The 124,862-nt window shown below is 50.3% G+C and overlaps 4 protein-coding genes across 9 annotated transcripts; all 4 read right to left on the reverse strand.

Moving 5' to 3' along the window:
- PBX4 (PBX homeobox 4) lies at positions 6,501-69,507 on the reverse strand. The gene is made up of 7 exons (XM_018051502.1): positions 69,188-69,507; positions 45,796-45,869; positions 14,138-14,382; positions 13,676-13,866; positions 13,297-13,432; positions 9,680-9,836; positions 6,501-9,335 (listed from the first exon to the last, which is right to left on the reverse strand). The coding sequence occupies exons 1-7, from the start codon at positions 69,337-69,339 to the stop codon at positions 8,353-8,355; spliced, it is 1,938 nt and encodes a 645-aa protein (XP_017906991.1). The 5' UTR covers positions 69,340-69,507; the 3' UTR covers positions 6,501-8,352.
- On the reverse strand, positions 72,366-75,927 carry LPAR2 (lysophosphatidic acid receptor 2). Of its 4 annotated transcripts, none has more exons than XM_018051506.1 (4): positions 75,800-75,927; positions 75,455-75,615; positions 74,040-74,781; positions 72,366-73,261 (listed from the first exon to the last, which is right to left on the reverse strand). In XM_018051506.1, exons 3-4 carry the CDS (start codon positions 74,770-74,772, stop codon positions 72,948-72,950), a joined length of 1,047 nt encoding a protein of 348 aa, XP_017906995.1. In that variant the 5' UTR covers positions 74,773-74,781; positions 75,455-75,615; positions 75,800-75,927; the 3' UTR covers positions 72,366-72,947. The 4 variants fall into 4 exon arrangements, with proteins under 4 accessions (XP_017906995.1, XP_017906992.1, XP_017906994.1 ...); XM_018051503.1 differs by having other exon boundaries at positions 75,487-75,684; positions 75,800-75,885; XM_018051505.1 differs by lacking the exon at positions 75,455-75,615 and having other exon boundaries at positions 75,800-75,885.
- GMIP (GEM interacting protein) lies at positions 76,757-86,287 on the reverse strand. Of its 2 annotated transcripts, XM_018051508.1 has the most exons (21): positions 86,139-86,287; positions 85,083-85,167; positions 84,522-84,597; positions 84,354-84,411; positions 83,957-84,082; positions 83,800-83,864; positions 83,581-83,688; positions 83,063-83,143; positions 82,808-82,978; positions 82,580-82,717; positions 82,050-82,237; positions 81,726-81,832; positions 81,564-81,653; positions 81,155-81,232; positions 80,928-81,082; positions 80,570-80,758; positions 80,336-80,473; positions 80,037-80,233; positions 79,320-79,707; positions 77,661-77,727; positions 76,757-77,528 (listed from the first exon to the last, which is right to left on the reverse strand). In XM_018051508.1, exons 1-21 carry the CDS (start codon positions 86,155-86,157, stop codon positions 77,155-77,157), a joined length of 2,898 nt encoding a protein of 965 aa, XP_017906997.1. In that variant the 5' UTR covers positions 86,158-86,287; the 3' UTR covers positions 76,757-77,154. The 2 variants fall into 2 exon arrangements, with proteins under 2 accessions (XP_017906997.1, XP_017906998.1); XM_018051509.1 differs by lacking the exon at positions 86,139-86,287 and having other exon boundaries at positions 84,522-84,654; positions 85,083-85,149.
- On the reverse strand, positions 91,925-107,883 carry ATP13A1 (ATPase 13A1). 2 transcript variants are annotated; one of them, XM_018051511.1, is made up of 26 exons: positions 107,476-107,883; positions 105,243-105,332; positions 104,973-105,163; positions 103,517-103,589; positions 103,178-103,333; positions 103,004-103,073; positions 102,820-102,926; positions 102,186-102,315; positions 102,027-102,082; positions 101,485-101,611; positions 101,266-101,403; positions 101,066-101,186; positions 100,524-100,681; positions 100,067-100,242; positions 99,883-99,993; positions 98,737-98,862; positions 97,851-97,959; positions 96,278-96,477; positions 96,099-96,195; positions 94,305-94,465; positions 94,118-94,232; positions 93,802-93,998; positions 92,816-92,958; positions 92,568-92,679; positions 92,345-92,488; positions 91,925-92,261 (listed from the first exon to the last, which is right to left on the reverse strand). In XM_018051511.1, the coding sequence occupies exons 1-26, from the start codon at positions 107,854-107,856 to the stop codon at positions 92,151-92,153; spliced, it is 3,600 nt and encodes a 1,199-aa protein (XP_017907000.1). In that variant the 5' UTR covers positions 107,857-107,883; the 3' UTR covers positions 91,925-92,150. The 2 variants fall into 2 exon arrangements, with proteins under 2 accessions (XP_017907000.1, XP_017906999.1); XM_018051510.1 differs by having other exon boundaries at positions 94,118-94,465.

A 124,862-nucleotide genomic window follows, 5' to 3' on the forward strand; every position in this document is an offset into this window, starting at 1 on the left:
CAGTGTTCCAAGGGCTCCTTCTCCTCTCCCTGCACAAGCCTCTTTTTGTTGTTGTTCAGTTGCTAAGTCGTGTCTGACTCCTGAGACCCCACAAACTGTAGCCCACCGGGCCCTTAGGGATTTCTGAAATGCAGACTGCCCAAGGGTATACAGAGAAGAGAGAGCTGCTTTCCCACCAATCCCCGATCCTTGGTTCCTTCCCCAGTGGTCGTGGATGTGACCTGTGTCTCCTTCCAAAGATATCTGGATACTTCATTTTAAAAAATGTACCAAATTGTTATCTTTCTATTCTTTACAGTAACACGTTGTGGAGAAAAACGTCTTCAGCTTTTTAATGGTTGTCTACTATTCCACTACATGACTCAACCGCCTGATTAAACAGTCCCTGGGCTTCCGGCTTAGTTATGCTGTCGTGTCTGACCCTTTGCGACCCCATGGATTGTAGCCCATCAGGCGCCTTTGTCCACAGGATTTCTTCCAGGCAAGAATACTGGAGTAGTTTGCCATTTCCTCCTCCAGGGGATCTTCCTAACCCAGGGGTCAAACCAGCCTCTCTTGCGTCACAGGCAGATTACTGCTGAGTCATTGGGGAAGCTCCAAATAGTTCTCAACTGACAAATATTCTTTTCCTTTTCTTGCAATTACAAAAAATGTAGCAGGAAGTGCATCATTTTGCAGGCATTTGCATGTTCCTGTAGGAAAATTATCAGCAGGCAAACTGCTGAGGGAGAGAGTGTGTGCATTTTTAATAATAATAGATTCTAGAAAATTGCCGTCTTGAGTCGCTGTACTGATGAGCAGTCTCCCCTGATCAGCTTTCAGGCTCAAGGCCTTGGGTCTGCCTACCTCTCTCCTTACTGGGGGCCTGGGGCACAGGTCACCAAGCCTCCGGGCCTCAACGTCCTCTCCATTGCATGCAGGCGCCATCAGCTCCCGCTCTGCCGGCAGGGCGATTCCTCTGAGCTCCTGTAATCCTTATAGTTCGATTACTGTCGTGTGGCCGCATTTCGGGCATTTTTTGAGTAATGTAATATGAAATGTTAGTAAAGTGCGACTTTAGGTGAAGAATTTGAGGTAGGGAGTTTGCTCAAATTGAAACCCTCTAGGAGACCCAGCCGGAAGCTGGAGGCTAAACCAACCCAGAGCTGCCTTCACGCCATGGCCAGGAGAGGGGGCAAGTGAGCAGCGAGCGCCAGGGCCGCCAGGGACACACAAGTTGCAACGTCGTCTGTTTCCCCTGGGACACCCCTGCAGGGTTTTCTCCAGCACCTGTGCTCTCCGCCTCCTCTCCAGGGTTCAGACGACCTCTCCTGGTGCATCCCACTTTCCCTTCCCTCAGGACCTGCCTGGCAGCTCTCCCCACACCTTGGGTGTTTCCCTCTCACACCCCACCGCCTCTGGCGACATTTTTGCTGCGAATGTGCTCAAGAACTGACTGTGCTCTCTGCCTCTGAGCGCTTCTTGAACTGGTTTATGGCCCTGTGGTTCCACTGAGCCAGCCACGCTGGTGAGGCTTCACTTTCTGCTCCTGAGATCTGCCTTTCTGACTTGTGACATCCTCTCTTGATTTTTGTCAATTTGGCCTTGGAATGCGGAATGAAGCAGGGCAAAGGCTAATAGAGTTTTGCCAAGAAAATGCACTGGTCATAGCAAACACCCTCTTCCAACAGCACAAGAGAAGACTCTACACATGGACCTCACCAGATGGTCAACACCAAAATCAGATTGGTTATATTCTTTGCAGCCGAAGATGGAGAAGCTCTATACAGTCAACAAAAACAAGATCAGGAGCTGAGTGTGGCTCAGATCATGGACTCCTTATTGCCAAATTCAGACTCAAATTGAACAAAGTAGGGAAAACCGCTACACCATTCAGATATGACCTAAATCAAATCCCTTATGATTATGCAGTGGAAGTGAGAAATAGATTTAAGGGACTAGATCTGATAGAAAGAGTGCCTGATGAACTATGGAATGAGGTACGTGACGTTATACAGGAGACAGGGATCAAGACCATCCCCATGGAAAAGAAATGCAAAAAAGCAAAATGGCTGTCTGGGGAGGCCTTACAAATAGCTGGGAAAAGAAGAGAGGCGAGAAGCAAAGGAGAAAAGGAAAGATATAAGCATCTGAATGCAGAATTCCAGAGAATAGCAAGACGAGATAAGAAAGCCTTCTTCAGCGATCAATGCAAAGAAATGGAGGAAAAGAACAGAATGGGAAAGACTAGAGATCTCTTCAAGAAAATTAGAGATACCAAGGGAACATTTCATGCAAAGATGGGCTCGATAAAGGACAGAAATGGTATGGACCTAACAGAAGCAGAAGATATTAAGAAGAGATGGCAAGAATACACAGAAGAACTGTACAAAAAAGATCTTCAAGACCAAGATAATCACGATGGTATGATCACTCATCTAGAGCCAGACATCCTGGAATGTGAAGTCAAGTGGGCCTTAGAAAGCATCACTACGAACAAAGGTAGTGGAGGTGATGGAATTCCAGTTGAGCTGTTTCAAATCCTGAAAGATAATGCTGTGAAAGTGCTGCACTCAATATGCCAGCAAATTTGGAAAACTCAGCAGAGGCCACAGGACTGGAAAAGGTCAGTTTTCATTCCAATTCCAAAGAAAGGCAATGCCAAAGAATGCTCAAACTACCGCACAATTGCACTCATCTCACATGCTGGTAAAGTAATGCTCAAAATTCTGCAAGCCAGGCTTCAGCAATACGTGAACTGTGTGAACTTCCTAATGTTCAAGCTGGTTTTAGAAAAGGCAGAGGAACCAGAGATCAAATTGCTAACATCTGCTGGATCAAGGAAAAAGCAAGAGAGTTCCAGAAAAACATCTATTTCTGCTTTATTGACTCTGCCAAAGCCTTTGACTGTGTGGATCACAATAAACTGTGGAAAATTCTGAAAGAGATGGGAATACCAGACCACCTAACCTGCCTCTTGAGAAATCTGTATGCAGGTCAGGATGCAACAGTTAGAACTGGACATTGAACAAGAGACTGGTTCCAAATAGGAAAAGGAGTACATCAAGGCTGTATATTGTCACCCTGCTTATTTGACTTCTATGCAGAGTCCATCATGAGAAACGCTGGACTGGAAGAAGCACAAGCTGGAATCAAAATTTCCGGGAGAAATATCAACAACCTCAGATATGCAGATGACACCACCCTTATGGCAGAAAGTGAAGAGGAACTAAAAAGCCTCTTGATGAAAGTGAAAGAGGAGAGTGGAAAAGTTGGCTTAAAGCTCAACATTCAGAAAACGAAGATCATGGCATCCGGTCCCATCACTTCATTGGAAATAGATGGAGAAACAATAGAAACAGTGTCAGACTTTATATTTGGGGGCTTCTAAATCACTGCAGATGGTGAATGCAGCCATGAAATTAAAGGACGCTTACTCCTTGGAAGAAAAGTTATGACCAACCTAGATAGCATATTCAAAAGCAGAGACATTACTTTGCCGACTAAGGTCCGTCTAGTCAAGGCTATGGTTTTTCCAGTGGTCACGTATGGATGTGGAGAGTTGGACTGTGAAGAAGGCTGAGCGCCGAAGAATTGATGCTTTTGAACTGTGGTGTTGGAGAAGACTCTTGAGAGTCCCTTAGACTGCAGAGAGATCCAACCAGTCCATTCTGAAGGAGATCAGCCCTGGGATTTCTTTCGAAGGAATGATGCTAAAGCTGAAGCTCCAGTACTTTGGCCATCTCATGCGAAGAGTTGACTCATTAGAAAAAACTCTGATGCTGGGAGGGATTGCGGGCAGGAGGAGAAGGGGACGACAGAGGATGAGATGGCTGGATGGCATCACTGACTCAATGGACATGAGTCTGAGTGAACTCCGGGAGTTGGTGATGGACAGGGAGGCCTGGCTTGCTGCGATTCATGGGGTCACAAAGAGTTGGACACGACTGAGCGACTGAACTGAACTGAACTTCCAAATTTCTTTTTGGAAGTTTTGCAATATCTCCTTTATTTCTTTCACTTTACAAAAGAAGTTCTTTTAATTTTTAAAAACTTTTTATTTTGCATTGGTGTATAGCCAGTTAACAATGCTGTGATGTTCAGGTGAACAGCAAAGGGACTCGGCCGTAGATATATACATGTATCCATTCTCCCCCAAACTCCCCTCCCCTCCAGGCTGCCACACAGCATTGAGCAGAATTCCCTGTGCTATACAGTGAGTCCTTGTCCCGGCTTCCACGTTTCTATCCTGAACACGACGCTTCTGCCCAGCTGTGTGGACACACCAAGCTGCCAGATCAGAGCTGAGCTGCCCTCCCTCTGTAACATCCCGTCCAGTCTCCCTGTGGCTCAGAGTGCCCCGCTCGACCAGGAAACAGGCCGAATGGAAGGAGCGGGACCCTTAGGCCTCATGCTGTGTGATCCTCTGTGTGTGAGATGTCTGGAACAGGCAAATCCACGGAGACAGAGCAGATTAGTGGTTGTCAGGGGCTGGGGAGGGGGACTGGGAAGTGACTGCTCACGGGGAGGGGGTCTTCTTTTGCGTGGGCTGCTCAACAGCCTCGATTGAGACTCTCCCTACTCCAGGCTGTGGTTTGGGGCTTCCTAGCGTCTTAACCATTCCTGCTGGGGGAGTGCGCAGTGGAAGTGTCACAGGCGCAGGGGGAGGTCCTGATGGCTGGTCCCTGAGGCTTTCCAGGCAGCTCAGCCTGTGCAGGAGACACAGGTTTCATCCCTGGGTCCGGAAGCTCCCCTGGAGAAGGAAATGTCAACCCACTCCAGTATTCTTGCCTGGAGAATCCCATGGACAGAGGAGCCTGGTGGGCTATCGTCCAGGGGGTCACAAAGAGTCAGATACGACTGAGCACTGCGACAGTGCCCTGCAGGGAAGAAAAGAGGCGGCAACGACGCAAAGAACCAGGCCAGGGGCGGCTCGCTGACCAGCACTCGGCACTCAGGAGTTGCTGAGCTGGGGGGCAGTGAGGGCCCAGGGCTGCAAAGATGGAAGCACCCTAAGTATCCAGTACCAGGAACGAGGGGCTCACTCACTGGAGGAAGATCTTCCCAGATGCAGAGGCAGTGGCCGCTCCAAGATACACCATGTGGAGAAAGGCAGGGTGTGTGGAGAAAGTGGGGACATGCACGCAGGGACACACAGACCATCACAGACCATCTCGGTAGGACCCTAACTCTGAGGATGGGTCTGCAGGGGATGCCGGTGGAGAAGGGGCCAGGGCCTGGATGGAGTCAGCTGAGACTGTATTACCTTCACTACAAATCTATTTCTTGAGACGTCCCCGGTGGTCCAGTGGTTAAGACTCTGTGCTTCCAATGCAAAGGGCATGGGTTCAATCCCTGCTCAGGGAACTAAGATCCCACATGACGTGCAGTGCAGCCAAGAAATTATATTAAAAAAAAAAAAAAAGAAATCCATTTCTTTGTTCTCAAACAGAAATGGAGACGTGGAGGGCAGTGTGGTAACAGCAGGCTTGTGGCTGTGACGGTAAGGGTGGGCAGGTGGATGTAAGCCAGAAGGGCGGAGGCTGAGGTCCTCTGATTTCTGGAGACTACTGTGCTCAGCCTTTCGGGGTGTAGGCTGTGATCCTGCCATGCTGCATGGCTGGGCCCGGCGGACTTTTACTCCTGCACCTCGTTTCCTGTCTGCACCCCTCACTGGAGCATCAACACCACAGTGGTGGCACCGCAGAGGGCGGAGACAGACAGGAGGGAGGGGTCGGAGAGAGACTGGAGGGAGGGGGCGGAGAGAGACAGGAGGGAGGGGGCGGAGAGAGACAGGAGGGAGGGGGCGGTGAGAGACAGGAGGGAGGGGGCGGGGACAGGAGGGGGCGGGGACAGGAGGGAGGGGCGGGGACAGGAGGGAGGGGCGGGGACAGGAGGGAGGGGCGGGGACAGGAGGGGGCGGGGACAGGAGGGGGCGGGGACAGGAGGGAGACACGGCGGTGCTGGGAGGCCAAGAACCAGGAGAACGCAGTCAAATAGCCAGGATCTGGGGTGACCTGTGTGGAGGCGTGTGGGAGTTGGAACACACTGTGTGCAGAGAAGAACCCTCTGGACAGAAACTCAGGGGCTAGTCGTAGTGTGGGGTCAGGGCCCTGGTGACGTAGACTGATGGGCAGATGCAACATATTTGCTCAGGGCCCTGAGATGTCCCCAGTCCAGGCTCATTTAATTCTCCCAACAGCCCAGCCCTGCCTGCTTGTTCTGGCTGCGCCAGGCCTCGGCTGTGGCATGGGGCACCTCTAGGTGTGGCATGTGAACTCTGCTGTGGCCCGTGGGATCCAGGTCCCTGGCCAGGGAGAGAACCTGGGCCTCCTGCATTGGAAGCCCAGAGTCTTAGCTACTGGACCGCCAGGGAAGTCCCCCAGCTCTACCATTTTCACTCACAGGGAGGGGAAGAGGAAGAGAAGACGGAGCGGAGCGAAGGCCAGGGCGCCCCCCCCGCCGCCCCCTCCCGCCGCCAAGGCTGAAGCAGAGGAGGAACCAGGTGAGGGGACCGAGGGACGCCTGGGAGGCGGGGCACGCTGAGCACCGAACCTCAGGCCAGCGGGATTTCAAGAGCACAGAGGCAGGAAAGCGCTTGGGAAGTTTATTGTCTCGAATGACATTTCAGCCGAAAATGGTAGAACTTGTATTAACGGAAGAAAGAGAAGTGCCAAACTAATTCTGGTAAAACCCTGAGCTCACAACAGACTTAAACCAAAACTGCATATTCATAACACAAGTCAGGGTGGGAGGCAGTGTCTGGGCGAGTTGGCACCGGGACGGACCAGTGAGCAAAAGGTCACAACTCGAGCAACTGCACTTGGCGTCGTCAGCCACTGCCCGCAACAAATCTGGGGTGAACGGTGGCAAAATTAAAATCAGTTCAAAATTTTAATGGCAGAATTGGTGCCAGAATTTCTTGTAGAAATAGTTCCTAGTCTTAATCATAAAATTACTATATGTATGTATATATATATGTATAAATATAAAAACAAGAGTTGGGAGAGCAAGCAGCATCTCAAGCTGTTTCAAATCCCAGCTGATAAGCGGGGAGTCAGTGTGTCTGGCCGGCGGCTTAGGGAGCGCCCTCTGCTGTCAGCTCTGGGGTTTTGAAGGAACTCGAGGGCCAGGGAACCGCGGCAGGTCACAGCGTCCTCTTTTCTGCTCGCCCCAACACTTGATTAGATGCGTCTGAGGGGACACTGCCGGGGTTGCCAGCGGGTGAAGTGGTTGGCATTTGCTTCACCTGCCAGCCGCTCCTGGGCTGAAAAGACAGACAGGACTCAGTGTGGGGGGTGTGCGTGAAGACTGGTGGCCCGTCCAGCCTCCACGTCCCTTAGAACGTGCTGAGGACTGTGAGAGGAGCCAGGGGACCAGGGGGCGCAGGGCTCTGCCCTGAGGTGCAGCTGGCCTCCACATGGCTGTGCTTCCTTGGCGGGGTCTGGCTTCCGCTGGCGGGGCGCTGGCAGGGGAGGGACGGGGCACCGTGGCACGTGCTCTGAGGGGGAGGGAGACCCAGGCAGGCCCGGAGCTAACAGTGGGCCCTGAAAGACCCTGGCGAGATGTGCTGAGCAGCAAGAGGTTCAGGAACCCAGCAGGACCCGCCTGACATGGGAGGGCCCATGGCCGCTGGCTGGGGGGGATGTACTGGGCACACGTGACCGTGGGGTGTTCGTCCACAGACCCCACACCATCATGGAAACCACTGTTGATGATGGCTGTCTGCTCCAAGGTGAGTCCTGTGTGCAGCCCGTGAGAGCAATGATGTACAAGCTCCCCTTCTCCCCTCTCACTCTCAAACTTTCCTGAACAGGCTGAACCTTCCTGCCTTCATCCAGCCCCTCGATGCCCAAGACCCTGCTCCCTTCCCCCTCTCCCCACAGCTGTTACCTCCCACACGTGCCTGAGGACAGTGCTGGGCAAGAGAATCGGGAGGCCAGCGCTGCTGCACTCAGCCTCAGTCTGAAAGCGCCTGGGGCGGGGACGCTGGCCGCAGGGGGACACGCTCTGCCCTCGGGCGGGCTCCGCAGGCCTGTGACCTCAGCAGGAAGACGTGAGTGAGGAGGGGAGGACTCACCGGGCAGGCCTGGGAGGTGACAGGCTGGGGCCCAGTGTGGGCCTGGGAGCCAAAGGGCAGCTCAGGGCTGAGGAGTCGGCGCCCAGCGGGGTGGGGGGTGGTAGGGGAGCGGGGTGCTCAGCCTGGAGACCTTCTCTCGGGAAGAGCATCTGTGCCTGCCCACGCCAGGGGACTGGGGCACAGCTGGGTGTGCACACCACATCCCACGCTTTCCCACTTACTCCGTGGGGCCGACAGGACCCGGCCCCCGGTCCACGGACCCCTCACACTGAGTCACTCTCACAGGCTTGCTCCTACTGTGGTCGCGGCCCTGGGCCTTGGGCACGTGCAGGGCAGGATGAACTGGCCACCTGGTGACAACAGAGTGCTGGCTCTGCCAGGTGCTCACTGTGGGCTGTGGGGTTGCCATGGTGACGGCATGCCCTGCACCAGGGGACATCCATTCCCTGCATCTTTAAGAGGGGTACACTGAGGAGGGAGATTTGTCTCTGAAGCAAACAGTCTGGCTGCGTAAGACCCTGCCCACTGCTGCGTGCCCGTGTTACACCTGTACCTGCATAGCTCCGCAGGACAGCACTGAGTGTGGGGCCAGGCCCCCTAGCTGCCCCCGCGGTGGCTGTCAGTGGGGGGCCAGGAGGCTCCAGGGCCCTCGAGAGGGATGGTGTCCCGCACTCTGAGAAAGTTCCTGAGGGCACATCCTGAGAGTCGGGATCCGAGGCCCATGCTCTTCCCAGTCGCCAAAATGGACCTTCACTCTGGCCCAGCTGGGTGCCAGCGGAGGGGGTGGCCGGGACGGTGAGGCATGCTGAAGGCTCTGAGCTCGGGGGCTGCACCTTCAGACCATCAGGGCCTCGTTTTCCCACCCCACCCTCTGCCTCCTCGGGGAGGGAGGGCCCCTTCCCAACAGGCAGAGCCTGCCATGCCCACTGAGTCCTGTGAGGACTGAGGTCTCTGGTGAGTGGCCCTCTGTGCCCAAGGTGCCCTGGAGGGGCTCCGCCTGCCTGCACCATCCCCGTGATGACGGCCTGGCAGGCCCAGCTGGTCGTCATGCCCTTCACGAGAGCCTGCGGAGACCAAAGTCCCGAGGACCAGACACCCACGGGGGCTCCAGGCCTGCTCGTCACTGGGTCGGGGACCCCACAGGCCTCGGGGTTGGGCCACAGACTCACCTGGGCCAGAAGGCCGCCTTCCCGGGGGGTGGGCTGGAGGCAGGCCAGCGTCTGCAGGCGGATAAGTGCGTCCCCGGGGCCGGTCAGCGGAAACGGGCCAGAGGAGCCTGCAGGGGTCAGAGGGTCAGGACCAGCATTCCCGCCCCGGGAGGCGCAGCGACGCTGCAGGTGGGACTCGCCAGCCCCTGGGTCAGGAGGAGGCCGTGAACGTGACTCTCGCGGCTCCCAGCCCTCCTGCAGCCTGTGTGGGTGGGGAGGCCAGCCTTCTGGGGTGCACCTTCTGTCCCCACGGCGCCTGCACAGCCGGCGGGGCTGTGTGACTTGTGGGAATGGAAACCCCACAGTGTGAGCAGAGGGGAGAGGCGTGTGCAGGGGCCTGCGGCTGCCTCGGATGCAGCTCGGTGCACTCAGCCTCGGGGGGCCGCCAAGCCCGGCTCTCTGTCCCACTCACTGGAGTGGGACATCGATGGGGGGCTGGCCTGGCGCCCTGGGCCCCTGACTTCTGTGGCGTCCACTGCTGTCTTGGCTGTGTAGATGGTAGCCTCTTCTTGAAACTTCCTCATGTTCTTTTTATACCGAATTCTTTTGTTGCCGAACCAGTTGGAGACCTGTGGACACACAGAGACAGAAGTCACTGGAAAAGCTGATGGAGCAATGAGACACTCAAGGAGGGGGCGTTGCTGCGTGACAGTGCGTGGCCCCGGGACGGGGTGAGAGGCTAAGACTGTGAAGCTGGCACTGATGAACCCTGGGCACAGGGAAATGTCTGCTGTGTGTTGGGGGCGCCCTGGAGTTGGTGTGGCTTACAGAGAGGGAGGAGCTGCGTTGCTTGAGGACCAGGCGCTGCTGGAACTGGGTTGAGGATGGAGGTGGGAGCAGGGCAGGCACGTGTCACACGCTTGGAGAGACCAGTGTCTGCTCACTGCAGGCAACAGACTGAATCCTGGTGCAGGACACATGCACCAGGAACCGCGTTTCTGGGAATGCGATTGAAGCAAAGAACACAGTCAAATCCAAAACTTATCAAAGGATAAAGGACCATCTGATGGAGCAGGGGAAGGAGCTGAGCGCGGAGCGCAGGCAGCCTTCAGTCCTCGAAGCTGGTTGGGAGGGAGCTGCAGTCACACACATCTCGTGAGCACGGAGCCAGCCCAGGGGCCCAGCTCTGACTGCACATCTGCACGAGCCCTCTGGGGCAGGGCTCCTCCCTGTGGATTGTCCTGGGCCCTGGGGGTGCTGAGCAGCATCCCTGGTCTCCACCGCAGGAGGCCAGGCGCGCCTTCTCCTCCCCTCAAGAGCTGTGACAACGAAAACGTCCCTGGCTGGCTGAGAGGCTGGACAGCGCCCAGCTGTATGAGCATGGAGACGTGCACAGCTGGAAACACCGTGTATCCCCAAGTGGGGCGCCTGGGCCTGCAGGTTCATGCACACATGAGACGTGTGCATTTTCATGAACAGAAACACACAGCTGAACTGCATGGCAGGACTGTGGATGACCTTTTCTCCTTTAAAAATTAGTTTCTTTAATGTCTCTCTGTAATCCTCTCAATGTCAACCATGGACAGAAAAAGCCCCATGTGTGTTCCCTGCTCTCAACTCTCCTGCCCTCAGTGTTGAGTGTGATCTGCTCGCAACCAAGCCAGGTAAGCACCTGGCTCCCACTTACCTCCAAGGAGTGCACCCACACGTCTGTGCTGAAGTTTGCAGAAGAATGTTTGTGAGCGGTTTTCCACGTTGAACTCAACTGGCATTTTAGAGGGACAAAGAGCAGACTTTCCGAGTGGGTGTCTGCGGGGGAGCTGGTTCAGGCTGGGGTCTGCCCTCCCTACAGGGTCTGTCCCAGCGCCTTGGACAGGAGCGAGATGCCCTCTCTGCAAGGGTAGCCACAGCTCGGCGTCACCGGCCACTCCCTGCCCAGTCCCTCTGGCCCCTTTGGTCCATGTAGCTGTAGCCACTCAAGTTTCCACCCAATGCCCTGTCCACGGGCTCAGCTCTCCTGTCCTTCCCCCTCGGGCCTCCTCAGCCTGCAGTTGCAGCTGATCCTTCCTGAAAACATCCGTGGTCTCGTCTGCAACACTGTTCGCCCAATGTTGCTCCACTATTTTCTCCCTAAGTGAACCTCACAGCGCACCGCGTTTGGAGCCCTACTCAGCTGTCTGCCATTTCTACCGAGGAGCCGCCACAGCGGGGAGGGGTCCCAGGACAGAATCCGGCTGCTGGTGGGTGGGTGGGGATGTCAGGGCCCAGCCACTGGAACGTGGCCAGAGCTCTTCAAACCTTTGTTTGTCACAAACTCTCTCCTCAGATGAAGTTTAGACCCCAGACCCGCCTGCTCTCTGATGTGGCAGGCCCTGAAGTGAATCTGGTTCTTTCCAGACAACTGCTCCTGGGGACAGATGGGCTGCCAGGCCTCCCGCTTCTTCTGGGCCTCAAGGTCCTAGAGGCATAGGCCTCACTTCAGCTCTGGCCGAAGTGCTGAGGACACCACGGCAGTTCCGGGTGAGTGAGGACACCGGTGTGACCCTGCAGGCCTCCCGAGCGCCGCTGCCCCCAAGGTGCTGCCGGACTCCAAGGGGGCTGGTGCAGAGGGTGGTGACTCAGCCTCCCCCTCAGCACAGGGGGAGGGGGAGGGCCAGCCTACTGTGTCCAGGCCCCTGATGGCCCTCTCTGCAGTCAGAGGCGGGCGCCGACCCCCACGCTGCCCCGTGGGTGTTGCCTGGTCTGGTCTCTCACTTGTGGCCTGCCTGCACTTAACTGTTCTCATTGTAAAACCTTTTGAAAGGGCTTCCTTGGTGCCCTAGTGGTTAAGAGTCCACCTGCCAATGCAGGAGACATGAGTTCAATCCCTGGTCCAGAAAGATCCCACATGCCTCAGAGCAACTAAGCCCAAGCCAGAGCACCTGTGTTGTGGAGCTCCACAGCAAGAGAAGCCACCCGATGAGCAGGCCCACAGCACGGCTAGGGTAGCCCCCACTCTCTGCAGCTAGAGAAAGCCGGTGCAAAGCAGCAAAGACCCAACACGATAAAAATCAATAAGACAAACAACAAAACCTTCTGACGTATTTCTTGGGCTCTCGCCTTAGCCCCGACCCCACCCCAATCCCACTGAGATGAACAGTCATCCCAATATGGTCCGAAGTTGTCCGGGTCTCTTCTCCAGCCTGCGCTTCTGTTTCCCATCTGGAGCCAGCTGTTGCCTGTCTTGTGCCCCCAGACTCACACACTGGACTGTCTGAGCAACTAGCAGGTGATGCACACGCCTGAATTTATTCCAGGATAACTGAACTGGTACTTTTGCACAGGAGCTGGTCTATCACTTTCAGTCCTAATTTTGCTCCAAGTTCTTTTTCTTCTCCTAAGCTTACACCCCATCCATCTTACAGAACACAGCACACCCCTCTGATATGAGGACATGAAATCTTAGCGACTGGGCTTCCTTGGCGGTTCAGTGGTAAAGAATCTACCTGCCAACGCAGGAGACACTGGTTTGATCCCTGGTCCAGGAAGATCCCACATGCCGTGGAGTAGCTCAGCCCATGTGTCCCAACTACTGCGCCTGCGCTCTGGAGCCCGGGAGCCACGACTACTGATGCCCACTTGCCCTAGAGCCGTGCTCCACAAAAGAGATGCCACTGCAAGGAGAAGCCCGGGCCCCCCAATGGTGAGTAGCCCCTGCCCACCACGACTAGACAGAAGCCTGCACAGCAGTGAAGACCCGGCCCAGCCAAAACCAAATACATCAATAAAGAATGTAAGGTTTAAAAAAAAATCCCTAACAACTACAGTTCACCAAGGATCACTCCTAAATGTTGTCCTCAGTGGTGGCAGGACCGCACACTCCACACCCATTGCGTCAGGGAGCGTGGGAGGGTAGGTATGGCTTCCTGCCTGAGGTCCGGGTTCGTAGCCCAGACCCGGGACCTGAGCCCAGCCAGCCAGCTCCGAGGCTGCACTGCGCGTGCTTGGCTGTGGCTGCACACCACGTCTGGCTCCTGCACCACACGTGTGATGAACCTCCCTGGGTGTCCCTTTCGGGTTCAGGGAGGTGTGGCAGGAAAGGACCATCACCTGGGAGACCGTGATGCCACCCCTCCTGGCCAGCTCCTCTTTGGTTTCTTCGCTGGGGTATGGGTTGCTCAGATGGGAATAAAAGTATTCATTCAGCACCTCTGTGGCTTGCTTGCTGAAATTCTGCCGCTTACGCCTGAGAAGACAGACAGCCTCAGCCGGTGATCGTCCGTGGGGCCTCATCCCCATCTCTGATCTCCTAGAGGCTGTGACAGCTGCGGTCAGCACTTCCTAGCCTTCCTGGAGGCTGTGTGAGGGCCGCCCCCTGCAGCCGTGGTCAGAGCCCCTGCCTAGGCTGGGAGGCTCCTGTAACTCAGACCCAAACCAGTGCAGGACTTGCTTCCCTTCCTGAGGTCAGAGGTTGGGGGGAGGGCCTGACCTGGCGTCGAGGAACCTCGCGCGCAGGGCCAGCACAGCCTCACAGGTGCTCTGCTTCAGCTGCATCTGGATGCTGTGGAACTTGCCGTGGATGATCCCCACCATGTGCTCTATCTCCGCGGGCGAGACGGGCCTGATCCTGCTCTGCTCCTGGAGGAGGTTGGTGACGTGCATGGTGAACTCACGGCAGGCCTGGGGTGGGGACAACGTGCTAGCTGGTGACCACCTAGCAGGCTGGCCTAGGGTCCCGGGTGGGACCGGCCACCTGCCCCCCAAGCCTCTCATGCAGGCTGGCTACTGAGAAATGATGGCAAGGGGCTGGGGTCAAATCAGCCACCTCTGCTATGAGACCAAGCTCGTGGGCTCTCTGCTTGATGCTGCCAAGGGAAGGCAGTTTGTACTCCATGGGTTCCTTTGACAAATGTGCGCTCCCATGATAGAAGCTCTTCATGCAGAAAATCACCTGTTCATATTTCTCTAGCTCCGAGTGGTACAGCTGTCGGATCTGGGACAGCTTGGCCCTGTAGTCAGAGTGCTCAAGGCCACCCTCGTTTGGATGGCCTCCTGGCGTTGCTGCGTTGGCCGCTGCCGATGCTCCCCTCCCTCGCTTCTCAGGCCTGGACATGCCCTCGGCCAGCAGCATGTTATCCAGCCTCAGGAGCTGAGCATCAGGGGGGCCCACTTCCTGAATGCCGTGGATGCTCGACACTGGATCAGAGAGAGGAGATGGAGTCAGTGCTTGTTGTTGGAGCAAAACCCCCCACGACAGTGCTAGCACTGGCCGAGTGTCTGAACCCTCTTCATGCATCCCTTTTGGGAAAAGAAAGACTATGATGACAGACATCAAGTAACCCACTCTGATGCTGGTCTAGGTGCTGTGCTCAGGAGCCCAGCTGGGCTGCCAGGAGTGCAGGGGGCAGGCACGCCACAGCCCACAGCTCACAGCTGGGTACATGTGGAGCTCCAGGCAGGGCAGGGGTGGGATGGCACCAGGTGCTGGAAAGCCTGAAGCCCTGAATCACGCCTCCAGATGGGAGAGGTGGCACCTTCCAGAGGCTCAGAGTGCATAGATAGGAATATGAAGGCTGGTGGCAGCCTGGCTTTGGGAAGGCTGTGTTGGCATGTATCTGAAACTGAGCCCCCCTCATTGAGCCACCTGAGAAGCCTCAACTCCATGTTCAGTTCAGTTCAGTTCAGTTCAGTCACTCAGTCGTGTCTGACTCTTTGCGACCCCATGAAGTGCAGCACGCCAGGCCTCCCTGTCCATCACCAACTCCCGGAGTTCACTCAGACTCACATCCATCGAGTCAGTGATGCCATCCAGCCATCTCATCCTCTGTCGTCCCCTTCTCCTCCTGTCCCCAATCCCTCCCAGCATCAGAGTTTTTTCCAATGAGTCAACTCTTCGCATGAGGTGGCCAAAGTACTGTAGTTTCAGCTTTAGCATCATTCCTTCCAAAGAAATCCCAGGGCTGATCTCCTTCAGAATGGATTAACTAAACACTAATCAACCAGTCAGATGACTAATACCCTGTTGTTGATGACATGGTTAAGGTGCTAAATTTGCTATCATAGATATTTCATCATTCACGCACAAACTCAGGTTGTGTCTCCGGGGCAAGATGAGCTAACAGGCACGGACCACCTGGAGAGAACCATAAGCCAGAAACCTCCTGACTGTTGAAACTATGATTATGAAATGTCACAAGATGATGCTTAATTCCAGCCTCTCTGTTCTCCCCCTTAAAAAAAGACCCTCATTCAAAGACCAAAGTGCGGCAGATCTGAGGCTTGTCTTCCACTCCCTTGCTTGGCACCCTGAAATAAATGCTGTACTTTCCTTCACCATGATCTGGTGTCAGTCGAGTGAATTTGCTTTTCAGGTGACCGAACTTTGGTTTGGTAATACGTCTGTTGTGTCTGTGTCTGTTGTGTGAGTGTGTTGAGGGGAGGGTTTCTGCTGTAAAATCAGAGAGGAAAAGATGGATCCAGAGGTGCCAGAAGAGATGAACTAACCCACTGAGAGATGGGTTAGTTTGAGCACAGACACAGTTGCCTGGCTTTATAACGCGGAGAAGCCGTCCTGTGCTCAAGGGCAGGACTGGACAGGCAGCGGGTGGGCAGGGGGTGAGCTGCTGCTGTCTGAGGGGTGCGTGTCAGCTACGAGGCAGCCAGAGGGAGAGGCCCCAGACTGTGACCACCGGAATATGAAAGTGTTAGTCGCTCAGTTGTGTCCGGCTCTGCGACCCCATAGACTGTAGCCCACCAGGCTCCTCTGTCCAAGGGATTTCCTAGCAGGATACTGGAGTGGGCTGCCGTTTCCTCTTCCAGGGGATGTTCCCGACTCAGGGGTCAAGACTGTGTCTCCTAAGTTTCCTGCAGTGGCAGGTGGGTTCTTTACTGTCTGAGCCACCAGGACTTGAGACGAAGACGCTGTGACAACTCCCACATTCGCCCTGGAAGGCGCTACTTTTTCCCAAGCAGAGCACTCAAGACAGCAGGCAGGCAGGTGAAAAGGTGGTGTCAGGCTGGTCCCTGACGCAGCTCAGCACAAATGTCTAGGTGGCTGCGAAGCAGCTGCTACCTGGGAGCTGGGGCTGAGCTGACCAGTTCAGGAGCAAGAAGGTATTCCTGAGTCATCAGGTGTGTGGCATGTGTTTGGGAAGTCTGTTTTTATCTGCTCGTACCTGCAGGTACATCTATGAGAAGGCATAGAAGGCATTCACACCCCGTGAATGCTAGAAAATCAGCGTTTAAAGGGCAGGCAAAGGAGGAGATGGAAAGAGTTATGAGGCAGGTGGAGGAATAATCAGAAATGGTAACAGAGGGGTGAAAACCTAGGCTTGGGGAAGATCGTTCAGTTCAGTTCAGTTCAGTTGCTCAGTTGTGTCCAACTCTTTGCAACTCCATGGACTGCAGCATGCCAGGCCTCCCTGTCCATCACCAACTCCTGGAGTTTACTCAAAATCACGTCCATTGAGTCAGTGATGCCATCCAACTAGGGGAAGATTGTTAACCTCTGCAAAAGCAGCTGCAGGGTACGGTGGGGTGAAGCCTGACTAGCAAGTTCAGAGGAGGATGGGAGGCAGGCAGTGCAGGGAGGAGGCTGCTACAGGGGTTACAGAGTGAGGCTCGGGTCCAGGGAGGGTGGTCTTGCAGGACCTGTTTTTTCTCCGCTTTTTCAGTGATGGAACACATATCTGTGGAGACACAGGAAGGAAGGTTGAGGGGTGGTTCCTAAGGGGATGGGAGGCAGGGAATGCAGAAGGAGGTAATGATAGATGATATAGATTCCATGTAGTTCTGAATTTCAAGAAAAACAAAGTTTTAAGTCTTTTCTTAGAAACAGGCTCTTAATATTATCAGCTACTAATTGACTTCAGTGCTCAAATACGAATTGAGCTTAGGGAATTCCCTGGTGGTTCAGTGGTTAGGACTCAGCACTTTCGCTGACATGGCCTGGTTCACCCCCTGGTCCTGTAAGCAGCATGGTGCAGCTAAAAAAAAAAAAAAGTATAATCCTATCATATAGACATTTGCTCATTCATCATATGCCCCTTTCTTGTTCCCTATTTAACAGATGAACTTGTTTTGGTCAAAAACTCACTAGCGAAAACTGAAGGAGTTCAAGAGATATCCCTGCAGGAATTTTCCTCACATGCAGGGACCCCTACTTCCTCAGATTCAGGGACTCAACTCACACAAAAGAACCCTTTCCATTTAGTCCCACTGGGCTGCAACAGGGCTCTTTCTGAAAGAAATAAAGGAAAAGGGTCCCTTTCATGAGTTGCAGACCTAATTCCCTAACAGCCTTACTTGGTCTTCAAGAAGCACCAGATGTAAAGGCTGGGGACTTCTGGACAGAGTGGAGCTGCGCTGCCTTATCCTTGTAAAGGCCCACCCCCTCTTAACCGTTCCTAACCCAGAGCCGATTACGGACATGCTCTTCCCTCATCCCTCTGTGTGTGCAGATCCTATTGATTCTACCTCGACGCCTGACCCACCATCCAACCCCTTCCTTCATGCCACTCCTGGAGTCCTGTGCGTTGACCCCTTCCTGCCCTCTGCGACCTGTGAGGAAAGCTCCCCTCTCTGGTCCATCAGGCACACCTGCAAGCTGACTATGCTCAAAAGCTGTCTTCATCACGCCAGTCTCCTGTTCAAAGACTTCAACCAGCTCTGCATCCACAGTGGCAGCCTAGACTCTGACACCTGGCACTCAGGGCCTTTCCTGACAGCCTTCCAAACCTGCCCTTGTGGACTTTCCCTCCTTTGGGCCCTTCATGGCCCTTGGAGGCACAGTGACTGTCTCAGGCTTGCTCAGCAGCTCCTCCCTAAGCACCCACGGGTCCAGCCTGGGCTCAGGAGTGACCGAGAGGGACACACACAGCACCCCACCCCCCACAGAGGGCCCCCAGCACAGCCTGCCTCCCAGGGCTGGAGAGGTCCCTTCAGTTTCTCTCATTATAGTTAGGGGCAGGAGTGGTCCAGGCTGGACACATGGCCAAGTGAAGGGTGGCTGGGAGCACGTGTGTGTGTTTGTGCATGTGTGTGTGTGTGACCCTGGGCTGCTGAGGAGTGCTTAGTGGTTTGTCTTTTGTTTTGTTTTGTTTTGGGCCACGCCTTGCAACCTGTGGGATCTCTGTTTCCCAACCAGGGATTGAACCTGGGTTAAGGCAGTGAAAGCACCGAATCCTAACCACTTGGGTACTCCCCTTTCATTCTTTTATTTAACCAACAGTGTGAAAAAAACACTCTGGTTGTAGCAAACACCCTCTTCCAACAACACCAGAGACAATTCTACACATGGACATCACCAGATGGTCAATACCAAAATCAGATTGATTACGCTCTTTGCAACCAAAGATTGAGAAGCTCTATACAGTCAGCAAAAACAAGACCTGGCTCAGATCATGAGCTCCTTATTGCAAAATTCAGGCTTAATTTGAAGAAAGCTGAAGTTCCAATACTTTGGCCATCTGATGCAAAGAGTCTATTCATTACAAAAGACCCTGATCCTGTGAAAGATTGAAGGCAGGAGGAGAAGGGGGTGACAGAGGATGAGATGGTTGGAGGGCATCATCAACTCAATGGACACGAGTTTGAGCAAACTCTGGGAGATGGTGAAGGACAGGGAAGCCTGGTGTGCTGCAGTCCACAGGGTTGCAAGGAGTCAGACAGGAACGAGCGACTGAACAACAATAACAAAGAAACTAGGGAAAACCACTAGGCCATTCAGATACGACCTAAATCAAATCCCTTAAGATTATACAGTGGAGGTGACAAATAGATTCAAGGGATTAGATCTGGTAGACAAAGTGCCTGAAGAACTATGGACAGAGATTTGTAGCCCTGTACACGAGGCAGTGACCAAACTCATCCCCAAGAGAAAGAAATGCAAGAAAGCAAAGTGATTGTCTGAGAAGGCCTTACAAATAGCTGACGAAAGAAGAAAAGCAAAAGGCAAGGGAGAAAGGGAGAGATATACATGACTGAGTGCAGAGTCCCAGAGAATAGCAAGGAGAGACAAGAGGCCTTCTTCAATGAACAGTTTAAGCAAGGGAGTTTCAGAAAGACACCTAATTGACTCAATTGAAGATGCTAAAACCTTTGATCACAAACCTTGTTGGAGATCACAACAAACTGTGGAAAATTCTCAAAGAGATGGGAATACCAGACCACCTTACCTGTCTTCTGAGAAACCTGTATGAGAGTCAAGAAGCAACAGTTAGAACTGGACATGAAGGGCAGTCCTAAGATGGCTAAGATGGAGGAATGGGACGGGGAGACCACTTTCTCCCCCACAAATTCATCAAAAGAACATTTAAACGCTGAGTAAATTCCACAAAACAACTTCTGAATGCCGGCAGAGGACATCAGGCACCCAGAAAAGCAGCCCATTGTCTTCAAAAGGAGGTAGGAAAAAATATAAAAGACAAAAAAAAGAGACAAAAGAGGTAGGGACGGAGCTCCATTCCGGGAGGGGATTCTTAAAAAGGGAGAAGTTTCCAAACACCAGGAAACACTCTCGCTGCCGAGTCTGTGGCGAGCCTTGGAAGCACAGAGGGCAGCATAACAGGGAGGGAAAAAAAATAAATAATTAAACCCCACAGATTACAGCCCAATGGTAACTCCTCCAGCGGAGAAGCAGCGCAGACGCCTGCACCCGCCACTGGCAAGCGGGGGCTGGGCAGGGAGGCGCGGGCTGCATCGCTTAGAGTAAGGAGCTGGCCTGAATGCCCCGAGGGCAATCTGAGCGAACTAACTTGGGCTAGCAAACCAGACTGTGGGGTAGCTGCCACGCGAAAAGCCAGCCCTAACCTAAGACACCGCCAGGCCCGTGCACAGAACAAAGGACTGAACAGAGATAGCCGGCTGCAGACCTTCCCCCTCCGGTGACAGGCAGCCAGAGCCGGAAGGGGGCAATCGCAGCCCCAGAGAGGCATTATCTACAAAACTGCAAGCAGGCTTCTTTGCTAAGACTTCTTGGGGTTCTGGACGGTCAACATCCGCCTGAGAAGGTGCGCCGGTTGTACACCCAGAAAACCTAGCAGCAGGGACGGGGGAGGCGATAAGTCGCAGCGACCGCGCTCGCCAAACACCTCATCACCTGAGCTGCTCGGACCTGGAAACGGCACAAAACGCAGGCCCAACCGAGTCTGTGCCTCTGAGGAGTACCTGAGTGCCTGAACCTGAGCGGCTTAGACCTGGGAGGTGCATGCAGCCCAGGGCCGGCCTTGGACGGTTCCCGGCCGACCAACCTAGAGCCTGAGCAGCGTGGGCAGGGAGGGTATACGTGCCGTGAGCGGGGGCAGGCCCAGTGAGGCTGAGACACTGCGAGCACACGCCAGTGTTATTTGTTTGCAGCGTCCCTCCCTCCCCACAGTGCGACTGAACAAGTGAGCCTAAAAAAAGTGTCCCACAGCCCCCTTTGTGTCACGGCGGAAATCAGACACTGAAGAGACCAGCAAACAGAAGAAGCTAAAACAGAGGGAAGCGCCTTGGAAGTGACAGGTGCAATAGATTAAAACCCTGTCGTTAGTACCGACGACATAGGAAGAGGCCTATAGATCTTGAGAAATATAAGCCGGACCAAGGAACTATCCGAAAATGAACTGACCCCACAATACCCACAACAACACCAGAGAAAGTCCTAGATATATTTTTACTATTTTTACAATCATTCTTTAAAAAAATTTTTTTTTAAATTTTAAGTCCTCTATTACTCCTTTAATTTTCACTTCTATAACCTACTATTACTTTGCAAAAAAAAAAAAAGACCCTATTTTTTAAAGCAAACTTCATATATATATATTTTATAATTTTTGTGACTTTTTTTTTCTTCTTTTCTTTAATATTGTATTTTTGAAATTCCAAACTCTACTCTAGATTTTTAATCTTTGCTTTTTGGCATTTGTTATCAATTTTGTACCTTTAAGAACCCAATCTTCAGTACCCATTTTTACTTGGGAGTGAGATTACTGGCTTGACTGCTCTCTCCCTCTTTGGACTCTCCTTTTTCTCCACCAGGTCGCCTCTGTCTCCTCCCTACCCCCTCTTTTCTCCACCCAACTCTGTGAATCTCTGTGTGTTCCAGATGGTGGAGAACACTTAGGGAACTGATTACTGGCTGGATCTGTCTCTCTCCTTTTGATTGCCCCCTTTTATCCTCCTGGCCACTTCTGTTTCCTTCCTCCCTCTTCTCTTCTCTGTATAACTCCATGAATATCTCTGAGTGGTCCAGTTGTGGAGTGCACATAAGGAAGTGATTACTGGCTAGCTTGCTCTCTCCTCTATTGATTCCACTTCATCTCATTCAGGTCACCTCTAACTCCCTCCTCCCTCTTCTCTTCTCCATGTAACTCTGTGAACCTCTCTGGGTGTCCCTCACTTCAGAGAAACTTTTCATCTTTAACCTAGATGTTTTATCAACGGTGCTGTATAGAAGGAGAAGTCTTGAGACTACTGTAAAAATAAGACTGAAAACCAGAAGCAGGAGGCTTAAGTCCAAATCCTGAGAACACCAGAGAACTCCTGACTCCAGGGAACATTAATTGACAGGAGCTCATCAAACGCCTCCATACCTACACTGAAACCAAGCACCACCCAAGGGCCAACAAGCTCCAGAGCAAGACATACCACTCAAATTCTCCAGCAACATGGGAACACAGCCCTGAGCTCCAATATACAGGCTGCCCAAAGTTACTCCAAAACCATTGACATCTCATAACTCATTACTGGACACTTCATTGCACTCCAGAGAGAACAAATCCAGCTCCACCCACCAGAACACCGATACAAGCTTCCTTAACCAGGAAACCTTGACAAGCCACCTGTACAACCCCACCCACAGCAAGGAAACTCCACAATAAAGAGAACTCCACAAACTGCCAGAATACAGAAAGGCCACCCCAAACTCAGCAATATAAACAAGATGAAGAGACAGAGGAATACTTAGCAGGTAAAAGAACAGGATAAATGCCCACCAAACCAAACAAAAGAGGAAGAGATAGGGAATCTACCTGATAAAGAATTCTGAATAATGATAGTGAAAATGATCCAAAATCTTGAAATCAAAATGGAATCACAGATAAATAGCCTGGAGACAAGGATTGAGAAGATGCAAGAAAGGTTTAACAAGGACCTAGAAGAAATAAAAAAGAGTCAATATATAATGAATAATGTAATAAATGAGATCAAAAACACTCTGGAGGCAACAAATAGTAGAATAACAGAGGCAGAAGATAGGATTAGTGAAGTAGAAGATAGAATGGTAGAAATAAATGAATCAGAGAGGAAAAAAGAAAAACAAATTAAAAGAAATGAGGACAATCTCAGAGACCTCCAGGACAGTGTTAAATGCCCCAACATTCGAATCATAGGAGTCCCTGAAGAAGAAGACAAAAAGAAAGACCATGAGAAAATACTTGAGGAGATAATAGTTGAAAACGTCCCTAAAATGGGGAAGGAAATAATCACCCAAGTCCAAGAAACCCAGAGAGTCCCAAACAGGATAAACCCAAAGCGAAACACCCCAAGACATATATTAATCAAATTAACAAAGGTCAAACACAAAGAACAAATATTAAAAGCAGCAAGGGAAAAACAACAAATAACACACAAGGGGATTCCCATAAGGATAACAGCTGATCTTTCAATAGAAACTCTTCAGGCCAGGAGGGAATGGCAAGACATACTTAAAGTGATGAAAGAAAATAACCTACAGTCCAGATTACTGTACCCAGCAAGGATCTCATTCAAATACGAAGGAGAAATCGAAAGCTTTACAGACAAGCAAAAGCTGAGAGAATTCAGCACCACCAAACCAGCTCTCCAACAAATGCTAAAGGATCTTCTCTAGATAGGAAACACAAAAAGGGTGTATAAACTCGAACCCAAAACTATAAAGTAAATGGCAACGGGATCATACTTATCAATAATTACCTTAAACGTAAATGGGTTGAATGCCCCAACCAAAAGACAAAGACTGGCTGAATGGATACAAAAACAAGACCCCTATATATGTTGTCTACAAGAGACCCACCTCAAAACAGGGGACACATACAGACTGAAAGTGAAGGGCTGGAAAAAGATATTCCATGCAAATAGAGACCAAAAGAAAACAGGAGTAGCAATACTCATATCAGATAAAATAAACTTTAAAACAAAGGCTGTGAAAAGAGACAAAGAAGGACACTACATAATGATCAAAGGATCAATCCAAGAAGAAGATATAACAATTATAAATATATATGCACCCAACATAGGAGCACCGCCATCTGTAAGACAAATGCTAACAAGTATGAAAGGGGAAATTAACAATAACACAATAACAGTGGGAGACCTTAATACCCCACTCACACCTATGGACAGATCAATTAAACAGAAAATTAACAAGGAAACACAAACTTTAAGTGATACAGTAGACCAGTTAGACCTAATTGATATCTATAGGACATTTTACCCTGAAACAAAGAATTTCATTTTTCAAGCGCACACAGAACCTTATCCAGGATAGATCACATCCTGGGCCATAAATCTAGCCTTGATAAGTTCAAAAAAATTGAAATCATTCCAAGCATCTTTTCTGACCACAATGCAATAAGATTAGATCTCAGTTACAGGAGAAAAACTATTAAAAATGGCAACATATGGAGGCTGAACAACACGCTGCTGAATAACCAACAAATCACAGAAAAAATAAAAAAAGAAATAAAAATATGCATAGAAACGAAGGACAATGAAAACACAACAGCCCCAAACCTGTGGGACACTATAAAAGCAGTGCTAAGGGAAAGTTCATAGCAATACAGGCATACCTCAAGAGACAAGAAAAAAAGTCAAATAAATAACCGAACTCTACACCTAAAGCAACTAGAAAAGGAAGATATGAAGAACCCCAGGGTTAGTAGAAGGAAAGAAATCTTAAAAATTAGGGCAGAAATAAATGCAAAAGAAACAAAAGAGACCATACATAGCAAAAATCAACAAAGCCAAAAGCTGGCTCTTTGAAAGGATAAATAAAATTGACAAACCATTAGCCAGACTCATCAAGAAGCAAAGGGAGAAAAATCAAATCAATAAAATTAGAAATGAAAATGGAGAGATCACAATAGACAACACAGAAATACAAAGGATCATAAGAGACTACTATCAGCAATAATATGCCAATAAAATGGACAACTTGGAAGAAATGGACAAATTCTTAGAAAAGTACAACTTCCCAAAACGGAACCAGGAAGAAATAGAAAATCTTAACAGACCCATCACAAGCACAGAAATTGAAACTGTAATCAGAAATCTTCCAGTAAACAAAAGCCCACGTCCAGATGGCTTCACAGCTGAATTCTACCAAAAATTTAGAGAAGAGCTAACACCTATCCTACTCAAACTCTTCCAGAAAATTGCAGAGGAAGGTCAACTTCCAAACTCATTCTATGAGGCCACCATCACCCTAATACCAAAACCTGACAAAGATGCCACAAAAAAAGAAAACTACAGGCCAATATCACTGATGAACATAGATGCAAAACTCCTTAACAAAATTCTAGCAATCAGAATCCAACAACACATTAAAAAGATCATACACCATGACCAAGTGGGCTTTATCCCAGGGATGCAAGGATTCTTTAATATCTGCAAATCAATCAATGTAATACACCACATTAACAAATTGAAAAATAAAAGCCAGATGATTATCTCAATAGATGCAGAGAAAGCCTTTGACAAAATTCAACATCCATTTATGATAAAAAAAAAAAACTCTCCAGAAAGCAGGAATAGAAGGAACATACCTCAATATAATAAAAGCTATATATGACAAACCCACAGCAAACATTATCCTCAATGGTGAAAAATCGAAAGCATTTTCCCTAAAGTCAGGAACAAGACAAGGGTGCCCACTTTCACCACTACTATTCAACATAGTTCTGGAAGTTTTGGCCACAGCAATCAGAGCAGAAAAAGAAATAAAAAGAATCCAAATTGGAAAAGAAGAAGTAAAACTCTCACTGTTTGCAGATGACATGATCCTCTACATAGAAAACCCTAAAGACTCCACCAGAAAATTACTAGAGCTAATCAATGAATATAGTAAAGTTGCAGGATATAAAATCAACACACAGAGATCCCTTGCATTCCTATACACGAATAATGAGAAAGTAGAGAAATTAAGAAACAATTCCATTCACCATTGCAATGAAAAGAATAAAATACTTACAGATATATCTACCTAAAGAAACTAAAGACCTATATATAGAAAACTATAAAATACTGTTGAAAGAAATCAAAGAGGACACTAATAGATGGAGAAATATACCATGTTCATGGATTGGAAGAATCAATATAGTGAAAATGAGTATACTACCCAAAGCAATCTATAGATTCAATGCAACCCCTATCAAGCTACCAACGGTATTTTTCACAGAGCTAGAACAAATAATTTCACAATTTGTATGGAAATACAAAAAATCTCGAATAGCCAAAGCAATCTTGAGAAAGAAGAATGGAACTGGAGGAATCAACCTGCCTGACTTCAGGCTCTACTACAAAGCCACAGTCATCAAGACAGTCTGGTACTGGCACAAAGACAGACATATAGACCAATGGAACAAACTAGAAAGCCCAGAGATAAATCCACACACCTATGGACACCTTATCTTTGACAAAGGAGGCACGAATATACAATGGATTAAAGACAATCTCTTTAATAAGTGGTGCTGGGAAAACTGGGCAACCGCTTGTAAAAGAATGAAACTAGAACACTTTCTAACGCCATACACAAAAATAAACTCAAAATGGATTAAAGATCTAAATGTAAGACCAGAAACTATAAAACTCCTAGAGGAGAACGTAGGCAAAACACTCTCTGACATAAATCACAGCAGGATTCTCTATGACCCACCTCCCAGAATTTTGGAAATAAAAGCAAAAATAAACAAATGGGATCTAATTAAACTTAAAAGCTTCTGCACAATAAAGGAAACTATAAGCAAGGTGAAAAGACAGCCTTCAGAATGGGAGAAAATAATAGCAAATGAAGCAACTGACAAACAACTAATCTCAAAAATATACAAGCAACTCCTGCAGCTCAATTCCAGAAAAATAAACGACCCAATGAAAAAATGGGCCAAAGAACTAAACAGACATTTCTCCAAAGAAGACATACAGATGGCTAACAAACACCAAAAAGATGCTCAACATCACTCATTATCAGAGAAATGCAAATCAAAACCACAATGAGGTACCATTTCACGCCAGTCAGAATGGCTGTGATCCAAAAGTCTACAAGCAATAAATGCTGGAGAGAGTGTGGAGAAAACAGAACCCACTTACACTGTTGGTGGGAATGCAAACTAGTACAGCCACTATGGAGAACAGTGTGGAGATTCCTTAAGAAACTGGAAATAGAACTGCCTTATGACCCACCAATCCCACTGCTGGGCATACACACCTGGGGAAACCAGAACTGAAAGAGACACGTGTACCCCAGTGTTCATTGCAGCACTGTTTATAATAGCCCAGACATGGAAGCAACCTAGATGTCCATCAGCAGATGAATGGATAAGAAAGCTGTGGTACAGATACACAATGGAGTATTACTCAGCCATTAAAAAGAATACATTTGAATCAGTTCTAATGAGGTGGATGAAACTGGAGCCTATTATACAGAGTGAAGTAACCCAGAAAGAAGAACATCAATACAGTATACTAACACATATATATGGAATTTAGAAAGATGGTAACGATAACCCTGTATGCGAGACAGCAAAAGAGACACAGATGTATAGAACAGTCTTTTGGACTCTGTGGGAGAGGGAGAGGGTGGGATGATTTGGGAGAATGGCATTGAAACATGTATAATATCATATATGAAACAAATCACCAGTCCAGGTTTGATGCGTGATACTGAATGCTTGGGGCTGGTGCACTGGGACGACCCAGAGGGATGGTACGGGGAGGGAGGAGGGAGTGGGGTTCAGGATGGGGAACACATGTATACCTGTGGCGGATTCATATTGATGTATGGCAAAACCATTACAATATTGTAAAGTAATTAACCTCCAGTTAAAATAAATACATTTATATTAAAAAAAAAAGAACTGGCCATGAAATTGGTTCAAAACTGGGAAAGGAGTACAACAAGGCTGTATATTGTCACCCTGCTAATTTAATTCATATACAGAGAACACCATACTACATGTTGGGCTGAATGAATCAAAAACTGGAAATAAGATTGCTGTGAGAAATATCAACAACCTCAGATATGCAGATGATACCACTCTAATGGCAGAAAGTGAAGAGGAACATAAAGAATCTCTTGATGAAGGTGAAAGAGGAGAGTGAAAAGCCAGCTTAAAACTCCACATTCAAAAAACTAAGATCATGGTATCTGGTCCCATCACTGCATGGCAAATAGATGGGGAGAAAGTGGAAGCAGTGACAGATTTTATTTTCTGTGGCTCCAAAATCACTGCGGATGGTGACAGCAGCCATGAAATTAAGACACTTGCTACTTGGAAGGAAAGCTATGACAAACCTAGACTATGTATTAAAAAGCAGAGATGTCACTTTGCTGACAAAGGTCATGTAGTCAGTGCTATGACTTTTCCAGTAGTCATGTATGGATGTGAGAGTTGGACCATAAAGAAGGCTGAGCGCTGAAGAACTGATACTTTTGAATTGTGGTACTGGTGAGGACTCTTGAGAATTCCATGGACTGCAAGGACATCAAACCAGTCAATCCTAAAGGAAACTGATCTTGAATATTCATTGGAAGGACTGATGCTGAAGGACTGAATTCCTGTTCTGAGAACTTACCCTACAGGAACACGGACACCAGTAGATGTTATATTTATAGGACACACAAATCCACACTGAAACTGTGAAAAACCAAACCTGCCTAGATGCCCAGGAATAAGGATACTCCTGGGCAGCAGATTGGCCCCAGGGCAGCCAGCAGCAGCAGAGGGACCCTGGAGCCCTCTGCTCCTAGGCATCCTCCAACCTACGCTCCAGCCTTCCCCAGACTCCCTTCCAAGCTACTCCAGCAGGAGCTTAGCCTTGACTTTTGAGTTGCATGGCCACTGACAGTTTACATGCTCAATGAGGACCAGCAGTGGGACAACCAGGGCACCAGGCATGTCACCCAGCTACATGGAGTGGCCGAAGGGCATGTCATTGTTAGTCAAGGCCTGACAAAACATGGTCCATCAGACAAGGGAATGGCAAACCACTTCAGTATTCTTGCCTTGAGAACCCCATGAACAGTATGAAAAGGGAAAATGATATGACACTGAAAGATGAACTCCCCAGGTCAGTAGATGTTCAATAAACCAATGGGGAAGAGAGGAGAAATACCTACAAAAAGAATGAAGAGGCGGAGCCAAAGCAGAAACAACATCCAGTTGTGGATGTGTCTGGTGGTGAAAGTAAAGTCTGATGCTGTAAAGAACAATACTGCATAGGAACCTGGAATATCAGGTCCATGAATCACGGTAAACTGGAAGTAGTCAAACAGGAGATGGCAAGAGTGAACATCGACATTTTAGGAATCAGTGAACGAAAATGGACCAGAATGGGTGAATTTAATTCAGATGACCATTATATCTACTATTGTGGGCCAGAATCCCTTGGAAGGAATGGAGCAGCAAGCCCTCATAGTCAACAAAAGAGTCCGAAATGCAGTACTTGGTTGCAGTCTCAAAAATGACAGAATGATCTTGGTTTATTTCCAAGGCAAACCACTCAGCATCACAGTAATCCAAGCCTATGCCCCAATCACTAATGCCGAAGAAGCTGAAGCTGAATGGTTCTATGATGACTTACAAGACCTTCTAGAACTAACACCAAAAAAAGAGGTGTCCTTTTCATCACAGGGAACTGGAACGCAAAAGTAGGAAGTCAAGAGATACCTGGAGTAACAGGCAAGTCGGGACTTGGATTACAAAATGAAGCACAGCAAAGGCTAACAGAATTTTGCCAAGAGAACACACTGGTCATAGCAAACACCTTCTTCCAACAACACAAGAGATGACTTTACACATGGACATCACCAGATGGTCAATATAGAAATCAGATTGATCATATTCTTTGCAGCTGAAGATGAAGAAACTCTACACAGTTAGCAAAAGCAAGACCTGGAGCTGACTGTGACTCAGATCATGAGCTCCTTATTGCAAAATTCAGGTTCAGATTGAAGAAAGTAGGGAAAACCACGAGGCCATTCAGGTATGACCTAAATCAAATCACTATGCAAGAGTACTAGAGGAGGGTGCCATTGCCTTCTCCTCTGATTATACAGTGGAAGTGACAAACAGATTCAATATACTAGATTTGGTAGACGGAGTGCCTGAAGAACTATGGAAGGAGGTTCATAACACTGTACAGGAGGTGGTGACCAAAACCATCCCCAAGAAAAAGAAATGCAAGAAAGCAAAGTGGTTGTCTGAGAAGTCCTTACAAGTAGCTGAGAAAAGAAGAGAAGTGAAAGGCAAAGGGGGAAGGGAAAGATACACCTAACTGAATGCAGAGTTCCAGAGAATACCAAGGAGAGATAAGAAAGCCTTCTTAAGCGACCATTGCAAAGAAATAGAGGAACAGAATATAAAGGGGAAGTCTAGAGGTCTCTTTAAGAAAACTAGAGATACCAAGGGAACATTTCATGCAAAGACGGGCTCAATAAAGGACAGAAACGACAGAAGCAGAACACATTAATAAGAGGCAGTCAGAATACACAGAAGAACCGTACAAAAAAGCCCTTGATGACCCAGAAAACCACGATGGTGTGGCCACTCGCCTAGAGCCGGACGTCCTGGAGTGTGAAGTCAAGTGGGCCTCAGGAAGCATTGCTGCAAACAAAGCTAGTGGAGGTGATGGAATTCCAGCTGAGCTATTTCAAATCCTAAAAGATGATGCTGTTAAAGTGCTGAACTCCATATGCCAGCAAATTTGGAAAACTCAGCAGTGGCCATAGGACTGGAAAAGGTCAGTTTTCATTCCAATCCCAAAGGAAGGCAGTGCCAAAGAATGCTCAGTAACCATACAATTGCACTCATTTCTTATGCTAGCAAGATTACGCTCAAAATTCTCCAAGCTAGGCTTCAGCAGTACGTGAACTGAGAACTTTTAGATGTACAAGGTGGATTTAGAAAAAGCAGAGGGATCAGAGAAAAAAATTGCCAACATCTTCTGGATCATAGAAAAAGCAAGAGGATTCCCCACCTAAAAAAACCCACATCTATTTCTGCTTCATTGAGTACTCTAAAGCCTTTGACTGTGTGGATCACAACAAACTGTGGAATATTCTTGAAGAGATGAGAATACCAGACCACCTTACCTGCCTCCTGAGAAACCTGTATGCAGGACAAGAAGCAACAGTTAGAACTGGACATGGAAAAATGGACTGGTTCCAAATTGGGAAAGGAGTATGTCAAGGCTGTATATTGTCACCTTGCTGGTTTAACTTACATGCAGAGTACATCATGAGAAATGCCGGGCTGGATGACTCATAAGCAGGAATAAAGACTGCTGGGAGAAATATCAAACCTCAGATATGCGGATGATATCACTTTAAGGACAGAAAGTGAAGAGGAAGTAAAGGGCCTCTTGATCAACGTGAAAGAAGGTAGCGAAAAAGCTGGCTTAATACTCAACATTCAAAAAACTAAGATCATGGCATCTGGTCCAATCACTTCATGGCAAATAGGTGGGGAAAAAGTGGAAACAATGTCAGATTTCATTTTCTTGAGCTCCAAAATCACTGCAGTGACTGCAGCCATGAAATTAAAAGACGCTTGCTCTTTAAAGAAAAGCTTTGACAAACCTAGACAATGTATTAAAAAGCAGAGACATCACTTTGCTGACAAAGGCTCATATAGTCAAAGCTATGGTTTTTCCAGGAGTCATGTATGGGTGTGAGAGCTGGACCATAAAGAAGGCTGAGCACTGAAGAATTTGTGCTTTCCAACTGTGGTGCTGAAGACTCCTTGGACAGCAAGGAGATCAAACCAGTCATTCCTAATGGAAATCAGTCCTAAATATTCATTGGAAGGACTGGTGCTAAAGCTGAAGCTCTAATACTTTGGATACCTGATGTGAAGAACTGACTCACTGGAAAAGACCCTGATGCTAGGAAAGGTTGAGGGCAAGAGGAAAAGGGAGTGACAGGGGATGAGATGGTTGGATGGCATCACTGATTCAATGGATATGAGTTTGAGCAAACTCAGGGAGACAGTGAAGGACAGGGGAGTCTGGCATGCTGCCGTCCACAGCGTCACAAAGAGCTGGACACAATTTAGCGACTGAACAACAACAAAGAGACAATATGGCTGTCACACCCCAGGCCCCATGGTGTTAACAGTGCATATGTTACGGCAGGCGTACACACGTTAGAAGTTTAGCGTCCTCAAACTTGTACATTTCTGCAAATGTACCATGGTCCCACCTGAGGACACAGCTCTGCTGAGCACCTCTGGGCCCTGTCAGCGGCCCCTGTGTGGAGCCCTTGGTCGCCCTCAGCACGGCCCAGTCATCTTCCAGCACCCTGTCCCCGGCTTGACTGCGGCCATCAGCACATGTGACATTGGCACATTAGCTCCCTCTCACACACGTGCAGATGACCAATTACTATCAATCACAACAAGCTCGTTTCCGGCCCCAGGGGTGCTCCTCCACTACCCCAGGGCCCTCGACGTTGGAGCGGGTGGCTCTGGAGACCAGGAGCTCAGCTCAGAGACACTGTCAGTTAGAGGCGTTCAGAGGAGCTGGGATCTAAAGCAGAGGCACTCCCCGCCAAACCACCAAATTTCCTTATGTTCCCAGTTTACTGTGGGTTTAAAAACCACACAGTGAGGTAAAATAAAATTATGAACATCAACACCACAGTATGTTTTTTATAAGAAATAATATGGAACTTCTATGGACTAACTTGTGTTCCCCAAATTCACACATGAAACCCCAAATGTCTATGTGAAATAGGGCCTGTGAGGAAGAAATTAAGGTCAAATGAGGTGATGGGGCAGGGCCCTAATCCACAGCACTGTGGCCTTCTAAGCAGAGGACAGGGCTTCCGTGGTGGCTCAGACGGTAAAGAATCCGCCTGCAATGTAGGAGACCTGGGTTCGATCCCTGGGTTGTGAAGATCCCCTGGAGAAGGGAATGGCTACCCACTCCAGTATCCTTGCCTGGAGAATCCCATGGACAGAGGAGCCTGGCGGGCTACAGTTCACAGGGCTGCAAAGAATCGGACACGCCTGAGTGGCTAACACTTCATTTCAACCAGAGGAGGAGAGACCTCTCTCATCTACAAACCAGTAAGAAAGCCCAGACTAGGAACTGAACTCGCTCCAGACAATAGTAAACCAGTGAGCAGCGGAGTTCCAATAGAACTGCTTACCAAGACTGCGGCCTGGGACTCTGCTCCTCCGTCCGTGTGCCGCCGAGCCTAACAGCGTCTGAGGAGGAGCCCACGTGCGCGGGTCCAGACGGGTCCTCACACCTCGGCTTCACTGCCTTCAGGTCCCCCTGTCCCTGGAGGGCCTCTGGACCCTTCCCCTTCCCTGACAATTTTTCTTCTATGCGTGCACTGCAAAGCAGGAGATTTTAGTGTGTTTCCCTCAGTTCTAATCCAGACAAGGACTCCTCAAAAGGTCGTGTCTGGTCTGCCGTCTGTCTCCGTAAAGGCCAGTGCAAACATGAGGGGCAGCAGCGTGACAGGTGAATTTATGTCTGTTGGATCTAATGAGATTTTTGAGCTTATTCTTTTAGATGTCTGCTGCATTTTCTGTTTCCCTTTCCTGGTTTCCTTCCCTGTGTTTCACATTGGTCCTGGACAGCGGTGAGCCAGAACGCTTCCTGTGGCCAGGGACACCCTGCGCCTGGGTTGCTCCCGGAGGCTGTGGGTGCAGCCCGGGGGTGCCCTAGCCCCAGATGCAAGGTCCAGGTGAGGGGCAATCCTGCAGTGACACCCTCGGGGGGCAAAGCTGCTTCCTCTCACACATGCGCGGGAGGCCTGCCTCCCTGTGTGTCATGACCATTCTGTCTTGGGGTGGGGATGGCGCTGCTCCCCTGAAGGAGTCTGGACATGAGATGCTGAGGGAAAGCCCCGTGTGCGGTTTCATTCCAGGTGCTCCCATCGAGGGAACGCAGAGGCGCTAGGCGAGGAGGAGGGGGCCGGGCCCGGGTTATAAGGGAAGAGCAATCCATTCTCATGGGAAGATCCATGTAGTGAGGAAGGAAGGCCCTTCAAACCCCAACAATGCCAGGTTGGTGGCATCACAGATGTGGCAGGAATTCAGGCTGCGGGTGCTTCCTTCGCAGAGAAGGCAGACCAGGCTTCCTGACCCAGGAGTGAACACCTCAGCCACGGCAGCAGCATGGGAACAGGAGGAGGTGGGGGTGACGCCCTGAGGAAGGCAGCTGGCAGTGACTGGGGTGAGGAGGCGGGCTGGGCAGGGTCGGGGGCAGCACAACGAGAGGGAGGTGCGGGCAGTGGGAGGCCCCCCAGGCGGCCCGGGGACCCACCCTGAAGACGTGGGGCCAGAGCAGGAGCAGGAGGTGGCCCCACCCTGCAGCAGGCGCGGGGCAGTGGCCCTCGGCCCCCACATCCTCAGGTTCTGTTCCAGAAAGCTCCCTGGCACTGCCTGCTGCTGTCACTCACTCAGCTCCAACCTGGCTGCCTGCCTTCGGGCCTGGATTCCAGGCCATTCCTGCCTCAGAGACACTTTCCCAACGTGGAAGCAGAGATGTCCCATCAGGCAGGTCCTGGCTCAGGTCAGGTCCCCTGGGGAGACTGACCTGCCCAGCTGCCCACCCCACTGCCCCACTGCCCGCCCCGAGGGCTCTGAAGGCCACAGCGGTCTCTGCATGGCTGTGTGGGACCACCCTGCTCCCCAGGGACCCAGGGACTGTTGCTGGCTCCTTCACTGCCAGGGCTCTGGTTCCCGTAACGTTCCTGGCCTCACAGAATCATGGCCCAGAAATAGTGACTTGTGCTAAGAAACCTCTCCCCAAAGGCTAGCAGGACATTTTAGGGACCAGCACTACCAGGCCCTCAAGGAAGAGAGAGTGCCTTCCTGCAACACTTTGAGAAAAGAGAGACACAGGAAAAGCAGCTGCTCACAGATGGAGACTGAAGGCGGGGGCTCGCACGCAGAGTCACAGCCCCACGCGCTCATGACCAGAGCCCAGACAGTAAAACACGGCCAGCAGCCCCAAGTCAGCAGCATCTGTGTGCATGTGTGAGCGCAGATACAGGGGCCACAGCCAAGGAGACTCACCTCTGAACACGGAGGCTTCCAAACTCTGTCAGTAAAAATCACCATTGTCAATGAAAAGCAATGTAAATCTATCAACATAAAACACCACAGTAACCCCAAGGAGAAAAAGCATATCTCAAAAGATGCAAAAAGAAACAAATTGATTAAAACACCCATTAATGATAAAAACCCTTAGCAACCAGGAACAGAAAGAACCCTCCTTAACCTGATAAGCGGCATTTCCCTAAAGCGCGTGTGCACAAACACACACACACACACACACACACACACAGATGTACTGGGGACCCTTTTGAGGCACTACTTCAAGTCAGACACTGTCCTGTAGGTGCTGGTCAAGCAGATGGCCCAGAACCTAGAAAGGGACAGATGGGCAAAGTGAAGATGGGAGATGTCACCTACTTACAGGCTGAAGGGCATCCCTGTGTGGCTGGAGTCCCCCAGGGAGTCAGTGATGCCACTGGCAACTCCCCTCTCATCCTCCACCTCACCCCCAAATTGGCCTCCAGGTGGGGTCGGTGCTGAGCAATGGCATTTGACCAGCTGGCCACCAGCACTGCCAAGGGACCTTTAGATTCTTGCTTCCTGGGGATAATTTGAAACAGCCTGCTCGTGTTGAGAACTGTCTGCAATTACCTTTGAGGCAATGTTTCCCAGGTCAGTTCTTTAAGCAAGATTCTAGATGAAGCCTTGTTTAATTAAAAAAATTTTTTTGTATGTTATTTCTTTGGCTGCACAGGTCTTAGAGCAGCATGCAGGATCTTCAGTTGCGAGGCATGAGGGGTATTTTAGTTGCAGCATGGGGGATCTAGTTCCCTGACAAGGGATTGAACCCAGGTCCCCTGAAGAGTCTTAGCAGTGGACCACCAGGGCAGTCCCCGAAGCCTTGTTTCAAATCACTAGACTTTCTCAGTCCCATGAAAGTGAAAGTGTTCATCGCTCAGTTGTGTCCAACTCTTTGTGACCCCAAGGACTGTAGCCTGCCAGGATCCTCTGACCATGGGACTTTCCAGGCAAGAATACTGGAGTAAGTTGCCAGTCTCTTCTTCAGGGGATCTTTCCAACCCACGGATTGAACCTGGGTCTACCACACTGAAGGCAGATTCTTTACCATATTTCCCATAGGACGTCACAAAGAATATTTCTTTAGGGAGTGCACTGGTGGTCTACTGGTTAGGTCTCTGTGCTTTCACCGCCAAGGGCCCTTATCAGGAACTAAGATTTCACAAGATGAGTGGTGAGGCCAAAAAAAGCAAAAAACCAAAGCGTATTCCTTTAGCAAACACTCATCAATTTCTGAAATCACAGCTGACATGAACGTTAGATATTCATCAGACTGAAGGGGTATAACACTATGCAAATTACCATCAGTTCTAATCAATCCTTAGTTAAAATACATCACAACCTAAGCGCTGAAATCTCAACCAAATATGCAAGTTGTTTTCATTGCAATACACGCTTGCAGTTGTTAATTAAAGGCCTGTGATTCTGTCATAAACTACTGAACTGCTGATGCTCAGTAAAAATGGCATGGAGTTTGTTTGCTTCAGCTCTGTTTTCTTGTGGCAACAGGGCAAAAGGACAAGACAGAGAAATGTTGTAATAGAAAATGCAGCCAAGTAAAATGTCTAGGAAACTAGTCCATGCTCTCCTGTGAGGCTTTGAGAACATTTAAGAGCAACAGCCAAGAAAAACAGCACTTACGGATGGTTTCTGTCTACCTTAAACAGGCTTATTTCTCATCCCAAGAAATGCTCAAATTTCAACTGAACGATATTTAGAAGCTTCTGAAGTTGGGCTACCCAAGGTGTGACCTTTACTTTGCTGAGTCCTGCACAGGGAGGTGACCAGCCCAGCAACACACACAACCATGTCCAATCTGTTCTCAGGCTGGAAATCAGATTTTCAGGCCTGCTCTGGACCTAACTCCCCGGGATTGGTCCGGGGACTGCTGCCTGAGGGATTGGCCTGGGGACTGCTGTCAAGCAGGTTCTAGGTGACCGTCAAAAGGAGCATTCCCTGTTGAGAAAGGTTAGTCAGTTTCACACCATGACCAGGTTTACTGATGTCGACTGTGGGCCAAGCCCGTAACTGGGCTGGGATACGCTGCAGGCGCGTCTGTGCGTTCGTGGGCTGGCGTTCCAGGGCGGGGATCAGGAGACACACCAGAGACAAACCCACAGGATCGTCTCAGCGAAGGGTTAAGCCCTAAGAAGAAACTGCAGGAGAGATGCAGATCCTGCAAGAAGGCGATGCTGTACGAGAATCTGTGTCCCAAGTCCTTAGGCTGTGGGCCCCTGACCAAAGTCCTTCAGTCTCGGAGTGGTTTTTATAAAAGCTTCACTGAGAAATAATTCAGGTGACACGCAATCCACCCATTTCCGGTGAATAACTCAGAGGTTTTCCAGTGCTTTCACCAGGTTGTGCAACCAGTGCCTAGTTTTTCACCACCTCAGAGAGACCCCAGGCCCATCAGCAGTCGCTCCCCACCCCCCAACCCCCCCCAGCCTCTGGTAGCTACTAATCATCTCCTTCTGCCTCTTCTGGACATTCCGCCTAAATGGAGCCACATGCTATTTTGGACATTTTCGTCTGGCTTCTTTCACTCAGCATAGAGGTTTTTCCTTTTTTAATTGAACTGCAGTTGATTCAGAATGTTTCAGGTGTACAGCAAAGTGATTTTGTATATAGAAACATATAACATATTAATGTGCTATATATGTTATATGTATAATATACATAGTTCTCAGATTATTTTCCATTATAGGTTATTACAAGATATTGCATATAGCTCCCTATACTATACAGTAGGGCCTTGTTAGAATAAAGGTTTTAAGGTTCATCAGTGTTGTAGTTTGTGTCAGAAAACTTCATTTCTATTTATGGCTGAACAGTGTGCACTGAACAGATGGACCATATTTTATTTCTCTGGTCATCGTCATGGACATCAGAGGTTTTTTTTTTTTTTCCATAATTCTTGATTTGTGTGTTTGTCTGTACTAATCCACCTGTCTGTCCAGCAGAATTTCCCCAGTGATGGAGTGTTCTGCATCTGCAGTGTCTAATATGTGAACCACCAGCTACACATGGCTATTGAGCACTTAAGATGTGGCTAGTGTGGCTGAAGAATAGCTTATTTAATTATACTTGATTTTAATTAATTCGAATGGAAATTGTCCCTGGGGGATGAACCACAGTCTGTGGCTGCAGAGGAGCTATGATAGGCTGGTCAGAACTGGAGGCTCAATTCACGAGTCACCCTGAGACTGTGGGGCCGAGAAAGGATACTCCAAGCAATCTGAAAAATAACCCCCAGCTCTAGGAGATCTGCAGCCACAGTGAACTACTCAGGTCCAGCCAATCACAAAAGGGGTCCGAATTCCGAAAGAAGTCACACACTGGCCCAAAGGGCAGTCTTTGGGACAGACCCAACCAGAAGGCTGAAACTACCTACCACGATGTTACAACTGCAACAGCTCTGAGTGGCTGAGGAGGAAGGGAAACATGAGTGAAAAAACAAAATAAAAAAACTGCTGGATGACTATGCCTGAGAGCTCCCACCCAGGCCCGGGGAGCAGCGGTGAGGAGGGTGGTGCTTTGCGTGGCAGCTCTTTACCCCCACTCTGCTGATAGCAGCTCCTGGTGCTCCTCGGCTCCAGAGCAAGGCTGGCAGAGCTGGGACGTCTCGTTCCTCAGAGACGAAGGGAAGCACAGGGGTGCGCTCGAGGCCAGCACAGGGGACAGGCAGGCTTGGGGAAGACAGGGCAGGGCGCTCGGTGCGGATTGCTTGGAATGCCTGGCAGCTCTTCCGGGGCGCTCCAAGAGCCAAAGCTTTTTACTCAAGCTGGCACTGGAGCTAATTTGCAGGTACAGCCTGACCCACACCAGGGTGTGTGGCTGTTCCTGCTCCGAGGCTCAGGCACTTCACACAGGCTCTGCTTCAGTCCTTGTCAGCACCACACACCTGAAACCCAAACAGAGTCCTGTCCTGCAGCCAGCCCCAAGGGTTTCAGGAAGGGGACTGGGCCAGTACTGGGTCCTCCCAGCTAACTTCAAAGATCTCCAAAAAGGGTTTATTAGTTCTCAGGAGTGCTGCTCCAGACACCAAGAAGGACGGGTGTTCCAAGGGACGGATGAGGAGGGGGTGTTCTCCGAGGATACGCTTGGCCTCCGGAGAGTGCCAACACAGGACCACCCAGACAGCGCACAGAGGAGAGCACGGGTGGGGCACTAGCATCTTGACCCTGGAAGATGTGCCCACATCCCTGCCACCGGCTGGAGGAGGCGTTGGACGGAAACTCCTGGAACTTGTAGGTAGGGCTTCCAGGAACACTGGGCACCATGGCTCACACAGAGGACGGCGCTCTCTTCAGGGTGATATGAACAATGAACCTTGTGTTCTGAATCAGGCCCCAGACACCCAATCTTCCTGAATCCCGTAAGATGTACAAGGTAAAAAGGATTTCACTCAATAGGTATCAGTCACCAGAAACTGCTCTTAATTCAACAAAAATACAAGCTGTGTACACTGTGTGTCAGGTACCAGGGCAGTCCTAGGACATGGCCAGTTAGAGACGCTGCACTCACGGGAGGAGGCAGATGGCAGAGGCCAGGAGCCGCCGTGGAGGGAGCCAGAGCTGCAGACACGGAGGCAGCGCCTGGGGCGTGTGGGTACAGGGTTCCCTCCCTGAGCCAGAGCAGCGTGTGGAGGGGTAGCACGTGGCCTGGCTACGGGCTACTGCGGTGCAACCCTCTCTCTGGACTCCACTCTGCTCATCTTCAAAATAGGAGTGACGTAAACGTCTGCGGGGGCCACTGGAAGGTTGGGGCAACGATGCTGGAGCTCGCGGAGCTGCCTTGCTGTGGACCACACCCCATCAGTGCCTCGAGTTTGTGCTCAGTCATGTCTGACTCTTTGCGATGTTATGGACTGTAGCTGGCCAGGCTCTGTCCATGGGATTTCCAGGCAAGAATGCTGGAGTGGGTTACAATTTCCTCCTCCAGGGGATCTTCCAGAGCCAGAGATCAAACTAGTGTTTCCTGCATTGGCAGGCAGATTACTTTATCACTGAGCCACCTGGGTACTGGCCTTTAAATCCTCTGTGCAGGTTTGGTTTTAGTTTTTACCCTGAAGGCTTGTTGCAGACATTAGCCAGAGGCAAATTTGGGTTAAATAAAAAAGGTGATGTGGGGCTGTGCTGGTGGTCCAGTGGTTAAAACTCTGCCTTGCAATGCAAGAGACACTGGTTTGATCCACCCTGGTCCAGGAAGAACCCACGTGCTGTGCAAGAACTACAGAGCCTGTGCTCCGCAACAAGAAGCCACTATAATGAGAAGCCCTTGCATCGTGGTGCAGAGCAGCCCCTGCTCTCTGCAACTAGAAAAAGCCCTTGAGCACCAATGAAGACCCACCACAGCCAAAAACCAAAATCAATCAACCTTTAAAAAAAAGAGGAAAAAACTGATGTGCCATCTCCTGCTGTGAGCGCCCCAGGAGGCCCAACCCCCAGGATCGCTCACTGGGCAGAGGCCGCTAGGAAGCCAGTGCAGAGTCAGGACCCTCAGCAGTTTTCTCTGGGCCAGAACTTGGTCATGCCTGGCCAGGGGGTTGGGGAAAACTCAGGCAGAACTGAGATCTCGCTTCTTTTCTTTGTGGTCCGTCCTGAGATGGGAAGGCCGGTGGCCCGCGTGTTGGACACACAGTACTCCCACGACTGCACTTCCTACTAATATGAAAAGATGCCTGGCCACACTGAACCTGACGTTTAGGCAGCTCTCGGCAGTCGTGATGGCTTGTGTTTTTCAAGGCTGAGTGGTGCTGCTCCATCCTGATGCCATGCCCCCAAACGTACCAGGCACCCTGATGTTTGAGCCAATCAGTGGAAAGGAAGCATGATTTTCTGAAAAAAAAAAAAAAAAAAAAGCCCAGATCTGATGCGTGGCCTACACTGTGGGCCCTACAGCTGCCTTGGGACCCAGTCTGGGTGGCGTCAGAAGCCCTGAGTGTGACCCCTAAGCCTGGGAGGACGGGCTAGCGCAACAGCGTGGGCTAAAATGGAGACCTCAGCCAGTCCTGATGGCAGTAGGTGTTGAGCCGTTCTTCTTCTCCTGAAGTTGCTGAGTTGGAAGCTGACTAACGGCTGTCATCACGTCCGTACATACAGAATCAGATGAAGCAAAAGCACATGTGGCCAGACAGCGTAGCCGCGGCACTCAGGAAGCAGTTTTCTGATCAGTCCCAGCATCTGATGATGGGAAAAGCTTGTCAAGAGCCACAGCTTCCTGAGATGACAGCTGATGAAACGGCTTTTAACGATTGCTTATTATTGCCACTCAGTTCTTTACTTTGCATAGCTAAGCTGTCAATAAAAACCTAAGGGATCCACACAGCCAAGGCGCTCTGATGACAGGGCCAGCTGCTGCAGGCAGTGGGGAGCCCCCCAGAGGGCTGTTTCTCCCCTCCAGGGCCAGTTGGGGGCTGGCTGGGAGACAGCACGCCTCAGAGAGAGGCACCAACACTGCACGATTTGGAGGAAGGTGATCAACATCACACAGTCCACGTGGTACTAAGGAGCATGTGACTGTGCCGGGAGCTCCAGGCGCTGGACACACACCGCGTGTCCCCTGAGGGCAGTGTCTTCCAGACCGCGGGGCTCTTGGGTTGGGGTGCTTTTCAGTTGCAGGAATGCTGCTTATCTGGTTCACACAGAGCTCTGGAGGGAGGTGCTGTGAGGCACTGAGAGCAAACTTGTTTATAAACCCCCCCAAAAGCCCAACCTCTGTTTACTGGAAGCCATAATATCTGTGCCCCATAATAGAAATAAGGGACACAAATGAAAACATGCATAAGTAAGGAACACAGAGGACAGACCACTAGACACTCAGACACCCGTGAGAAGCACCTGAGCAGGAGCTCAGGGGTGGGGCATCGTAGCCCTGTCGGGCAAAGGCCTGTCTGCAGGGCAGGGTGACCTGGTTGTGGCCGTTGGAGGCTGAGGAGGGTGAGGAGGGCCCCCGGCAGGAGTGGGCGAGGATCCGGGTGGCGGAAAGGGATCCGTGTGGAGGGGAGGAGGAGGGATACACGTGAGAGGGGAGGGGTGACTGATTAAATAAGTAAAGCACCGAGGATGATGCACGCAGGGTTCTGACTGTCGGAGAGACGAGCTACCAATCCAGAGAGAGAGAGAGATGGAGTGAAGCCTGTGGTGCTAAACTGGGATTAAAGATACTGACATGCGCGCGTGTCCTGGTGGCCCAGTGGTTAGGACTCCGTGCTTGCAGTGTAGGGGCACGGGTTCCACCCTGGGCTGGGGAGCTAAGATTCTGCGAGCTGTACCGCATGGCCAAAACCAGAGGGAGAGAGAGAGAGAGAGCAAAGAGTTATAATAGTAACTGACTGTTTTAAATAATACTCCATGAATCAATAGTGATACAAAACCCAAAAATGAATAAGTGGGAAATTTAATAAGGAATAGTCTTAGAGTACCTCTAACAGAATAATTATTACAAAGGGAAAAGGAGCGACCTTAAAAAGGAGAAGTCTGGCAGACGCCACCTTACTTGAGTTAGCAAAGTTAATGTCGCCAAGAGGGCGCAGAGCCAATGTGGGCACCGCTGACCAGTCTTTGCGTGAGAAGAGGCATGGCTTCCTTGTGAGGATGTGCAGCAGAAGTCTCTTCATGAGGAAACACCAGACAAGCCCAAAGGAAGAAGGCTCGCCTGTGACCTTCCAGATGCTCAGGTCGTGAGGGTCAGGGGAACACAGGGGTCTTATCACAGAGGCAACAAGACCAAAGAGATGTGACGACTAAAGGCGACATGGGACCTTGGCTCTTTTTGTCCTTTTCTCTAAAATACACCACTGGGGAAACTGGCAGAGCCTGAATGAGATCTGAGGGTTCCACGGTGGGTGACGCACCAGGGTTCCTCTTCTGACCGTGATGGCTGTTCTGCGGGTAAACGGGAGGCTGTGCCCTGTGTGTTGGAAATGTGCTCAACTGTGCAGGGCTCATGAGGCATCACGGCAGCAACTTACCCTCCAACAGTGCAGAGAGAAAGTTTATTTGTGCTATTCTTGGAACATTTATGTAAATCTGTGATTGTTTCAAAATAAAAAGTTAAACACGCATGAACAAACTTATCAGAACAAACGGAGACCACTCAAACGACAGTGGCTTTGTAAACCAAATGGAATATAAGTTTCTGGGTTACAGAGTGCATAGAAGGTAAACTAATTAAAAAAGAAATACACCACAAGCTGGGCTTCCCAGGTGGCGCTAGTGCTGAAGAACCCGCCTGCCAATGCAGGAGATGCAAAAGATACGGGTTCGATCCCTGGTCAGGAAGGTCCCCTGGAGGAGGGCATGGCAGCCCACTCCAGTGTTCTTGCCTGGAGAACCCCCTGGACAGAGGAGCCTGGCAGTTACAGTCCACAGGGTTGCAAAGAGTCGGAAAGGATTGAAGCAACTTAGCACACACACTCATATCATACCACAGGCTAGTTCTTATGAAAAGTCTCAGTTTAGGAAGATGAAAACGTGTTGGAGGTGGATGGTGGTGATGGTTGTACAACGATGTGACTGTACTTAACACCACTAAACCGAACACTTGAAAATGGTTGAAGCGGTAAATTTCATGTTATGTATATTTTATCGCAATAAAAAATATTCAAACTGTGGGAGGGAAAAAAGAATCTTATGTCCTTACAGCATTTGGGTGAAACTTAAATAGGTTTAAAATTGAATTTCTCTTTCAGTCATCAGATAACTGCTGGAGGCTGGCACTGCACCCATAACCTTACATCTCTGAGCTCACAGTCTTCAGTCATCAGGAGCTAAGCGTTGTCACTGTCCCCAGTTCACAGGGAAGGACTAGGGACAGGAACATTCTCAGTCATGTGCCAGGGTGATGGAACCAGAAGCAAAAAGGAATTCAGGCCATGTCACTGCCCTCTGCCACTGTCCATGTCAAGCACACATCAAGCTTGCACCAATCTTGCACCACTTTTGGACTTCCCTGGTGGATAGGAAACCACTCGCCAATGCAAGAGACGTGGGTTCAATCCCCAGTCTGGGAAGATCCCACAGGCCGCAGGGCAACTAAGCCCTGCACCATCACTACGGAACCTGCACACTCTGGGCCCGCCAGCTGCAACTGCAGAAACCCGTGTGCGCCTAGAACCTGTGCTCCGCAACAAGAGAAGCCCCCCCCCCCAAAGCAACGAAGACCCCAAATAACTGAATTAACAAGTGGAAAAAGAAACATACTTCTGTACCACGTGTGTACTTTCTACAAGCCTCAGTATAACTGAAGTGCTATGCTCTAACGTGACACACAACGTTCAAATAACTGATCTCAAGAGACCAACTCTCTCTAAGAAATCAAGGGACAACCCTTCTATTGAGGACTTTAGTTTTAAAGATATCTTCACCATATTTGCTGGCTTCTCTTATAAACCATCTTCAGGGGACTTCCCTGGTGGGCCAGTGGATTAGAATACCCCTGCCAATGCAGGGGACACAGGTTCGATCCCTGATTTGGGAAGATTCCACATACCGTGGAGCAACTAAACCTGTGTGCCACAACGACTGAGCCCATGTCCCAAAGCCCGCGAGCCACGACTGCTGAGCCGGTGAGCTGCCACTTCTGGAGCTCACGTGCCTAGAACCTGCGCTCTGCAACAGGAGAAACCCCCACAGTGAGAAGCCCGTGCACCACAAAGAAGAGCGGCCCCTGCTTGCTGCAACTAAAGGCCCGTCAGCAACAACGAATACCCAGTGCAATCAAAAGTTAAAAAAACAGAAACAAAGCTTCAAACTGCTGTTAACCTTGACCAAGTGATCAAGGCCAGAACTATCAGTGGTAGGATTTATTGACAGCACATACCTCCGACATGAGGCACTGAGAAGTACACAACCTTGCTTCTGTGAGATTTCTGCCAAAGACGCACAGCCTCAGTCTAATTATGCAGAAACAATGGACAAACCACACTGAAGGACTCTCTATAGAATGGCTGAGCCGTCCTCAGCAGAAGTATGAATGTCATGAACGAGGACCAACAACGGAGAAAACTTCACATGTTGGTGGTAACCAAGGAGACAGGATGACTATATGCAGCGTGGATCCTGAAGCAGAAAGAGGGCATTTAGGGTCACACCCAGGGAAATTCGAATTGCTCAGTTACAGAGCATTGCACCAACGTCAGTTTCCTGGTTTTAATCACTGCACTATGGAAACAGTGACAGACTTTATTTTCTTGGGCTCCAAAATCACTGTGGATGGTGATTGCAGCCATGAAATTAAAAGACACTTACTTCTCGGCAGAAAAGCTATGACAAACCTAGACACATATGAAAAAGTGGAGACATTGCTTTGCTGACAAAGGCCTGCACAGTCAAAGTTATGGTTTTTCCACTAGTCATGTACGAATGTGAAAGCCGGACAATAAAAAAGGGTGATCGCCAAAGAATTGATGCCTTCAAACTGTGGTGCTAGAAAAGACTTGAGAGTCCCTTGGACAGCAAGGAAATAAAACCAGTCAATTCTTAGGAAATCAGCCCTGAATTGGAAGGACTGATGCTGAAGCTTAAGCTCCAATACTTTGGCCACCTGATGTGAAGAGCTGACTCACTGGAAAAGACCCTGATGCTTGGAAAAATGGAAGGCAGGAGGTGGAGGAGGCGATAGAGGATGAGATGGTTAGATGGCATCACCGACCCAATGGACATGAGTTTGAGCAAACTCTGGGAGATAGTGAAGGACAGGGAAGCCTGGCGTGCTGCAGCCCATGGGATTGCAAAGAGTCGGACACGACTTAGTGCCTGAACAACAACAACCGTTTTGAAGGTGTTGCCACTAGAAGAAGCTGGGAGAAGGGTATATTAGAACGCTCTGTACTCGTTTTTCAACTTTTCTGCAAGTCTAAATTAATTCAAAATAAAAAGTTTTTTTTTAAACAAAAGAACTTCCAATGGCAGAAACTTCCATGGGGCTTACTTTGGATGCTTAAAACAACCAAAACAAAATTGTTCTACTTTCCGAATTCTGTAATGTTAGATCCTTTTGTAAAACAATGGAATGCCACAATGCCTCTGAGGTTTTATACACAGAATGCAGCTGCTTGTTACTCACTGGCAACAGTGCATCTCTGGTTACAAACTATGAAATGAATGAGTGTAATACACCAGGGCTGTGACAAGTCAGAAGTGAGTCATCTGAACCACTGCTGCCAGAGAGGGATGTGACGAGCGAGACGGCTCAGGATGCGTGTTAGGACTGAGCCAGGACCAGGGCTATGAAGCGGCTGCGGGCCTCGAGCCACACTGGCAGCACCTTCTCAACGGCCTACCTGTCTTTTCCTTGATCTCGCAGAGCACACTGTAGAGCGCAGGCTTCATCCGATGGCAATTCAGAGCATGCTTTCTGAAAGAGAGGCGACAGAGGCGCATGTGAGAAGGTGAAGAGTCATTCTGGGTGCGAGAGTAAAGGCCCTCCATCCTGAGTCTGCCAGTTCTGTTGAAATTTCCTATGAAAGGACAGAACCGTAGCATTTCAAATAAATTCAATTTGTACCAAATCCAAACAGTAATATTCAAATATTCAAGACATTGCTCCTTAAACACCGCAAATTTGAGTAACACAAATATGAAATTTCAAAGTCCAGTAATTTGAAAGCTGTTCGCATGTTGCCCTATAGCAGCCTTTCAGTGCATAAGTAAAACCCCAACGGAACTATCCCAGTGTCCTGCAGTGTTAATTTAGCAGGACTGATGCTGAAGCTGAAGCTCCAGTACTTTGGCCACCCGATGCAAACAGCCGACTCATTGGAAAAGACCCTGATGCTAGGAAAGATTGAAGGCAGGAGGAGAAGAAGAGGGTGACAGAGGATGAGATGGTTGGATGGCATCACTGACTCAACGGACATGAACTTGGGCAAACTCCGGGAGATGGCGAGGGATAGGGGAGCCTGGGGTGCTGCAGTCCATGGGGTCACAGAGAGTCAGACACGACTCAGTGAGTGAAAACCAGCAACTGAGCAGCTTCTAGGTGCCACGCACGATTCCAGTGCCACAGAGACACAGAGGAGTTCCCGAGCAGCTAGGGAGGAGACGATGAGACACCGCACAAACAAACACACCCTGTCAGCGGGGGCAGGCGCTTTCTGGTGGCTTAAACTAGAGTGACTAGAAGGCTTATTGGAGTTTGCATGTCTCTAAGGTGACATCAAAGCCGAGATCAGAGTGACAAGGAGAAGTCAGGCGGGAAGAGGCCCAAACAGTAAATGTTTAGGCAGAGGAAACAGCCAGTGCCAAGGCCCCAGGTGTGGGGTTTCCCTGGTGGTCCAGTGTAAGGATCTGCCTTGCAATGCCAGGGACACTGGTTCCGCCCCTGGTTCAGGAAGCCCCCTCGTGCCTCGTGGCACCACAGCTACTGACCCTGTGCTCTGGAGCCCACATGCAGCAACTACTGAAGCGTACAGGCTCGGGAGCTTGTGCTCCCCGAGAGAAGACCCTGCCACGAGAAGCCAAGTCCTTCAGCTAGAGAGTAGCCCCGGCTCTGCCTAACTGGAGACAGCCTGCGTGCAGCAACAAGGACACAGCGCAGCCAGAAGCAATAAATAGTGGGTAAAGAGAGCAGGGTGCTGTCGGGTAAGGGGTGAGGGAGACAGCCATATGGCTAAGTTAGAGAGGCAGGCGGGGCTGACTGGAGAGTCTTGTAAGTCAGGGGAAGGGCTCTGGCTTTTGCTCACAGTGATGGAAACTGTGGCTGGCAGAGGAATGGCCCCCAAAGATGTCGGTATGGTGACCCTCAGAACCACTTAAGAGAGAAAAAGGAACTCTCAAGAAGATTGATGTTAACGACTTTGAAGCGGAAGGATTAACTTGGATTACACAGATGGGCACAATCTAATTCATGCGTCCTTTCTCTTCTTCAAATTGAAGTACAGTAGAAATGGCAACGCACTCCAGTATTCTTGCCTGGAAAACCCCATGGACAGAGGAGCCTGGAGGGCCACAAGTCTATGGGGTTGCAGAGAGTTGGCACGGCTGAACACACACGCATACATACATAGCTGATTTACATCTAATCATGTGTTCTTACAAGCGGACAAACTCTCCCAACTGTGGTCAGTGAGAGAGAGGCAATGACACAGGGTCAGAGACGCTGTGTTGTGGGCTTTGAAGATGGAGGGACTGTGAGCCAAGGAAGGCAGGTGGGACAGGCAAGGAAGTGGACACTTTCCCAGAGCCTCCAGTAGGAATCCCCTGCTGACACCTTGATTTTAGCCCAACAAGAGCCCTGTTGGACTTGGAACCTACAGAAATGGAAGATCATAAATTTGTGCTTTTGAAGCTACGATGTGGTCATTTGTCACAGCTGGCAATAGGAAACTAACACAGGAAGCGACGGAGGATTTTACAGGGTGGTTTCACGTGATATGTACTGTACTTTTATTAGTGCCGACTTTTTTGAGATATAACTTACACGTCATAAAGTTTACCCTTCAGGGTGTATATAATTCAGTGACTTTTGACTAATTCGTGACATGCAATTCTCACCGCTACCTAATTCCAGGACACTTTCATCACCCCAGGGAGAAATCCTGTTCTCATTAGTGGTCATTCCACATTTCTCCCCTCTCCCACTCAGCAACGCCTGACCTGCTTCCACAGATTTGTCTGGACATTTCATATAAAAGGAAGCTGCACAGCATGCGGTCTTTGGTGACATAGAGCGCGTTTTCAAAGTTCATCTACGATACTGTGTATCGGTGCTTCCTTCCTTTTTATAGGCAACTAATACTCCATTGTTGGATTATATTTTGTTCAGCTGCTCATCAGTTGATGGACATCTGGGTTATTTCCACCTTTTGGTTATTACCAATAATGCTGCTAGGAACATGAATGTGTAAGTTTCTGTGCGACCACATACCTAGGGAGAATGGTTGGATCATATAGTAACTCTGCATTTAACTTTTTAAGGAAACGGCCAACTTTGGCACAGTGGCTACATCATTTCCCCTTCCTTTCAGCAGCTTAAGAGGGATTCAATTTCTCCACATCCTCAACACTTGTTTTTTTTTTTTAATTATGGCCACCCCTGTGGGTGTGAGGTGGTATTTCACTGTGGTTTGGATTTGCATTTGTCTAATGGCTAATGACGTACATCTTTTCAAGTATTTATTAGCCACTTTTTTTTGGCTGTACTGGGTCTTCATTGCTGAGTGCGGGCTTTCCCTAGTTGCACTGAGCAGGCTTCTCATGGCGCTGGCTTCTCTCGAGGAGCACAGGTTCTAGGCATGCGGGCTCCCCTGGTTGCGGCGTGTGGCTCTAGGCCGTAGGCCTCAGTAGTGGTGGCGCTGGGGCTCAGTAGCTGCGGCTCTCGGACTCTAGAGCGCGGACTCAGAAGTTGTGGCACACGGGCATAGTTGCTCCAAGGCTTGTGGAATCTTCCTGGACCAGGGATCAAACCTGGGTCCCCTGCACTGGAAAGTGGATTCTTATCCACCATGCCACCAGGGAAGTCCTATGAGCCTTCTTCTTCTTTTTTTCTGGTATATTTGGTCTCTTTATTTTTAGCATTTACTGGAGTATGATGATTTATGGGCTTCCCAGCTGGCTCAGTGGTAAAGAACTTGCCTGCCAATGCAGGAGACCATGGATCCCATCCCTGGCTTGGGAAGACCCTCTAGAGAAGGGAATGGCAACCCATTCCAGTGTTCTTGCCTGGGAAATCCCGTGGACAGAGGAGTCTGGTGGGTGGGCTACATTCCATCAGGTCACAACTTAGTGACTAAACAACAGCAACAACAACAGATCGTTGGTCTACAATATCGTGTCCTTTCAGGTGCACAGCAGGCCACTCTTTAGAAAAATGTCTGTTCAAATCCTTCACTTACTTGACTGCACTGGATCTTAGTTGCATCAGTCGCGGTCTCCGATGTGTCCTGCGGGGTCTTTTGTTTTGGTCACAGACTCTGTCTTTTGTTGTGGCCTGCTGGCTCCAGAGTGCATAGGCTCAGTGGCTGCAGGGTGAGGCCTCAGTCGCTCTGTGGCAAGAGGGATCTTAGTTCCCCGACCAGCGATCACACTCTAGTTCCCTGTATTGCGAGGCAGATTCTTAATCACTGGACCATCAGGGAAGTCCCCTTTGCTCCTTTTTAAATTAGGCTCTTTTTTATTGTTGAGTTGTAAGACTTCCTTATATATTCTGGATACTAGATGCTAATGTGATTTGCAAATTTTTTCTCCTATTCTATAAGCTGTCTTTTGACTTTATAGTGTCCTTTGAGGCACTATAAAGAAAGTTTTTCATTTTTCATTTTGATGAAATCAAATTTATCTATTTTTTTTCTTCTGCTGCGTGTGCTTCAGGGGTCATATCTAAGAAGCTGTTGAGACTGGAGGGCTTTGGGGGTTTGAGTGTTGAGCATGTTTGGGGGAGGGTCTGGAAAAGAGGGCTGTGTTTTGATCAGGTTATACCTGAGATCCCTATAAACTTCCCAAGAGGAGGAATCACGTAGGCAGATGGCACACAGGCATGGACTCAAGGCTGGAGATAAACAACATAAATGTTAGCGGAAACACTGTCTGAAACTGCCCACCCTGGCCAGGCACCATAGTAACCATTTATGTGTTATTTTGTGACAGGAGGTCCTGGTAAGAAATATGGAACTAACAAGCCACCACCAGTGCGAAGAATATGCAAAAGGTCAAAAGGAGACGCCATATGTCCTACCAACCTCCCAGGATCCTTCTTGCTGGAATCCATCTTGGCTGAGTGATACGTGCACCACCAGGAAGGACCCTGAGTCAGAATGATTGGCCAGAGACGATCTGGAAACTAACCGCATCACCATAAAACCCGAGACTGCGAGCCACGTGGCAGAGCAGTCCTTCCGGTTTCCCTTACTCCCCTTCTCTCCGCCCAGGCACCCCTTCCCAACAGAGTCTCTTGTTCTGTGAGCTTGTGTGTCCTCTCGGACAGTTCATTTCTGAGTGTTAGACAAGGGCCCACCCTCTGGCCCTGGGAGGGGTCCACCCTGCCTTCTTGCAATGTAAAGATGGAGCCTTGGGCCTAGAGATGGCACTTTTAAGTCACAAGACTTGAGGGAATCACCACGGGAGAATGTAGATAGAGGAACCCAGGCCCCAGGCTCAGCCATCTGGCCTTGGAGAGGCCAAGCAGATGAGAAAGTCCTGCAGAGGAGACTGGGGCCCAAAATGCCAGTGGGGAGGAACCAAGAACAGTTTCAAAGACAGAAGCGTATTCTGTGAAAAATGCTTCTGAGAGGTGAAGCAGGAGAAGAGACCTTGGATTTAGCAACATGGAGGTCACTGGTCACTGACTCAGCAGAGGGAGGAGAAGGCTGGGAGAGGGTGGGTGGAGGCGGGAGAGGAAGTGGAAGTAGCAACCACAAACTCTGACACCATCACAAAAAGCAGCAGAGAAATGCAGAGAGCGCTAAAAGAAAGGGTGTATATTAGTCATGTTGAAAATTTTTCTTATTTTATTTACTTTTTAAAAATTCATGCATGCATCCATTCATTTGGCTGCACCGGTCTTAGTTGCGGCATGTTCTGTCTTTTATGATGCTTTGACTTTGACATCCTGGGGTAGGGAGAGACCGACTTTCCCAGGGCTACCTAAATCCACAATACTTGCCTGAGTGTGTCTTTCATACGCAAACTCAAATCCAAGGCCCACACTCTTAACTACTGCTTTATCCCTCAGCATCAGTCAAGATGCCCCTAGCCCTAAATCACCCCAGGTGCCAGGTACCAGATGAGGAGAGAGGAACTGCTGAAATTATTGAAAATATCCGGTCCCAAACTTGCTTGGTTGTCTACCCAGCCTCACTGCTTCCTTCTCACACGTGCATGCTAAGCCGCTTCAGTCATGTCCGACCCTTTGCGACCCTATGGACTGTAGCCTGTCAGGCTCCTCTGTCCATGAGATTCCCCAGCAAGGACACTGAAGCGGGTTGCCATTTCTTCCTCCAGGGGATCTTCCTGACCCAGGCAGTGAACCTATGTCTCTTATGTCTCCTGCATTGACGGGCGGGTTCTTTACCACTAGCGCCACATCATGGAAATCATAATAAAGGCTCCAGGCCATGCTTTCTCTTCACTTCTGCCCCTGTGGCGCTTCCCCACGTGGCCCTGCATGGCGTGGACTGCCTTCTCTCAGTAATTTTAAGTGATGAACTCTTCTTTTGAAGTTGTCTCTGTCTTTCATCTTATTATACCTGATTAAAAGCAAATCCTAGGGATTTCCCTGGCGGTCCAGTGGTTAAGAATCTGTCTTCCAATGCAGGGGACTTGGGTTTGATCCAGATCTCACATGCCTCGGTACCGAGCACATAGCAACTAGCGGGCCGGCGTGCTCTAGAGTCTGTGCCCCACAACTAGAGATCCCCTACGCACCGCAACTGGAGGAAAGCTGGCATGCCACAATGGAGGGCTCCTGAGAGGCAAGGAAGACCCAGCACAGCCAAAAAAACAAAAAAACACCCACCCAAATCCCAGGTACAAGTCAAAGACAGGGAGAGTCAAGGGAGGTTTTTGTTTCTTTGTGTGTTTTTAGAGATGGGAGACACCAGCACATATTTATATGCCCAAAAGCCAGTCTAGGGAGGGGATTTGGTAACACAAGAGAGAGTGAGGATAACTGTAATCTCAAGGGTGTATATATATGTGAGAAGTCGGCATACAAATTTGATTGTTTGTAGCTAGGCTTCAATAGTACATGAACTGAGAAATTCCAGATGTACAAGCTGGATTTAGAAAAGGCAGAGGAACCAGAGATCAAATCGCCAACATTTATTGGATCATAGAAAAAGAAACAGAATTCCAGAAAAACATTTACTTCTGCTTCATTGACTACACTAAAGCTTTTGACTGTGGGTCACAAAAAACTGGAAAATTCTTAAAGAGGTGGAAATACCGGACTACCTTACTTGCCTCCTGCAAAACCTGGATGCAGGTCAAGAAGCAATGGTTAGAACCAGACATGGAACAAAAGACTGGCTCAAAATTGGGAAAGGAGTACATCAAGGCTATATATTGTCATCCTGCTTATTTAACTTACGTGTAGAGTACGACATGAGAAATGCCCAGCTGGATGAAGCACAAGCTGGAATCAAGATTGCAGATCTGAAGAGGAGAAGCGGATGGGAGAAATATCAATAACCTCAGACATGCAGATGACACCACCCTTATGGCAGAAAGCGAAGAGGAACTAAAGAGCCTCTTGATGAAGGTGAAAGAGGAGAATGAAAAAGCTGGCTGAAAACTCAACATTCAGAAAACTAATATCATGGCATCCAGTCCCATCACTTCATGGCAAATAGATGGGGAAATAATGGAAGCAGTGACAGACTTTATTTTGGGGGGCTCCAAAATCACTGCAGATTGTGAGTGCAGCCATGAAATTAAAAGATGCTTGCTCCTTGGAAGAAAAACTACAGCAAACCTAGGCAGCATATTCAAAAGCAGAGATGTTACTTTGCTGACAAATGTCCTTATAGTCAAAGCTATGGTTTTTCCAGTGGTCATGTATGGATGTGAGAGTTGGACCTTAAAGAAGGCTGCACACCAAAGAATTGATGCTTTTGAACTGTGGTGTTGGAGAAGACTCTTGAGAGTCCCTTGGACTGCAAGATGTCAAACCAGTCAATCCTAAGGGAAATCAATCTTGCATATTCATTGGAAGGACTGATGTTGAAGCTGAAGCTTTAATACTTTAGCCAACTGATGTGAAGAGTCTACTCATTGGAAAAGACCCTGATGCTGGGAAAGACTGAAGGCAGGAGAAGAAGGGGACAACAGAGGATGACATGGCTTGATGGCATCACCTCCTACTCAATGGACATGAGTTTGAGCAAGCCCTGGGAGATAGAGAAGGACAGGGAAGCCTGGCATGCTGAAGAAAATGGTTTCACAAAGAGCTGGACATGACTGAGCGTCTGAACAACAACAAAATGCCATTATTTTAACATTTATTGCTGCTTTGAATGTTTAAAAGCATTTATGATTTTAAACCCTATAATGCTGTCATCTAAGCATCCATTATTAAAAGATGCTGCCAAGGACACATAATGTACCTGAAAACCAGTAGCTTCATTATGGAAGCCAGATGTGATTAACACTCTGAGAAAGGTCAAACACCTGCCACAACGCACTATAATATTGATCCAAGGGAGAACGCCCTCATTTTCAAATGCTTTCCAAATTTACCAGGTGCCCCTGCGGGATGCCTTTCAAAAGGTTAGGGTTGGGGTGCAGAGCTAAGATACACATCTGTGAAGCCAAATATGAGAAGGTTAATGGGCGATGAGATTTGGTGCTCTGCAAAGCTGAACCCAAATGTTAGTCTTTCTTACACAGTGTACAGTAGTTGATCACATAGGATATTATGCCGAAATGGTTTCCTTCCATAGAAGCAGTTATTATCATCATAAAAATGGACTCTGGTTAGAGCTTGTTATCCTCTGTGATGTAATTCTAAAAATACAAGGAAAGAGGAAAGAGAATAAAGTTGGCTGCTTTGCTTCTCAAAGGGGATTCTAGGAAAGTTTATTCCCAGGTCAGTTTCCTGCTTATAAAACATCTTACTTAAGATACAGTATAGTGCTCGCTTTGGCAGCACATATACTAAAATTGGAACGATACAGAGATTAGCATGGCCCCTGTGCAAGGATGACATGCAAATTCATGAAGCGTTCCATATTAAAAAAAAAAAAAAGACACAGTATAAAGGCACCTTTGAATGAACACAAAGTGATTTCACAGAATGTTTTTTGTGGTTTATTATAAACAGTAAACAAATGTCTAAACATTCAGCATGTTCCTGGCCTAGAGGTGATCAGCTGACAGCAAACCATCAATGATCTCATAAAATATGACAGACCAGGGAGTTCACAGCATCACCAGAAAGGATGGATTATTTTCTGCGATGGACACACCCTGAGGTGACCCCGCTGAGTGTGATCTTCTCTCCTTGAGTTTGGGCAGATTCTGTGACTTGCAGGGCAGCAACGGTGATGATATAGTCTTGCCTGTGGTTTTGTTACATTATGTTATGACTCCAGTTTAGTAGACTGGGGAATGTAACCTGTCATCCTTGAAGCCAGGACGTCCATGCTATGTTGTGAGAGGGCCATCACGCGGAACTCTAGGGAGTCTCTTAGAGTTGAGAGCAGATCCCATCTGACAGCTGGCAAGAAAATAAGAACCTCTATCCTATAACTGCAAGGAACAGTTCTGCCAACAACCCTATGAGACTGGAAGAGGACCCAGAGCTTCAGATAGGAACACAGACCAGCCAGCACCTTGCCTGATGCCTTGCAAGACCCTGAGCAGATGACCCAGCTCACATGTGCCCAGATTCCTGCCCATGGAAACTGAGATCACAAAGGTATGTTGTTTCAAGCCATTAGGTGTGTGGTAATTTGTTACATAGCAACAGATAACTGACCAGATAGTAAGGCAGTGAATGGGGACTGTGGGCAGAAAAACAAGGTCTGTGTTGGCACCTCTGGCAAGTACATCACGTGTTCTGCCCAACCAAGTATCTGCATTAAAACAAAACAAAATGTTAATGTTTATGAAGACGTAAAATTCCAATGAATGAGAAACGATAAATCCTTTAAATAAACTTCTGAGGATAAACTAAATTAAAAAACAAATCTGTGAGTATCCTTTTAAAACCAACCTGTAACAAAACTATTATCACATGGAATCATGCCAGAAAATGAAAGCATTCAGCTTTACCACCCTCCAACCATGCTTATTCAATATTTACGGGACAAACACTGAGGCACTACTATATAGTAGTCACTGTACAAGGAGAAAGACTGTGGCAATGAATAGAACATGAATCACATCCTGGCTACTACCAACAGTGTACTACAGCCTCTAATTTTAATTATTATTTATTTTTTCAAATTATGGAATGATCTGCCTTCCTGAACAAAGTATTGTTTCCTTTCATTTATTTTTGGGGTAGTTCTTTACTAATTTTTTATTAAAGTATAGTTGACTTACAATTCTACATTAGTTTTGGGTGTGTGTGCATGCTAAATCACTTCAGCGGTACGCAGCTCTTTACGACCCTATGAACTGTAGCCCACAGGCTCCTCTGTCCATGGGATTCTCCAGGCAAGAATACTGGAGTGGGTTGCCATTCCCTTCTCCAGGTGATCTTCCTGACCCAGGGATCAAACCCAGGTGCCCTGAGGCTCCTGCTTGGCAGGTGGATTCTTTACCACTGAGCCACTAGGAAGCCCAGTCTAGGGTGTATACCATAGTAATTCAATGTTTTTATAGCTTATACTCAAAACAAAGTTACTATAAAATATTGTCTATATTCCCTGTGCTGTGCATAAAATTCCTCAGTTCAGTTCAGTTCAGTCACTCAGCCTTGTCCGACTCTTTGCGACCCCATGAATTGCAGCACGCCAGGCCTCCCTGTCCGTCACCAACTCCCGGAGTTCACCCAAACCCACGTCCATCAAAGTCGGTGATGCCATCCAGCCATCTCATCCTCTGTTGTCCCCTTTTCCTCCTGCCCCCAATCCCTCCCAGCATCAGAGTCTTTTCCAATGAGTCAGCTCTTCGCATGAGGTGGCCAAAGTACTGGAGTTTCAGCTTTAACATCATTCCTTCCAAAGAAATCCCAGGGTTGATCTCCTTCAGGATGGACTGGTTGGATCTCCTTGCAGTCCAAGGGACTCTCAAGAGTCTTCTCCAACACCACAGCTCAAAAGCATCAATTCTTCAGCGCTCAGCTTTCTTCACAGTCCAACTCTCACATCCATACATGACTACTGGAAAAACCATAGCCTTGACTAGATGGACCTTTGTTGGCAAAGTAATGTCTCTGCTTTTGAATGTGCTATCTAGGTTGGTCATAACTTTCCTTCCAAGGAGTAAGCATCTTTTAATTTCATGGCTGCAATCACCATCTGCAGTGATTTTTGGAGCCCCCCAAAATAGAGTCTGACACTGTTTCCACTGTTTCCCCTTCCATTTCCCATGAAGCGATGGGACTAGATGCCATGATCTTCATTTTCTGAATGTTGAGCTTTTAGCCAACTTTTTCACTCTCCACTTTCACTTTCATCAAGAGGCTCTTTAGTTCTTCTTCACTTTCTGCCATAACGGTGGTGTCATCTGCATATCTGAGGTTATTGATATTTCTCCTGACAATCTTGATTCCAGCTTGTGCTTCTCCCAGCCCAGCGTTTCTCATGATGTACTCTGCATAGAAGTTAAATAAGCAGGGTGACAATATACAGCCTTGATGTACTCCTTTTCCTATTTGGAACCAGTCTGTTGTTCCATGTCCAGTTCTAACTGCTGCTTCCTGACCTGCATACAGGTTTCTATAACTTACTTATTTCATAACTACTAGTTTGTGCCTTTTAACGCCCTTCACCTATTTAGCCTCTCCCCCAGTCCTCTTCCCTCTGGTAACCACTGGTTTGTTCTCTGTGAGTCTGTTTCTGTTCTATTTGGTCACTTGCTTTATTTTTCAGATTCCACATATAAGTGAAAACACACTATGTATCTTTTTCTCTCTGACTTATTTCCTGAACAAGGTCTCATTTTAAATTATTGAGAAATTTGACTTAGAGATACATCCAAAGATCTTATCCCTTAGAATAGGATACTTCTTGAAAAAACTTCCCTAAGAGCAACAATGATCAAATACCTCAACAAAAGATGGAATCAAATCCCCTTAATTATTTTCGTTTCTGAAGAACTGTTTTAGCTGACAAATATTATGTACCTCCTGGAGACAGACCGAGGTGAAGAACAACAATTAAAGACATGGTCCCTACCCTGAGGAAATAAAATCTTGATGGAAAACCTAGAAACTCACAGAGGGTGCCGAGCTCCAGAAGGGAATGCAATCCAGGAGGCAGATGCCCCTGGCATTTTAAAATAAACTTCTTAGTAAACTAGGAAGAATCAAATCATAGTAGGTATCATCAATCATTTGTACAGTCATTCAAAAAACAAACTTACACATAATGAAACAAAAACAGCTAAGTAAATAGGAGCTGAGAATATGTCCTGATACCCAAGTTCAACCATGGAAATCATTACAGCAATTTTAGCAAAATGAAGCCTTGAATCAGGAGCTAACTTTGGCACCAGGAAACAAGGACAATTATTCAATACAACACAAGAAAAACTCTGTAGGACTTGAATGAAAGAGCAACCTTTATGTAGAATAAGTTTAAGACTGCATAAAGTTCATTTCAATGTTCTTATTTCCTAATTTGCCCGTGGACTGGTCACGATTGACACTGCCGCGAAATTTCTTACTGAAAACCATGGAGAGATGAGAATCTCTCTGAGCACAAGATGAAATGGCTACTCACTATCTGCTCCAATACATTCAAACCCCTCAGCAAAGTATTTGAGGCTCTTCACCAGCATCTCTCTGACCTGCTCCCTCCGCTGGTCTTGGGAGTGAAAAGTGAAAGTGAAAGTTGATCAGTCGTGTTCGACTCTTTGCAACCCCATGGACTATACAGTCCACGGAATTCTCCTGGCCAGAATACTGGAGTGGGTAGCCGTCCCCTTCTCCAGGGGTCTTGGGGGAAGTCCTACCTTTCTGTCAAGTCCAAGACTCCAATGGCTTGGCCTGTCCCAGCCTGGATTCATTACTCCCTCCTCTGTTCCATGACAGCGCTTACCAAGTCTGGCCTGGGCATGATGAAGGCCTCAACTTACACATTTTAGGAAGTCCAGGCCAGCACCACACTTGGCACAATAATTGGGCAAAGATTTGTTGAATTTCACTGAAGGAAAGGCAGAGGCTAGAGATGTCAAACTAATAGAGGAGAAATGAAGTGGCAGAGCTCAGACATCTCTAGACTGACGTAGAGCAAGTGGAGAATCAAAAACTAGGGTGGAACCGTAGCTGCCACGGCCAAAGAAGAGAGGAGAAGCCAAAGGCACATAGGGCTCGGTTGGGAGCCCCTCCTTCCTGGTCTAGTTATAGGGCTGAGCTCCTGGTGGGCACTCATCCACTCTAAAAATGAAGAGAACATATTAAGGGGTTTAATAACGCTGCATGACGAGAGAGACAATCAAAGAGGATGATGGCCAGAACACACCACATTTGGAGAATTCCCTAGAGGTCCAGTAGTTAGGACATTGGCGCTTTCACTGCTGGGGCCTGGGTTCAACCCCTCGTTAGGGAACTATGATCTTGCTAGCCTCATGACATGGCCAAAGGGAGGGGGTGGGGAAGCACTAGATTTGGGCAGGAGAAAGTGATGAATAAAGAAGAAAGGTGCTTTAATAAGAACTAAGAGCAAGAGTCCTTAAACCACTGGAAGGCTCAATCTGCAAGAGAAATGAGTGTCTCAAGACATTTCTGAAGAATGGATGGTCGAGAAGAGCCAATGACTGCTCAGCTTTCTTCGGATCCAGGACCAACACCTGAGGAAGGATGGAGTGCTTCAAGAAGTACTTATACAAGGGGCAGAATAAACGTCATGCTCACTCCTTGCTTGGGGCTTGGCAAGGAATTCATGCTCAACTGGACAGCAGAGAAGACAGGCAGTCACCCCGCTGAGTCCCCGCCTTGCCCTCCACTCAGGTCTGACAGAACCACATGTTCCATGCCTTCCTTGCACACATGCCTGCCCCAGCCTGGAATACTGTTGCCTGCTTAGCCTAGGCAAAGCCTCTCATCCAGGCCACAGTCACCTCCTCGGGGGATGCTTCTGACACCCAGCCTGCCTTCAGCTGGACACTGGGGTCCCAGGGTGCACATTCCACGGGCTCTCATCTTGCTGACAGGTAGTCTCTCTTGCCCTGGCTGATCGATTCCTCATCACACTCTCTCTGGTCGCCCCTGCACTGCACTCTGCGGTGTCTGCCTCTCCTGAACTGTGAACTTTTGCGACTCACTGCTGTATCCCCAGAACCTGGCACAAAAGGAAAGGTTACTGAGCAGTTGAGATTAAATGCTTAAGAAGGAACTTGAAAAAACAGCTTCTGATGCTCCAGTCCAGCTTTCTAGTCTTCCACAGTCCTGGGGCAGCTCCAAGCTCCTCTGAGTGATGTCATGCTCCAGGGAGCCCGTGGGGCACCGGGAGAACAGGGAGGACAGCAGGTCAGCACCAGAGTTCAAGAGAATAAGGCCAAATCTCCAGCCACCACACCCTAGTCATCGGACCTCAGGCAAGTTCTTACTCAGGTCCCGTTCCTCTTCTAGAAGCTCAGTGAAACCACCTACTTCCTAGGGTTTTTGGGAGATTTAAATGAGAGACAGAAATGATGGCTGCCGTCATCATCATCAACCACTGTATTCTGAAAGAGGTGCTGAGTGCTGTGCTGTGCTTAGTCACTCAGACGTGTCCGACTCTTTGCAACCCCATGGACTGTAGCCTGCTAGGCTCCTCTGTCCATGGGATTCTCCAGGCAGGAATACTGGAGTGGGTTGCCATGCCCTCCTCCAGGGGATCTTCCCAACCCAGGGATAGAACCCGGGTCTCCTGCATTGCAGGTGGATTCTTTACTGTCTGAGTCACCGGGAAAGTCACACTGTCACTTAAATGACTGAAGCCTGCTCACTTGTGAAACTTTTCTGAAACAGTCACATATTACTTTACTTACTGATAAAACCACTTCAAAAGGGATTTTGCTGTGATCCTAGATAGCTTCAGGAAATCGTTTTAAAACCAGCAAAGTCCACCTCTTGGGAAAAGTACACCAAGGACAGCAAGACTTTCCTTTGGCACTGGATCAAGTCAAGCTAAGTGTGTTAAGCTAGAAGCAGAGCTAAAACCTGCAAGCAGGCTAAGGACACAGACTGCCAGGCGCCAAGTCGACTTGCATTTACAGAACCTCCTTAAGGGTGATGAAAAAGAAAATTTGAGTGCTGAAATTTTACTTCCCGGGTTTGGACTAATAGATCCTCTCTTGCTAATGCTATCTGGCTTTAGGAAACTATGAACCATAAATTCCTCTTCTGGCTCCTTGCATTCTTTGACGGGTGTGCTTAAAGGCTGAATGCTCTCTGATATGCACTAAGATGCTTACGTCTAATGGTCTCTGTTCCCACGTTTAGTATCCCAGACGTACTGAGACAAGGGGCACACCATTCACTTGCCAGTACATGCCTCGCCATTTGAGTAAGTTCTAAGAACAGTCAAATTTACGTCATCATCATCTTTTAGTATTCAAAGCTTAATCCATATTATAAGTAAAATCTGCAGAAAAACTGGAGGAATTAAGAAAGTCATGCAAATTTTGACCAGTAGAAAATATCTTACAAGTCATATAAGTAAAAATCCAATTAAAAAGCGTTTCTTCCTAAGGAAAGTTATGAAGGTCCTAATTGAAGTGTCCATTATGTTGCCTAAAAGCCAACCTCTTAATATAACCTTTTTAGTTTCAGGTACACCACCCCATGTGCCATGTAGCTAGCTCCTAACACATGTATAATAGTGATGGATTTTTTTAATCATATAATCTCATCTGTTGCATTGTAATCCCTTTTTAAAATTTCTATTTATTTAATGAATTTATTATTTGGCTGCATCAGGTCTTAATTGCGGCGTGCAGGGCCTTTCAGTTGTGGCATGTGGGATCTAGTTCCCCAGCCAGGGATCGAACCCGGGCCCCCTGCTTTGGGAGCACAGAATCTTAGCCACTGGACCACTAGGGGTCTCTCTTCATCATATTTTTATTTGTTATATATAAAGCTTTTTTGCCCTAAAAACCTTAGTACCAATCCCCATTGGTCATTTGCTATTATACTCAAATTCAACAAACTAACACAAATTTGAGCTATGGTTTTATAGGCTATGTACAGAAAATATTAGAAACAACGCCTGGAACCTCTAAAACCTGACTTCCCTGGACTGGAAATTAAACAGACCCTGAAACAACAGGGCCCTAAGCCCCCAGGTCAAAAGTATCATCTAGAGGGGAAAACAATCAACTATTTTCTGATTTTTACTTGGTTCATTTCTAATTTTCTTTCTATATTAAGTAGGCAAAACAACACTAATATGTGACCCTTGTGGTTAATTTTAAATTCCTTATGCCCACGCACAATTTGGGCTCAAAAATAATTTCCATTTGTCAGATTAACCATCTATTCAAGAAGATCAAACCAGTCAATCCTGAAGGAAATCAACCCTGAATATTCATTGGGAGGACTGTTGCTAAAGCTGAAGCTCTAATACTTTAGCCACTTGATGTGAAGACCCAACTTCTTGGAAAAGACCCTGGTGCTGGGAAGGATGAAGGCAGGAAAAGGGGACGACAGAGGATGAGATGGTTGGATGGCATCACTGACTCAACGGATATGAATGTGAGCAAGCTCTGGGAGATGGTGAAGGACAGAGACACCTGGGATGCTGCAGGCCATGGGGTCACAAACAGTCGGACACTGCTTAGCGACTGAACAACAAAAGCAAGGTAAAATGATCCATGAAAACTGAAATAAGTGCCACACTCTCATCCCTACTCTTTTTTTTTTTTTTCCATCCCTACTCTTGAGAGTCCAACCTCTCCAAGGGTGGTCAGGGATCAGCACCCTTGGGAGATGGTTAGAAATCTGGACTCTTCGGCCCCACTGGGACCTGGCACATCAAAATCTGCAACGCAACAGGATTTCTGCAGAGATCTGCTGCAGGTCCAGCCGAGAGACACACTGCTCTAAAGCACAGTTGTCTGGAAATTTCTGCAGTGACGGAAATGTTTTTTACCTTCATTAATACAGTAGCTATTAGCCACATGTGGCTACTGAGTACTTGAGATATAGCTAGTGTGACTGAGGAACTGAATGTTTAACTCTGTTTACTTTTAATGCATTTTATTATTTCTAATTATTATTATTTTTTTGCTGGCATGTGGGATCTTAGTTCCTCAACCAGGGACTGAATCTGTGCCCCCTGAAATAGAAGTGCAGAGTCTTAACCACTGGGATGCTAAGAAAGTCCCCAATTTTAACGCATTTTAATTTAATTTATGGCAAGGGGCTACCACAATGGACAGTGTAGTGAGTACCTGCATTTCCTTGCAAGCAAACGGTCAAGAAGTGACCATAACAGCCAAGTCTGCCAATCTGCCAGCGCAATCCTTCTGTCCTCCCAACACGCAAAACGACCTGAAGGCCAGTCCTCTTTAGCTGCTTCTCCCAGAACATCAGGCCTGAAGCTGGGGCTCCAGGGTGACACCGCTGACCATTCTGCTTCCTTTTTTTTTTAAGGTAAGAAGTGGATTTATTTAGATTCAGAGGGAAGTACACTCCACAGACAGAGTATGGGCCATCGCAGAGGGCGAGTGGTGAAATTTGGCGTGGTTAGTTTTTATAGACTATTTTTGCTCAGGGTCTTGATGTCTCATCGCAGAAACAATTCAGTGAGAGACAAGTGATAGGTAAGAAGTAGGTTTATTTAGATTCAGAGAGAAGCACACTCCACAGACAGAATGTGGGCCATCGCAGAGGGCGAGTGTGGCCCCTTTCTAAATTAAAATTTCCAAAACTCACCCGTCAGCTTTGCCAGGTCCAGAGTTTTCACCCTGACTTCTTAGGAATCTCACTACTAGACAAAAAGTAAGTCCACCAGCCTTTGATGACTGGCAGCTTTCAGATCCCAGGGCACCTGAAGCCTGAGGATTCTCAAAGGTGTGGTATACAAGCACACTGTTTGGGGCCACGGTAGTGGGGTGGGGGACCAGAGATTGCACCAGATATTCAAAGCGGCCCACGATTCAAACACTGGTTAAGAACTCTGGGAGGAAGGAAGAACTTTGGAGCCTGACTGTCCTGACAGAAGAGCCTTCAACCGGAATCTGGCAATCTCATAAACCCTTCATAAAGGGTTTCAAAGGTATCCATAAAGGCATTCAAAAGAAGCAAATGAAAAAAAAAACTATGTCAACTTCAAAATGTAAAAGGCACTATTATAAAAAATAAGGCTATACATGATAGAGCGATATACTCAGAAAATCTTTGGCAAATGAGAGAAAATTTTCTGCCTTCCTGGTTCCATATAAGAAATAAATGAGGACATGGTCAGTGAAAGGCCCAAGTCAGAAACTGTAAAACTGTCCCTTCTCCAGGAAAACCTCAGGGTGTCACCCAAGAAAGTCAGAAGATCATTCAAGGAAACTGGTTATCCCTTACACAGGAAGTCTCCAGCTGACGAGGGCTGAATTTCAACTAAGACGGTGCATGCCAAGGTCCCCAGTGTCCATCTACTATCTGTGTAGCCGGAAGGAAGAACGATACCCAGTTCACTATTCCAAGACTCCATCAAGCTGAAGCTATAATGACAAAATGAATTACACACAAGCACGTGGAGCTGCCCTCCTAATAACGTGGAAGGGTGTAAGAAAAATCCAGGTTTAAGGAGGACACGTGTGCTTTCCTTCTTTAAACACATTTAATGGTGACAAAGTGGGCTTCCCTGGTGGCTCAGTGGTAAAGAACCTACCTGGGTTCAATCTGGGGGTCAGGAAGATCCCCCATTCTAATGTTTTTGCCTGGGAAATCCCACGACAGAGGAGCCTGGCAGGATACACTCCATGGGTTGCAAAGAGTCAGGTATGACTTAGAAGCTGAACACACATGCATGGACAAAGCAGGTTGAGAGGGCCTCAGATCTGAGATGAAAAGCTTTTTCTTGCCAGCCAGTTGGGCTAAATGGATTCCAGGGGCTATGAAGGAGTCGGGAGGGCACAGAGAGAGCGCAGGGTCAAAAAGGCTAAGAAAGGTCTCACCCAGGTGGCCAATTAGGAAAACAGTCTGCTCCCCTGCCCAGGTTGATAATCTACCTGGCTGCTGGGTTTACTATGAAGAATGAAGTAAAGTGTTAGTCGCTCAGTCATGTCCGACTCTCTGCAACCCCGTGGACTTCAACCCGCCAGGCTCTTCTGTCCACAGAATTCTCTAGGCAAGAAGACTGAAGTCAGCAGCCATTCCTTTCAAGGAACAGGCCCACCCAAGCTGTGTTTTCTCCGAAATGGAGTAAGTGGCCCGCCCACTAGAGGACTAAAGACTGGTGTCTGGACTTGGGTGACTTTTAGGGCCCGAATTCATCTAGAGACTACGCAGGAAGCAGAGCAGATGTAAAGCTCCCCAAAGTCTCAAAATAGACACCCCAGGGTACTTTCTACCTCAGAAAGAAAACAGGAATCAGCTACCTAACAGTTATGTGGTGGTAAAGCAAGTACCATACCCTCCCTTTTCAGTTTCTTAGGTTTCAAAGAAAAACGACTCTCTTTGAGAACAGTAAGTAGTGACTGCATTCCATTCTAAAGCCTACCTAAGGGAGTTGAGACTCGAGATTGACAAGAGAAAAGCAGCAGCCTCGGGGCTGTGCTGGGGTGCCACATGCCTGAGGAAGGCCGTGTCTGAGCAGAGTTCAAGCTGCTTAAGCAGCTCCAGGCCTAGAACAGAAGGAACTGAAAACGCTGCTTCCGTGGTTCCTTGGTGTGAACAGCCCATTTTCCCTTTTCCCTAGCTCCAACCAATCCTTCCAGAATCTAAGTGCCACAAAACTTGACTGAATACTAGGTGCCAGGTATTGTGCACAGCCCTGGGAATACAAAGGAAAGCACAACAATGCCCTTGCTCTCAGACTGGCTTAGCAGACAGGGTCTCACAGAAGGGCACCCTCTTCTGGCTCAGCTCTTTGTGCCAGGAATCACCTCTATCTGCACACTGCTATTATGATGACTGTTTATAAGTCAGTCTCCCCCACACCTTACTTCTGAATGAGCTTATTATAAGAGAACCTCTTAGCCATCCTGGTTTCTGTAGCACCTAGCACACTGCTCCAAGGGGGTGGGGGTGGAAGTATATATATGTGACACTCTTAACTTTCCAGATAGAGGCCTTGAAACTGTGGAAAGAATTGGCATGTTATAAGAAGCAGAGGAAAGAAAGTTTGAAGAATGCCTGCCACATCCACCTTTTACTTGCCTCCTCTGTTTCTGGGGCTGCTGGCTTTGTAACCTGTCCTCCCTAGAAGGTTCTAGGCACTATACAATTCACAACTCCAGACCCTGGTCCCATCCCTAGGGACCATCCTTTACCCCAAACAGGTCCCATTCAACAAGACCTTATCTTCGAAAAGGGCTTTGCTATTTTCTAATAATTCAGTTCAGTTCAGTTCTGTTCAGTCGCTGAGTCGTGCCCGACTCTTTGCGACCCCATGAATCACAGCACGCCAGGCCTCCCTGTCCATCACCAATTCCCGGAGTTTACTCAGACTCACGTCCATCGAGTCAGTGATGCTATCCAGCTATTTCATCCTCTGTCGTCCCCTTCTCCTCCTGCCCCCAATCCCTCCCAGCATCAGAGTCTTTTCCAATGAGTCAGTCAACTCTTTGCATAAGGTGGCCAAAGTACTGGAGCTTCAGCTTTAGCATCATTCCCTCTAAAGAAATCCCAGGGCTGATCTTCAGAATGGACTGGTTGGATCTCCTTGCAGTCCAAGGGACTCTCAAGAGTCTTCTCCAACACCACAGTTCAAAAGCATCAATTCTTTGGCGCTCAGCTTTCTTCACAGTCCAACTCTCACATCCATTCATGACCACTGGAAAAACCATAGCCTTGACTAGACGGACCTTTGTTGGCAAAGTAATGTCTCTGCTTTTCAACACGTTATCTAGGTTGGTCATAACTTTTCTTCCAAGGAGTAAGCGTCTTTTAATTTCATGGTTGCAATCACCATCTGCAGTGATTTTGGAGCCCCCCAAAATAAAGTCTGACACTGTTTCCACTGTTTCCCTATATATTTCCCATGAAGTGATGGGACCAGATGCCATGATCTTCATTTTCTGAATGTTGAGTTTTAAGCCAACTTTTTCCACTCTCCTCTTTCACTTTCATCAAGAGGCACTTTAGTTCCTTTTCACTTTCTGCCATAAGGGTGGTGTTATCTGCATATCTGAGGTTATTGATATTTCTCCCGGAAATCTTGATTCCAGCTTGTACTTGATCCAGTCCAGCGTTTCTCAGGATGTACTCTGCATATAAGTTAAACAAGCAGGGTGACAATATACAGCCTTGATGTACTCCTTTTCCTATTTGGAACCAGTCTGTTGTTCCATGTCCAGTTCTAACTGCTGCTTCCTGACCTGCATACAGATTTCTCAAGAGGCAGGTTAGGTGGTCTGGTATTCCCATCTCTTTCAGAATTTTCCACAGTTTCTTGTGATCCACACAGTCAAAGGCTTTGGCATAGTCAATAAAGCAGAAATAGATGTTTTTCTGGAACTCTCTTGCTTTTTCCATGGTCCAGCGGATGTTGGCAATTTGATCTCTGGTTCCTCTGCCTTTTCTAAAACCAGCTTGAACATCAGGAAGTTCACGGTTCATGTATTGCTGAAGCCTGGCTTGGAGAATTTTGAGCATTACTTTACTAGCATGTGAGATGAGTGCAATTGTGCGGTAGTTTGAGCATTCTTTGGCACTGCCTTTCTTTGGAATTGGAATGAAAACTGACCTTTTCCAGTCCTGTGGCCACTGCTGAGTTTTCCAAATTTGCTGGCATATTGAGTGCAGCACTTTCACAGCATTATCTTTCAGGATTTGAAATAGCTCAACTGGAATTCCATCACCTCCACTAGCTTTGTTCTTAGTGAAGCTTTCTAAGGCCCACTTGACTTTATACTCCAGGATGTCTGGCTCTAGGTGAGTGATCACACCATCGTGATTATCTTGGTCGTGAAGATCTTTTTTGTACAGTTCTTCTGTGTATTCTTGCCATGTCTTCTTAATATCTTCAGCTTCTGTTAGGTCCAGACCATTTCTGTCCTTTATCGAGCTCATCTTTGCATGAAATGTTCCCTTGGTATCTATAATTTTCTTGAAGAGATCTCTAGTCTTTCCCATTCTGTTGTTTTCCTCTATTTCTTTGCATTGATCGCTGAAGAAGGCTTTCTTATCTCTTCTTGCTATTCTTTGGAACTCTCCATTCAGATGCTTATCTTTCCTTTTCTCCTTTGCTTTTCGCCTCTCTTCTTTTCACAGCTATTTGTAAGGCCTTCCCAGACAGCCATTTTGCTTTTTTGCATTTCTTTTCCATGGGGATGGTCTTGATCCCTGTCTCCTGTACAATGTCATGAACCTCATTCCATAGTTCATCAGGCAGTCTATCTATCAGATCTAGGTCCTTAATCTATTTCTCACTTCCACTGTATAATCATAAGGGATTTGATTTAGGTCATACCTGAATGGTCTAGTGGTTTTCCCTACTTTCTTCAATTTAAGTCTGAATTTGGCAGTAAGGAATTGATGATCTGAGCCACAGTCAGCTCCTGGTCTTGTTTTTGTTGCCTGTATAGAGCTTCTCCATCTTTGGCTGCAAAGAATATAATCAATCTGATTTTGGTGTTGACCATCTGATGATGTCCATGTGTAGAATCTTCTCTTGTGTTGTTGGAAGAGGGTGTTTGGTATGACCAGTCCATTTTTTTGGCAAAACTCTATTAGTCTTTGCCCTGCTTCATTCCGTATTCCAAGGCCAAATTTGCCTGTTATTCCAGGTGTTTCTTGACTTCCTACTTTTGCATTCCAGTCCCCTATAATGAGAAGGACATCTTTTTTGGGTGTTAGTTCTAGTAATTCTAATAATCATGTTAGTTATCTAATTATCTAATAGTGTTAGTTCTAATAATTCAAGCAGACCCCAAACATAATGGGCTGCCTTGTGAAGCACCTTCTACCAATCCTGGCTGGCTGACAAATGGTAGGTGGAGGTGAGACATAAAAATCACTGTGATTTTTTCCCACTACACCTGAAATAAAACCCAGACTCCTTCCCGAAGCTTGTCATCCCCATGTGATCTTGGTTCCAGACTCTCTCCACTCTACTGGGGACTTTCAGTCCCTAGCTCTGCTTTCTTCCTGCCCTTTCCCACCTTGGGGCTTCTGAAGGTGCGGTGCGCTCTCCACCTGGCTTCCCACAGCTTTCCATCCCTTTACTTACAGTTTTCCTCACAACTTAGTTTTGTTATTATTTTCTCTCTGTCAAACCATTAGCTTGACTACAGTGACTATGACAGCACCCAGCTCCAAGCCCCACACATAGTATCGAACAAATATTCGCCAAATTAATTTAAAAAAAGAGGGGGATCCTTTGTCTCCACTCAGCTTCCCCACTGACTTTTTTACTGGATCATTCCCAAATCAAATGACACCATCTCTTTATTCTCCAGTCTTATTTCCCACAACTCATTCTCCATTACCGGCCCCCTCAATTTCCCATCTTCATAAATACCACTGATTCATTCAGTTGTCCATTATTCACAAACCCTGTGTGAACCCACCTCTCAGCTCTTACACCCCTCATCTCCAAAACTCTTCCCTCTTACATTTCATAAACTTTGAAACCACCTTTCACCATAAACCTCTCCATCCACAAACTCTCCTTCAACCCATCCCTCTCACCTCAGGACGAGCTCTTAAAATCTATCACTCAACTGCTTAGCTCCATAAGCTCCCTTTCAATCTGTTCCATTTTAACCCCTCAGGTCCCTTCGGCCTCAGAATCCGGCTTCAGTCCTCCTCAAGCCTCCCCCTCCTGTGCGCCCTGCCCTCCCTCTCTCCGCCCAGAGACTCATCGCATCTCTCACCTGGCACCTTCCTCACCCCTCACGACCCCAGCTGCCCCGGTCCTGGCCCCTCGGCCCGCCCCCTTCAGTGAAGCGACTTTGGATGGCCCCCCGCCGAATCCGCGCCAGCACCTGGCCTGCGCCTCGTCCAGGCTCTGGTCGGTAATGGCCATGATCTGCTGCAGGACGTCTCCTGTGTTGGAGCCCGGTGGGAGCCCGGGCGGCGAGCGGCGCGGGGCAGGCGGTGGCGGCGCGGGGCGCGGCGGGCGCTGCGGAGCGTCCATGAGCTGCGGGTGCTCAACCAGGAGCTGGCGAGCCTGGAGAGCTCGCGCAGACGTCGTAGCCAACTGCTGCAGTCCGTGCGCCCCGGGCGCTCACCCCGGAGCCCCGGCCCTCGCCGCCGCCTACGGCCAACCGCCGCCAGCTGGCGGCGGCGCCCCGCCTAGGGACACGCCCTACTACCGCCGCCAGCCAACCACCGCCGCCCAAGCATCCCCGCACCGCCTAGAGACACGCCCCCACCAGCCCCTCTCAACGGCCTAGGACTCTTTTGGAGGTTGCTGAGGCAACGGCGCTTTCCATTTTAACCCCCTCCCTCTTCCCAGCTGGCTCAGACCGTAAAGAATCCGCCTGCAATGCGGGAGACCTGGGTTCGATCCCTGGGTTGGGAAAATCCCCTAGAGTAGAGCATGGCAACTCACTCCAGTATTCTTGCCTGGAGAATCCCCATGGACAGAGGAGCCTGGAGGGGTACAGTTCATGGGATCGGACTGAGCGACTAAGCACACATTCTTCCAGCCGGAGAGGGCGACGCCGTTTTTGTTCTGCTTTGGAGACTCCCATCTCTCACATCTCTGCCTTCCGCATTTCCTCAGAGCGACCGCTCCTGCTCAGAGGCACTTCACTTCTCCTCAGAGCCAGAGCCCACCCCCTCCCCTTTTCACAGGCTCCCATGTCTCAGAGCATTCCTCAGGAACCCACACATCTCAGATCCTAACTTCTCAGGCACTCCACTCTTACTTCAAGCCACCCTTTATTTTCAGACCTTCCCTTGCCTTTCAGAACCCCATCAACAGCCCCCCCACCCCCCCACCCCCCCGCCGCCACACACACAATCTACAGAAACCCTGAGCCCCAGATCCCTGCTCAGTGAGCTAGTGTGTCCCTCAGCCTAGGTCCCATCAGGTGGGTTGGGGCTTTCGGCCTCCTGGCTCCCCCTGCTGCACCTCCAGTGTTCCATGGGTGGCACTAGAGTATGTGGTGATGGTGGCTGGGAGTTAAAACTGAATGATTTTCTCAGCTGCAGAAACCAATTCACCTTTCAAGATTCAGCTTAAGAGTGACCTTGCTTGTTTATTCATTCTTTCGCTAGCATGGGAAGGATGCTTTCTGAGGACCTACCCTGATGCATCCCCAAAGCAGAGTGAATCTTCACAGGCCTTTGTTTCTAGCTGTTAGGACTCGCACCATCAGAGGATTTTTGTGTAAGAGAAAAGGATTTATTATTGGACATAAATCACTTCTCCAAAGTCATGGGACCTCCTTGAGCCCGTTTGCTTTGGGGATAGATTTCTGACACAGGCTCAGAAAGGAACTTCAACTTCCTGTGAACATTTCAGAATCTTCTTCCCACTACTGTTGGAGAGGAAATGCGAACACCATCTAATGTGAAAACCACGACATGGCCCGTTAACAGAAGTACTAGACCACGTGGAGACCACGGAAATGTCAGTGACTAGAGTGGTCAGTGACTACACAAAAGACCTGAAAAGTGGTCGGTAACTGTGGTGTCCTTCAGAGAATAGTGGTGGGAGGAGGGTGTTGAAAGCTATGAGTACCATCTGAGACAAAAAACCTGGTCACCTGGCAGACAGGAGAGAACCTACAGGGGAGGGAAAAACTGACGGCACAAGATCCCAAAGGAGACCAGAATTGTGTGGGTTAGAACCTGGAAGATGCTGATGCAACAGCAGCCCGCTCAGAGCACATGAAACAGACCTACCTTCGGAGACCACTGGGGGCGGTACCCACCCCACAGGAACTGATTGCCTCTGCACCTGAAACAAATACTCCTGTCCAACAGCCATGGAGCTCCATGGAGACAAGGACTGCGTACTCATCTGTGGGGTAGAGGTGCTGGCCAAGGTCATCACTTCTGGCAATTCAGGGCCCAGGCTAAAGGAACCACGCTGCCCACCTTGGACCCTGGGATACCTAGCACCCCAGTTTATTCTTGCCTCCTCACAGAGCTGTTGTAGGGCTGGGAGAGTTTTCCAAAGGGAAACCCAGCCCCATTTCATGTAGAAAGACCTACATGTTTTTGGTTCTTTGGCAGTGAATGCTTTAGTACTTTAAGAATCTGGTCTCTGATGGGAGGCCTGGGTTCAAATCCTGGCTAGGTGTGGAAGCAGAGAATCCAGATCCTGGTTCACTCTGCGCCTAGCAGATTGCCTATATGAGCATCTGAGAGGGGGTTCATCATGGGTCTGGCACATCTGAGACCATAGAGTGAAGCGGGCAAAGCCGGGCTGAGCTTGTGACCAATTCCGGACTTGATGGAAAACTGAAGCCCTTTCTTCAGGGGCCTCTCTAGCCCCTTGTGTCCTTCTGAAGCTATGTGACCATGGGCCAAATCTCAATCTTTTTGGGCCATTGTCCTCACATGAAAAATATGTATAACACCTTTGCCACAAGAAGCAGATGGTGATTAAATAATGTACCTAAAGAACCCTGATGCTGGGAAACAGAGGGCAGGAGGAAAAGGGGGGACAGAGGATGAAATGGATGGCATCACCGACTCAATGGACATGAGTTGAGCAAGCTCTGGGAGTTGGTGATGGATAGGGAAGCCTTAACGTGTTGCAGTCCATGGGGTCGCAAAGAGTAAAGTACATATCTGTGTGCCAGGCACAGCAGAGGAGCTTGAGAAATGGCAACTTTAAAATCCTGCATGCTGGCATGGACCCTACAACCCCTAGCCCTTCTATTATAGGTAGGTGATAGAGTGGGCAATGGGATAGACACACCTGACTATTAACAACCTGGACTCAGACAAAAGGGCAAGCAGCAGGCTTACACAGGCCAGGAACCACTCTGGGTCCAAAGGATGGAGACAGAGAGGCAGGTGGCAAGACGGAGGCAGGGGAACAGGGGGAGGAGACAGAGGACAAAGGAACAAGACCAAGGGGGAACGAGAATAGGGCCGAGGAGATGCCATGTTGAAGGATCCCAGCTCATTCTGAGCCAAGGTGGACAATTCTGGGACACAGGGACAGACAGACCAAGCTAACAACAGAAGAGGCTTTGGAGATCTCAGAGTAGAAAAGTTTACTCCTTAAATCATGCCTCCTTGTAGACCGCCTCAGTTCTCATGGGGACAGGCAAGACCCTTGGAGGCTGCAAGGGGTCACAGACCTTTCCCAGCTCACACTCGGCGCTCCTGTCTGTGCCCCTAAACAGCCTCAGGCAGACGGGGCACCCATAATCCATCCTTGTTACCCTGCTTCCCTGGGCCGCGTGGTCCGAGAGTCCTCGTCTCTCTCATCTTTATCATCTACACCACCCCAGACAAGAAAGCAGTCCACAGGGTTACCAGGCGTGTGCATAAAAAAGTAGAAAAGTGTCTGTTAGAAAGCCCCCCAACCTGAGATGACTTCAGAGCCCGCTTCTTGCACCCCATTCAGCTCTCTCCCAGTTGCATAGATGACCCTAACCCGCAGGCTCAGAGACAGGCACAGCTGTGTGCCTGGGTAGGGCTGGCAGTGGTTCATGCCATGTCAGACCGACGGTCTGCCTTTAAGTCTGGCCCGCAGACTGGGTAGAGCCAGGTGCATCCACAGTGGCTGGGGCGGCGATGTGGCATTTGCTGTACCCTGCTGAAGTCCAAGGTCAGCTAAAGGGTGGAGTCCATCAGGGAATGGCCGTTCTCAGGAAGCATGATGCGGGTACTAGCGCCTGTGTGAGTGGAGGCTGTGTAGCGAACAGACTCATGGGTAGATGGGCGGAGGCACCGACAGCAGAGGAGACGGCGGAAAGTGAGGCGCATCTCAGCATCACGGCAGGAGTACACCACAGCATTGACCAGAGAGTTGGCCTCGGCTAAGAGTAGGAAATACTTCTCCACTGCCAGGACGTTGCAGGACTTGCAGCCCAGTCCATCCAGGAGCAGCACCACCTGGCCCGGCGTCCAGCAGACCACAAACGCCCCTGTGGGATAGAGCCTGATGTGAGCAGGGCCAGCTGTTACAACCGCTCAAAGCTGGAGGGAATCTTTAGATCTTGGACGACAGCTGAGCGGTTTACAAGGAAATGCTTCCTGTCTTGCTGCCTTTGCAGCATGATGGGCAGAACGGCTAAGAAGGGGAACCTTTCTCTGATTTGTCCTCCTTTCCTAACTGGTATACGGTGGACAGGTGGAGTAGGAAATGGCAGCTACAGTATTCTTGCCTGGAAACTCCCATGGACAGTGGAGCCTGGTAGGCTACAGTCCATGGGGTTGAAAAGAGTCAGACATGACTGAGCACGCATGCACACAGTGGACAGGACCCTGGACACCGAAGATTCTTTGGTGGAAAGGTCACTGTGGGACTGGCCAGTTAGTTGGTGGGGGAAAAGGAATGATTGGGAAGAGTTATGCTGTTTCTTGGGGGTGGTGTGTGTCCTCAACCCAGACCATTCTACATTTAACAGCCGAACTGACCTCATTACTCCTGGCTAAGAACCCTTAAATTCCCACGGAACTCAGAACAAGCTCCTGTCTGTCCCCTTTAAGGCTGTGCTGACCTCTCCTCATAGAACAGCTACGCGGGCCTTCTTCTCTCTTTGGGCTGGTCCTGTTGGAGATCTCACTTTCCGTTCCCGCTGCTTGGAACTCTTCCCTGGCCTCATCGCAGGTATCACTTCCTTGGAGAACATTCCCCACTCAAATCATCCCCACCCATCACGCTCGATCAGACTGGTAGTCAGGAAGCAGGGTACCACTCACCTAGGATGATGACGACCGTCTTGACCAGGTTCAGCGTCGTTTCACGGTAGCGGGGGTGGCAGCTGACGTGCTCGGACATGCGCTGCACTCGCCGCCTCACATAGAAGAAGATGCGGGTGTAGACAGCCACCATGAGCAGGAAGACGAGCAGGCTGGACAGAGCCCAGACGGCGAGGTAGGAGCGGCTGAGCAGGGGGGCCATTCGAGAGCAGCGCTCCAGGGCACAGAGGCAGTGCCAGGAGTGGGCGGGCAGCAGCCCCAGCCCCAGCGCGGCCACCCACACGCCCACAATCAGCATGATGACCCGGCCTCGGGGCAGGCGGCTGTGCAGCTGCACGGCCATCACACTGCGGTGCCGCTCCACGGCAATGGCCAGAAGTGTGGCCACGGAGGCCGTCAGGCTTGTGTCCAGCAGGCCCTGCCGCACGAACCAGCCCTGGAGTGACAGCCGGGCTGTGCGCGGGCCTGTGTGGAACATGAGGAAGAGGTAGGCCACACCGGCAAAGAGGTCAGCTGCGGCCAGGTTGCCGAGCAGGTAGTAAATGGGCTGGTGGAAGCGGCGATTGGAGGCGATGGCTGCGATGACCAGCAGGTTGGTCAGAAGCACCAGCACGCTGACAGTCAGGCCCAGCGCCACCACGACCAGATCTTTGGGCCGCCAGTGGGAGCTGAGCTCCTTGCCGCTGTTGTTGTAGAAGAAGCCGATGGTCTCATTGTAGTAGCACTGGCCCATGGTGACTGTCTGGGGGCAGAGAGGGGGAAGTCAGTACAGGCAGTCCTTGGTGGAAGGACACAGAGGGGAGCAGCAGCCAGAGGGAGGGTTAAGATGGGAAGGGCAAGCGTCTCAAACTCAGATGAAAGTGAAAGCGAAAGTCGCTCAGTTCTGTCCAGCTCTTTGAGACCCCAAGGACTGTATAGTCCACGGAACTCTCCAGGCCAGAATACTGGAGTGGGTAGCCTTTCCCTTCTGCAGGGGATCTTCCTAACCCAGGGATGGAACCCAGGTCTCCCGCATTGCAGGCGGATTCTTTACCAGACGTCTGACCACCAGGGAAGATGCCTCATGGCAAAGCGGCACTGGTGGGGACAGGGCTGACCTGGAAAAGAATGCTCCATGGGTTGGGGGGTGGGCAGCTGTCGCTTAATTACGAATAAGCCTCTTGTAAAGATATCCCCTGAATCAAATGACTGGGCGGTTTTGTTTTTAACTGAAAGAAGCAAAACAAAACTCATTTGCCCACCCAGGGCCAATCTGTAACCAACTTGTGTTGGGTGATGGTGGGGGGCGTAGATTCGGGCAGGACAAAGGGGTGTGAGCCGTGAAAGCAGACAAGGGAGTTTCAGTTTGGTGCCGGGGTCAGTGCAGGGAGCAGAAACCAGCGGGCGTGTTCGCAGGGTGGGGCCACTGCTAGGACCTGGCAGGAGGTCGGTGCTGGGGTGTGGTGACCTGGGCGATCAGATTGGACAGTGAGGCAGCTCCATGAGTTGGGCGGCGGGCTTTGCTTTGCGCGCGAGTGCTCCCGAAGCAGGCGGTGCGTCGGGCCGCTCCGGGTGGGAGTGAAGACGCTGGCGGCCTCTGGGACAAAAGGGGCTGTCAGGAAGGCGGTGGCAGGCCTGGCCTAGGGGGGTGGGGGTGGGACCCAGGCTGGGGGAGGAGAAGAAGGAAGGAGAGGAGGGTGAGGCGCCTGGGGCCCGCGGGCACGTGCCGCGCCCTCCCCGGGGCCCGCGCCCACCCACCCCCCAGTCGATGCCGGCCTCACCTGAGCCGCCCGTCACGCCGCAGACTGGGCGACCCCGCGCCCGAGACCCATGGCCGGGCGACCAGGGCGGGAGCAGAAGAGCGTCTGGAAGCGCCGGGCCGGAGCGGTCCGGGAAGGGCGGGAGGCGGGGCCCCGGCGCCACGCCCCCGTCGCGGCGTCCCGCCCCCACCACCTGGGCGAGCCCCGCCCCGTCCCCGCCACCTGGAGGAGCCTTGCTTCCGCAGCCGCGGCGGGGACTGGGGCGTCCGGAACCGCAGCTCCCCGTTTCCTCTCCGCCTCGCGGCCCCTCGGCCGCCCCCTCCACTTCCGGCGCGGGACCCCCACCTCCTGTCCCCGCACACCTCTCGCGCCTGCAACTGTGGGCCTTCGCGGGGCTGGCCGAGAGTTCCCGCCGTGACCCGGCGCCGCCCGGGCCCACGTCCGGGTGGTCGCTTGGTCCGCGCCCCCGCCCCGGCCCTCCCCCGCCCGCTCCCTCGCGTCCAATCCGTCGCCGAGTTCCAAGCCACGCCCTGATCCGACCCCGCTCCCCTCGCCCGGACCCCAGCCTCTCCTTGGCTTCGCCGGCCCAGAGCTACCGCACGACTGGCCCCAGCTGACTGTCCGGTCGCACTCCGGTTTCTCGGAATGCCTCCCTCCGCAGCGCTGTTCCCTGCCCGGCCCACGCCTGTGGCAGCCCTGGACTCCCACGTCCCAGAGCACACAGCCCTATTGTCTCGGTTATCTGCACTTTGTTTGAGTGTTTGATTTCGCAGGACCGGATCGCAAGCGGAGCTCTGGGAGGGCCGGCCCGTGTGACTCAGCCAGGTGTCCAGGCCCAGCCTCTACCGCCTGTACCTGCTCGGGGGTGTTCAAAATAAGGGCTTTGGCTTCCGTAGTCGGTGAAACTGGAGCGGAAGACTGCTGCCTCACCAACCTCTCATGTGTCACCCTCCCCCAGCAAAGAAAGACACTCAAGGATATAAAAGACACAGTTTATTCAGAGGCCACCAGACCGCAGGCACCACCAGGATGCTGAGTCTGAGTTGCCACACACTCCAAGATCTGGTCACTTGGGATCAGCTAAGGAGACAGAGATGGGGGAGTGGCCACAACCAAAGTAGCAAAAAGCACCCCTGTCTCAAAGATCCCGTGACCTATACTGACCCTGAGTAACCTCTGAACCTGAGTGGCCCTGATGCTTGACATTGACCTGTGTCTTGTAGAGGGTATCCTGGTACCGCCAAAAGGGTTTTAGTTCTCTGCTAGGCCATGTAGTCTTTCCTCAGAGCAACTCTCCAGACACCCCAACATTTAACTCCTGGGAAGTTGGGCCCATCTTCTCAGTCCTGGCCTTCTTGATCAGAGTGCTGGAATACTCAGAAGCGGTCCTCAGCCTCCTCCGTTTGGGGGTCTGGGCAGCAGGTGGCCGTGGGCACAGACTCGCTGTGCAGCTTGGAGAGTAGCCTGGCTGTCTCCTGGGTGATCTCAAAATGCTTGGGCAGAGGGGTGCGGCGCAGAGGGCTGTCCTCACGGGTGGTAGCGGCAGGGCTGGGTCCTCGCCTCTGCAAGCTCCCTTGGGGCACTGATGTGATGGGGGTCTCCTCGGACAATTTGGAAGCCACCAGGGCCAAGCCGGACAGCTGGTGGGTGACAGGCCGCACACCTCCCCGGGGATACTTCACTGGCTGGCGGCTGAAGTGGCCACGGGGCTGTGTCCCCAGGGGTGAGTCCTCAGGCCCTTGGCTGGGCACTGTGGGATAGGGTGGTCAATGCTCAGCACCCCAAAGTCCTCTGGATACCACCCTCCATTGTCATCACCAAGTCCAGCAACCCCAGGGCAGGAGCAACCCCAGAACCCTGGGCTAGCCTCTAACACACTCACCTTCCCCTCCCTCATTTTTGATGTCTTCGGTTATTTCCTCTTCCTGCTCACTCTGCAGAGTTGAAATCTGTAAGAAACCCAGGAATGAGACCTCCAGGAATAAAATCCCAGTTCTTGGAAACTCTTGAACCAGAAATAAAATCCTAGTTCTTGGAGACACTTGAACAAAGCTCCTCTTTGCAGTTTTGTTATTTGGGGAGAAATGATGCCCGTAAGAATGCACTGCTTGCCGTGCTATCATTAATCTCAACTGTGGGCTCTGTAAAGTGGGAGTGCCTTTGTTCAGCAGAGGTTGTTGGTTGTTAGTTACTCAGTCATGTCTGACTCTTTGCGACCCCATGAACTGTAGCCCACTGGGCTCCTCTGGCCACAGGATTCTCCAGGCAAGAATGCCGGAGTGGGTTGCCATTCCCTACTCGAGGGGATCTTCCCGACCCAGGGATCGAACCCAGGTCTCCCGCATTGCAGGCAGCAGAGGACCAGCCTGGAAAGTGACAGCCAACTCTCCGTTAGGAAGGGGTGAACTACTGATCTCCATCCTGCTATACTTCCTACAATTTTAGGCCTGCTTTTTTAGCTTATCTGTTTACCTTTTAGTTTATCCCTTAGCTAAATGCGAATAGCAGTTGGAATACTCTCTCTGTGTCCTGAGCACTTTCTGAAGTTCTGAGTCCCACACCTCACTGACAGCCCCTTTCCCAGCTCTGGGGTTCTACAGGGGGAGATCCAAGCTCTCAGGAATGGTGAGTATATCAGGACCCGAGGGACAGGAAGCCTCCCCTAAGAGTCCCATCTACATATGGTTTTCACTAACAGTACGTACCTCTTAGGGCACTTAGTATGGAAGCTCACCTGCACTGTAGGTGTGCAGTCAATGGAGGCTTGCACACCCCTCTTTGGCCTCACTTCCTACCACCTTCCCCTCACTCATTCATTACAGCATAGGGCTATGCCCTGAACACTCCAGGCATGGTCCTACCTCGGGGGTTTTGTACTGGCTGTTCCCTTTGCCTGGAACACCCTTTCCCTGATCTCCACCTGGCTTACTTCCCCCTCACATCCTTCTAGTCTCTGAGCAAACTCATCTTCTTCATGAGACCCACCCACAGCATCCTATTTACTGTTACAAAGTACCCACCACCTCTCACCTTGGTGCCCTTGACTTCTTTTACTTTACCTAACCCTTTGTCTCTTACTTGACCCAACCCTTTCTTTCCTTTATAGTACTCATCACCTTGTAACATCCTATATACCTTTGTATGACTTTGTATCATATATCTTGTTTATTGTTGGTTTTTTCCTCACTAGAAGGTAGGCAACCGAGAGGGTGCAGTCTGAATATTTTGCTGATATATATGTAGTGCCTAGAACAATGCTTGGCACACAGTATGTGTTCAATAAATATTCTGTTGAAGGAATCAATAGTATTCATGTTAGGATCTCTGCAAGGCTGTACCCTGTTGTTATTCCATTATTTCCCACCACTCCATTCCTTACTTTTCCTTTCAGGATGAGCGCAGGGTCAATAATAAAGGAGGAAGGGAATGAAATAGACAATTTTAAAGGGGAAGGAAGGAAGGAAGGCAGACAGGAGAGAGAGTGGGAGGATTACATGGAGAGCAGGTTCTCCCCATGTCTGTGGGCCCAGCAGGTTCCTACCTCTGGGAGCGTGGCCTCGGGATGCTTCTCCAGGGCACTAAGGAGTATGGCATCTGGGTCCTGGTCTGAGGCTAGGGATAAGGGCAGGGGGTCCAGGACAAGTTGTAAGTGTGGTGGCTGGAGGCTAGCTGGGAGGGTCACAGGGGGTGGGCTGGGTTCTCGGGGCAGGGGCTCAGTGGGCAGGAGGAGCTCGTCAGGCCCGAAGATCTGCTCATAGTGCACAATGAGGAACTCGACGAGCTGAGCCTGGTGTGCGGAATCCAGCAGGCAGGTGACGGGTCCGGCACTGGCTGGCCCTGGACCGTCGGGCAGCCGCAACAGCGTCGGCCCAAATACAATGCCCAGGTTGTTGGCAGACATCTTGTTGTCCTCAAACTGTGCAGCCACCCTGGGGACAGCACGAGAAGAAGGATCAGGGCACAGAGTGTCTGATTACTGGTCACTGGGTAGGACCTGCAAACCAGGCTAGTGGCGACTTGCTCAACTCATGGGTAAGAGGTTCTGGTCATTGTTTGCGACCAGCAGCCACAAGCCTAGAGATGGGGGTCAAGGGTCAGCATCCAAAGTCAGGAGTCATGTATTAAGTTTCAGAGCTCAGAAAATACATATGAAGGTTAGAAGTCAGTGTCAGGGGTCAGTGGTCCCATGTCTAAGGGGGGCACAACAGTCTGAGCCTCAGGTCAGAAGTCACGTGTTAAGGTCAAGGACAGTGCACACCTGAACAGATGGGCCACCAGGTGCCGCAGGGTGCTGTAGTTAGAGTCGGGCAGCTGCATCAAGAGGGTCTTCAGCGAGCAGATAACCTCAGGGCTGGGGCTGGGGGTCCCAGGGTCGTGCACAGGGTCTGCATGCAGGGTCTTAGCCAGAGAGATGAAGGCATCGTAGAGGTGGAAGGGGATCACGGGGTCAGTGAGCTGGGGGTGGAATGGCAGGGGGGATATGGGTGTGGGTGGGCTGCAGAGGGTCCTCAGCCTGAGCCCATCTGGCCCATGAGTCCCAAGCCACTGAGCACCCACCTCCTGGAGGAATCGCTTGAGAACACTCGAGACATCATGAGGTGAGTTCCCTGACAGGTCAACCAACGCTCGGCCATTCTCAAAAGCCTGGCACAGCCGTTCCACGCGGACCCTGGACCCGCTGACCCGATAAATGCCCTGCAGGGCAGGGGTGGGAAGTGGACACCTGGCTTGCAGTCTGGCCATTGAGAGGGCTGGGTCACTACTAGGGGTGGTCAAAGGTCAAGGCAGCACCTGCACATGGAGCGCGCGCTGTTCTATCTCGGCCGTGCACCTGGTGATCACAAAAGGCACCTCCTCTGGGAAGTCCCTGGGCAGCTGCAGGAAGCTGACCCCAAAGAGGGGAGTCCGGGCTGGTAGCCGCTTATGTCCACAGAGGATCAGTAGGGTCTCGAGGCAGCGCTTGTGGCAGGCCAGAAAGCACTAAGGGAAGGTCATGAGGGTCAGTGGGGAGAGAAGGTCATAGAGATACTCAGGGGGTTCGTAGGGGAGCATCAGATCAGGGCAGGCCTCTCATGGGAAGGTCTTAGAATCTCAGGTCGGGGAGATGCCTGTGGTCAGAGAGGTCACTGGGGGTCAGCCCAGGCCGCACCTCCTCGCACTCTGTCCCGCTGACCATGAAAGCCTCACACTCTCGGCACTTGGCTGGGCCCCGCAGCCGCCGCAACCGGTGGGTCTGGGCCGCGCTGGATAGTGTCCACTTCCTGAAGGGGGTCCCTGGCCCGTTCTCCAGCCCATCTCCCAGGTCTGCAGGGAGGGAGACAGGGTCAGAAGTGCCTAGTCCATCCCCAGCCCACCTCCACCTGCTTCCAGCCTCACCAGGGTCTCGCTCCTCAAAGTCATCTGAAGACTCGGTGCCTATGGATGACACTTTTACCAGCCGCCTTGTGCCGGAGCCTGGAGTCGGAAGGTTACAGAGGGTGAGGGTCACAGAGGTCATGGGGGAGGCTCCAAGGCTAAGGAGACCTTCCTGGTCTTCAGCCTTCCCAAAGCACCCACAGATGCCCTTGGGGAAAGGGTCAGAGGTCAGAGGGGTCAGACAGGTCAGGGGTTAGGGGCTGAAGAATATAGGTCAGTAACCTGAGGGTAACGGTGGTTCCAAGTTGGATCAAGAGAATGGGTCAGAAGTTGAGAAAATAGGTCAGGGATGCAGGGTAGGTCAGAGGTCAAAGAAAGAGGGTTCAAGATTGAGGGTCGGAGCCTGGCCAGGGGCCAAGGATGGTCCCACCTGGACTGGAGGTGGGAGAGTCCTGGGAATGAGGCTCGCTGCCACCACCCACACCGTCCACATCGCTGCCCACAGTGGGGCCCGGAGCTCCTAGGGAGGGGCAGGTCGGTCAGGTGCGGCCCTCTCCCCGAACCACTCCTGCCCACCTTTCCCAGTACTCACCCTGGCAGCCTGTGCCTGTGTCCTCCCAAGAGCCTGGCTCAGCTGCACTCTCCTCCAGCTGTGGAGGGGGTGCTCCAGAGAGCTTCTTTCTTGTGTCCAGAGGGGAACTGAGAGGAGAGGTTTGAGGGCTCTGATAATCAGGAAGCTGGCCGGGGACTGACAACTTCACGGACTTGGGTCTGCAAGCCCTATGGCCATGGGCATCATGGCCCCCAGGGCAGTAACCCCAAATTCCCAACCCTCCCACGACTAGGATAACCCCACCCAAATGCCTGGCACCGTGTCTCCCTGGCTTCCTATATGACCCTGCTCCTGGGGACCCACCTGTGCGTGAACTCCTGGAAAGAATAGGCGGGTGGCGGGGGCGGTGGGGAGTGGGGCTGTATGGCCCTCACGAACTCTTGGTATCGCTGGCCAGGCTCGAAGGGAAGGCAGCACTCGGCCAGGGCGGCGAAGGCGCGGGGGGCACGCTCTGCCTGAGCCTCTCGAAGCCCGAACAATCCCAGGGTCACCTGCGGGGCGGAGCCCGCGTGAGAGGGGCGGAGCCTGGGGCGTGGCCTGACCCTGAGCGACACCAGCTCCGTCCAGGCTGGTCCAGGCTTGGGGGCCTGGCAGGGCAGTGGGAGGTGGCTGAGGGACTGAGCCTGCCGCTGGCATAGGAGTGTGATCAGAACCCGGGTGGGTCAACCTCGGGGGAGGACCCCTTGAGTGGGGACGAGAAAGGAAGTCTGGGGGCAGAAACTGGCTGTCCCGGGAGAGGGAGCGAGTCCTGGTGCACCGGAGGCGGTCTAGGGGCAGGTGAGGCCCAGCGGTGCTATTGAGCGTGGCGGGCAGCTGTCAGGTTAGGGTCTCACCCGCCTCAGCACTTCGTCCCCCTGCAGCACCAGTTTGCGCACGTGTGACACGATCCGCTGCTTGGCTGCCTCCAGATCCTGTTGCCGCGCGTTGGCCTCTCTGACGCAGGCCTGGTACAGCGCTTCGGCCTCCTGCGCCTGGAGAAACCGAGGCAGGGAGCGTGTATGGGAGAGATCCGTGGGGCTGGGGGCGCCGAAGCGCAGCGGGGCACGGGGCGGGGTCCCCACCTTGGCCTGGGCCTCTTCTCGAGAGCGCCGCCGCCGCTCCTGATGTTTGTTGGGGCCTGGTGAGGCCTGGAGAGCCAGGTCTTCAGGCGACACCTGGGAGCGAACCCGCAGCTCCTCGCTGCGCTGCATGTACTGGAGCTGGGCCCTCCGCAGCGCCTGCACCGCCTCGTTCTAGGGGCGGAAGAGGGACGGGTCTTCCGGCTTCTTCATCTCCTCCCCCAACCCGCTTTCCCAGCCCGCAACCCTAGGCCTCACCATGCGTTTCTGCCCTTTCATCCACTGCTCCTTGAACTCCTTCCGCCACTTCTCAATCTCAGTCCGTTTGGCAGCCAAGGGCTGGGAAGGATGGGGAATGAGGAATGCTGCCCGGGTTGCCTGGTCATCCCATTCACTGTGGCCACCTGTCTTTCACCCTCTGGACCCTTTTCTGGGTCTGCACTCTCTCCTGGGTCTTCTCCCCCAGATCTGCCCTCCCCTACCCCGGTGGCCTCTCCGCAAAGAATCTCGGTGGTCACCTCCATCCTTTGGGTCTGGAGCTGGGGATGCCAAGGCTCTCTTCCTGAGTACACTCGGCATCTCGCCCCATGGCCCGCAGACAAACAAAAGCACAGTTTTGCAATCACACAGGAAGCCTGGTTTGAATCTCTGCTGGGTAACCTCGGGCAAGTTCCGCAGCATCCCTGGTCTCGGCTTCCTCATCAGCAAATGGTGCTGATGGTAATGATGCCTCCCCGGATGCTTGTGGAGAAATGATGCATGAGGGCCCCCCTCACCTGGTAATAGTCCCTTTTCTGCTGGGCCAGGGTCTCCATGGCCAGGGTTGCTAGGCTGAGGTCGTGCTCCAGAAACAGGAGGTAGATATATTGCAGTGACATTTGGCTCTGGGGGAGGGGAGAGGCAGCTGGTGTTAGAGGATGCTGAGGATCTAGGGGGGGCCCAGCTGGGATTCTAGAGGGGTTGGGCTCTGGGGGCCAGTGTCTGCTCAGGGCTACCTGCTGCTGGATTGACACCTTGCCAGCCTCGGCAATCTTCATAATGCTTTTGGCAAACTCCAGCTCTGGGGGTAGACAGCAGGGGTCTGAGTCAGGCAGGGTGTGAGTACACCAGGGTCCAGTGCAGGGCCTGAGACTGGGCCCAGGAAACCCTCACCATAGCTGGCTCTCTTCTCAGTCCAGGCCAGCAGCTCCTTGACGTAGCGGCTCCAGGTCTTGGCGTACTCCAGGGCTGCATCCACGCCCCCCTTGGTTCGGATGAGCCGCAAGTCCAGTTCCTCGCCTGGGGCAGATGGGGGGACCTCTGAAGCTTCCCTGCGCCCTCAGACCAGACCAGTGAACCCTGTTCTACATGCCATGGCTTCCCCAAACACTCCTTGCTTTTACTTATCCAGGTTGCTATCTTACGCTGATTCTCTGCTGAGACTGGGGCTCCCTGAGGACAGGGGCTCACGCCTGTTGTGTGCACTGCCATGCCCCTGGTGCATGGAACAGACAGTTGGTGATGAAGGACTCCTTTCTGCCCCCACGCTTCTGGCCCCAGAGCCCCCTACCTGTAAGGGGTGCAGGATCCTCTGGGGAGGGGCCACTCCAGCAGCTGGTTTCACTGGTCTGAGGGGTGGGGGGAGACAGCATTCAGCAACACGCAGTGCAAGCGCCCCACCTTCCTCAGTCTCTTCTCTGAGGCCCCTCCTCCCTGTCCCCTGGGTTCCATCTCTCACCAAAGTGGCTGTGGGTTTCTTGTCAGGTTCCAGGTCTCCTGAAATCACAGGGTCTCCAGCCAGCATCTCAAGAGTCCTGGGAGGTCAGGGAGTCAGGATGCCACCCTCCACCGAGTCTGTCCCACCTAGGGTGCTGGGGACCCCAGGGAAGTTTGGGGATGGTCCTAGATATCACCTCTGTGACATCTGTCATATCTGGGTCCTGAGGGATGGGACTTTAGGGAGGGAAGTGAGCTTTTTTTTAATGAAATTTCAGATAGAATTTGAAGGATCCTGGGTAACTTTGGGGTTTAGAGTAGGATTATAAAGCTCTCCAATGTTTTAAGGAGTCACAAGCGTCACAAGAAGGATACGTGGGGGCCCTAGGATCACTCTGGGGGTTGCTGGTGGATTTAGGGGGTTGAATTTGGGGATATTCAGATGTGTTGAGGGCCCTCTCTTAGGCTTCTTGGGTTATTAGGTAAGTGCATCCAGAAGCTGCAGGTTCCTAAAGGGGCTTTGGGACCCTAAATGGATTTAGGGGTTCTGGCAGAATTTGGGGTGACTCAGGCTCAGACTCACACGTTCCCCAGTGAGATCTCGAGGTTGTCCAGGCTTCGGAAGATGTCACTGTACCTCTTCCTGCTCTCAGGAGCCGGGGGTAACCCTTGGAGAGGGGAGTATCACACATAGGCCAACAGAAGCCTCTCTCCACCCACTGCACCTTGGCAGGGCAGTGTGGTGTGTGTGGGGGGGTGGGGGTGGGGAGGTGGGGTGGGAGGAGGGAAAGAGAAAGGAAAGAGAGAGAGAGAGAGTTCTGGTCCCATGGGGAGTGCAGGATGGTGTGGGTGTTTGAGCTGGGATGGCGGGAGTGTGGGCTTGGGTGGAGCCCGACTCAGGACAGGCAGATGGACTCAGGCACAACCCAACACAGAGCATTGCTTGGAGAAGCAGAGACACCCACACATGCATGGGCCTAGAAGCAAAGTGACAAAACAGATGTCCTAGATACAGCCGCACTGTCTCCAGGGACAGAGACAGCTTGACAATGGAGCCACACAGACCTCAGGCCAGACAGATGGAAATACACGTGGGACAGACCAGCACAGGGCCTGCGGCAGAAACACACACGGGCAGATTGAAACCCGGAGAGGCATAAAGACCAAATGACACTCGATATGCAAATCAGAGACACAAAGACTGGCGGAAACAAAGTCGGACCTCGCCACGTTTCTGCTGCAGGCACCCCTTCTAGGGGGCGCAGATCAGCATGTTCCCCTCCCTGGGCAATGGAGTAGCTGGGTGGGGATCCTGCCGCGTTGCCCTCTCCATCAGCAGTCGTGACACCCTGCCCCCATCACAAATATCAGAAGCAGAAGCGGCCACTTCCCCTTCCTGGGCCCCCTCCCCCAGACATCCGGGGTGAACTCTTACGGGGGAGGGGGTCAGGGGCTGGTGTCCCGGGCCCCCTCTCAGCTTGGGAGTCCCCACAGTGGAGAATTCCCGCGTCCTCCCCATTCAGGAACTCCTCTCCCAGCTCTCCGGACAGAGAGGGACAGGAGGGGACCCTCACTGATTTAGGAAGTAGGATTCGGTCGGGAGAGGCCCCTCGAGGATCACGAGTCCCGGACCGCCTACCCGGCTCTGTTGAGTCCATGCTCCGGCCCTAGGGTCGCTCGGCTAGGACGGGGACTGGGATGGAATCGCGCGCCGGCGACGCCGGGGCCAAGCCCCGGTTTCCTGCCTCGGCCGCCGCTGCCGGGGTTCCGCGCGGCTCCGCCTCGCGAAGGCCCCGCCCCCAACCACGCCTCTGCTGCTAGGCCACACCCTCCAGGCGAAGACGCGCGGGCCACGCCCCCTGCCGGAGCGGCCGGGGGTGCACTCAGGACTTCCCGGGTGACCGGCCGAAACGACCCCATCCCGGCTAGGGTTTCCTCTTCCCAGATCTTTGTGGGGCCCCCTAACCCCAGCATATTCCCTTTACACTGAGCCCACACAGTCTGCCTGGCCAGAGGAGCCTGTCCCAAACTTTTCCCGTTCTACGACCCAGTGACACCCCTGCCCAGAAGTCTCTTGGAACTCAGTGGGAGCCCCCTGGTGGTGGTCTGATGTTCTGCCCCATTCCGGTTGAATCTGAAGTCCCCAAAAGCCGAACGCGGAAGAACTGATACTTTTAAACTGTGGTGTTGGAAGACTCTTGACAGTCCCTTGGACTGCAAGGAGATCAAACCAGTTCATCCTAAAGGAAATCAGTCCTGAATATTCACTGGAAGGACTGATGCTGAAGCTGAAACCCCAATACTTTGGCCACCTGATGCGAAGAACTGATTCACTGGAAAAGACCCTGTTGCTGGGAAAGATTAGAGGCGGGAGGTGAAGGGGACGCCAGAAGATGAGATAATTGGATGGCATCACCAACTCGATGGACATGAGTTTGACCAAGCTCCCAGAGTTGATGATGGACAGGGAAGGTGCAGTCCATGGGGTCACAAAGAGTTGGACACAACTTGAGCGACTGAACTGACTGAACACAGCAGTCCTCAATCTTTTTGTCACCAGGGACCGGTTTTCTGGAAGACAATTTTCCCATGAATAGGGGCGGTCGGAGCAGGGGTGTGGTTTCAGGATAATTGGAGAGCATTACGTTTATTGTGCACTTTATTTCATTATTACATTGTGATACATAATGAAATATGTATACATCTCACCATAATGCAAATCAGTGAGAGCCCCGAGCTTGTTTTCCTGCAGCTGGAAGGTCCCATCTGGGGTTGATGGGAGACAATGACACCTGAGGCGTGTTGCTTATGTCCAGTCTACTCTGGGATCTCATTCTGGTCGCTGTCATGGCAGAAAACCCTGCTTCACAAAGATGAGATGGAATGGAAGTGGAAATGGAAGCAGGTTTTTCAGGGCTTTTGTGGCAATCGCTGGATATTCTGCTTTGACTTTAATCCAGAACATGTGTGCGTGCTAAGTCGTTTCAGTTGTGTCGGACCTTATGGACTATGGACCATATTGTCCATGGGATCCTCCAGGCAAGAAGACTGGAATGGGTTACCAAGCCCTCCTCCAGAGGATCTTCCTGACCCAGGGATCGAACTGGTACCTCTTATGTCTCCTGCATTGGAGGCAGGTTCTTTACTACTAGCGCCACCAAGCCTGCAAGTGTTAGTTGCTCAGCTGTGTCTGACTCTTTGCGACCTCATGGACTGTAGCCCACCAGGCTCCTCAGTCCATGGAATTTCCAGACAAGAGTACTGGAGTGGGTTGCCATTCCTTTCTCCAGGGGATCTTCCTGATCCAGGGATCAGACTCTTTATCATCTGAGCCACTAGGAAAGTCCATCCAGAACATACGGAAATTTGAAATGATCTCAAACATACTTTTAAGGCCACCGTCATTTTTGATCTCAATCAGCTGATCTTTTTCTAGCATGGACAAAGTCAATCCACCTGGCTTTTTCACAAATGGGTTGAGGATCCATTCCTTCCCAATTTGGCGGTCTTCTGTGGTTGGGAAGTAGTGCTCAAACTCTTGAAAGCTACGGTAGGTGATCATTCATCAGCTGGGAGAAAGTAGGCCCTGCCTCAGTCCCTTTCAAAATCTCTGCTAACGTTCGAAACATGTCAAAAATCCCCAATGTTCACTCGTTGCCCCCGTAATTCTGGTGTGTGTTTGAATGCAGCCACTTTATCTGCTGACTTGAACTTAGCTGTTTGCCCCTGAAGTGACAGATTGAGTTCGCTGAGCAGGTTGAAGATGTCACACAAATAAGCAAATTTTGCAACCCATTCTGTCACTGGACTACGCTGCCAGTGGTGACTGTTTTTCTAAAAGAAATCTCTAGAGCAGCTCCCATAACTCAAAAACTCTGGCTAGGGATCCACTTTTGTGTAATTTATTTTTATGTATTATTTTTGGCTGTGTTGGGTCTCCGTTGCTTTGTTTGAGCAGGGACTGCCCTTCATTGCAGTGTGCGGGCTTCTCATTGGAGAGCACAGGCTCTAGGCGCATGGGCTATAGCAGTTGCAGCTGAGGGCTCAGTCACTGTGGTACATGGGCTAAGTTGCTCCTTGGCGTGTGGAATCTTCCTGGACTAGGGATCGAACCCATGTCCCCTGCATTAGAAGGTGGATTCCTACCCACTGTACAACCAGGGAAGCCTCGGTGATCTGCCATTAGAAAGCATCTCACTTCTGTGTAGAAGAGAAGAGATGCTTGTGCTCTTGTGTCTGTCTCTTCACAAAGCTGCTCGAACAGATGTGAGTTAAGGGCATGTGCTTTAATGTGGTTGGTAATTTTAATCACATCATACAAAATGTCAAGTTCAGGTGACATTTTTCGGCTAGCAGCATTTCTTTATGGATGACAGTGTGTAGACTCGCACTCAGAAGTGACCTCATTGACCCAAGAAGTGAAAGCAGAAAGACTTTTAGTCACGGCAGCCCTTCAGTCCATGCATATACCGACACAGTGAGCTGATTCGTAAGAACTCACACTTGTGGTGTTGGTGGAAATAGAAGTGCAGGTAACATATTCTCATGAAAAACACAGAACACACACTACTGCCTTGTCACACTGGTGGATTAGTCAACCTGGATTGCATACTGTGTCGATTTGTTAATCCTAACAACTGTGCCTCAATATTCTCTATTTCATCAGTTAGTTTAGTTATGAAAGTGAAAAGTCAAAGTGCCAGTCACTCAGTCGTGTCTGACTCTTTATGACCCGTGGACTGTAGCCCACCAGGCTCCTCTGTCCATGGAATTCTCCAGGCAAGAATCCTGGAGTGGGTTGCCATTCATTCCCTTCTGCAGGGGGACCTCCTTGACCCAGGGACGGAACCTGGGTCTCCTGCATTGCAGGTGGATTCTTTACTGTCTAAGCCACCAGGGAAGCCTAATTATGGTACCCTCTAGTTATGGCACTAGCCAAAAAGGAACACACGCCACCTTTTGAACTGCAGCCTCTCCTAAAAGTTCATGACAAATGTCCTCAGCAGCAGGAAGGATCAACTCTTCACCAACAGTAAAGGGCTTAGCTTTAGCAATAGGGTTAGCCACTAAGAATGATGTTTTCTGTTCAGACACATTTAATGAAGTGGTGGCCTTCAATAATTGCTTCTGTTCTTCGGTTCACTTTTTTTTTTTCTTTTGAAAAACTCCAAAGGCTTGTCTTTTAACGCAGGGTGCTTGGTCTCTATGTGGCAAAGCAGTTTCGAAGGCTTCATGGCTTTGTTGGATAGCCAGCTGCCCACATTACACAGCACAGTCTTAAGAGTGTGTGAGCCCCTTTTACAGTGAACTCGTAAATTAACTATGCTAGGACTCTTGGTTGCTGTTGTTCAGTTGCTAAGGTGTGTCCGACTCTTTTGCGACCCCATGGACTGTAGCCCACCAGGCTCCTCTGTCCATGGGATTTCCCAGGTAAGAATACTGGAGTGGGTTGCCATGTCCTTCTCCAGGGGATCTTCCCAAACTAGAACTCTTGGTATTTCCTTTCAAACACTTTTTTTTTTTTGGCAGTCTTGGAGTCTTCCGCTGTCTCACCACTGGGTCTTTCCTCCCTTACAGAGCTCTCCAGTGACATTTGCTTTTACACATTTTGGCTAGGGTCAACTTGCGGGCTTATCAAAACTGTTAACTGAGTGCAGTTCGGGAAAGAGGCACAGACAGAAGTGAAGCGGTAAATAAAATGGGCAGGCCACACATGGACTAAAACGAAGTGTTGGATTCTGCCTTTAAGCCTGCCATCAGATGTAGCTGCATAATCGAAGTACAACTCACTTGCCACTATAAATCCTGCCAAGAGGTGCAGCTTAACTGGCACTTGCCACTCACTGATAGGGATCTGAGTCTGCAAGCAACTGACGATGGTCTCTGTGCAGTGGAACCTCTCTACCACTGACCACCTGGATCTGCAGCTGCTTCCTGTGCTGGCATCGCCACCTCAGCTCCACTTCAGAACATCAGGTATTGGGTTCTTGTAAGGAGCGCGCAACCTAGGGATCTAGGTTTGAGTCCTTGCATGCGCAGTTCATGATGCTGTGAGACTCTAACGCTGCCACTGGTCTGACAGGAGGTGGAGCTCGGGTGGTAACACGAGAGATGGGGAGCGGCTGTAAATACAGATGAAGCTTCGCTTGCCCACCTGGCGCTCACTCCTTGCTGAGCAGCCTGGTTCCTGAGGCCCAGGGCTTGGGGACCTCTGCCCTAACATGCTGGGGCTGAAGACACTACTGGGGAACCCCTGGGAGGGCCCAGTCAGGGGTCAAAGCACCCCTCGGATCTCTCTCATGCACGGAGGGTACAAGGACCCTTGCTCTGAGCCCACTGAGAATCATTCCCAGCAAACTCCCCCACCCAGGGTGCTCCCCTTCCCCATCTGAGTGCCTCAAATGGTCTCAGGGGTCCCCTGCTGGATGGGGTCTGGCACCTCTGTTGTTGTTCAGTTGCTAACTGGTGTCCGGCTCTCTGCAACGCCATGGGCTGGGAGACGAGCAGAGAAACAGCAGGCACCTCTTCCCCTCTGGACACCCTGGCCAGTGTCCAGGGCCGACGTGATGCTCACGGCCGGTCCCAGCCCTGTCCTCGCTCTGGCTTCCAGGGCTCTCGGTGGGCTGTGGGCCACACCCCCTCTGATGGAGAAGTCTGTTGGGTGGGTGGCTGAGGATGACCAATGAGGCAGGAGCAGAACAGGGTAGAGTCCCTCACCGAGCATCAGCGGGGAGAGGGAGCAAGTTGTCCAGAAGCCTGGGCTTGGGTTCCGTGGCCTGAGGTCGTCACATGCAGCTTGTCAAGAGTTATCAAAGGCACCCACACCTCACACTCTGGAATTTCTGACTGGAAATTAAAGGCTTTTTCTAGTTTTTTTTTTTTTTTGGCTGTTGAAAAGCGAAGAAATCTCTGACTGTGGCTCTTAGCTTTCACACCACCAAGTCCACAGCTCCTGAACTGTAGTGGGTGAACGCCTTCTGGAAGGACAGTGTCAATACTGAGAGCCAGACTGCAGGCCAGACCCTGGCTAGGCTGACCGTGTGCTGGTACCCGTGTGCTGCGGAATCCCGAGGGCTGGACCCGACTCGGTATCTGTAATGACTTCAACTTCCTTGTATCTGACACCATGAGAGGAAGGCATGCTGTTATTTTGCACGTTACTTAAAAAGGAAAACTGCCATGATCCTAAGACTTCCCTGAGTGCCTGAGATGTCAAAAATGTGAAGCTGCGAGGCCATGGAAACACAAAACCAGGAAGTGCAGAGGTCTCTGGGTTCCGAGCTTGGCCTGTCCAAGTGCTGAATGTGTTGCAGAGCAAAGTCAGAACCTCACACTGCCCAAGGCGGGAGGCAGGGGCCAGGACCTTCCTTGGGGACCACTCAGACCCTGACAACCCCTTCTGTGGCACACAGATGCAGGAGAAGCTTCTTAAAATCATCAATGCTGCTTTATTTACCAAAGGTGCTAGCCCAGGGCTGGTTCCGCCAGCCAGGCCCTCAGCCAGCCATAGGGGGCAGGGTCGGGGGTGGGGGGGTGTCCCAGCTCAGTCCTGGTGGGCAAGGCCAAGTCGGCCTCATTGTGGGGGCAGTGCTCCCTCCTGGGGCCCTCGTGGGGCTCCTGCCCAGTGGCAGCAGGGGCCAGCACTGCTGTCTCAGGAAGGCACTTTCAGCTTTGGGGTCCCCAAGAAGAACTGCAGGACGCGGTCTGCCAGGAGCGCCAAGCAGAAGTCCAGGAGGAGGACCTGGGCGATGACCAGCTTGAACTGTGGGGCAGGGAGTGCTGGTGAGTCAGGTGCCCAGACAGGTCCAGGCTTCGTCCCAGGACCATGGCTACGGAGCGACTCACCTCCACAGGGATGTCCACGAGCCCAAACTGGCTGTTGAACTCAGGTGAGGAGCCAAGGAGCAGGCCCACAATGGCCAGGAGAGACACGGCTAGGCTCCACACCAGGGGCCTGTTCTCAGGCAGGCTCTCCATGAAGGGCGGGCCCTGTGGGGACAGACGGATGGAGAGCTGTGTCATGGGGGCCGAGGGCAGGCGGGGTGCCTGGACAGGGGCTGGGCCTCACCTTGTAGTTAATGGCGAAGGTGGCCATCTGCATGGCCATAGCCATGATGTACACTGTGCTGTTGACCAGGCTCGGCTCAAATTCTTTGTACAGGTCCACAAACTGCTCCTGCCTGCAGGGACACGGCGGGTCAGGGCCCCTTCGTGATCCCTGCTGCACCCCCAGAACCAGGGCTCTGCTGGCCTGCCCACCCAAGGCCAACGTCTGCGCGTGTCCCTCCTGCCCCCTGGCCCTGGGCGGGCACTCACTTCTCAGGGCTCCGGGCCTGGGCCTCACTGTACAGGTAGACGAGACTCGCAAAGTGCACGCAGAACTGCAGCGTGACGGTGAGGATGGTGTACAAGTTGAAGATGTTGGGCAGGGGCCGCTCTCGAGACAGCGTCTTCAGGGGCTGCAGAGGCAGGCGGGGGGTCAGGGCCCAGGCTCAGCCTGGGGTCACCCACCACCCTGCTCGCTGGCAGGCCTTATGCAGAGAGTGGTCACTGAACTCTGGGGGCTGTGGGTCGGCGCCAGTGCCCTGCTCACTCCTCCAGCTGCTCAGTGCAGATGCCACGCCAGCCTTGCTCAATGCCACGTGCTACCCCAGGGGTCTTACGACCCACCATGCCCCTGCTCTAGAATAAACGTAGAGCCCCCTGGCTCCACTGCTGCTCATGGCACAGGCACGGTCAGTGCAGACCGCTGCCCATGCCCTCTGGCCTCCAGCACCAGCCCTTGACCACCGTGACCTTTGTGGGGCTCCTGGCTGCTTCTCTTGCTCTTTATGCGCTCACTTGAGTGTCGGCATCACCTGGGCCTCCCTGGCTGGCCCCGAAGCCATTCCCCACAGCCTGTGTGGCCCCACTTGGTGGTGTTCTCAGCACTGCACGCTTTCTGAGTGGTCTTGATCATCGTTTCCCCAACTGTCTTGTCCTCACCTGTGTGGCCCAACTGAGACCCCAGCCTGTGGACAATGCTGGACCAGAGATGCTACACTCTGAAGAACCCAAGTGGGCGCCCACCCTGCCCTCGATCTCCATCTGAAACTTGGAGCTGACAGTTCCCACCCCAAGGGTTGCTGCGCAGGTAAGTCAGACCTGTGGCTCCACCTTTAACTGCGTGCCCTGGGTAGCCCAACTGTCAACTGATGGCCACCTGGCCTCTCAAGACCTCCAGGGCAGGAATCATGGCTCAGAGAAGCAGAGGGTACCCTGGGGCTGGGGCAGGAGCCCCTACTTTTAGGCTCCTGGCCCACCTTGGAGCGGGAGATGAAGAGGAAACAGCCAGCCAGAAGCAGCCCCTGCAGCGTGGCCTGGAAGTCGCTGAACTTGACACCCTCCAGGTACAGGACACTCTGGCTGTAGGCCAGGATGAGGGCGTTGAGGGCCAGGATCTTGAACATCTGCAGTGTGGTCACCAGTGTGCATCGGCCCTGCTTGATCACGTGGCAAACTGCGGGGGAACGCAGGTGTGGGCGTGCGGGCCAGGCGGCACGGGCCGAGAACGGGGGCAGCGGGGGGAGCAGGCGGCGGGAGGAGCAGGCAGCGGGAGGAGCAGGCAGCAGGACTCACTGCACTGGATGGAAGAGAGCTTGGAGGTGAAGGGCGCGGCGATGCTGGCATCCCCCAGCTTCACCATGGGCATGCTCTCGTCCTCTAGGTCCCGCAGCACCTGACTCAGGCGGTCCTGCGAAGCAGGCAGGCGCGTGAGACCTGACCACAAGGGGGCGCTGGTGCCCCTCCTCCTCTGGAGACTCACCCGCTGGGAGGCCAGCTGTTCCTCGGGGGCTGGGAGCCCTGACCTCTGCTTGGCAGCCCTAGAGGTGGCCCTGACTCCGCTGTTGCTCAGGACGGGACTGTCCCGGGGCCGTCGTCGCCGTTCGACAACCCTCTCAGGGGCATTGGCCAGGAGGGCCACACCTGGTGGGAGAGTGTCAGGGGCCAGAGCATGGGGCCTCTGCTCAACGCAGCCTGCCCGGTACCAAACCCCCCCATTTCACCTGCCCACCCACCCCAAGGAATGAGCACCTCAGAGAGCATCCATCCTACTTTCTACAAACTACTTATACAAAAACGACATGAAAAAAAGCAATACCCAAAGAAAGTATGTGACCCTGCTGCTGCTACATCACTTCAGTCGTGTTTGACTCTGTGTGACCCCATAGACGGCAGCCCACCAGGCTGCCCCATCCCTGGGATTCTCCAGGCAAGAACACTGGAGTGGGTTGCCATTTCCTTCTCCAATGCATGAAAGTGAAAAGTGAAAGTGAAGTCGCTCAGCTGTGTCCAACTCTTAGTAACCCCATGGACTGTAGCCCACCAGCCTCCTCCAGCCATGGGATTTTCCAGGCAAGAGTACTGGAGTGGGGTGACATTGCCTTCTCCGTATGTGACACTACATAGGTCCAAAGTGATTCCCAGAGAAGTTTATTGCCAAGAGTCATGTGGTCAAAAGCAGAGACATAACTTTGCCGACTAAGGTCAGTCTAGTCAAGGCTATGGTTTTTCCAGGGGTCATGTATGGATGTGAGAGTTGGACTGTGAAGAAGGCTGAGCACCGAAGAATTGATGCTTTTGACCTATGGTGTTGGAGAAGACTCTTGAGAGTCCCTTGGACTGCAAGGAGATCCAACCAGTCCATTCTGAAGGAGATCAGCCCTGGGATTTCTTTAGAAGGAATGATGCTAAAGCTGAGACTCCAGTACTTTGGCCACCTCATGCAGAGTTGACTCATTGGAAAAGACTCTGGAAAAGACTCTGATGCTGGGAGGGATTGGGGGCAGGAGGAGAAGGGGACCACAGGGGATGAGATGGCTGGATGGCATCACGGACTCGATGGACGTGAATCTGAGTGAACTCCGGGAGATGGTGATGGACACAGAGGCCTGGTGTGCTGCTGTCGGACATGGCTGAGCGACTTAACTGAACTGAACTGATGTGGTCATGAGAACTGTAGTTGATGAACCAAGTGAATATCTGAAACGCACTGAAAGAAGGTGGGGCTTCCCAGGCAGTGCTAGTGGTAAAGAACCCGCCTGCCAATGCAGGAGACCTGGGTTTGATCCCTGGGTCAGAAAGACCCTCTGGAGGAGGGCATGGCAACCCAGTCCAGTATTCTTGCCTGGAGAATCCCATGGAGCCTGGTGGGCTACGTGGGGTCGCTCAGAGTCAGACATGACTGAAGCGACTTAGCACAGGTGCATGAAAGAAACGAAGTTAAATTGTCTTTAAATACCAGCTCGCTATCTGTGCTGTGTGACACGGAATCAAGGTGGTGGCTCTCCTGGCCTTGGCTTTTGGTGCTCACACTGCCTGGGGGGAGGGCTGAACAAACCGAGTTGTGTCTGCCCCATGGAACCTGCCTGGGCCCCCACCACACTCTTCCCCAGGCACATGTATCCCTTCCTGGCCTTGAAGCCCTTCAGATCCCCAAGCCCATCGGTCCCTGCCCCATCTCTTCACCACTGCCACCTTACAGAACTGGCTCAGTGGCGTGCCCCTGACGGTAAGCCAGTGATGGCAGAAGAGCCCCCTCCCCCGACCCCAGGCTCACCCACATCGGCGTGCTTCAGGGCACCCACGTCATTGGTGCCGTCTCCGCACATGAGGGTCACGTAGCCCAGCTCCTTCAGGCTGGTGATGACAAACTCCTGTTTGGGGAAGAGATGGGCTGAGTGAGGGCTCTGTGCTGTGCCCAATGCCCCGCCTGCCCTCTGCCACCCCTGTACCCACCTTCTGTTTGGGGGCCACTCGGGCGAACACTTGCACGTAGGGGATGAGGCGAAGCAGCAGCTGGGGGTCCTCGGCCTGCAGGTGGGCCAGGCCATCGCCCGTGAGGCAGAGCGCGTGCTCCCGGGCCAGGGTCTTGGGGGAGCCCTGGGCCAGGGGCTGTGAGACGCTGCCGTCGATGGAGCGCCACTCACACGGGCCACCTGCAGAGCCAGGGCCCAGGGTCAGGGCGGGCGTCAGCTGTCAGGTGGGCCCTCTCACCTGGACCCCACGTGAGCAGGCCCTGTCCTCCTTCTCTGGAGCGCCTTCTTATTCCTTACCCCTCCTAATCCAGGTCCACAGCAACCTGCCTCCCAGACTCTCAGCACCCCACAGAGACCATGCACGAAAGGCTCTGATACAAAGAATAGGGAAACCTCGGGCCTAAGCCACTAGAAACTGCATGGAGAGGCCAGACCCAAACCCAGACAGCGCTTGCCTGTAATGCTGCTCTCCTAGGTCAGGGCACCCCATGTCGCTTCCTCAGGCCACACACTGCTTACTATCCACTTCCCCTTTCTAGCTGGTGGGTCCAGGCTGGGCTGGCCCTGAGCTGTCTCAGCCTGGAGGAAAAGCAATCTCCACCTGGCTTGTTCTAGCTGTTTTGCTAAAGTAGCTTGGCTGGAAAGCTAACAGTCTTGGTATCTCTGGGCCACCCACCTACGATTTCCCAGGCTTTGGAAGAGCGCAGTGCCTGCGACTGGGACAGAGATCTGGGATATAACACAGACTGAGAGAAGGGCGAGGAGGCTCTGGAAGCCCCTCTGGCTGGGCCACGCCAGCATCCTCCTCTGTCTGGCCTACTGCCTGGTGACACCCCTGCTGCACACTGCTCCCAAGCCAAGCCCCGCACTGGGGGCCACCCTAGGGCATCTGATAGATTCCACCCCACCAGCTGGAGGTGCTGGACCTGGATTTGCCTCTTGACCAGTCTGATTCTGAGGCACCACTCACAACCAGTTCGGTTACTCAGGAGACGCCAGAGACCACGAGCTCTGGACCTGAGTTCAAACCCTTAGCCACAGTGTCTCCAAATGACCCAGGTGGATGGATTCACTTCTGTTTCTTTATCTACAGAGCTAGGACCCCCAACAACTGATCCAGCTGGGTTCCTACGTGGTGCGGGAATGGCAGGCCCTTCCACGTGGAGCAGAAGGGCTGACCTGGTGAAGCAAACCAAAGCCTCTGCCCTGGGTTCAGCCACGCCAAACACGAGCACCAGAAGTCCCCGTGCTCTCAATGGGAGCACTCAGGCAGTCAGGCGGGCCCAAGGCGGGGGGAGACTACAAAACGCGGGCTGCTGTGAGTATAACCCATTGCCTTAAGACTGCAAGTCATCGCTGGTCCCGGAGCCAGGGGTCACCTGACGCTGCTGCACGGGCGGGGTGTGGAGTTCCCCGGCCGGGTAGCCCGAGTGTGCTCACGGGGCAGGACTGTGACCAACAGGCCTGTGTCACAGGTGCCGAAGGATGCCAGGCATGCTCACTCAGGCTAGGCACAGGGGTGAGCCACCAGCTCACGAGACACAGGGCCTCACCTTTCCCCGTAGGAGGCTGCAGGATCAGCGTCTGAGCCTTCTCGATGAAATGCAGCTCCCGAGCCACGTGGCAGGCAGTGAGTGGGTTGTCACCTGTGATCATGACCACCTAGGGAGAAGGCAGATGCTCAGGAGAGCAGGGCTCAGCGGTCAGAACTGCAGCCTGGAGACATAGGGGCTAAGTCTCTTCTAAGGAAGGCCGCAGAGGGAGCTCTTGGCCTCCTACTGGGGACTGGGCTTCCAGGAGCCATAATGTCTGGTAGCGGTTTCTGCAAACAATATATGTATCTGTGTCTTTGTGAGAACACTCACAGCCTTTAATTATAACATACACCAAGAACCAGCCTCTGGTGCGGACCCTCTTGGCTTGGAGGCTGGTGATGGGAAGACGGGCCCCGACTGCTGAGGGCCGGGTGAGGACTAATCATATCACTACCCCCTGACACTTCCAGCTCATCTCCCACACCCTAAAACTGCAATCTGAACCCCCAACTAGAAAACACAAGCAGCGAGGACTGGCAGCAAAGCCACCGCGACAGACGCAGCCTGTATGGGTGTGGTCTCCACATTCTCTCAGCCAGTCTCAACTTTCCCCTAAGATGGGGTGGAACGGGGGAACAGCCCTCATCTCCCGGGACGCTGGGGCCTGATGAAGTGAGGTGACAAGGGTGGGCAATGGGTCCTAGAGCATCCTCAAGATGGGGTCAGCACGAGCGTAAGTCATGGTGGAGTTCAACCAAGAGCCACGCTTTTTGCTTCCAAGGCCCAGACGCCCACCCCTGGGCACCCCACGGAGGGCCAACTGTCTTCCACTGTCACACCCCTCGGCAAGGAGCAGCCAAGGCCGCCATCCGGGGGCTGGCAGGAAGGGGGCCAGCGGCTGTACCCGATGGGAGGCATTCTGGATCTCGCGGATCACGGCCTTGGAATCAGCCTTGAGCGGGCAGGAGACCACGATGAAGCCGACGAACTTGAGGTTGCACTCCAGGGCCTCCCGCTTGACCTCCCGGGCCTGTGGATGGAGACACCGGGGCCCTAAAGATCTGCTTCTCTCCTCCTTCCTCAATACCTAAGCTCTGACACGACAACGTGCTGGGGATGGGCGTGTCAGAGACAGCCCTCTCCTTGCAGGAGGGGAACCTGAGGGTCAGAAGATGAGAGATGTGGGGAGGGGGAGGCGCCCTGGTGGCAGAGGGGCTGAGCAGTGGCTGGGCGGCCCTGGCCCCCAGCGGCACCTCTCCCCTCTATCACAGTCAACAGCGTGGCACAACGTCCCTGCGAGTCCACTTCTAGGACCAGAGAGTCTGGCCTCTCCTTTGATGACCACTGAGTGCAAGCTGACCCGCCTCACCTTGTACAGAAAGCAGAAAATCTCTGCTCTCATGGCGCTTGCCTTCTCCGGGAGGAGACGTGTAAGGCATAGAAACCAGAGCACCGAGTACCGTGAGAGAGACGGGGTGGGGCGGAGGGGCGTGGGTGGCAAAGGGCGGGGTGGCTCTGGCAGGTCTGTGACTAGGCTCTGGAAACAGAGGTGTGACCTGCTGCGCTTTCTGGAAGGATCTCCTGGCCACTGGGTGCAAGCAGATGAAAGCCACTTGGATGAGGGCCGAAGTGGAAGCAGACAAAGGAGCAGTGTCGGTGATGGGGGTGGGAGGAGAGCCTACATGGATGCGGGCTGTGACCAAGGGCTGGGGATGCCCCAAGACCGTACGGTGGCCAGGTGGCTAGGCAGGGCAGGGGCGGAGCTGGGGACCCCAAGGTGCCCCAAGGCCTCTGCAAAGCGGGTGAGCATAGGTGAGACCTGGGTGTGTTCTCCAGGGAGCAGCCCTGGATTTGGGGATGGGACGGGGTCCCATAGGGGAGGGGGCATGCTGGGGAGAAGAAACCGCAGACGGAGTGCCACCTGGGGCCTCCAAAGGTAGAGGCCAGGGAAGAAGACGATGAAACTGTGGCTGCTCGTGGTGGCACCACAGCGGGTAGGGGGTGATCTGCACGGGGGTTGGCGGCGGGGCGGGGGGGCCTGGGCCCTTACCTGCTGGTGAGTGAGGTGCCCCAGCTCCTTATACCCCAGCGCCAGAACTCGGGCTCCTTCCCGGGAAATCTCCGTGTGAATGTGGTGGTAGTCAGGTGGGCACTGGGCGAACTGCAGGGAACGCAGGGGGAGATCACCGACCGCCCTGGACCCCCCCTCCCGACCCTGGCCGGGGCTGGCTCACCATGGAGTGCAGGGTTTCGGGGGCCCCCTTCACGGCCGCGATGTAGCAGAGATCGGTGGAGCCGAGCTTCTCATAGGAGGCGAGCACGGACATTCGCTTTAGGGCACTGGCAAAATGAAAGCGCTGGTGAATTTTCAGCCCCTGAGTTTTAATACTTCGGGGGAATACTTTCTCATCTGGAAACAAATAAGCACGAGTCCTGAGGGCCTTCGCCCCGAAGAGGCTGCCAGGCCCCCGCCCGCCCCCGCCGCACCCTGCCTCCCTCCGTCCCGTCCTCCCCCCACCTCCACACACGGGGTCTGGCTCAGGGAGGGGTCAGAGCTGGGCGACCTGGGCACAGAGGCGAGCCTGTGCCACCCGCCTGGCCCTGAGGTGAACACACAGGCGTCTGACAGGTACCCGCTGCCTGCCCGGGGATATATAAGCTGGTGGCGTGCTGGCGGCCCCAGCCCCTCACCTCTGGTCAGTGTCCAGTCCACGGCTGTCAACATGGCTTTCTCCAGGGGGTCACCCACGAGGGTCCCGTCGTCCAGCTGCATGAGGGAGTGGCACGAGGCCAGAGCCCGGTGTGTCTCTATCGGGATGCTGGACACAGGGGTCACCTCCTTCCCGTCCCTGCAAGGAGGACCCGCTGCTTACAGAGTGCCGGGAGTGGGCAGAGCCGCCCCTGGGGGTCAGGACGACGGGCGGGCCCCCACGCTCCACTCATCACGGGGCGGGGGGCAGCGGTGACAGTGCTAGGGTGTCACCTTGGTCCTTGTAACATCTGTGCCTGCTTCACGACGCCCCCAGAGATCACGTGGCTGCCTGAGGCCCGAGCTGGGCCACGTGTTGCTGTCACTCACACTGAGAGTTGCTGGGGGGACCCCTGGAGTGGGCCTCGGTGGGAGGGCCTGTGCCAGGCCCTCACTTTGAAAGCTTGGGCTGGGCAGCTCTCTGTCCCGAGTGCCCAGAAACGGCCCCGGTGGGCACCTGGTGACCCCGATGCCCCATGCTCACCGGAGCCCAGCCACACCGCGCACCACCAGGCTGTCACTGGTCAAGGTCCCTGTCTTGTCGAAGCAGCACACCTCCACCTTGCCGGCGAAGGGGATCCGGAAGGGCTCCGTGCAGTACATGTCTGGGTGGTGGGAGCCAGGGTCAGGGGCCCTGCTGGGCCACAGCCCACTCGGCGCCCTGCCCCTGCCCCGGAGACTCACAGAGCTTGGCCAGGGCGATGAGAGAGGTGTTGACGGCCAGAGACAGCTCGATGGGCAGCTCAGGGGGCACGACGGAGGTGAGGATCAGCGTGCACTCCAGAAAGAGCTTGTAGCGGTTCCGGCTGGGGTCCTTGGTACCTGCACAGACAGGGCCTGCCAGTCCGGGGGCCTCGGGACTGGGGCCGAGCAGATGGGGGGGCAGGGGGTCAGGGCGCTTACCTTCGATCCACACGTAGGCGGCTGCCGCAATGGCAAAGACCAGGAGGAAGAGGATGAAGATGAAGGTCTCCAGGTTGTTCGCCGTCACCCTCTTGACCCCAAAGAGAATGGTGCGCAGCAGCTTGCCCTAGAGGGATGGAGGGGCAGAAGGCTTTCCTGGGAGGGCAGCAGCCTCTCCTGCTCCCCGACTGAAGATAGGGGTCAGGGAAGGAAGTGGCTGTGACTGGGGCAGGGGCTGAATTTTCCAGGGGAGAGCTGACCATCATCTTTCCTAAGGAATCCTTAAGCCACTTCAGTGTTTACTTGGCCCAGACAGTTTCTGATCCCCAGGTGTGCGGGGTCACAGTCTGGGGTCTCCACTAGAGCCCCAGCCAGGGAAAGCGGACCTGCCCTGGGGCTTGTCTCTGCACTTGCCCCCAGCCCAGCATCTGCTACCAGAGCGCTTATGGGCTGTATGTTCTGGGGTCTGGCAAGGCTGCCACCTCAGCTGCCCACCGGTCGGCCCAGGTGCCACCCTCCTCAGGACGGGGCAGGTGCCACACCTGGGACGTGTTGAATCCGGTCCTCAGGACGTAGGCCACACACCCGTTGTCCACGGCTGGGGAGACAGAACGGCCGTCACTCGTGCCCGCACACCCCGGGCCTCTCTCAGGGCCGAGCAGACCCGGGGAGCGGGGGCCCTCCATGCCCGAGGCACTCACGCTTCAGGCCTGCGGCGGCTTTCTGCGGGGGGATGTGCTGCACGACTTTGGTGCCCCCGAAGACGATGTGGAGCCGGGCGTCGGCCTGAAGGTCCAACACCCGGCTGGGGCTGAGGTCCTCGATGGGCTCCTGGGGAGGAGGGGAGGATGGCAGAGTCAACGGCTCACCCCACCCTGGCCTCCGTCCCTGGTCAAGTCTGCAGGGAGCCCGCCCAACCCTCACGGGGCTCCCTATGCAACCTGGTGCGTGTCACCAGGGTCATGGCCCCGGTCTGCCTTCTTTCCACCTTCGTGCACGATACTGACTCCCTGGGACCCTGTACCAGCCCCAGCCCGGAGTCACAGCTTCTGCTTCTCCCTCAGCCCACCTCAGCCTGGGACCCCAGAGCGCCTGGCTCCCCACTGACACTGCTGCCTCTCGTCTCCTCCTCACCACCCGGCTTCCCTTAGTCCAGGGTGCTAGTCCGCCAGGAAAGCCAGGAGCCCCGTCTGTGCCTCCTTCGTCTCCCAGGCTCCGTCCCTCCTGGGTCTGAGCCCGGGCAGGACCCTGGCCCATTTCCTCCCCGGTGAGTGTGATGCTGAGAGGCCTGAGTAGACGGAGGCGCACGCCCCTCCCCGACGCCCGAGCCGGCACCTTCATCTGGGGCACTGACTCCCCGGTGAGCATGGCCTCGTCCACGATGCAGCGGCCCCGCAGCAGCAGCACATCGCAGGGCACCAGGTTCTCCTGGGGGGAGCGGCCTGTGGGGCAGGGCGGGGGCGTTGGACTGGAGCCCGAGGCAAAGGCTCCCGCGGGGCAGAGCAGGACTGGGCCTCACCGATCGAGACGATGTCCCCGGGAACAATCTCATCGCTGGCGATGGGCCTCCACTTCCGGCTTCGGTAGACCTGGGCGGGGGCAGGGTGCCGTCAGTTCTGGGGATGCTCCCATGCTGCACGCCCCCCAAGACCACAGGGACCCTCCTACCCGCCCACTGCCCCACTGGCTGCACCTGGATCATGTGGGGCTTGTTGCCCATCTTCCGGATCTCTGACATGTTCCGCATCTGCTGCTGCACCAGGGAGGCCTCGAAGGCCACCAGCATGGAGAGCGTGAAGACACTGTAGTACCAGTACTCGTCCAGACACCAGAGCCCCACACAGAACACCTGCGGGGCACGGGCCTGTCTGTTCCCAGGAACGTGGGAGACGCCTGAGGCGGACTGGCTGGCAGGCCGAGGGCCACTCTGCCCATGGGCTCTGCCCACGAGGGCAGGGGGTTTTCACGTTTGGAGGTGGGCCGGGAGGGTTCCAAGAACAGGTGGGGAGAAGGACCGATGCTGCTGCTTTACCTGGAACACAAAGAAGGGCGCCGTGGCTCTCTCCTTGAACAGCTCCAAGAAGTCAGGCACCACCATCTCGGCCCTGAAAGACAGACGGCGCACCGTTATGGGCAGGAGGCCCCACTTTGACTCCTCCACCTGGGAGCACTGAGGGCCTCCCTGGGCAAAGGGACGCTCCATTCAAGCCTGTCTTCTTGACCGTGCAGCGCCGAGGCGGGCATGCTGACTGCCCCAGCCCTCTGCTCTGCAGAGCCCTGATGAAACCTCTGAATCTGCACTACAGGCACTTCAGGGAGCAGCCGCACACTCGGTGGGCTGGTGGAGACAAGAACCTGTCAGGTGGTTGGGGGAAAAGGCCAGGGGGAGGAAAGGCTGACTGTGGGCCGGGAGCCTTGAGGCTGCACAGAGGAGGCTGGGCAGCGCGGGGCTGTGGGGCACCCCGGGGCCTGAACCCCACCCTACTATGGAGAGGGGCGGTCTGAGCTGGGATTTCCAAAGATTCCTTGGATGAAAGCCCTGGAATTTGAGGAGAAGGGCTGAAAGGTGTGCTCTGCAGTACTCTGGATGGTGGCTGGCTCTGCCCAGGGGACCAGGTCAACTTGGGCTGTCTCTGTTTGGCCCTGCAGAACTGCAGTGATGTCCAGGACGTGGGACTTGAGAAAAAGAAACTGCACCGTGGCTGCGTTGTGATACAAACTGAGCTCTGACCCGGACCGTCCAGGGTGCCTTCACCCAAGTGAAGGTGGGGTGAAACGGGACACCCCAGGCTGCCGGCACGCTGACCAGGGTGGGGTGGGAGATCAATAAATGCTTCCGGTAAGACTTCCGACTAGATTGCTGGGTGCGGTAATGTTTTTGTAGTTTTTGAAAAGCAGCTAGGTCAAGAAGTAATTTCCTAGAGATTCTGAGGGTTTTCAAGTCAAGGACAATCACCACCAGGATGGGGGCTCTGAAGCCCAGCTCTGGTCCCACCCAGCCTGGTGTTGACACAGGCGGTTCTGGTGAAGGTGAAAGGGCAAAGTGCTAACAGAGCATCTGCCTTCCACCTGGTACAAATGAGCTGCTCTGATCACCGCCGTCTTTTTTCTTATTACCCCTCATACGCTGCTGGGGTGCTATGAGAAGAATGACAAGAATTCACATCTATAGACAAAACTTCAAACAAAGAGAGAACTAGAAACACAAGGCAAGGATGAACAGCCCCGGGCCAGGCTTCCAGCTGCGGGCCCTTCAGGGGGTCCTATCAGCAGGCAAGTTGCAAGAGGCTAGACTAGAACATCTTTCTCAAAGGGCGCCTGCCACGTTCACCTGGGACGTTTTGTTGAAAGGCAGACTCCCCCAAACCGTTGAGCATACACAAACGGGGTAGGCGCCATTAACTGGAGCAGGGACTCGGCCAGTGACTATAAGGCAGAGCCCCAGCCCTGTCTCAGCAGGGGCAACATACAAGCGTGCTGGGACTCACTTGTTGCTCCCAAACTTCTTCTCGGCAGCACGAATCTCCGAGTCCCCCTGGAACCCTCTGTTGCTCTGGTAGAATGAGAAAGCGTTTCCCACTGGAAAGGCCACGGGGAGAAAGCGCTTCTTCTCCAGGGCATCATAGGAATACTTGATCTTCTGGAATTCGAAGGACAGCACCTCCTGCCCGTCTTCGCCCTGTGGGAGGCGAGTCTGTGGCAGGGGCCCCTGGCCTGGGGACCCCATCTGAGCCCATGCCGGAGCTGGTGGTCCCTACCTCATCGCGATGCAGGGCCACGAGTTCGGTGGAGCCGTTGTTGGGAGTCGGCACCACCTTCACAAAGGTCGCTTTGCGGGCATCGTACTCCTGTGAAAGGCAAAGCGCCACTGCTGAGCCCTCCTCAAGTCCCAGCTCCACATTCTGGAACATGCCACTGGCTCTAGGTGTGGGCTTTGCCACACCCAGTTTACCATAGGGACAAGGGACAGCATTTCACTGGGCCTTTGGTCCCGCCCATATCATAAAGCCAGGCTCATGAACAGTGCCAAATGCCCAGGGCTCTGCTGACGAAGGTAAACTCCAACAGGAAAAATGCTGCCTGGCACGAGGTACACTCTCAATCCGTGTGAGTCAGGCCCTGTCCCAGCCCACCTGGCCTGCTGCTCCCACTGACCCCCCGCTGCCCATTACTATTCTCACTGTGTTCTCCAGTGACAAGGGACAAAAAGGCTCACCCTTACTTCAGCAAAGGGCACATGCTGTTTTTTTCCTGCCTGGAGCGCATGGTCACACCGCTGGCTTTAGGCCTTTGCTCAAACGTCACCCCTCACCACCTCAAGCTCCCCCACAGAATCTGTGTCCTGGTTTTCCCTTTTGCACTGACTGTGGAGTTGCATCTCCCCCACTAACACCAGGAAAGCAATGCATTTTGTCTGTTTTGTTATTTCCCCAGCACTTAAGACACAGAGGCACCGAATAGAGCTGCGTTAGCGCTTTCTGCTGTGAGCTGCATCCACTCCACGACTGCTCCACCAGAACCTGTGTTGCCCTGTATTTTGTTTTGGGGGGTGGGGGGCGTGCAGGACACAGCAGTGATCCTGAGAAGCAAGGCCCTGCCCCTCCGGGAGTTCATGGTCCCCAAAGCAGGCAGAAACTAACAACAAAAGACAGAACTACCAGCCCTGGGAACACCAGGTAGAAAGGTGCCAAGTAGTACATGGAGCCAGCCACACGCCAGGTGCTCTGCAGATGGCGTCTCAGGTTCTTCTTACACTGGCACCCCGAGCTAAGTGTTACGGTTCTCACTTTACACTAGGGGAAACCGAAACTCAGAGAGAAGAAGCACACTTATCTGAGACCTCTGATGTAAACTCGGATCTGCCGGTCCCAACCTCCAGCTGTTGAGCTCTCCATTTCTCGAGAGGAAGTTAATAACAGTCCCACTTTTCAGCTGCAGGCTAGCAGGCAGCTGTAAGTTTGGGGGTGTCACCCCCAACTTCCCTCCATTCTTTTGTCCGTCACTGGGATCTTTCATTGCACTGACTGGAAGCTACCAATCCCAGAAGGTTTAGTCTCCCTTCTGGGATAAGAGATTTCAGTTTCTCAAAAGAGAGAATTCAGTTCATATTTGGAGTCAGACAGGTTGTAGGGTGGGGTTGTTGTTTCCCTTTCTCTTTCTGGAGCCTGTGGCGCTGTTCCCTTTCTCTCTTCTTTTAGCAAACAGGTCTGGGATGAGGGGAGGCTGGTTGGAGGCTGACCTCAGTCCCCATGGGTCCACACCGGCTGGTGTCATGAGGCAGGCCCAGAGGGCAGTGGACAGTCAACTGCTGAGTGGGCAGTGCTCATCCAGACCTCACTGCGAGAGGTCATGTGTACTAGCGTGCTGTTATATTCTGAGGGCGGCCCTCTTTAACATCATACCCTTGCAGACGGACATAAGGGTCTCCGAGCAGTTAAGTCACTTGCTCACAAATACCCACTGCTCCTCTTAAACGCTGCAATTAACTGCGTTTCAAGCTCATTTCAGTCGTTGTGGGGTGGAGGCTCCCAGCACTGGACAACAGGACTGATGCTCAGTTCTCAAGATGCACAGACAGGGATATCCATCCTACAGGTCTAGCCTCACACTTTGAAAAACAAGGTAGGAGACAGACAACAAAGAAGGCAGGACCGATTCTAGGAGACTCGTACTCGCTAGTAATGGGAGCTAGCAAACGGTGACATACGCTAGGCTCGGCGCTAAGCTTTTTACAGGGTACCTTATCGAATCTAATTGACCACACCAGGGAAGAATTGCAGAGAAGGGAAGTAACCTGCGCCAGGGTCGTACAGCTAAGTCAGTAGCCGGTCGGAATTCAGCGAGCAGCGCAAAAGGATGGAGGGCGCCCGGCGACGCCTGGGACCGGCTGAGGCAGCCCCGGCTGGGGTGGGGACCGACACGAACGCAGAGGCTGAGATCCGCGGTGAGGCCTGACCACAGCTGTGGTCGGTCTCGGGCGCGCACACTTACCGGGGTGCAGGTGAGCGCGCAGTGCGCGTGCACGGACCAATGCCCCGAGAGGACGGTGAGCGCGTGCGCCAGGCAGATGGTGGCGAGCACAAGCAGCGCGGCCTCGGGGATCTGCGCCCAGCTGCTGCCCCCGCCCCAGAAGCCGGTAGCTGCGGAACCCAGCCAGGCCGGGTAGAGTACACCCACGAATGGGAGCAGCGTGAGGCGCCGCAGCAGCGCCAGCCGCCGGTACGGCCACACAGCGGCGACCAGCTCGTCGCCGCTCTGTATGAGTGCCGGCCCAGCGGCGAGGAGCGTGCGCTGTTGCGGCCTGGGCTTGGGCTGCCCGGCGGGCCGGGCCCCGCAAGGAACCGCATTGCCCACCGCTGCCTCCGCCGCCATCTTTCCCAGCGCCGCGCTCGCTTCCGGGCAGAGGCACCGGCTCACTTCCGATGTTTTACTTCCGGTAAACCCCGGGGGCCGCCATGACACATGGGAGGAGGAAGAGCCCGGGAAACGTAGGTATTTGTGTCTGAATTTGGCTGCTCCGGGCATCGCCATGACAGGCTGTGCCCGGAAGGAGACGCAGGGCACCGCCATGATAGAGAGGGCTTGAGAGGACTAAAACCGCCTACCTACTCTGCCACGCCGGATTGAGACCGGAAAAGACGAGGCAAGGTGGGCTGGGCGCCACCATGACAACCTAAACCGGAAGAAGCGAATTCTCTTCGGAGTCTGCACTGTCTGGGTCGGGAAGGGTGGAGCCTAGACGCTGCGGAGGCGGAACCTAAGAAGCGCCGGTGCTGTGTGGGCGGGGTTTATCATTGAGGGTGGAGCTTGTGTGGGTGCGGAGGGGGTGAGGCTTCCCTCCCCCGGGGCTTGGGTTTAGCTTGAGGCTGGTGAGCTTAGAGGGTCAAGGTAGGATACAGTTCAGCTCAGTCGCGTCCGACTCTTTGCGACCCCATGGGACTGCAGCTCGCCAGGCTTCCCTGTCCATCACCAACTCCCGGAGTTTACTCAAATTCATATCCATTGAGTTGGTGATGGCATCCAATCATCTCATCCTCTGTTGTCCCCTTCTCCCGCCTTCAATCTTTCCCAGCATCAGGGTCTTTTCAAATGAGTCAGTTCTTGGCATCTAGGTGGCCAAAGTATTGTATTTTCAGCTTTAACTTCAGTCCTTCCAATGAACATTCAGGACTGATCTCCTTTAGGATGGACTGGTTGGATCTCCTTGCAGTCCAAGGGACTCATCTCCAACACCACAGTTCAAAATAATAAATTCTTCAGCGCTTAGCTCTCTTTATAGTCCAAATCTCACATCCATGCATGACTATTGGAAAAAACATAGCTTTGACTAGATGGACCTTTGTTGGCAAAGTAATGTCTCTGCTTTATAATACGCTGTCTAGGCTGGTCATAACTTTTCTTCCAAGGTGTAAGCATCTTTTAATTTCATGGCTGCAGCCATACCTGAAAAGAGGCATCGTGTAATAGGTAATAATTACACACTCACAAGGGGCTTCCCACGTGACCATAGTGGCAAAGAATCTGCCTGCCTATGCAGGAGAAACTGGTTCTATTCCTGGGTTGAAAAGATCCATAGGCTAGAGGACCCTGGTGGGCCACAGTTTGTGGGGCTGCGAAGACTGGGCGAGGACTGAATCACTGAGCGCATGCCCACAAGATTACTTCTTTTACATAAGAATATGAAAAATTGGTGTTTATTTACTGTTTCATAAATGCTGTTGTTTGAACAAAATCAGCATAGGACTAATAACGATGGTGATTAGTATTTCAATACTTGTTATTCAGTCACATCTGACTCTTTGTGATCCCATGGGCTGCAGCAGGCCAGGATTCCCTGTCCTTCACCATCTCCCAGAGCTTGGTCAAACTCATTTCCATTGAATCGGTGATGCCATCCAGCCATCTCATCCTTTCCCAGCATCAGGGTCTTTTCTAATGAGACAGCTCTTTGCGTCTGGTGGCCAAAGTATTGAAGCTTCAGCTTCAGCATCAGTCCTTCCAGTGAATATTCAGGACTGATTTCCTTTAGGACTGACTGGTTTGACCTCTTTGCAGTTCAAGGGACTCTTTAGAGTCTTCTTCAACACCACAGTTCAAAAGTATCAATTCCTTAGTGCTCAGCCTTCTTTATGGTCCAGCTGTCATGTCCATACACGACTGCTGGAAAAGCCATACCTTTGACTCTGTGGACCTTTGTTGGCAAAATAATGTCTCTGCTTTTTAATACATTGTCTTTTCTTCCAAGGAGCAAGCATCTTTTAATTTCATGGCTGCAGTCACCATCCACAGTAATTTTGGAGCCCAAGAAAATAAAGTCTGGCACTGTTTCCATTGTTTCTCCATCTATTTGCCATGAAGTGCTGGGACAAGATGCCGTGATCTTAGTATTTTAAATGCTGAGTTTTAAGCCAGCTTTTTCACTTTCCTTTGTCACCTTCAGGAGCTGGTCTAGCTCCTCTTTGGTTTCTGCCATAAAGGTGGTGTTATCTGCGTATGTGATAATATTGACATTTCTGCTGACAATCTTAATTCCAGCTTGTGCTTCATCCAGCTGGGCACTTTGTATGATGTACTCTGCATGTAAGTTAAATAAACAGAGTGACAATATACAGCCTTGATGTACTCCTTTCCCAATTTTGAACCGGCCCATTGTTCCTTGTTTGGTTCTGTTGCTTCTTGATCTGCATACAGGTTTCCCAGGAGACAGGTAAGGTGGTCTGGTATTCCCATCTCTTTAAGAATTTTCCACAGATTGTTGTGATCCACATAGTCAAAGGCTTTAGCATAGTCAGTGAAGCAGAAGTAGATGTTTTTTTGCAGAATTCTCTTGCTTTTCCTATGATCCAATGGGTGTTGGCAATATCACAGTCAATATCACAGTAATCCAAGTCAGAACCTAAACAACTAATGCTAAAGAAGCTGAAGTTGAACAGTTCTATGAAGATCTACAAGACCTTCTAGAACTAACACCAAAAAAAGAGATATCCTTTTCATCATAGGGGATTGGAATGGAAAAGAAGGAAGTCAGGAGATACCTAGGGTAACAGACAAGTTTGGCCTCAGAGTACAAAATGAAACAGGGCAAAGACTAACAGAATTTTGCCAAGAGAATGCACTTGTCATAGCAAACTCTCTTCCAAGAACACGAGAGATGACTCTACACATGAACATCTCTAGAATGATTACATGCTTTGCAGCCAAAGGTGGAGAAGCTCTATACAGTCAGTAAAAACAAGACTGGGAGCTGACTGTGGCTCAGCTCATGAACTCCTTATTGCAAAATTCAGACCTAAATGGAAGAAAGTAGGGAAAACCACTAGACCATTCAGGTATGACCTAAATCAAATCCTTTAAGATTATACAGTGGAAGTGACAAATAGATTCAAGAGATTAGATCTGATAGAGTGCCTGAAGTACGATGGATGGAAGTTCTCGACATTGTATAAGAGGCGTGATCAAGATCATTCTCAAGAAAAAGAAACGCAAAAAAGCAAAATAGATGTCTGAGGAGGCCTTACAAATAGATGAGAAAAGAAGAGAAGCAAAGGAGAAAAGGAAAGATATACCCATTTGAATGCAGAGTTCCAAAGAACAGCAAGTGGAGATAAGAAAGCCTTTCTCAGTGATCAATGCAAAGAAATAGAGGAAAACAATAGAATGGGAAAGACTAGAGATCTCTTCAAGAAAATTAGAGGTACCAAGGGAACATTTCATGCAAGTTCAGTTCAGTCACTCAGTTGTGTTCAACTCTTTGCAACCCCATGGATTGCAGAGATGGGCACAATAAAGGACAGAAATGGTATGGACCTAACATGAGCAGAAGATATTAAGAGGAGATGCCAAGAATACAGAGAGGAACTATACAAAAAATATCTTCATGACCCAGATAACCACGATGGTATGATCACTCACCTAGAGCCAGACATCCTGGATTGTGAAGTCAAATGGGCCTTAGGAAGCATCAGTATGAACAAAGCTAGTGGAGGTGATGGAATTCCAGTTGAGCTATTTCAAATCCTAAAAGATGATGTTGTGAAAGTACTGCACTCAATATGCCAGCAAATTTGAAAAACTCAGCGGTGGCCACAGGACTGGAAAAGGTCAGTTTTCATTCCAATCCCAAAGAAAGGCAATGCCAAAGAATGTTCAAACCACCTCACAATTGCACTCATCTCACAGGCTAGCAAAGTAATGCTCAAAATTCTTCAAGGTAGGCTTAAACAGTGTGTGAACTGAGAACTCCCAGATGTTCATTTCAATACTTAGTAGTACTACTAATAGAAAACGCATAACAATATGTTTGAGATAAATTTGTTTTGATATGTTTATAATTTTTTTCTGTCCTCCAATACGGTAGTTTATTTGAACTATTTTTTAAACTTTCATTGGATATTAAATTTATAGGTTTATTTTGTTGCCTATTAAGGTATACACATGTAAGACTGCAAAAGGAGAAGAGAAGTGCAACAGGGCTTGGATAATATTGTATGTTTAATTAAAAATACGACATTTCTATGTTTCCCATTTTCCACAGTGGGATACCTTTACTCTTTCAGCTTTGTTTCCCAGTAATGCTTCTTTGAGTGGACTGCAGTCATGAGAGCATCCTTTTCACAGGAACTCCCTGGCGGTCCAGTGGTTAGGACTCTGCTTTCACTGCATAAGGGCTAGGGTTCAGTCTCTGTTTGGGGAACTAAGATACTGCAAGCTTGGCCAAAAAAAAAAAAAAAAAGAAAAAAAAGAATGTTTTTTATTTTATGTGGTGATAAAACTGGCCCAGGCAGGGGTTCCCTTGTTGATCCAGTGGTTAAGAACCTGCCTTGCAATGCAGGTGACATGGGTTCGTTCCCTGGTTGGGGAACTAAGATCCCGCATGATGCTGAGCCTGAGCGCCAAAACTAGAGAGTCTGTGTGCTGTTTCGAAAGATCCCGCATGACGCAGGGAAGATCCTGGGTGCTGCAGCTAAGATCTGACACAGCCAAATAAATAAATAAACATTACACACAAAAGCTAGCTCAGTCAAAGACTGCATCACTTTGGGATCCCCCAGTGGTTCAGTGGCTAAGATTCCCGGGGCCAGGGTTCCATGTTTGGTTGGGAAACTAGATCACACAAACCGGAGCTAAAGATCCGGCATGCCACAACTAAGACACAGAGCAGCCAAATAAAGAAAAATAGATATTAAAAATGGTGACATCACTTTAACTCGCTCCCCTGCTCTTAGCAAACCCACAATTACACTGACTCTTGGTGTCATTCCACTGTGAAGACATCAAGCAAATATCCTCCCACCTGAAGTCGTTCAGCATGGATTTTACTAATTATTAATAGCAGCAACAAGCTTTTTGACTTGCAAGAATTCGTTTCTACTAATAGCTCTCCAGACCAGATTTGTTTTGAGACCAGCTGTTTGTCAGTCAGGTCTTTGCAGCCGATGATGACTCTGTAGTGAAGTCATCGTATGCCACTACTGGTGTCCAAGGTGTTCATCAGTTTTGAACACTCTGAAGGACAATTCCAGTGTTAACTTATTCCAGGTTAACTGTAAGTTAAACCTCCCTTGCTCAGGGAGAATGGTTTTAAAGTGTAGAGGTAACCTGTGAAATCAGAGTTGGATTCCAAATAGTTACGTTTTTAGGAAAGAAACAGTCTATCCCATTTTTATTGACTGCACGTTTCTGTTGACATTTTGAGTTCCAAAGCAGTCATACTTCAAAAAATGAGTCATTGTTTGTCGTATGAGCTTAAAACATTTTATTTCTGTGTTTATATATTTATGTTTGGTTGCACTGGGTTTTTGTTGCTGCACGTGGGCTTTCTCTAGTTGCAGTGAGCAGGGGCTACCCTTTGCTGCAGAAAATGGGCTTCTCTTGTGTGAAGGCACACGGGCTTGTCTAGGCACATGGGCTTCAGCAGTTGTGGCGTGTGGGCTCAGTAGTGGTGGCACACGGGCTTAGTTGCTCCTCAGCATAGGGAATGTTCCTGGACCAGGCATTGAACCCGTGTCCCCTGCACTGGGAGGTGGATTCTTACCTGCTATACCACCAGGGAAGTCCCATATGAGTTTTTGTCACAACCTACACACGACTAACATGTCCAGCAACTTAGGGGTAATCAGTCCTTATCTGGGCTCCTTATGGCTTCTTTAAACAAGTGTTTTGGAGGAACAGCTTGTAAATTTCTGCTTTGCTATCACTGTTTTCATTCTAATTCTCATGCCTTTGCAAATTAGAGAAAGTGATTTTTCTTTTCTAAAACTTTGAAAATAGGTTTCATGGCAGGTCAACTTAAAAAAAAAAACTTCATTAGAGCAAATAAAACTTTAAGCTCAAGCAAAGCTGAGAGAAAGGTACAGTAATTTCCCACATTATCACCTGCCCTCCCACGTTTATAGCCTTCCAGATTATCACCTAACTAAATGGACATGAGTTTGAGCAAACTCTGGGAGATGGTGAAGGATGGGAAGCCTGGCAACCTCCTCCACCCAAGTGGTACATTGTTAACTTGATGGACCTCTATCGACACATCATAATCATTCTAAGTCTATAGTTTGCTGTAGGGTTCACTTTTGGCATTGCACATTCTTGAAGAAGTGAAGTGAAAGCCACTTAGTCGTGTCTGACTCTTTGCGACCCCATGGACTATACAGTTCATGGGATTCTCCAGACTATAATACTGGTAGCCTTTCCCTTCTCCAGGGGATCTTCCCAACCCAGGGATCGAACCCAGGTCTCCCGCATTGCAGGTGGACTCTTTACCAGCTGAGCCACAAGGGAAGCCCAAGAGTACTGGAGAGGATAGCCTTTCCCTTTTCCGGCAGATCTTCCCCACCCAGGAATCAAACCAGGGTCTCCTGCATTGCAGGCAGATTCTTTACCAACTGAGCTATCAGGGAAGCCCCCTCAAATAAAGATGTCATGTGACCAAGTCTGCAGTGACCCAGCAGACCTGACAGGGAAGTCACACCCCATGGACGATACAGTCCATGGAGTTCTCCAGGCCAGAATACTGGAGTGGGTAGCTGTTCTCTTCTCCAGCGGATCTTCCCAAACCACGGATCACACCCAGGTCTTCCACACTGCAAGTGGATTCTTTACTAGCTGAGCCACCAGGGAAGCCTGTACATTTGAAGTGAAGTTTCTCAGTCATGTCTGACTCTTTGCAACCCCATGGAAAGTAGCCTACCAGGTTCCTCCATCCATGGAATTTTCCATGGCAAGAGTACTGGAGTGGGTTGCCATTTCCTTCTCCAGGGGATCTTCCTGACCCAGGGATAGAACCCAGGTCTCCTGCATTCCAGGCAGACACTTTACCGTCTGAGCCACCACAGAAGCCTGTACATTCTATGGTTTTGGGCAATTGTATAATAAAATGCATCCACCATTATAGTATCATACACAGTAGCTTTACTGTCCTGAAAATCTCTTGTTCTGCATATTCACCCCCTCTCCCCTGAACTCCAGGCAACCACTATCTTTGTTTTTCTGTCTCCTTGCCTTTTCCAGGATATTATATAGTTGGAATCATGCAGTATATAGACCTTTCAGACTGACTTTTTCACTTAGTACTGCATTGAAGGTTCCTCAATGTCTTTTCATGACTTGATAGCTCATTTCTTTTTAGCACTGAATAATATTCCATTATCTGGATGTACCACAGTTTATCCATTTCCCCTACTGAAGGACACCTTGGTTGCTTCCAAGTTTTGGCAATTATGAATGAAGTTTTGCTATACGTGTATGCTGTGTGTGTCACAAAATGGTAACATGGTGACATACATATCTTTTTTTCTTCCTTTCACATGTTCTAACTTTATTGAGACACAATTCACTTATAACATTGTATAAGTTTAAGGTGTACAACGTGATGATTTCCTATGCTTATGTATTCCAAAGTGATTACCACAATAAGTTAACACCTCCATCACCTCACATAGTTACGTGTGTGTGTGTGTGTGTGTGTGTGTGTGTGTGTGTGTGTGTGTGTGTACTGAGAACATTTAAGATCTACTCTTTCAGCAACTGGGCTTCCCTGGTAGTTCAGCTGTTAAAGAATCTACCTGCAACGTGGGAGACCTGGGTTCGATCCTTGGTTTGGGAAGATCCCCTGGAGAGGGAAATGGCAACCCACTCCAGTATTCTTGCCTGGAAAATTCCATGGATAGAGGAGCCTGGTAGGCTACAGTCCATGGTGTCGCAGAAGAATCGGACATGACTGACTTCACTTTCTTTTATCAATTTTCAATCATACAGTACAGTATTAACTATAGTCATCATGTGGTATATTACATCCCCAGAACATACTCATCTTGTATCTAGAAGTTTATACCCTTTGGCCAACATCACTCCATTTCCCCCACTCCTCAGCCCTGGGAACCACCCGTCCACTCTCTGAGTTCCAGGTTTTCAGATCTCAAATATAAATCATGTGATCATGAAGTATTTGTCTTTCTCTTCTCTGTCTGACTTCTTTCACTTACTATAATATCCTTAAGGTCCATCCAGGTTGTCTCAAATGGCAGGATTTCCTTTTTTTTTTATTGGCTGAATGTGTGTGTGTACATACATATATATGTACATATAACACATTTTATTGATATACCTTGTAATGTGTATGTTTTATAAATACATATACACATATATTTGTAATATGTCTATACCTCACATTTTCTTTATTCATACATTGTCAACAAACACTTAGATTTTTTCTGTGTCTTGCCTGTTGTGAATAATGCTGCAATGCACATGGGAGTGCAGATAACTCTTTGAGATACTGATCTAACTTCCTTAGAGATAGTGATTTCTTTTGCTTTGGATATATACCCAGAGTACGATTGCTGGACCACACGGCAGCTCTAATTTTAATTCTTTGAGGAAACTCCATGCTGTTTTCTGAAGTGGCTGTGCCAGTTTAACATTCCCACCAATAGTGCGCAGTTTTCTCCAAATCCTTGCCGGCTTTTGGTATTTCTTGTCTTTTTGACAAAAGCCATTTTAGGGATGAGATGATATCTCATTATGATTTTAATCTGTGTTTCTCTGATAGTCATGTTGAATACCTTTTCATGTACCTGTTGGCCATTTTTATAACTTTGGAAAAATGTCTATTCATACCCTCTGCTCATTTTTAAATTGGATTTTTTTTTGTTATTGAATCATAGGTGTTCCTTTTATATTTTGGATATTAATCTATTATCATATATCTGGGGTTAAAATATTTTCTCCCGTTATATAGGTTGCCTTTTTTGTGATTCTTGTTGATTCCTTCTTTTACTTCTTTTAGTTTGATGTAGCTTCTCACTTAATTTTTTGTTTCTGTTGCTTATGCTTTTGCTGTGACATTCATGAAATGGCTGTCAAGACCAATGTCAAGGAGCTTATTTCCTTTGTTTTCTTCTAGGATTTTTACAGTTCTAGACTTATGTTTAAATCTTTAATCTATTTCATTGTGAGTGGTGTAAAATAGGGTTCCAGTTTCATTCTTTTGCATATGGATATCCAGGTTTCTCATTACCATTTATGCAAGAGACTAACTTTTCCCATTGAGTATTCTTGGCTTTCTTGTCAAACATTAGTTGACCATATATGCATGGGTTTGTTTCTGGGCAAATGGTTCTGTCTCATTGCTCTATGTGTCTGTTTTTATGCAGGTACCGTACTGTTTTGATTACTATACTTTTGTAATATGGAAACCAGAAGTATTCTCAGTATTCGTCTACTCAGGGTGTTTTGGGTTCCATGCAAATTTTAGGACTGTTTATTTTATTTCTGTGAAAAATGCCATTGGAATTTTGACAGCGTTTGCATTGAATCTGTAGATGGCTTTGGGTGGCATGGAAATTTCAATTATGTTAGCCCCCCTGATCTGTGAACATGGGATATTTTCCCATTTATTTGTCTCTTCTTCCATTTTTTCATCAATGTCATATAGTTTTCAGTGTATCTGTATATATGTGTGTGTAAATATATATATATATTTGTATATATCTTTCTCTTGGTTGAATTTACCCCTAGGCATTTTATTGGTTTTGATGCTACTCTGAATAGAACTGTTTTCTTTCTTTTTCAGATAGTTTATTGTTGATGTATAGAAATGCAACCAATTTTTTATGTTGAATTCTTTTTTTTTTTTTTTAGCACTGTTCAGAATGCAGGATCCTAGTTCCCCTACTAGAGATCAAACCCACACCCCCACAGTGGAAACATAGAATCTTGACCTCTGGACTGCCAGGGAAGTCTCTTTGTATGTTGATTTTGTATCCTGAAATTTTACTAAATTTGTTTATTAGTTCTAACAATCTTTTTTTGAGGAGTCTAGGATTTATAAAAAAATCATATCCGCTGATAGAGAAAATTTTAGTTCTTTTTTTTTTTCAATTTGGATGTTTTTTTGTTTTATTTTTTTACTTGTCTGAGCATTCTGGCTAGGACTCCCAGTACTGTGTTGAATAGGGGTGGTGAGAGAGCGCATGCCTGTCTTACTTCTGATCTTAGTGGGAAAATGTTCAGTGTTTTACCACAAAGTATAATGTTAGCTTTGGGTTTTTATTTATGGCCTTTGTTATGTTGAGGTATGTTCCTTCCATCCTCACTTTTGAGAGTCTTTACATGAAAGGATGTTGAATTTTGTCAAATGCTCTTTTGGCATCTACTGAAATGACTACACGATTTTTGTCTTTCATTCAAGCAGTGCAGTGTACCATATTTACTGATTTGTGTGTCTTGAACTATCCTTGCATCCTAGGGATAAATTCTGCTTCCTCATGATGTGTGATCCTTTCAGTGTGCTGTTGAACTTGGTGTGCTAATATTTTATTGAGAAATTTTGCATCCATGTTCATCAGGGATATTGGCTTATAATTTTATTTTCTTTTAGGGTCCTTATCTGGCTTTGGTATCAAGATAGTGTTGGACTTGTAAAGTAAATTTGGGCATGTTCTTTACTATTCTATATTTTTGGAAGAGTTTGAGAATGATTGGCACTAATTTACCCTTGATTGGTAGAATTGGTAGAAAACTGGAGTTTTCTTTCTTCAGTTCAGTTCAGTCACTCAGTTGTGTCCAACTCTTTGCGACCCCATGAACTGCAGCACGCCAGGCCCCCCTGTCCATCACCAACTCCCGGAGTTCACTCAAACTCACGTCCATTGAGTCGGTGATGCCATCCAGCCATCTCATCCTCTGCTGTCCCCTTCTCCTCCTGCCTCCAATCCCTCCCAGCATCAGAGTCTTTTCCAATGAGTCAACTCTTCGCATGAGGTGGCCAAAGTACTGGAGTTTCAGCTTTAGCATCATTCCTTCCAAAGAATACCCAGGACTGATCTCCTTTAGAATGGACTGGTTGGATCTCCTTGCAGTCCAAGGGACTCTCAAGAGTGTTCTCCAACACCACAGTTCAAAAGCATCAATTCTTCAGCACTCAGCTTTCTTCACAGTCCAACTTTCACATCCATACATGACCACTGGAAAAACTATAGCCTTGACTAGACAGACCTTTGTTGGCAAAATAATGTCTCTGCTTTTGAATATGCTATCTAGGTTGCTCATAACTTTCCTTCCAAGGAGTAAGCATCTTTTCATTTCATGGCTGCAGTCACCATCTGCAGTGATTTTGGAGCCCCCCAAAATAAAGTCTGACACTATTTCCACTGTTTCCCCATCTATTTGCCATGAAGTGATGGGACCAGATGCCATGATCTTCGTTTTCTCAATGTTGAGCTTTAAGCCAACTTTTTCACTCTCCTCTTTCACTTTCATCAGGAAGCTTTTTAGTTCCTCTTCACTTTCTGCCATAAGGGTGGTGTTATCTGCATATCTGAGGTTATTGATATTTCTCCTGACAATCTTGATTCCAGCTTGTGCTTCTTCCAGCCCAGCGTTTCTTTCTTGGGAGTTTTTAATTACTGATTCAGTCTCCTTACTTGTTATTGATCTGTTCACATTTTCTATTTCTCCTTATTCAGACTTGGTAGGTGGTATGTTTCAAGGAATTTATCCATTTCTACTAGCTTGTCCAATTTGTTGACTGTTTTTTGGCTGTTATTGTTTATAGTAATCTCCAATGATCCTTTGCATTGTTGACCCTTGAACAACTTTGGGTGTTAGGGGCGCTGACCCTCTCTGCAGTAAAAAAAATCTGTGTACAACTTTAAGTCAATCCTCTATATCTGTATATTCTGAATTCTTGAATTTAACCAACTGTGGCTAGTGTAGTATTGTAGTACATATTTAGTGGGAAAAAATCCATGTATAAGTGGACCCACACAATTCAAACCTGTTGTTCAAGGGTCAACTGTTTATCTGTGATATTAGTAAGATATCTCTTCTTTCATTTATAATTTTAGTCCTGTCCTTTTTTTCTTGGTAAGTCTGGCTAATGGTTTGTCAATTTTGTCTTTTCGAAAAACCAACTCAGTTTCATTTTATTTTCTGTTGTTTTACTAATCTCTATTTCATTTATTTCTCCTACGATCTAGTTATTTCCTCCCTTCTGCTAACTTTGCCCTTTGTTCTACTTTTTCTAGTTCCTTGAGGTAAAATGTTAGGTTATTTGAGATTTTTTAAAAACGTAGGCATTTGTCGTTACGTAAGTGCCTGACTTTAAGCTTTTGACTGTCAAGGCATTCATTTCAAAAGATGTCCATCTTGAATAAACATCTTGGCAACTGTATGACACCAGTAAAAGCCCAGGTAAGGAATTAGACCACCTCTGCTCATGAAGTTCACTGTTTCAAAAAGCCCTGGGTAACCTAGATGCCTGACCACTTGAGTAACCCTGCTTCTCTCTTTCTGTGCTCTAATCCCTGCTCTTAAGCTTTAAATTAACCAATAAAGAGTGAATCTACAAAACTCTGGACACCCCAATCTTGGATTCTTTGAATCCCAACAAAAACAGACCCCCGTGGCTACTCTTTGTCTACTACCCACTCCAGTACTCTGGCCTGGAGAAGTCCATGGACTGTATGTATAGTCCATGGGGTTGCAAAGACTCAGGCACGACTGAGTGACCTTCACTTCACGTTATTTGACTTAAACGTTATTTTGTCTGATAAAAGTGTAGCTGTCCCTACTCATTTTTGGTCTCCATTTGCATGGAATATCTTTTTTTAATCCCTTCACTTTGTGCCTGTGTGTGTTCTTTTATTTAACAATTACTTATTTGCTTATTTATTTATCGTAGGCTGGATCTTTCTTGCTGTGTGTGGACGTATGTTTGGGTAAGTGGGGGCTACTCTCTAGTTGTGATGTGTGAGCTTCTCATTACGCTGGCTTCTCTTGTTGTGGAGCCAGGCTGCATGTGGAGCACAGAACTTCCATGGTTTCCATAGCGTTCAGCGTTCAGGAGCTGCGGTGCAGGGGCTCAGTAGTTGTGGCCAACGGGCTTACTTGCCTTGAGGCACGCGGAATCCTCCCAAACCAGGGATTGTCCCATGTTCCCTGTACTGGCAGACAGATCCTTAACCACTGGACCACCAGGGAAGTCTGGCCTGTGTGTGTTCTTAAAGCTAAAGTGAGTCTCTTGAAGGAAGCATGTAGTTTGACTCTTTTTTTTTTTTAAATTCATACAACTGCTTCATGTGTTTTGATTGAGAATTTAATCCATTTGTATTTAAAGTACTTATTGATAGGTAATGCCATCAATATGGCATTTTTATTTATTTATTTATTTTTGGTCTTTAGAGATTATTTACTTTGGGCACTCATCATTTTTTTTTTGAGGGATAATTACAGTATTGTGTTGGTTTTTGCCATGTATCAACATGGATCAGCCATGGGTATACATATGGTCCCCCCTCTATGGCATTTCTCTTTTTTTTTTTGGCTGCAGCATGCAAGATCTTAGTTCCCTGACCAGGGTTTGAACCTGCGCTCCCTGCTCCCTGCAGTGGAAGTGCAGAGTCCTAACCACTGGGCCAGCAGGGAAGTCCCTAATGCCATTAAAAAAAAAAACACAAAAACAGCAAAAGCAAGTGTATTTGGAAATAGCCATTGAAACTGCACAGAAATTTAGGCTATGGGAGACTATAAACTAATGTAGTCTTAATACTTGTTTTCTGAATATTTGTAGCTTTTTCCCCTTCTGTTCCTGTTTTCCTTTATGAACTGATGCTTTTCTGTAGTAGTATGCTTTTATTCCCTTCTCTTTATCTTGTGTATAACTACTATAGGTTTTACCTGAAGCTTCCTTGAATCATATTTACCCTGCAGCTTCCTTGAAATATCTTATGTGACAGCCTATTTTAAGCTGATAATGACTTAACTTTGATCACTGACACAAACTCTGCCCTTTACTCCCTCCATTTTATGTTTTTAATGTCATAACTTACATCTTTTAATATTGTGTATCCATTAAAAACTTATTGTAGCAGTAACTAGCTATTTTTTAAATACTTTTATCCTTTAACCTTTGTACTGGAGTTAAGTGCTTGATACACCATCACGTTACAGTTTCAGTTTTCTGAGTATGACTATATACTTACCTTTACTGGCGTATTGTATATTTTCATGTCTTTCTATTACTGATTAGCATCCTTTTGTTTCAGCATAAAGAATTCATTTCAGAACTTTTTGGTAAGAAAGTTATAGAGTTCTGAACTCTTTCAGCTTGTCTGTTGAGCTTTCATTTCTGAAGGATGACTTTTCTGGGCGAAGTATCCTCGGTGGCAGTCTTTCTCTTTCGGTGCTTTGAATGCGGTGGAGTTTCTCTGTCAGTGCGTGCATTCTGTACCGGCCTGCAAAGTTTCTGCTAAGAAATCTGCATGTGGCCTTAGCAGCGGATAAGTTACTTTGTGTGAGGAAAATATTTCACTTTTCCGCTTTTAACATTCTCTCTTTAGTTTTGATTTTTGATAGTTCTGTTATAATGTGTCTTGATGAATATCATTCTGGGTTGAAATTTTGAGGTGATCTACTAGCTTCATGAACTTGGATGTCTAAATCACTCCACAGGTTTGGGAATTTTTCAGCCATTCTTTCTTCTTACTTTAACATTTTTCTTTAATTATTTTTATTGAGATATAGTTGACAAATAACATTATATTAGTTTCAGGTATACAAAATAATGATTTGATATTTATACGTACTGTAAAAGACTTAAGAGTTACTCTCTTAGCCTTTATTTTTATTTTATTATTATTTTTATAATGTAAATTTCCTTTTTTATTTTATTTTTAATATAAATTTATTTATTTAATTGGAGGCTAATTACTTTACAATATTATATTGGTTTTGCCATACATCAACATGAATCCACCACAGGTGTACATGTGTTCCCCATTCTGAACCCCCCTTCCACCTCCCTCCCCATACCATCACTGGGTCATCCCAGTGCACCAGCCCCCATTATTTTTAAAAATAAGCTTTCTAACTGTTTCTTCCTCTCTTCTTCTGGGACACAACTGTACACAATCATGTGTACATTGTTCACTGATTATTTCTTCTGCATGGTCAAGTTTGTTGTTAAAGCTTTCTGTACAGGTTTCCGTGTGGACATAAGTTTTCAGTTCTTTGGTTATATACCCCAAAGTTAGATCGTTAGATTGGTGGTATGCTCAGAAGGGCATTAAAAACACTTCTTCAGGCTCTGTATCACTCTAGAGGGGCGGGATGGGGCGGGAGATTGGAGGGAGGGTCAAAAGGGAGGGGATATATGTATACCTATGGCTGATTCATGTTGAGGTTTGACAGACAACACAATTCTGTAAAGCAATTATCCTTCAGTAAAAAAATAAAAACAAAAAAACTTCCTCTGATGAGGCTGTGGCTCCACTGAGACCAAGATGTCTCCCGCAGACTCATGATCTGAAGATGAAACATGTTCTGTGGGACTGAGAAGGGACCCTGTGGGTTGCTACCGGATGTCTCAAGTGTCACATCCAAGGAATCGTTGCTAAATGTCATCCCAAGAGCATTTTCAGCCATGTTTTCTTCTAAGAGTTAAATAATTTAGGACTCCTGTTTAGTTCTTTACCCAATGAGTTAATTTTTGTATCTGGTATTAGGTAAGGGTTACTTCATTCTTTGTGTGGGGAGATCCAGATTTTCTAGCACCATTTGTTGAAAAGACTGTCCTTTCCACTCTTGAATGGTCTTGGCACCCTTGTTAAAAACAACTTGACCATATATGTGAGAGTTTATCTCTGAGCTTTCTATTCTATCCCATTAGTCTAGATGTCTTTTTAAAAAATTATTTATTTGGCTGCAGTGGGTCTTAGCTGTGGCCTGTGAGCTCTTATTTGCAGCGTGTGGGATCTAGTTCCCTCACCAGGGACTGAAACTGGGCCCCTGCATTGGGAGCGGGAGTCTTATCCACGGGACCACCAAGGAAGTCCTTGTGTGTCTTTTTGCAATGCCACTGCCATGCTGTTGTGATTTCTGTAGTTTCTACTAAGTTTAGAAATCAGGAAATGTGAATTTTCCAAATGCTGGGTCCTGCTGTGGCTCCTCATGGATGTACGTCCTAATTTTTTTTCTACGTTCTCCTTTGTGGAGCAGAGTATGCCCAACACTGCCATGGGCCCACGTGGGGCCTAGTTGCTATGTCTAGTTCTCCCTTCAGAAGGGGTACATTTCCAAGCCAGCCACTTCAATCCTCCCAGGTCAAGACTGCAAGGGGAACTGGGCCAAACTCAGGCAGGTAGCAGAGCTCTTGCCTTTACCCAGGGATCTGGATTAGGCCCATTCCTGCTCTAGCTGGTTGTTGGGAGTTGACTGGCTCCTGTCTTTGTGTGGCTCCTCTGGAGCTCTGCTTGTCCCTGGAATAGAACCGCATCTGGCCATCATGGCCTGAGGCAGAGTTTCAAGAGGCTGGCAATAATGGCAGGGTTGTTCTGTTATGCTCATTGTGGCAGGGGAAAGCATTTGCCACAGATTTACTTACAGATGGGGAGAGAGTGAGAAAGTTAATTCCCAGGTAGGTTGATAAGGAGTCTAGGGCCATTGAGGAGGAGAAAGGGGCCGGGGGCCCTCGAGGTGGAGAAAAGGGACGATTTTTTTTTCTTTCCTACATTTCTTCATCTTAGTCTGGCTTCCCTGGTGGCTCAGACAGTCAAGAATCAACCTGCAATGCAGGAGACCCCAGTTCGATTTCTGGGTCGAGAAGATCTGCTGGAGAAGGGATAGGCTACCCACTCCACTATTCTTGGGTTTCCCTGGTGGCTCAGCTGGTAAAGAATCTGCCTGCAGTGTGGGAGACCTGCGTTCGATCCCTGGGTTGGGAAGATCCCCTGGAGAAGGCAACGGCTACCCACTCCAGTATTCTGGCCTGGAGAATTCCATGGACTGTATAGTTCATGGGGTCTTAAAGAGTCTTCACTTTCACTTTTCATCTTAGTCACAAAAGATAAAAGTCTTTTTTCTTAAGCTGCGTTGTTATGCAA

This window comes from Capra hircus, chromosome 7 (genome assembly GCF_001704415.2).
Source record: "Capra hircus breed San Clemente chromosome 7, ASM170441v1, whole genome shotgun sequence".
Classification (NCBI taxonomy): Eukaryota; Metazoa; Chordata; class Mammalia; order Artiodactyla; family Bovidae; genus Capra; species Capra hircus.

What these genes read in the sequence shown, in the direction of transcription:
- LPAR2 (XM_018051506.1), bottom strand. Translation starts at nt 74,772, where the DNA reads ATGGGCCAGTGCTACTACAATGAGACCATCGGCTTCTTCTACAACAAC. An exon ending in GACGGTCGTCATCATCCTAG is followed by an intron (nt 73,262 to 74,039) that starts GTGAGTGGTACC and finishes TCTATCCCACAG; the next exon opens with GGGCGTTTGTGGTCTGCTGG.
- GMIP (XM_018051508.1), bottom strand. An exon ending in GAGATCTCACTGGGGAACGT is followed by an intron (nt 84,598 to 85,082) that starts GTGAGTCTGAGC and finishes CTGACCTCCCAG; the next exon opens with GACTCTTGAGATGCTGGCTG. An exon ending in CAAAAATGAGGGAGGGGAAG is followed by an intron (nt 77,529 to 77,660) that starts GTGAGTGTGTTA and finishes CCTATCCCACAG; the next exon opens with TGCCCAGCCAAGGGCCTGAG.
- ATP13A1 (XM_018051510.1), bottom strand. Translation starts at nt 107,856, where the DNA reads ATGGCGGCGGAGGCAGCGGTGGGCAATGCGGTTCCTTGCGGGGCCCGG. An exon ending in GGCACCTCACTCACCAGCAG is followed by an intron (nt 98,863 to 99,882) that starts GTAAGGGCCCAG and finishes CTCCATCCACAG; the next exon opens with GCCCGGGAGGTCAAGCGGGA. An exon ending in CCTTCGCCATTAACTACAAG is followed by an intron (nt 92,489 to 92,567) that starts GTGAGGCCCAGC and finishes CTGTCCCCACAG; the next exon opens with GGCCCGCCCTTCATGGAGAG.
- PBX4 (XM_018051502.1), bottom strand. Translation starts at nt 69,339, where the DNA reads ATGGACGCTCCGCAGCGCCCGCCGCGCCCCGCGCCGCCACCGCCTGCC. An exon ending in GCGAGGTTCCTCGACGCCAG is followed by an intron (nt 13,433 to 13,675) that starts GTCAGGCCCTCC and finishes CTGTCTTCTCAG; the next exon opens with GCGTAAGCGGCAGAATTTCA. An exon ending in CCCATCGATGTCCCACTCCA is followed by an intron (nt 9,336 to 9,679) that starts GTGAGTGGGACA and finishes TGACCCCTGCAG; the next exon opens with GCTCCTCTGGCCCGTTTCCG.